The 144179-nt window shown below is 29.5% G+C and overlaps 8 protein-coding genes and 2 long non-coding RNA genes across 26 annotated transcripts in view; 5 read left to right on the forward strand and 5 right to left on the reverse strand.

The window, feature by feature from the left end:
* Nucleotides 1–9663: 9663 nt before the first annotated feature.
* Nucleotides 9664–13121, reverse strand: CPN60A (chaperonin-60alpha). The gene is made up of 8 exons (XM_028054631.2): nucleotides 12897–13121; nucleotides 12600–12774; nucleotides 12396–12517; nucleotides 12078–12285; nucleotides 11840–11985; nucleotides 11269–11575; nucleotides 10519–10970; nucleotides 9664–10160 (listed from the first exon to the last, which is right to left on the reverse strand). The coding sequence occupies exons 1-8, from the start codon at nucleotides 12951–12953 to the stop codon at nucleotides 9873–9875; spliced, it is 1755 nt and encodes a 584-aa protein (XP_027910432.1). The 5' UTR covers nucleotides 12954–13121; the 3' UTR covers nucleotides 9664–9872.
* Nucleotides 13122–30605: 17484 nt separating this feature from the next.
* LOC114169039 (ABC transporter G family member 28-like) lies at nucleotides 30606–37135 on the forward strand. Of its 2 annotated transcripts, XM_028054054.2 has the most exons (14): nucleotides 30610–31099; nucleotides 31204–31280; nucleotides 31542–31808; nucleotides 32025–32088; nucleotides 32173–32319; nucleotides 32469–32503; nucleotides 32826–32899; nucleotides 33119–33987; nucleotides 34194–34490; nucleotides 34850–35338; nucleotides 35428–35576; nucleotides 36061–36350; nucleotides 36438–36577; nucleotides 36664–37135. In XM_028054054.2, exons 1-14 carry the CDS (start codon nucleotides 30852–30854, stop codon nucleotides 36818–36820), a joined length of 3303 nt encoding a protein of 1100 aa, XP_027909855.1. In that variant the 5' UTR covers nucleotides 30610–30851; the 3' UTR covers nucleotides 36821–37135. The 2 variants fall into 2 exon arrangements, with proteins under 2 accessions (XP_027909856.1, XP_027909855.1); XM_028054055.2 differs by lacking the exons at nucleotides 36438–36577; nucleotides 36664–37135 and having other exon boundaries at nucleotides 30606–31099; nucleotides 35428–35572; nucleotides 36061–36245.
* Nucleotides 37136–44655: 7520 nt separating this feature from the next.
* On the forward strand, nucleotides 44656–49959 carry LOC114168868 (electron transporter, putative (Protein of unknown function, DUF547)). Of its 2 annotated transcripts, none has more exons than XM_028053835.2 (10): nucleotides 44656–45020; nucleotides 45549–45596; nucleotides 46557–46673; nucleotides 47158–47607; nucleotides 48031–48470; nucleotides 48607–48706; nucleotides 48791–48850; nucleotides 49014–49103; nucleotides 49190–49309; nucleotides 49546–49959. In XM_028053835.2, exons 1-10 carry the CDS (start codon nucleotides 44691–44693, stop codon nucleotides 49861–49863), a joined length of 2073 nt encoding a protein of 690 aa, XP_027909636.2. In that variant the 5' UTR covers nucleotides 44656–44690; the 3' UTR covers nucleotides 49864–49959. The 2 variants fall into 2 exon arrangements, with proteins under 2 accessions (XP_027909636.2, XP_027909635.2); XM_028053834.2 differs by having other exon boundaries at nucleotides 44659–45020; nucleotides 45546–45596.
* Nucleotides 49960–64957: 14998 nt separating this feature from the next.
* On the forward strand, nucleotides 64958–71729 carry LOC114168384 (uncharacterized). Of its 6 annotated transcripts, none has more exons than XM_028053174.2 (6): nucleotides 64958–65117; nucleotides 66092–67328; nucleotides 69321–69451; nucleotides 69554–69724; nucleotides 69851–69911; nucleotides 70777–71729. In XM_028053174.2, the coding sequence occupies exons 2-6, from the start codon at nucleotides 66135–66137 to the stop codon at nucleotides 71308–71310; spliced, it is 2091 nt and encodes a 696-aa protein (XP_027908975.2). In that variant the 5' UTR covers nucleotides 64958–65117; nucleotides 66092–66134; the 3' UTR covers nucleotides 71311–71729. The 6 variants fall into 6 exon arrangements, with proteins under 6 accessions (XP_027908975.2, XP_027908970.2, XP_027908972.2 ...); XM_028053171.2 differs by adding an exon at nucleotides 65271–65502 and having other exon boundaries at nucleotides 64975–65117; nucleotides 69321–69724; XM_028053170.2 differs by adding an exon at nucleotides 65271–65498 and having other exon boundaries at nucleotides 64975–65117; nucleotides 69321–69724.
* A 5049-nt stretch (nucleotides 71730–76778) lies between these two features.
* On the reverse strand, nucleotides 76779–77701 carry LOC114168933 (uncharacterized). Its single transcript, XR_003600790.1, has 2 exons — nucleotides 77476–77701; nucleotides 76779–77317 (listed from the first exon to the last, which is right to left on the reverse strand). It is a non-coding gene; the product is annotated as an uncharacterized LOC114168933 (long non-coding RNA).
* A 7521-nt stretch (nucleotides 77702–85222) lies between these two features.
* LOC114169138 (uncharacterized) lies at nucleotides 85223–85972 on the reverse strand. Its single transcript, XR_003600830.2, has 2 exons — nucleotides 85887–85972; nucleotides 85223–85693 (listed from the first exon to the last, which is right to left on the reverse strand). It is a non-coding gene; the product is annotated as an uncharacterized LOC114169138 (long non-coding RNA).
* Nucleotides 85973–90542: 4570 nt separating this feature from the next.
* On the forward strand, nucleotides 90543–92977 carry LOC114168204 (alpha carbonic anhydrase 7-like). 2 transcript variants are annotated; one of them, XM_085668422.1, is made up of 7 exons: nucleotides 90543–90790; nucleotides 91073–91284; nucleotides 91582–91688; nucleotides 91764–91866; nucleotides 91961–92134; nucleotides 92242–92295; nucleotides 92732–92977. In XM_085668422.1, exons 1-7 carry the CDS (start codon nucleotides 90703–90705, stop codon nucleotides 92810–92812), a joined length of 819 nt encoding a protein of 272 aa, XP_085524548.1. In that variant the 5' UTR covers nucleotides 90543–90702; the 3' UTR covers nucleotides 92813–92977. The 2 variants fall into 2 exon arrangements, with proteins under 2 accessions (XP_085524548.1, XP_027908742.1); XM_028052941.2 differs by having other exon boundaries at nucleotides 90546–90790; nucleotides 91067–91284.
* A 726-nt stretch (nucleotides 92978–93703) lies between these two features.
* Nucleotides 93704–95862, reverse strand: LOC114168804 (lysM domain receptor-like kinase 4). The gene has a single exon (XM_028053761.2). The coding sequence runs from the start codon at nucleotides 95656–95658 to the stop codon at nucleotides 93766–93768; it is 1893 nt and encodes a 630-aa protein (XP_027909562.1). The 5' UTR covers nucleotides 95659–95862; the 3' UTR covers nucleotides 93704–93765.
* Nucleotides 95863–100815: 4953 nt separating this feature from the next.
* On the forward strand, nucleotides 100816–111200 carry LOC114170579 (uncharacterized). 4 transcript variants are annotated; one of them, XR_003601099.2, is made up of 9 exons: nucleotides 100816–101526; nucleotides 102105–102660; nucleotides 103099–103193; nucleotides 104364–104482; nucleotides 105325–105429; nucleotides 106006–109260; nucleotides 109363–109576; nucleotides 110140–110928; nucleotides 111016–111200. XR_003601099.2 is itself a non-coding variant. In XM_028056088.2 (8 exons), exons 1-8 carry the CDS (start codon nucleotides 101115–101117, stop codon nucleotides 110793–110795), a joined length of 5412 nt encoding a protein of 1803 aa, XP_027911889.2. In that variant the 5' UTR covers nucleotides 100816–101114; the 3' UTR covers nucleotides 110796–111200. The 4 variants fall into 4 exon arrangements, 2 of the variants coding, with proteins under 2 accessions (XP_027911889.2, XP_027911890.2); XR_014986384.1 differs by having other exon boundaries at nucleotides 111031–111200; XM_028056088.2 differs by having other exon boundaries at nucleotides 110140–111200.
* A 23862-nt stretch (nucleotides 111201–135062) lies between these two features.
* Nucleotides 135063–144179, reverse strand: part of LOC114169795 (uncharacterized) — an 18308-nt gene continuing 9191 nt past the window's right edge. For 3 of the 6 annotated variants that reach the window (XM_085668973.1, XM_085668971.1, XM_085668972.1), the window contains 3 exons: nucleotides 143304–143369; nucleotides 141640–141719; nucleotides 140732–141547 (listed from right to left, as the gene is read on the reverse strand). In XM_085668973.1, coding sequence (XP_085525099.1) covers nucleotides 141433–141547; nucleotides 141640–141719; nucleotides 143304–143369 — 261 coding nt within the window. In that variant the 3' untranslated portion in view covers nucleotides 140732–141432. Of the gene's footprint in view, nucleotides 135129–135389; nucleotides 135466–140731; nucleotides 141548–141639; nucleotides 141720–143303; nucleotides 143370–144179 lie in introns of those variants that run through there. The other 3 variants (XR_014986528.1, XM_028055104.2, XM_028055101.2) reach the window with 3 other exon arrangements.

A 144179-nucleotide genomic window follows, 5' to 3' on the forward strand; every position in this document is an offset into this window, starting at 1 on the left:
ACAAAACAAGTTGTATATATTACAGTTTAATATAGGATACTAATCTATAAAATCATATTACAGTTATCTGTATCTACTAGAAGATTTCTCAAGAAAAAAAAACACTATAACTTCAAAAGAAAACGAAGTCTATACAGCTGTATCACCGCTACCTTGCATTGATCCAACTACAAAATTTTCAACTACTCATACTATTCAAGTGATTGTTACAAGACAAAAGAGACACAAGAAAACAAGATACAAAAGAAAAATAAAAAACAAAATACAAAAGAAAAATAAAGGGTAAGCTAATGAATTTAAAGAATACCATCAATTCACAATACATTAATATAAATCATACATGAGTAATTAATTATTTTATACAGATAACTAAAGCTAAGACTCAATCTAATTCACATATAAGTATTGATGTCAAGTCATCGTAAGTTGTGCTGTTGTAGTGACATTCGATGCTCTGCAGAATGGTAGAAAGTACCATACACAAGGTTAATCCATCAACACCTTTGGTCAAGGCAAAACCCCTAGGTTAGGATCTATTGCTCCTCTCACCACATACATATTCCTCTTTATTTAAGAATTTAAATGGTTATCAAATCGTCGGGATAACTTTCAACTGAACTCCCAGATCAATGCTTACACTATGCAAACCATTATTAATTCTCCTTGAATAAGTGTCCACACACCCTTATTCATAAATAATTTTTAGAACAAACATACATAATAATCACAAGCTTCTAAAGTAGCTCAGAAATAACTACTAACTAAGGTTTTGATCTACTCGCTCAGCGAGCACTTCCGCTCACTAGGCTAGAGGTGCAAAATTGTCCTTTTCGACCAGCGACCAAATAGCTCGTCCAACGAGTTCATTACTGGGACTTTAGAAAAAAATCTTTCAATTAATTTGTCCATTTAGAATTACTCACCTAGCGACTCCCAAGTCAGAAAGCCCCTGACTTTGAAACTCGTCCAACAAGTAGCCTCCCCTAGCGACTTCCAAAGTTTGGGAGCTTCTGATTTGAAAACTCGCTCAACGAGAAATGGCTCGCCCAAAGAGTTTGCATAATTATGCAGAATGTGATCTCTACATAATTTTGCAATTCGAAAATAGCACCAAACATCCCAAAAACCTTTACAAATACTCCACACAGATCATACTGAGATTCATCACAACTTTCAATATCAACTTGATCTTAAAACAATACCAAGCATCACACCTTCTCAAACAAGCACATAAAATCTAATTACCATAGCTTTCGCATACCACATATCATTGTCATAATTCAATTACAACACCAATTCATATTATAAACATGTTATCCAAAATTCTAACATGGTCATTACTTAAATTAAATCAATTAGTTTCCTTACTTGTGAGACAACCCAAAAGAGTATCTAACCCCTTTCATATCTAACAGAGTCCACAACTCAACCTAGGAATAACAGGAAAGTGATCAGAGAACATTGTTAGAACCACTGATACTGAAATTTCATAAGACAAGCTCATATGAAACATGCGACTCAAAATTTTCCACATGCACATAATTTAAAACCAAACAGATAAAGGGATAGAAAATCAACTTACTCTATTTGAAAAATTGATCGAGTAGAAATAGATAGTTCACCTCAGAGATCCCCTAACAATCTATGATCGTTAAACAAATGAATACATAGATTTTTATAGAGAATGGAGAGAGCTTTAAAGAAACAATTACTATAGAGATGAAGTGTTTATAACCAATAAAATTCATTTTTAGATTTCTATTTATACTTTAGCATTTTAATAATAAAATAATTGAGTCTTCATTATTTTTAAACACCTATCCATTTTTGTTGGGTTATGATTATAGTTATTGAAAGATTGTGATTCTATATGATTATATGACATTTGATCTTACACATATAAGACATTTGACACCACTTTTACACAAAAACCTGAAGGCTTGGTATTATGGGTCTTTATTCTTATATAGTGTTTAACTTTGTCTTTTCTATCCAATGTGGGACTTTGACTCTTTTTCTAATTTCCCACATCTAAAATTATTTTTGTAGACAAATAATTATTATCTTCTTCCTTATATAAAGATTCTATACGTATACATCTGAATTTTCTTCGATCATGTGAAAATTTTCACACATTGTCTCACGTTCAACATTATTTACGAGTGAACTATTTTTAATAAGTTTAGAATAAATTATAATTCTAATTAAAAATAAATAAGTTTTAAATGTTATTCGATCTTAAGAAATGTAAAATAAAATTATTGGAATTCAACTTTTGAATTATTGAAATTAAATAAAAAATGACTTATTGTTGTTATTACAACTTTATTATGAAATGGTTATTGCAATAAGTGTTTACGTGACTTTGTTATATGAATTGAGATTGTCTTAGGGGCTTGCATCCGAGTATTGGTTTCGAAGTGTATTTATTAATCTTAGGTTAACTAATTGTTTCCCTTAAAACAAGTTTAGGTGCATTGTGAAGTGGTTGAAATCTCTTCCATACAAATAATTAATTAATTAATGTGAAGCAGTAGAAAATGAAAAAAACAACCATTCTTAAAATAAATAAAATAAAATTAAAATTATTCACAGTTAAATAAAATAAAAAAGAACATATGCTTCTGAACTTTTAGATGAATGAGTCATTGACGCAATTATATTTTTTCGATAAAGAAAAGTTATAATTTACGTTATTCAACTTTCTATTCAGTGTATAAACGTGCTTTTAGTATCGTCCCGAAAAAGAAATTTGTTATTTAATTAGGAGAATATACATTTATGAATATGATGTGCTAAAACAAAAAAGCGCATTTCGACTAAGAAACTCAAATATACAAAAATAAAAAATAAAAAAAGTTCAAAAGTGCGTCTTGGTACAATTATTATCCGCCATTGGTTGATACGGAATTTATTCTAAGCTGTATTTAGTACCTTTCCATTTGGCAACTCCAAATTTGCATTAGTTAAGAATGTTTCCATTGTTGAACAAAAATAGATTTAAAATAGGTGTAATATAATGATAAATAGATAAAATCATTAAATTTTAATAAATACAATCAATTACTATTTTACAAATTAATTTTATGATAACAAGTTACATTTAAATTCATTTTCAAGATTGACATCAGATTTTATGGTGATAATATTAATCGGATGGATGTATTATCATATTATCTATAAATATATAATTTTAGTACGAGATGTTCAATTGTTTTGATATGAAAAATATATAGTAAAAAATTGTTAAATATTTTTTTAATTTTTAAATTTAAGTGAAATTGAAATTCGTCTTTATTTTAAAATTTGATATATTTTGATCTTAAACTTTAAAAAACTAAATGTATATAATCCTTTTAACTTAAAGATATTACTTTTCTTACATGTTAGATGATGTATCAAATTTACATTTGAGTTGTTTATCAATTTTAAATTCAAATGTCAACTTAAAATATCATTTGACATGTAAAAAAACTATGTTAATTCATTTTAAAAGTTTTGAAATTAAAATGTATCAAAATTTATAACATAGATGAATTCAGATTTCACATTAAAGTTTAAGGACTAAAAACACATTTAACCTAAAATAAATTCAAATGTCAACTTAAAACATCATTTGACACGTAAATGGTCTATATTAATTCATTTTGAAGGTTTAAAAACTAAAATATATCAAAATTTATAATGTTGACGAATTTAGATTTCACGTTAAAATTTAAGGACTAAAAACATATTTAACTAGAAATAAAATTACACAAAACAAATATGAAATTGATAATACAATAATACAGTTTCTCTTATGTTTATTTTTATACGAAATGTATTATATATTTATTGCATGATATGAACATGATATAGAAGATTTGATATGTCCTAATACAGAAAAAAAGAAGTGGGAAACAACGCAGCAAAAAAGTGAAAGGGCAACAAGAAAAAAAAATGTTGAAAATGTAAAGAGGTGTATATAATATAATGTAGGGGAATGCAAGAATGGTAACCATGAAAGAGGAATTTGATGCTATGTATATGCTCGAATGGTGCGTTTGAAATTATTTTGATTTAGATGCATTTTGTGTGTTTAGGGTTTGATTCAATAAAACAAGCATCTATCACATTTATATGATGGGATGCTTAAGTACTTTCCCATGACCTAATATCATTTCTCCACCATCTATACTTCTTTTTAAATATAAAGTTAGTTTAATAATTCATGTATATAATAAATTGTGATTCATGGGTGGAAGTTCCTACATCGACTAAAGATAAGGTCAATTCACAATATATAAGTGAATGTAATTCTCATCTTGCAAATCCTCATCTCACAAGTCAGTTTTGTGAGATTGAATTAGATTTAAAATTTACTTTTAACATAATATTATAGTGAACTAAAATAAATTTTATAAATCTTCAAAGTAGAGTGATTTTAAAAATATGAGAAATAATTGTTAATTGAATTAAAATTTTCAATTTGTTGAAAAAGAGACGCGGAAACAGATACTTTACAGCAAAAATGATAAAGGGTCAACAATCATGAAAGTCCGTTTCCCATTAGTGAGTTTCGTTACATTCAATTTTCTTATTCTTTTAATATTTTATGTACGATTCGTTAACATCAAGAAAACACATGTTTGCAAAATTAGTGTATAAATAACGAATAATAGTTCGTACGTGGATCATTTTAATATTTGTACTTCATGTAAATATTATTCACATTTTCAATTTTTTATCGTTTAAGGTCATAAACATTGAAAAAAAAATTATATTTGAAGTCTTTTTTTTTCTAAGTATATTTGAAGCCCAAGGACCTTGACCTATTCCTTTCTTTTCCTTTTTTTTTTATTCTTTAACTCTGGACTTCTTTTTCGTCTTTAAAATAACATTTCTTAAATATAGATTTATCAATTTAGAGATGACAAAATACAACACAATTATGTTGAATGAAAATTGAATTAATATTTACAATCAAATTTTGAACTTATAATCATGAGTATTTTGAGATTTTATTTGTCCCTGAGAAATAATATTTTTTAACTAATTTAACTTTCATTTTTATTTTAATTGTTTTAGTAATTTTTACTGAATTTCTAGAAATATTGGTGCATTTTACATATTCTTTTGTTATTATCAGAGACACATATAAGAATTTTTTATGTAAAAATATTTAATTTCAATGTGTTTTTATTTTTTACTTTCTATACATCTTAAATTAGTTTTATATTTAAACATTTTTTTGAATTTTATAATCATAATCCAGTATTTAAAATTTCTATTATTCACACAATTTTAAATGCATGCCCATTATATATAAATTATTATTATTATTTATAATTTAAACTACCCTCCTCTCCCATCTAGTAATTCTCAATTTTCATTTTAAACATTTTAAATCGATCTCACCCTTACACGTTATTTAGTTTCGTTATCTTAATAATTTAAGCTGAATCCACCTACTTGGGTAATTATGCCTCATTGAAACACCGTTCTTATTTGATTCAAATTAAAAAAAAATAAACTATTTGTAAAGAAATATTTAGTAATTATATGCAAAGAATCCTAAAAAATAAACATATACATTTGGAAATGTTATATTATATTCATATTTATTTATAAAAATATAAATATTAAATAATAAAACCAAAAAACTACATTTCCCATCTAACCAGGCTCAACCAAGAATTCTCATTTCACAAAAAAATATACATTTGGAAACTTACCCAGTAGAAGCCATGATCTAAATATGTCTTTAAAAGAAGTTTTAATCTATTGTCACATAATTTTATGGTTCAATCTATCACAAAAATAGATTTTAAATTTAATTTTACTTCAAAAATTATATTATGAAATAAGATTTACATTTATTATCTATAATAATAATATATAAAGAGATTCCTCTTTTGTGTTCACATTTCAAAATTTTAATTTTATCATTTAAAATACAATTATTTATTAAATTTTTGAAAATTGACTGTTATTTTATAAGCTTTTTATAAAATAGTCTATCTCTATTTTTTCTATTTATCAACAATTATTCTCTCATATTTCCTGATATATTTCACTTTATTTTTAATAAATATAATTTTGTTTTATATATTAACTTAATAACATTACATTACAGTATTATCGCATATTTAAAAAATGCGTATATACAATTGTTATCGCGCCACTAGTATATTATAATTTTAATTTATGACATTGTGAACATCATTAGTTAGTTGTTACATGATTGGTTAGTTGTTACATAATTAGTTAGTTGTTATTATATGAACGAGTTTAAGTTGAAGTAAATTGTTTTAGAGTTGAATAAAGCAATGAAATAATAGTGTAAGATAATTAGAAGAAGATACAAAAGAGGAAACAAATGATTGTGACGAATGTGTGAAGATGAGACACACAGAAATGAATGCACCAATAAATGAATGATTAGTACCTTTCACAAACCCAAAACATTTTTCACGTTCACATTATGAAATTGGGCCTACCAACCAGTGTTGGGTTTGGATCACGAGTCTAAATTCGTAAATTTATTTTTAAATAATTTTGAAAATGTTGTCTCTTAAAATGTGTTATCGGAATAGGAAATTAGAAAAAAAATAAAATAAAGGGTTTCACATTGTAGAATTTTATACTTACGAAACTACAATACAAATTCTAAAATTTTGAATTTTATAGGAATCACAACTATCTTATTTCCATCCTAGAAATAAAAGTGGATTCTCATCCTCATCTTTATATTCATGTTTATCGGTTATAAAATTTTCATATAAATTAATTAATTTTTATAAAATAATAAAAATCACATCACTTGAAACAATTTATCTAAGGTTCGGTATCAAAAGTATTTATTCTCATTTCTTCAATTTTAAATATTTAAAAAGAAATAATAATTATACAAATTAAAAATCTCACTACAAAATAATAATTCAATAAACATTAAATAGTTATATAAAATATTAAATAATTACACATAAATAAATTTTATTAAAAAAGAAAGTTGATAAAATTAAAAAAATATTTTTTAAATATTAAAAAAATAAACATTCAAGTTTAGAAGTACTTCAAATGTTTTGTTACTTTGTTTACTTTAAATTCTACTAAGATATATTTTTTATACACAAACTGAAAAAAAAAAGCACAGAACACAAATATCAAAGGAATAATATTCAAATTTATATATAGATTTTGCATTTTTGAAACTTTAATCAATGATGGATGTTGTAAATTCAAATTTATATATAGATTTGCATCTTTGAAACTTTAATCAATGATGGATGTTGTAAATAACAATGGAGATAAAATATTATATTATAAAAATAATATTTCATTATCAAACAAGATAAAAGAGTTAGATTTTTTTTTCAAGAATGTAACAAATGAAAAATAAAAGTAGAATATTAAGTTTGCATTTAATTTTATGTTTCTTTATAAACAAATAGAACATATTAGTAGAAAATAAACACAGAGTAAATTATTAAAAAAGGCGAGAGGAATAGAAAACATAATCTTATTAATTTTATTATATTTAATTTTACGTTTTATTATTTATTAAGACATATAAAAGACATCCTGACTCTTGCATGCTATGTTCGTATATATATATATATATATATATATATATATATATATATATATATATATATATAATTTACATGTATTATTTTATGTGTAAAATCTTCTTTAAAGACTATGACGTGTATTTGAATTTGAATCAGATTCTGGGGAATGTTGGTCTTTATATGAACTTGTATAAAGTTGGCATCAATAAAGATGCTACCTAAACGAAGAATCAAGTTATTGACTGCGTACACGCGACAAATATTTGAGATCAGTTTTGCAAAGTAACAAACCTAAGATGAAGAACATATATTTCTAAGTAATGAGAGTATAATAATAATATTTTAAATTAAATATAATTTTAATGTTTAATCTTTATATAAAGTTATTATGTTCTATCATATTATAAGATAATGTTAATGAGCTTCTTGTTGTCTTGCATATTTATTTTACTAGTCTCATCTTACATGTGAGTAAAAGATATGAAAAAATTATACTAATCTTAATTACCATCCATGTCTTTACATTCGAAGAAAGGAAGCTAAGAATATTCAATTCTTTTAAGATCCGTCAATGACTGTCGTTAAATTAAACATTTTTTTATCTATTTAACTTTTAATTTGTGTTAACTATTACAAAATTTAGAAATAAATAGATAAATAATAATGTTAAATCATGATGTTGTTGGATGAATCATAATTTTTTCTTTAAAGTATAAATTACTTTTTATTTAGTTCTCTAAATATATCTTGATCTTGGTAAAGACTTATGTTTTAATTTTTAAAATAAGAGTGTAATAATAAATTATAAGTGTTAATCAATTTTTAATTTGTTTAGGAGAGGTGCATGAATCATGACGATGCTATATGTAACCTCTCATTTATCATATAACTATTTCATTTTTGCATATAAATATTTACATATATTTATTTATATTTAAAAATTTGATGTTAAAGTGTATCGTATTCTTTAAAAGATAATAACATATAAAAAAGTGTGTCGAATAACAAATTTTCATAATTATTTATACTCACTTTAGATAGTTATAATTCTTCTATATCAAATGTGATTATAATAATCTCTACACAAACAAAATTACAAAATATAACAAAAAACACAATAGTTTTACATAATTAAATTGTACGTATAAAAAACAATTATAGTCTCTATATTATAAAATTTTCTCTTAATAAAAAGTATTATTTACTTATAAGTAATATCTGATGCAGAGATAAATTGGTTTATCCCAAATAGGTTCCATAATTCAAAGTTCGTGTGAAGTTTTATTTCTCTGCAAGGAGAGAGAGAGAGAGAGAGAGAGAGAGAAATTATACCCAAAACATTTTTCTACATCATATACTTCTATCTATTTTTGAAATGCACCTATTATATATTTCTTATTTATTTTTATCTCTTTCCTTTCATCACATTATATATCCAAACAATTTTTGTCTTTTATTTATTTCTCTCTCTAGGTGTAGATAAATGTTTTGAATATTCATGAAACATTTTCCAGAAGTAAAGAAGAGAGTGTGTTAGTAAAATAGAAGAGTGTAGTATCGACCCTATAAGCCCAAGAGATGAAGCCCAAGCCGGAGATAGAGCCCAGATATAAAAAATGGATGCCACTCGTCAGCAATATAAGAAAATTCTTGGCGTTAATACAAACATATTATACTTCCTAAAGTTGAATTATCTCGAGGAACAAGTCAGAAACGACCTATAAGAAATACTATGCATTGTGCTATAAGGAAGCACAACAAAACGAAATATTAGATTCCGTAATTTGATGATTAAGTGTAATTTACCTGCCGGTTGACCGTGTAAAACATTACCTAATTCTCTTCGATTAAAATAACAAACCGATTCATAGACTATTAAAGGCTTAGACAAAACACTGATTTTAGATTTCTTGACCATGTCCTTCAATAGAAAGTTAACACTATTTCACAGCAGTGTAAGTAAATTTTAATTTTGAGTCTTTCATACTACCATGTAGAATGAAATGGTAGAAACAATAGAACCATAGTTTCGGGGTAAAGCGAATGATAATTTTTTAAACGAAAGACTTAAAATTAAGAGTCAAAATTACCTATGCTTACACACTAAAACTTGGGTAAAAATATCAAATGACTACCTTATTTCAATCATAAAAATACCATGACTAGGATCCAATAAATAACTTCCCTCTTCTCCGAAGCCAATCTAAAACCGTTTATAAAATACATTTTTTTTTCGATTGAACAGACATTGAAACACTTACGCTCTTTCCATTTACTGCACAAAACTGTTCTTCGCCGTAGCCTAATAATGACCTAAAATCAAACAGTAAGGCCTTGTGGGGCACCAGCTACAGGTGCCTTGGGCTTTGGTTTTTCCACCACAATTGCCTGCGTGGTCAACACCATTCCAGCAACTGAAGCAGCATTCTGTAACGCACACCTTGTAACCTTGGCAGGGTCGATAACTCCTGCATCTACTAAATTCTCATACCTGTCTGCCATAGCATTGTAACCAACCTCCCATTCACCATTCTTTATCTTCTCCACAACAACTTCACCTTCTATTCCAGCATTTTGAGCAATCAATGCAGCAGGTGCTACCAGAGCCTATACATGTAAAGGCAGAAGGATCAGTATTCATACTATTTTTTAGATTTATATCAGGGTATCACATGACATATTAAGCTTATTCAGATTATAAATATAATACAAGATACATTTGTTCAAATGCATATAAGGAGAAAAGATAAATTTATCTCGAGTTATTATGTAGAAACCATTTTCCACTTGAGGCATCCTGAGATGTGAAGGGATTTCAACAAGTATCTCAACTAATAAGTTTCCGGTGGAATGGGATTGTAGCTTGCAGTTATTGCGGAACGTCTTGTGAAAGCAATAATTACAACATACTGGTCAAAGAAAGTGCAAATTTTTAAAGAATGTGCAAGTTGATAATTATTCTTACCTTTTGCACAATATCAGCTCCTAGCCTTTCGTCTGCATCCTCAAGCCTGTCCTTGATTGCTGGGACATGAGTTGAGAGATGAACCAATGCAGTGCCTCCACCAGGGACAATACCTTCCTCAATGGCAGCAAAAGTTGCATTCTTCGCATCCTCAATTCGTAGCTTTCGATCCTCAAGTTCAGTTTCTGTAGCAGCACCAACCTTGACGACTGCAACTCCACCAGACAATTTAGCTATCCTCTCGGCCAGTTTTTCAGAATCATACACTGAGTCCGTCTCTGACAGCTCCTTCTTTATCTGAGCAATTCTCGCTTGCAACTCATCCTTTGTTGCCGCATCAGCAATGATGGTAGTAGAATCCTTGGTCACGGTCACTTTCCGAGCCAAACCAAGCTGCTCCACTGTGGTATTTTCAATAAGCAGTCCCAAATCTGTCGCTTGGAACTCAGCACCTAGCAGTTCAACGTACACAGTTGTCAACAAAGTATCTCATGAAAAAAGCAAATTAAATACAATAATACTACAAAATGATACTTTGACAACAAATTTATGTTTCCTCCTTAAAGACATACTTTATTATAGACATCGAAACTGTGTCAGTTCCTACTTATAGAATAAACTTTGAAAATGAATTATAATAATACTTCTAACATGAACAGCATTAACAAAAAATCCACACTAGCCACAAAATAACGTCTGTGCTCAGACATTATCCAACTACAAACTTAGAACATATGTACGTTCACATACCAGTCATTATAGCAATGTCTTGAAGGAGGGCCTTTCGCCGCTCACCAAAGCCAGGAGCTTTGATGGCAGCAACGTTAAGGATACCACGCAGCTTATTCACAACAAGTGTGGCCAAAGCCTCACCGGTGACATCCTCAGCAATGATAAGCAAAGGAGCTCTCAATTGAGTGGTTTTCTCCAACAATGGAATTATGTCTTTTATTGCTGAAATCTTCTGGTCCGTAACCAACACTCTCACATTCTCAAATTCAACAATCAACTTCTCAGGGTTTGTAACGAATTGAGGTGAGATATACCCTCTGTCAATCTACAAGATTAAAGCCGTACAATTAGACTCATAAACAAAACAAAACTTTGGCTCTATTTAGATAAACTTAACAAAAGAAACATCAGTTAAACTTATGTTTCTCAAATTATAGAAAAGCTAAATAAGAGGGCTTCAATAGATTAAAGAGTATAAATTGATTTTAACTTATGAAAGAAATAAAATTCATGTTGTCTTCTTTTTTTTTTACAAGTACTTGTTGAAAAGTTTATCTTATATTGTCATTATTCTGCATAGAAGTCGCACCTCCATTCCTTCTTCAACTTCAACCGTCGTCTCAAATGAAGATGAAGACTCAATGGACAAAACACCATCAGGTCCAACCTTATCAATTGCTTCCGCAATCATTTGCCCAATCAACTCATCATTCCCGGCAGAAATAGATGCAACAGCTGCCATAACACCAACAGAACACATAAATAAGAGCTCTTAAAGCAGCATCTACCTAGCAACAACATAAGCAATACCAATATTAGAACAATACCTTTGATATCATCTCCACCTTTGACCGGCCTTGCTTTCTTCTCCAACTCCTCCACCAATCCCAGCACAGTTTTGTCAATTCCTCTTTTAAGAGACACAGGATTAGCCCCAGAAGTCACACTGAGAAGCCCCAGCTTAATAATTTCGCGAGCAAGAACCGAAGCGGTGGTTGTTCCATCACCCGCAGAGTCATTGGTCTTACTAGCAACCTTAATTGACATTTTCACAATCGTTAGTCTTACTAGCCACCTTAATTAACATTATTCCAAAAAATCTAAAAACACCACCAACAACAAAAACAACCATAACATTCACGAACCTCTCTAATAAGAGCTGCACCAGCATTCTCCATGGGATCGGGAAGCTCAATAGCACGAGCAATGGTCACACCATCGTTAACCACTTTTGGACTTCCAAACTCATCCAACACAACATTTCTCCCTAAAAAAATTCCAAGCAATGAAATAATCATTAATCTCTGTTCTACATAACAAAACAAATCTGGGATTTACAAAAAAGCCACCTCTCGGCCCAAGAGTGAGCCCAACGGCGTCGGCGAGCTTGTCAATGCCGGCCTGCATAGCGGCCCGGGAACTCTGGTCGAACGCAATCTCCTTCGCGGAGGCCTTCACTGCGAAACGTTTATTCGGTTGCCGGTAATTCACTCTTCCGTTCTGGTTCACTCTTCGGGCCAGAGACTATAAAAGAAGAAAAGAAAACCGAAACCGATTAATTACACACACAAACAGAGATGAGCAAAAAATCTTGGATGTTAATTGTTACGAGGAAAGTGGAATTGAGTTGAATTTGGAGAAGGAACCTGGCGGTTAGGAGAACGTAGAATAGAAGCTGAAGAGAGAGCATTTGCAGAGGCCATGGTGTGGAGTGAAAGGAAATGGATAAGGGAGTGGTAACTCTAATACACTGAAACAGAAGGAAGAAGATTAGGGTTTGGGCTTTTATGGAGAGGGTTGGGGTTCTAGAAAATTCCACCTATTCCAGAACCGTTGAGGAGGCTCTTGTGAATGCAAATTGCAACTTTGTATTTGTCGCTTACTATTATTAACTGCACCAGGTAAGAAAAGAAAACCATTTCCTAAATATAAAATCGACTTTATGAATGAAATACTATATTATAAACAATTTTATTTGTTCGAATTAGGATTTTTAACTGCGTGAAATGTAATTTGTTAAGTAATTATTGTTTGATTAAAGTTTAATATGTGTACCCGGTCTATAAATTATGAAGTTGTTACAGTTTTGTTTGTTAATTGGTTAATACAATTGTATTATTTTGTATTTTACTTAATTCACATTTTAAATAGAGATAAGTTCTTCCGAATGCTATATATGTTGTTTTAGAATCATAATCGTCATCATAAAAAAGTTCACTTTGAATTATAATAAAATAAAAGTAACGTAAATAATAATATTATAAAAAAATGTGATAATAATAATAATAATTAAAAATATTGTAATAGAACGGGATAGGCTTAATCTTGCTGTTTTACTAAATACATAATTTCTGAAGCATTTTCTTTGATAGAATCAGAGTTAACATTGTTGGAGATTAAGAAAGATGCATATTTATTTTCTGTAAATGTGGCGCACTAAGAGAATCATGTTACCTTATGATTAGAAGAGACTCTGGTAGTTTTGTATAAAGATTAAACATTAAAATTAAGCTTTTGCAAAATTATTGGTTAAGATTTCTAATGACAAGAATAATATTATTAAGGCTACAAGAAGAAAAATGTGTTGGGATAAATGGGTGGAAACAAATATATCCTATTAAGATAGGTGATAAGCTTCAAAGAAAAAGTTAAAATCGTGTATTATCCTTACCAATAATTCTTATTTATTTAATGTTAATACAGTTTCTATAATATCATAACAACTAATATGTTATAAATGTTAACGTTGTAACTAAGTTATCTAATAATAACATAATAGTAACTATATAATTATAAACAATTTTCCACTAATAATAAACAACATTCTATCAATAAATTCTAAATATTCTACTAAATCAAATATATTTACATCCCCTCCAATTGATGCTTTTAAATCAACAAGCAACAAATTACTAATCAAGAAACCATGATATTGACAACATAAAGGATTTGGTGAATATATCAAGTTAAACTAATGTAGATACATGAGACAAAGTGATAATTTGATAGTCATATTTCCTGATTGAGTGACAATATCATTATGTGATTCGGTCTTTCATGGTATACATGATTTGCTGCAATTTGTATAGCAATTGTGTTATAAACATGAAGTGAAGTTGTTGTTTATAAGAAACCAAGTTCTGAAAGAAGTCCATCTAACCAAATAATATTAGAACATAATGGAAATATTGCTTGATATTCTACTTCATTAAAAGATTTAGAGACATGGTTTTGTTTCTTAGAATTCCAAAAGATAATAAAATTACCTAAAAACATGCACCAACCAATAGTAGTTTTCTTGTGTCATGTCATCCAGCTTAATAAGCATCAATGTAGGCTTTAAGGTCTGATGATACACTAGTAGGTAAGAAAAGATCATGACTGGTAGTGTCAAGTAGATATCTAATAATATAGTGTACTATTGAGAGATGCAAGTGCTTAGAAGTTAGCATGAATTTGCTAACCGTATGGACAACAAAAGAAATGTTAAGTTTGGTGACAGTTAGGTAGATAAAATTACAACTGACTTCTGGTAAAAAGTAGGGTCTAGTAGAAGTTCCTCTTCAATTAGTCTTAAATATATTTCTATTGATTCACATAGCCTTTTTTTTCTAAAATGTACTTTTTAATCCTAAGAAGTAAGTAACTTGGTCAAGATCTTTCATGTTGAAAGTATTAGTTTCTTGATTATAGAGATAGCCTATTGATATGATATGGTAACTATATAAAATCATCCACATAAACAAACAATATGACAATTCCTTTTTGTGATTTTTTGTATAAAAAGTGACATATCACACTTGCTTTGTATGAATGAAAAACCAAGCAATGTGGTATGAAACTTTCCAAACCTTAAACCATATTGTAGATGCTTGTTTCAAACCATATAATGAATGCTTCAATTTGTAAATGTTATTAAGTAAAGATTAAAGCTTACCCTTAGGAAGTGTGATGTAAACTTCCTATATGAGGTAACCATGGAGGAATACATTCTTAACATCCATCTGATATATTTGCAAAGATTTAGAAACAACAATGTAGTAATAGTATGTACAGTTAGCCACATGTACAAAAGTCAACTCATATATATAGTCAATGCCAAATTCTTGGCTATATCTAAGAACAACCAATCTAGTGTCAAAGATAAAGGACAAGAAAAATCATATTTTTGTGGAGGTTTGTGAATACAAGTACTACAACATATAAGATCTTATTGATAGTAAAACATTGGATTAAAAATCAAAGATAGATCAAAAGGAGGTCTATGAGGTAATGTAATAGTTGAATGTCATTTAGACAACAAGGTAGGTTTTGGTGTTGGTTTTCTTACAGAAGTGCTTGAAAATAATGACAACATAGAAATTTAAGAAGAGATGTTGCTTGTGTTAGTTGGAATGTTATATCTACTTAAAATATTACATTTCTAGAAACTTGGAGCCTTTATAGATTAGGATCATAAAATAGAAAACCTTTTTTATTGCTTGAATAACCAACAAAAGCACATATAAGAAATTGAGTGCCTAGTTCAGTCAGGTGGAAGGAGATGGACATAACAGACACAACTAAAAGTGTGAAGATTGGATAAATGGATGTATATTCTAATAATCAGGAGAAGAGAGAATAACTGTTTAATGGTGAAGATGACAAAAATTAATAAGGCAGAGGGTTGTGGATAATGTTTCACACCAAAATCAAGGTTGTACAAAAGATTCCAATAGAATAGTTCTTACAACATCAGGAAGATGATGATTTTTTTTTTCAACTAATACATTTTGTTAAGTTGTAGAAGGATAAGAACTTCGAGATAAAATACCATTTTCTTGTAAGAACTTTTGGAATAAATTGGAAGTGTATTCTTCCCCCATTATCAAAACGCAAAATTTTAATTTAGAACGAAACTTGAGTCTTAACATAGGCGTGAAAAAAAATATGAATGTAGTGAATGCTTCATCTTTAGATTTTAAAAAATTGACCCATGTAAACTGACTATGGTGATTAATAAAATTTATAAAATATTTGTAATTAGAATGAGTTATAATATGTAATATCCTCCATAAATCACTATTAATCATATCAAAATGTTGATTTTCATTTGATTGATGAATCAAAAATGGAAAAACTTTACTTTTACCAAGTTTGCACGAAAGACAATCCAATTGAACAACACTAAGAGATGGTGAAATGTTATTACCAAAAACACCAGATTTTAGTAAGTCATGAAGAACATATGACTTTTAGTGACAATGATGTTTATGCCTCTTTTGAAAATTAACTTTAGCATAATTATACAAGACAAAAGGTAAGAAAGAACGTGGAGACAATGGAGAAAGGCATCCCACTTTAGCCCCATTCATTATTATCTTCCTTGGTTATTGATCTTGCATATGATAACTAGATTTTGAGAAAGGCTCAGAGAAATAAAATCTTTAGTTAAGGATGAGAAAATAACACGAATTGTTGTGATTAGTAAATTATTGTCATTTGTAGAGGTTTGTAAGAGTATCACTAATGTTGGCCACAGTGGCGGATCTTCGACCAATATTTTGGGGGTGCCAAATTTTTTATTGAATTACTCTTTTGGTCTATTTTTTGTTAAAAAACGTCAAGTTGGTTTTCTAATTTTTTTTAGTCTCAATTTGGTCTGATTTTTTTAAAAATTGATGCAATTTATTTATTTTCGTTCAATTTCTTGAAGCAGAACAATGATTTTTCATCATGTCAGTTACACCAACAAAGCAAATCATTCTTATTCAAAACTTCAATTTTAATTAAAAAAACTTTGATCTGATTCAGAAAATTTAACGAAAAATGACAAAATTGCATCATTTTTTCAAAAACCGAGATCAAATTGAGACTAAAAAAACTTTCACATTTTTAACGAAACAAAAGTAATTTCAAAATATTTATATAAATTGGTAAAAACATTGTTTTTACTTTTTTAAAGATAATAAAAAGTAATAAAATTATAATTATTGTTATCATTATAATTATAAAATAAATATAAATAATTTTTATAATTTTACTATAATTAATTTTCATTTATAATGGTTAAGTTTCAAATAAAAATAGTCAAATAAAAAAATAATTAAATTAAATAAGTGATCACTTAAAAGATAATGTTAATAAATTAATTAGTTTTATTTTAAAAATATTAAAAAGGTAAAATTGAAAATGTGAAAAAAAAAATAATAGAAATATATTAAATATAAATATGTACAAAAATTTAAAACATCAAATATATTAAAAATATTAATTTTTAAATATATATTTAAAATTACATATTAATTAAATTATGTAGATCTAAAAATTTTGGGGGCCCATGACCCCTATATCCTTTCAAGTCCGCTTCTGGTTAACCATATGATTGGATGCCCTAAAATCAAAATGTAACTTCCATATTTTTAAAATACTACATTATTTATTTTTTACCTTAAAAATAAGATTTGGCCTTTACTCTTCTGATTAAGTTCATATAAAAGAATGTTTCATGTATTATCTAATAAAGTACGAACAATAAAAAAATAAATCAAGTACTTTCTAAGAAATATTGTAACTAAGTAAAATAAAAATAATAATAAAAATAAATAATAAAAAAGAAACAAAAAAGGAAAATATGTTTTAATATATATATATATATATATATATAATTATTTTGAAAAAAAATACTCCGAGTGATAAGAAGAAAAAATAAAAACAGAAAAGAAAAAGAAAGAGATAAGATAAAATAGGATAAGACTTAATTAATTGAATGTAATCATGATTAGGTATAAAGTGGACACATTCTTAACTTATAAAAGGATTAAGTGAAAGAGAATATGTGAAGAAATAAAAAAGGAATAATTTGAAGCAAGCGATAGCCAAAATTTTCAACTTTTAAAAACTATTGCTAGTTTGTCCTTCAATTAATAAGATAAGGGGAATGATGTTTTTGTATGTTAATCTGAATAAATTCATGTGTTTTATTAAGTATTTATTTATTTTTAATTATATATTATTTTATTTACTATGTTTTAAATTATTTTTAATTATTATGCTTTTTATTTATTTATATTTATATTATTTAGTTTATCTTTAGTATAGTTACACATTGAAAATATTTATTTAACTTAATTTATATTTGGTTATAAATTGATCTTATTTATTTATTTTATTTTATCTTCATTAATGTACACTTTTTTTATTTAACACACTGATCACCGGTCTGATTTATTTATTTAATTTAATTTATCTTCAGTTACTCACTTAATTATTTCTTTTAATTTGTCTAGGGTTTATATCCATTTATGCACTAATATACTTATTTATTTTTTTCATTTATTTCTAGTTATACACTCGTCCTTTATATTAATTTGTATTTTTGTTATTATATTTATTAGAACATTCTAGTCCATATATATTTATTTATTAAAATTTATGTTTTGAATCTTATTTTATTTGATCATTATTTTATAATTTGAAATTAGTCCCCTTCCAACATTTTGGACTAATTTAGTATCCCATCTTTAAAAGTGTGTGAATTTAATCATTTTAACAAAATTTTGTTAAGTTTATTTCACGTGTCAAACACATATTTTAACTAACATTGAAATAAAAATATATCAAGCAATATAAACACCTCAAATGGTATCATAAAACACATTTGAAATCTTAATAAACTTAATAAAATTTGGTTAAAAGAATTAAATCCACGCATTTCTAAAGTTGGGACTAGGCCAAAATTTCAAAGAGAGACTAATTTAAATTTTCACTAAAAGTTAAGGGACCAAAAATATATTTAACCAAAAAAATAAAAATAAAGTAAAAGTAAACATTATTTTATTCAGTAAACTTAGGTAAAAGAAAGTTAGTTATATGTTTTTATTGTTATTTTATACTATTCGTATTTGTCTTAGTGGTGTATATATTATTGGTCAAGAAAAATGACAAAGTTTAATAGTCATCACATTTTATGATATTTGAAAAATGTCCAAGAGTATGTCAATTAAGAAAAAGCCTTATGTTTGGTTTCAATGACTTGAGATAAAACCAATGTAAAAGCATTTGTATTTGGGAAGTCATAGTTTGGTACACTACAAATAGGGACCATGGTGGGGGTATAAGGAAATTTGTACCAAGTACGTGAATATCTAGATAATTCAGAATAACGACTTGGATTAGGATATCCACAGGCTAAACATAGGACTATCTGATACTTGCTTAGGATCGTCAAAGTTAGGTAATGAATATTTATATATCTTTTTTGGACCAATAAATGATTGATATTCTCAGGAAAGAAATAATTATGATTGTACCAATGATCTTATGATAAATACTCAACTACCCAATCACTTCCCTAGTAATTTTTAATGTTCATGATGGATCATCAGAAGTGGAATATGGGTTTGTATGTCTGATAAAATGAGATTAAATCTTCCGGTTGTAGGTCCAATTCTTGGCCCCTAATATCTATATTGTTTGTTAAGTCTTTTAAGATTGATATTTAATGTTTACAAAGACCTTGTTCTTTACACATGTACCTATTGTACAAGTAGAAAAAGAATCTACATAATAAGAGTTGTTAGGAAAATTGTTGGGAGATCTTCTGGAGATTAACTCATGGATAATTTATATTAATATTATTAAGAGATATTAAATATATAGACAATCTTCTATTCCGATATAGATATCTTAATATTATACAAAATATATATTTTTGCAATATTTTACCAACAATTAAATAAATGTAAAATATTGATATATATATATATATATATATATATATATGAATATGAAGTTATGTTATTATTAATATTCTCTCTAGAAAAATCTTATTATAAAAAAAAATTAATTCCATTTTTTATCAAATAATTATTATTTATATAATAGTCGGGGCATTACATAAAATATAAAGATAACATGAATTAGAAGGTTTACTTTAAACTCTTAAAGCAAAAGAGCTTAAGTTTTCATTTGTTGGACCATTTTCGAGGTCAGGTTTGTATAGGAGCATGAACATTTTGAATGACAAAGCCACGAGCAATAGAAGAACAAATAAGTTATAAAAGTTGTTTAATTTTTCTTAGGAAGTATCATCCTCTAAGTATGCCTTGGGCAACATAAGCAAAATAAGTAAGGTAGATTTTTGTTAGTCTATTTGTGCTTGGGTTAGACATTATTCTTCACGAAGAAGCTCATAAAGGGATGCATTCAAGGTGGGACCAATAGTCCTATTTATGAGATTAGATAGAAGACCCCTAAAATCACATTTCAATTTCGTAAGAAATTGATCTATTTGAGTAGTTTCATGAATTTTTTTTTACTGCAATTTGATTTTCAGCAAACAAATCCTCATAATCATCCTTTTGTTTCTTTCTCAAGAGTATAACTTGTACCACGAGTATGACCCCAAAGACCTTCACCATAAACAAAGATCTTAAACTAGAATGCCCAAGATGGATAACTTTAGTAGTAAGACGACCGCACATGACATCATACTTTTCAGTAGACATGAGGCTAAGAATAAAACACTAGGAAGAAATCATAGAACAAGACTATGGCAAACTAGATTAAAAAAATAAGAGACTAACAATTTAGCATAAATATGGTAGGATCGCAACCTAATTTGATATTGTTCTTATCTAAAAAAGAGGGTAGATCTCCCGAGGTGGAGAGAGAGAATCTCCAAGGAAGTTGAACTCCAATCATGAGAAGGAACTACCCACAAATTCTCTAATGCTCAAGTTGGTAAGAGCACAAGAAAACTTATGAATATAGAAGTGAGTATGAGAATTGACTTAATACCTTATGTGGGATGAATATGTATTTATAGGATTTTGGGCCTTTCAAGAAAGGTTGAAAATATAATTAAAATAAGCATGAGATATAGTAGATTTAAAGGTGTCAAAGTGAGCCAATTCAACTCACACGGGTTGAATCACCACAGGTTAAGTTAACAATGAATTAGCTCAACCTGACTCACATTTTTATGAGACAAATGTTTTTTAACCCGACTCAACCAACCCACCCCGGATTAGTTGGTTAGTGGGTTGACTCACTTAAAGATGTTTTGTTCGTTCAATTTATTTTATATATTTATTGTAGTACAATCTAAGTGGATTGATTCGATTCATTGTTTTATAGAAGTACAATTGATAAGTGTAAAAAATACTAATTTTCATGTTTGATTGAACCTTTTAATTGTATCCATTCATGTGTTTTGTGGAAAGACTTAGGATATTTTTAGGTTTCTTTTTAAGATATGTATACTTTATCTTTTTCTCGAGATTATTGTATAGGAAAGTGAAGGATTGGAGAAGAAGAGTCAAGACCTTATCACCCAACGAGAATGTCTTGTCAGCCAGCAAGATTGCTAGGTCGCCCAACGAGAATGTCATCTCGCCTAGCGAGAAGACAATTTCTAAAGTGGTTAAAGTTTCGAAAGTTACACAAAACAAAAAGTTCTGGTGTGTGGGAACGCAACAGAGACAGAAAAACACAGGAAAGGCTACCCTAGGGCAAGAATAATTCAAATTCCTTCATTCATTCCATCAATTTCATCCAACTTTTGTGCTCTAGATGATTAGGAGTGACTACACTCCTTTTTCATTGGGGTTAGATGTAATGAATTTGTACTCTTTGTAATTTTCCTATGCAATATAATCTCTATCTTTGTTCATATGTTTTATCTCAATTATTCATGTGCATAATGGAAATCTTTGCTATTTGGTTATATCTAATCATTGAAAAACAAATTGGAACTTAACCTTTGATAGAACAACCATAAGATTGGGTTTAAGGAATAAACGTAATCTCTAGGTCATTCTAGACATTGTATCTTATTGCAAGTCTTGTGTTAAAATAGTTAAGGAATTAATGTTTTGACACATTGACTTAGAACTTGCCTCTAAGGAATTAGGGCTAATATGCTTATTATGTGGATGTTTGAGCAAGATAAAGATATTGTGTAGGAAATATTGCATTATTATGGTTATCCAACCTTAGTGAAGCCTACCCTAAATTATTTTATAACTTTATTGTTTAGTAATTTTGTATGTTTATCTTGTGAATTAAATCAACCATTAATGTTGCCACCATTGCTAAAATCAATAAATAATTATAATTAGACGAACAAACATAAATCCCTTAGGAAAACGATACTTGGAGTTCCATTTTAATACTTGTAACAGATTGATACACTTGCCAAAGAGTTAACAATCAAAGTGTTAACCTATTTTTCCAAGTGCTATTATAAAGATAATAGTTAAAAATTAAACGGTAAACCTACATAATTTAACGAACAAATAAATTAAACATTTAACTATTAAAACATTATTGAATAACATTGTAGTATTTAAAAAGATCAACTTGTCAACTTAAGATAGTAAATAATTATAACAAAAAAGTCGTGAAAAAGTGATAAAAAATTACTAAAGAGTTGTTGTTGGTGGGTTGTGGGTTAACCCACATTTAACCTGGCTCAAACTCATAATGAGCTACATTGACTCTCCATTATGACATTTTTAAGTATGTTATTGAATACCTGCAAAAGATATCATCATTCAGTTATAATTAATATCTTTTATATATATATATATATATATATATATATATATATATTATATATATATATCCAATTTATTTGGATAAATAGATAAGTAATTTGTCATAAATATTTGGTTATAATTATATCTCTTAATTTTGAAGAATTATCATTTAAATAATGATAATACAATATGTATGATATATAACATTAATACGTTATAAATGTTAATCCTTTGACAAATAATATAGTTGTGTTGACTTAAAATAACTTTTAAATATATGAAAAAGGAGTAGAAGTCACAAAGGACTTCAATTCTAGATAAAAGAAACAAAAACTTCAATTAGCTTTAATCTTCATTTTTTTATTTGAAATAAGGTCGTACATGAATGACATGAATTTAATGCATTTTTATTTAAAAAATATACATTTTGAGAATTCTGATTTAAATAATGATGATACAATATGTGTGATATATAACAATTAATACGTTATAAATGTTAATCCTTTGACAAATAGTATAGTCGTGTTGAATTAAAATAACTTTTTATATAAATGAAAAAGTAGTATAAGTCACACAGGACTTCAATTGAACAAAGAACTTCAATTAGCTTTAATCTTCATTTTTTTATTTGAAATAAAGTCATATAGGAATGCCATGAATTAATGCATTTTTATTTAAAAAATACATTTTGAGAATTCTCATTTAAATAATGATAATACAATATGTATGATATATTACAATTAATATGTTATAAATGTTAGTCCTTGGACAAATAGTATAGTAGTGTTGACTTAAAATAACTTTTATATTAATGAAGAAGTAGTAGAGGTCACAAAAGACTTCAATTGTAGGTAAAAGAAACATAAAACTTCAATTAGCTTTAATCTTCATTTTTTTTATTTGAAATAAAGTCGTATAGGAATGACATAAATTTAATGTATTTTTATTCTAAAAATACATTTCGAGAATTCTCATTTAAATAATGATAATACAATATGCGTAATATATAACAATTAATACATTATAAATATTAATCATTTGACAAATTGTATAGTCGTGTTGAATTAAAATAAATTTTATATAAATGAAAAAGTAGTATAAATTACAAAGGACTTCAATTGATTATAAAGAAAAAAATAACTTCAATTAGCTTTAATCTTTATATTTTTTTTATTTGAAATAAAGTCGTATAGGAATGACATAAATTAAAGTATTTTTATTTAAAAAATACATTTAGAGAATTCTCATTATAATACAATATATATATATATATATATATATATATATATATGATATATTACAATTAATACTTTATAAATGTTAATCCTTCGACAAATAATATAGTCGTGTTGCCTTAAAATAAATTTTATATAAATGAAAAAGTAGTATAAGTTACAAAGGACTTCAAATGCATATAAAAGAAAAAAAAGAATTTTAATTACCTTTAATCTTCATTTTTTTATTTGAAATAAAGTCGCATAGGAATAACATGAATTAATGCATTTTTATTTAAAAAATACATTTAGAGAATTCTCATTTAAATAATGATAATACAATATATATATATATATATATATATATATATATATATATATATATATATATATATATATATTATAATTAATACATTATAAATGTTAATCCTTTCATAAATAATATAGTCGTGTTGACTTAAAATAACTTTTATATAAACGAAGAACTTCAATTACAAATAAAAGAAAAAAAAATTTAATCTTGATTTTTTTTAACTTAAAATAAAGTCGTATGGGAATAACATAAATTTAATGCATTTTTATTTAAAAAATACATTTCAAAAATTCTAATTTAAATAATGATAATATAATATGTATGATATACATTAATATGTTATAAATGTTAATCTTTTGACAAATAATATAGTCGTATTGACTTAAAATAACTTTGATATTAAAGAAGAAGCAGTAGACGTCACATAGAATTTCAATTACATATGAAAGAAACAAAGAATTTTAATTAGCTTTAATCTTATTTTCTATTTGAAATAAAGTTGTATAGGAATGACATGATTTAATGATTTTTATTTAAAATATACATTTCGATTTAAAATAAAATTATGTCAACCTTTCATAACTCTAATCCAAATCAAAATGCATTGAAGTAATGTATTTTGATTAATTATTTGTATTCAAATTGTTATAATTTTTGTTTGAGACATCTTGCACCTTTATGAAATGTCATTGCTAATAATAAAAGGGTTCCAAATAATTATATTGTTGTTGCACGTTCTTCATGGATGATTTAAAGAGCCTCATGTCACGGTGGTTTAAGTACAACATGATTATTGTATACAGAAATTTTGTGGATAAATAGAAAAAAAAAATACTATATATTTAATATAAAAATATATATTAAATGATGGAGTCAAACTAAGTAAAATAAAATACATTTTTCCATGGGTTTCAAAAGGACAACATCCTTTCACAACCCTACTAAATGGAAGATAAAACATCTAATCCTAAAATGAATTTTCCTCTAAAATTCAACCTGTAACAAGTAAAATATTGTAAGAATTAATATTATATTATTCCTTCATAAGGTTATACTATTAGAAATTCTCATATTATATGATATTTTTCTTGCAAATTTGTAAAAAAATTTACAAAAAAAGACTTTTTACTACCATTTTTTCTAAGATTTTTAATTGGCAGGTAATTTTTTCGTGGTAATCATTTCCTACAAAATTATAAAATTTGCAAGTATTTCTTACAAAATTTGTTGCGAAAAGTGTTTTTTACAACATATTTTACAATAAAATTGGTAACAATTTCTTGCAAATTTTTTTTCACAACAAAATTTGTAAGTGTTTTTTACGAAAAAATTTTGAAAACAAAATTGACAAGAAATATGAGTTTTTTTATATTTAACACAACTTTTATAAACAATATTAATCCCTTTAATTGATTTTTTTTTTAAAATACAACATATAAGTATTATTTTACATTTAAAGCAATTAGCAGTCAGTTTTATCACGTTAAAATATTTATCTATGTATACATGTTCACATTGAAACATATGTATACTCCACATTCATATGTTTTTGAACGTTTTTTCTGTATTGCCAAATCATGAATGCAATAAGGGAGAATAACCATACACCTCATATACATGAATTCTTAAATACTTTAGTATTATACTTTTTCAATTATAATTATAATTTTATCTTTATAATTGTTTAATCAAAGTTTACATTAAATTTAAACTTATGTTAGAGTTCGGGTCTCGAGATCCCAAGTCTAACAATAGAATTTCTGTCGATAATCGTAGGCTTCCACTTCTAAATGACGGAAAACTATAATCATGAAAGAAAGGTTATTTAGGTGGTCTAATGCATATTTTTATATGGGACAATAACATTTTGACTACTAATTTTAACAACTTTCTCTTACAATTTTAGGTAACATTTTTTAAGTGGTTCTCTGTTTTTTCATTTTTTTTATTTTCAATATTTTAAAACCACTTAAAAGACACCACACCATGTTGTAAGAGAAAATAGTTAAAATTTAGTAGTCAAAAAATCATTTTTGTTTTTTATGTGAAAACTAGAAGCAGGAAGTGTTATGAAACGGTTTCTTTGTGAGTTCTTATATGTTCCATGCTCATGAGTTGTCAACTTGATTTGTTACAGTGCCTAAAGAGAAGACAACTAAGATGCTTTAAGGAGCAACGTTTAAAACTTAGATTGAACCACCAGTGCAGAGAAGACAACTAAGCTTCGTGTGTTTCAAACGTTTTAAGTTCTAAACTTGAGTGCTGTAAAACTCACATTGCTTACTTGTCATGTATTTTTACCTGCACTTTCCACAAAAAGTTAATGCAGCTTCTAAAAATGCACCAACTTTCCTTCAAATACCACCAAACATGGGATTAAAATGATTGAATTTGAAACCTTGAATAACACTAAAAATGCTCATTTTGCTCAGGCTTTCTCGGGCGTTACAAAATGAGGCATTGAATGTTTTATCACATTCAGTCACAAGCCAAAAATTCAAGCTCAGATTATGCTTAAACCTTCCCAATTTGAAACTTAAGGTAAAAGAAATATGATCTGCTGAACTGTACGTCAAAGAGAAAAGAAAGTTGTATTAAATTAAAAACAGTTCCTTATTTGTTAAAACAGTACTGTCATATGGTAACTCATGTTAACTTTTAATATAAATCTTTATTACATATATAAATTACCAAAGTGAATCCTGATCCTAATTGAGAATAAAAAAAATTATTTAAAGAACTACATCTAAAATCTGTCCATTTAAGCAACCATCCAAAACAGAAGAGTCTATCAATTAATAGGAATAACTCTACATTTTTTACAAAATTTCTTACTGTTCATCCAACTCGTTTTATGTGGTAAATAAGTAGTAAATTTTTTAACTTTAAGACATTAAATACATTTATTGTTTTAATGAATACTTTCTTTATAAAAATATTTTTTAAAAAAATGTTATATTACTATTACTCCATCAACAAACGTTTCTTGTGGTGGAGTGGGATGATTATAGTATATAAAGAGGGTTGAGTTTATTAGGTCTTGTTCACATAAAAATTCTCTGGTTAAGCAAAAACCATGGCTTCTAAAACCCCAGTTCCTCACAAACCCAGCAACACAAAGCTACCACCTCTTAGGGCAAAGAAAGATCGACACACGAAGGTGAATGGCAGAGAAAGACGTGTTCTTTTGCCACCTTTGTGTGCTGCTCGAATCTTCCAACTCACTCGTGAGTTAGGTTACAAGACTCACGGAGAAACCATAGGGTGGCTTCTGCGCCAGGCGGAACCCTCCATTATTTCTGCCACTGGCACTGGTATATCACCTTCCATCGTTGATTTAACATCATCGTTGTCATCACCGTCTTCATCGTCACCACCGATATCTCAGGACAACAACAACAACGTTGTTGGTCAGCATGCAAGTTCGGTGCATGTGTCGATAGACAATGAGATCAATTCCAAAGAGACGTTTCTGCCATTGGATTTTGATGTGTTTTCAAACTTTAATGTGGAGTTTTCTGCTGCTGAGATCGAAATGCTCCAATCATTGATGACGAGGTTGGGCTGAGGTACAAGGTGGTGAAGGGATAGAAGAGAAAGAATGAAGTGATATCTATGGCTTTTCTTAATTATTTTTAATTACCAATTATATACAAAGTTAATCCATGTCCTTGGTATTAATTAGCATATATAATATAGCTTGTTCAATTGGTTGCCCTAATCACATGGAGATTACAATGTCCTGTGTTGGGTTTTTTTTTTTCTTTGTTGGAAAAATTTTATCATTACTAATAAACCAACATATATAGTAATTTACTGCACCTAGGCGGACTAAGGAGACCACACTGCCAAGACCGCCTACATATAACCTCATAAATAAAATTATTAAGTAACCAGTCAAACAGATACATATAGCAGCCCAGCCCGCCTATTTCAAAAGATAAGGTATAATAGGTTGATGACATTAAACTTAGAATATTGCAGAAAAAGGCCTTGATATCAACAAACACTAACACAGGGCCTGGGCCAAGCCCAGACCCTCCTAGAAATTCAAGTATTGACCAAGCCCATAAAGGCAACCATAATTAATGACTCTATAAATATACGTGGACCCCAACAATTAAGAGACACGTTTTCATTAATTCCTTAATCCAAGATTTGACTTTTTTGAGAACCATTTTGCTGACTTGATCGTCGGAGTCCTCTCCGCAGATAACCTTAAAGGTCCAAACCGAATATACTGGCAGATGACATGCGCAAACCGAGAAAGAGTCAACTCGAAAGGTCAAAGATTGAAGTAAAACGTTGTTTGTGTCCCTAATCTCTATTATTTGTTTTTGCAGGAACAAGTAATAAAATTATCGCACTCTCGTCAGAAATATAATCTTAAAAGACTAAAAAAAAAACTCAGACAATAAATAAAACTTTACACATCAAATAATTTGATTTAGTTTTGTACTTTTTTTTTTCTTACCTATAAATTGATGAAAAAAAAGTACGAAATGAAAAGATAGATCACGCCTTTCGTGCAACTTATTAATAGTAAATATAAAATAAATTATACATTTTATTGTTATAAAAAATTAATTTAAAGTTCAATTTTGGTTTTGTAAAAAATTATATATTTTTTATTCCTTTAATTTTGAAATATTGAAATACGCCAACTAAACAATAATTAAGGCACAATACTTTTATACTATTAAATTAGCATTTTAATTTTCTGTATATCTAGTTTGATCTTCATCTATCCAAAGCAAAAACGTATCGAGCTTTGAAGTACAAAAATCTGAAATAGTATCATACTAAGATCAATCGAGATCGATGTTTATGTTCTTATAGAGTATAAATGCATTCAAAAGACAGAATCAAAGGGATAAAAGAAATGTCTAATTACATTTGCAGAATGAAATATTATAACGGAGTGAAGTATATGAAATAGGGATAAATAGAGATAAATAGAGAGGGTATGATAGTTAGAAGATATATCAGATGGAAAAGTATGTAGAAGTAAGCACGACCACTCCTAGAAAAACGTTGTCAATTTTATTTTTAATTTATTTTAAAAAATATTTATAAATTTTGTTATGAATAATAATTTGCAAGAATTTGTTATCAATTTTTTTACAAAATATTTTTCATTAAAAATTTTGTGAAAAATAATTATATATTTTATAATTTTGTAAAAATAATTATTCATAAAACAATTACTACCAATTAAAATTTTTAGGAAAAATAGTAAAAAAAAATATTTTTTTACAAAATTTTATAATAAATTTATAAAGACTCTCAAATACTTCATTTAAAAGCTTTAAAAATTATCATGACCGAAATATTATTTTTTCTGTATAATGATATTTTCAACTTGCAAACTAAAGATCAGAAGGAACTTATATCTTGTCAACCAAATCACCATGCACAAACATATATTCATTTGGTGAATGTGTCATTTTTTAATTATCACCACAACTAAGAAAGTACTATCGTTGTCAATTTTGCTACACAAATGTTTCACCGTATTCTATTTCCTTTCTATGATAATGTTTGAATATAACAAGTATCACTTTCAAACATTCTATGTTCTCGTTAAATGATGTCTTATTTTATATATCAATTTACTTCCGAGAATTTATTTCTAAGGAGCATTTTCTATTTAACTCATTTATATACATTTTCACATCACATTAATGTATTACTATAAAGAGATAAAGATTAATTTGTTTCACATTATAATGAAAAATTAAACTGTATTGATATTTAAATAACATTAACCGCGTGTGACATGGAACTTTGATTTTTTCACAAAAGATATATGAAATCATACCTTTACATACAATAATCTCATTGACATTAAAATCCAGGGATACATATTTACATTCTACGTGAACAAAAATTTCATATAAAAGCATACTTCCAAATGAACTATATACACAGAAGTAAACTTTACATTGTGCATAACTAGAAAATTTATATATCATTACTAATGTTTATTTTTTATATATTATTAATTCCGCTTTAATATATTTATTAATAGTAAAATAGTTATATAAAAATAAACGTGCCTAATTGTACTTAAAAGTATATATATACACGTTTTGGATTGAAAGATGTTAAAATGGTAGTATTAGTGAAAATTAAAATATGATGCAGTGTGAAGTTACAAATGAGTCATTTAATTATGAGTGTGACACTTGTCTTAATTGCAACACCATCCTAGCAAAAATGCATATGTTTTTGTATACATTGGTTTTGATCGGTGAATTTATAGGTTACATAAAATGTACTCAATCATGATATCGGCAAATGTTGTTTCCCTATACATAGCAAACTCTTCCTCTTTGTCGCCATTTCCTTTACGAAAATGTGAATACGCAACTCATGCGCTTTCTTTCTCTCTCTCTCCATCTACATTCTGGTTCTCAATCCTCCATTGTCATCTTAGCCTCTATCTGTTATTATGCTTCTTTTCATCATGAATCCAACCCTATGTACCTATAGTTTTTTCCCTTTCTTCTGATACAAACTAATAAATCTTCCACATTGTAAATAATATATATGATGATGAATCTTCCTAACCAGACAAGGAAGGTTCCTTTTGTAACATTTGTTGTATTAATAAGCTTCGTTGTGGGGCCAAAGCTAGTTTTTGGCCAGAGTAGTACCGGAGGAAGCGCTGGAGGTGGTAGTGCCGGTGGTGCTGGCCTTGAGATATTCGCCCAAGAAGTATATCGTGGCATGTCCAATTATACAACTGTGTTCAAGAAAGTAATAAAACAAGAGTTGGGTTATTGCGTAATTGATGTGTGAGTCCCATCATGAATGTTTTTTCATCACAAGCTGTGAACAAATACCTTTATTCTTGTCTTAAATGATGTCGATTCAAATGTGCCGTTTTGTTTTCCTCCAGGGACGCTGATTGGAATGGGGCATTCAATTTCAGCAAAGATCTCACCTTTTTGACCATCTGTGCCCAGCAAATGAAAGGTTCTACTAAATTACTTTCATCGTTAAACATTAGACTTCCATTGAGATGATTGTGTAGATGATAAATGCACAAAAAATTTCATATACTCACAAAGAATCCATATGAATGATCATGTCAGTATTGATGATGATGCAGGGAAAAAGTTGTTTTGGGAACCTTTTTATTACCATTTTTTGATACACCTTGCATGAATCTTTGTCAAGTTGTTAAGTTTTTTCTGAAGTTTTTGGGATAACTTGTGTTTTGTTTGGGTATTTTAGGAGATATTACACAACGCATGTGCACAGAAGCAGAAATACTAGCTTATGGCCAAAGTTTTAGTGGGAAGTCAAGATCCAACTTCTTGAAGCCCAACATAAATTGTAATTTGACCTCATGGGTTAATGGTTGTGAACCTGGATGGGGTTGTAAAGCTAATCAGAAAGTAGATGTTGACAGTACCAAGAAAGATATACCTGTTAGATCTGTAGATTGCCTACCTTGTTGTGAAGGGTTCTTTTGCCCTCGTGGTCTCACTTGCATGATACGTAAGCATTTATGTTCATACAGCAACATCATACCATTAGTTATTGCTTTTATTTATCTATCTGTCTATCTATCTGCTATTGGCCTTGTCCATTGATGTGATATACAACACTCTGACAGGTTCAAATCAAAGAAAATTGTATATAAGTAGTCATGTGAATGTGTTTGGATGTTCTAATTTCATTCATTTGTTGCATATTTTTGGTTTACTACTGAAGCTTGTCCATTGGGGTCTTATTGTCCTCTTGCACAACTCAATAAAACTAGTGGAGTATGTGAACCGTAAGTCCTTCCCTTTTAGTTGTAATCGTTCTACATTCTTGTTTTTGGCACACTTTAATATTTATCAACAGAATCAATATGCAGATATCGTTATCAGCTACCTCCTGGAAAGCCTAACCATACTTGTGGTGGGGCAGATATCTGGGCAGATATTACGAGTAGCAGTGAGGTATTCTGCTCATCAGGGTCCTTTTGTCCCTCTACAATAGTAAAAAATCCTTGCAATAAGGGGTATTAATATCTATACCTAAAACTCTTACTTTCTAACTGCTTATCATGTTACTATATGCTTTTGCAGACTCTGTTATAAAGCACTTGTTTTAACTCTTATTTTATCACTCATTTGTATATTCTAAACTACTTTTATATATGAATTATAGGTATTATTGCAGAACAGGTTCTACTTCTCCAGAGCGTAAGTTGTCGAAGCCTATTAATTATTTGATGTTTCTATGTTGATTTTAGTAGTAATCAATTTTTTGTGTGGCCATTCTCATTCTCTATTCTAAAGTTAAGGAAATCTGTACAATGTGAATGCAGGTGAGTTATTAGTTGAGTCAAGTATTAACGAATAAAGGAGTTGACAAACATGTTAACATATATATCACTCTTAATCTTTTGATATATTACTTTAATTTTACAAGCAATATATTTGTTGGACATCATGGGTATGAAATGTGGCATGAAATAACTCTGACGAATATTTCTCTCTCTGCCTCTCTCTTTAACTTCTACAGGGTGTTTCAAATTGGCAACTTGTGAGCCTAATTCAGCGAATCAAAATATTACTGCATATGGTGTCTTGATTTTTGTGAGTAATATTTACACATTTTCGTTTTAGAAAGCATATTTTAATGCTAGAATTTATCTTTCCATGTCTTTCTTTTTTACTTTTGAAGGTAACTCTATGTCATATTTAGAGGCAATGAAGAGTGTGGGAATTCAAAAATTTCCGGATACAATTTTTAGCATGTTTAGGTTTCAGGTCCATCATGATCCAATAGAACTAACTCTTAATTTTTCAACACAGGCTGGCTTGTGTTTTTTGCTTATTATCATATACAATTGTTCTGATCAAGTTCTTGCAACTCGAGAAAGAAGACAAGCAAATACACGAGAGAGGGCTGTTCAAAGTGTGAGGGAATCCCAAGCCCGTGAAAAATGGAAATCTGCGAAAGATATTGCTAAAAAGCATGCAGTAGGACTACAATCGCAACTATCACGTACATTTTCACGCAAAACTTCAAAGAAGCCAGAGTTGAAAGGTTTTGGTTCTAAACATTCAGATTCTTCTATACCACCTATTGGTAAAGGCAAGAAAAAGGATAAAAACAATCTCTCAAAAATACTAAATGATATTGAGCAAAACCCCGATAATCCAGAGGGCTTTAATGTTCAGATAGGAGATAAAAATGCGAAAAAGCAAGCACCAAGGGGCAAACAATTGCATACTCAAAGTCAAATTTTCAAGTATGCATATGGTCAGATTGAAAAGGAAAAGGCTTTAGCAGAACAAAACAAAAACTTAACCTTTTCTGGAGTAATTTCAATGGCTAGTGACATTGAGATTAGGAAGAGGCCTACCATTGAAGTTGCTTTTAAAGATTTGACCCTCACTTTGAAAGGGAAAAACAAACATTTATTGAGATGTGTAACCGGTAAACTATACCCTGGTAGAGTTTCAGCTGTCATGGGCCCATCTGGGGCTGGCAAGACAACATTTCTTTCTGCTTTAACTGGAAAAGCAACTGGATGTCACACAACTGGTCAAGTTCATGTAAATGGTCAGGAATCTTCTATCAGGTCATACAAGAAAATCATTGGGTTTGTGCCACAAGATGATATTGTGCATGGAAATTTGACAGTGGAGGAGAATTTATGGTTCAGTGCTAGATGCAGGTATATTATAATATATATGTTACACATTTGTTCTCTAGCACGACTTTTTATGCCAAACAAGTACGATGTATAACATGTTCAGGTTAATTATTTGGCTACGTTTCTTCACAAGTTCTGTTGATAAAACGTTTATGAGTGTATTGAATTGAACACGTTTTCTTACCATCTGGTTTTCTCTTAACTTTTTTATTTGTATGTCATTGTAGACTCCCTGCTGATCTACCAAAAGAAGAAAAGGTGTTAGTGGTTGAAAGAGTCATTGAGTCATTAGGTCTACAGGCAATACGAGATTCTTTAGTTGGAACAGTGGAGAAACGAGGAATCTCTGGAGGTCAAAGGAAGAGAGTGAACGTTGGATTGGAAATGGTCATGGAACCTTCCCTTCTAATTTTGGATGAACCCACATCTGGTTTGGATAGCTCATCTTCTCAATTACTTCTTAGAGCACTTAGACGTGAAGCTCTTGAAGGTGTAAACATATGTATGGTCCTTCACCAACCGAGGTAATTTTCACAATTTTTCTACACAGATCAAAACACATCTTAAGTGAACCCCCCAAGATTAGTCTCTTGGAATTCTAAGACTTGGTTACTTCAATCCTCCACTTTTCTAGACCCTCTTTAAATCCATGACAGCAAAAAGTCACTCACTTCTCTTCTTAATAAAAAATACAGTATAAAAAGATAAACAAATGACATTTTTCAAAGTTTAGAGCTGAATAAAGGTTTTGAAAAATTCACGAACTAGAGTGGTAGACACTTACTAGTCTAACCTGTGAGTTTGCTTAAAATGTACCTGATATATCACACAATGGTGTCATCTACTGAAAATAATGCCTTTTTTGTGCATCCATGGTCTCCAGTTACACCTTGTTCAAGATGTTTGACGATTTTATACTGCTTGCAAAAGGAGGTCTTACAGTGTATCATGGACCAGTGAACAAAGTGGAAGAGTATTTCTCAAGCATGGGCATTAATGTCCCCGATCGTGTCAACCCTCCAGATTACTTCATTGACATTTTAGAAGGAATAGTAAAATTAAGCCCAAGTTTAGGAGTGACCTACAAACAACTACCTGTGAGATGGATGCTTCATAATGGGTACCCTGTGCCCATGGATATGCTACAGAGTGTTGAAGGAATGTCAGCCCCAAGTGGTGAAGGCTCATCAAGTGGAGCAGCAGCTGGTGGAGAAGAAGAGGCACCTTCTTTTGCTGGAGAACTTTGGCAGGATGTAAAGTGCAATGTTGAGATGAAGAAGGATATCCTTCACATTAACTTCTTAGCTTCACATGATCTGTCCAATCGGGTTACACCTGGAGTGTTCAACCAATACAAGTACTTTCTTGGAAGGTAATAAATTACAAGAAGAGGGAGGGAATATTTCAATCAGTTTTCAGTTTTATTTTTTTATTTTTTTATTTGATTTTGGTTCATTGCAGAGTTGGTAAGCAAAGACTAAGAGAAGCTAGAACACAGGCTGTTGATTTCTTGATTTTGCTACTAGCTGGCCTTTGCTTAGGTACACTTGCCAAAGTGAGTGATGAATCATTTGGAGCAACTGGTTACACATACACAGTAATAGCAGTATGTAAGTTTCATATGAATTTGTTAACGTGTAAAGTGCTAGTAATACACTCTTTAACAACACATACTTTTGAACTCACCTTCCTCATCGATTGAAATTTATTAGAAATCACAAAATACTGTGACTCACTAAATATGAACTGGGGTCCATCTACTAAAGTGATTTCTAATGAATTACATTTAGTACTACTAATAATAAGTATGTTGAAATGGAGTCTAGATTCTCTGGGTCTTTTCTGTGTTGTCCTCTACTTAGCATTAAAAATATATTATGTTAGTACTTTAAAAATCTTTTTAATATATTTTAAAATTCCAAAATCAATGGTCATCATTGTATTTTGAAGATACAGCAGAGGAATAACATAGAAAAACTTAATAGAGAATCTAAATTCGTTGAAATGAGTGTATTGCTAGCAATTTGTTGTTGTTGTTGTTATTATTGATGTCAGGTTACCTACTTTGTAATGTAACTGATGCTTTACTTGCAGCACTCCTTTCTAAGATTGCGGCATTGAGATCATTCTCATTGGATAAGTTGCACTATTGGCGAGAAAGTTCTTCAGGCATGAGTAGTTTGGCTTACTTTCTATCAAAGGATACTGTTGACCATTTTAGCACAATTATCAAGCCACTAGTTTATCTTTCCATGTTCTATTTCTTCAACAATCCAAGATCATCAGTCACAGATAACTACATTGTTCTACTATGTTTAGTCTATTGTGTCACTGGCATAGCTTATGTGTTAGCAATCTTCTTACAACCAGGTCCAGCCCAACTGGTAAGCTTTTAACTCTGGTTTCACTTTAGGTGATTTTTCTGTCTTAACTAATTTTAGTTGTTACAAGTAATTTGTTGCATTATGCAGTGGTCAGCGTTACTTCCAGTAGTTTTGACTCTAGTAGCAACCTATGAAAATGAAGATGATAGCAAATATGTTAAATATCTGTCAGATTTGTGCTACACTAAGTGGGCTCTTGAAGCATTTGTAATATCAAATGCTAAAAGGTTTGATTTATATATCAGATGCTAAACTATGGCTTTTTTTTTTTTCTTTTCCATATGCTATTTTAAGACGAGTTTCTCCCATGCAGATATGCTGGAGTTTGGTTAATTAGTCGATGTGGTGCTCTTTATTCTTCTGGGTACGATCTTAAACATTGGTATCAATGCTTAGGCCTTCTTATTGTGATGGGAATAATTAGTCGCATGCTGGCATTTTTCTGCATGATAACCTTCCAAAAGAAGTAATTTCAACAGTTCCAATCCCTCTAGTTTCATCTTGGGCGAATTAAAGATGTTTTGTCCACAACTCTGATCGGTGATACAACTTGTGGTCTGTGCCCGACAACTATGTAAAGTAACATCACATGAAAAAGTTTGGTAGAGCTAGTTTGATAAGTCTTAGGTGTGGATAACAATATTGCGTTGTTCTTGCTATTGAGCAAGTTGTGCATAAAAGACTAAGCTTCAACAATTTTGAGTTTAACATTATCATTCATGACTCCATCATTCTGTTAGTGGTGACATTATCAATTAATTTGTATAGGTTTTTATTCTTCTATCTTTCAAGTACAGTTTCCTGAATGGTTGGTGGTAATAAACTGATAATATACGTGTGCTATGTAAAAACACTTTTTAGTGTGGATTTGTGAACACATTATAATAACCTAATAACCCATTTCATTAAACAAGAAAAAGAAGAAGATTGAACTTAGCATCTCAGTTTAAAAGAATGAGTGATGTTAGCCACTCATTGATTTAAAAAAGTTAGAGCTACTAACCTTCGTATAAAGGTTCAACTTTTTTTTTGTCTGAATAAATATAATTCTCTTTCACTACCAAGTCAACTTTTGTTTTAAAGAAAATTCTTGATAATAGTTGTTTTAAGGATGTAATTAAAGTTTTGATGATCCATTTGTTGCTATGATGAGGTCATAATTAAAATAAGAATTGGGTTTACGTGTAAATTTTATATCGATAAAAGTAAAGTTTCGGGATTTTTTTCTTTTTATTTTTACTCTTATAAACATAATTTAATTTTGTAATATTTTTTTAACTAATATAAATTTTAATAATTATATATTATAAAATTTGTTTATTATCATAAAAGTAAAAAATAGATATACAAGTGTCTCGTTGCTATTTTATTATTAGAAACAAAAAAATTTGTATTTATATAGATATATGGATATATTCATGAAGAGCAAAGTTACATAAGAAAAAACAAAAAAGAAAAAACAAAAGAAAAAAAAAGGACAACATAAGAATCATGTTCCAATAACAAAATTAATATTACTCTTTTTCATTCAAGTTGAGACGTCTTTCTATATTTTTTACCTTTGTTTAGAATTAAGACATCATTATAAGAAAACTTTCGTTGTCTTGTGGGACATATTATTATCTTGATGTTTATTTCTGTGCAATTTGAGTTTATTTGTTACGCAACAAAATTGAAGTTATGTTTACACACTGGTTTGTCCCACATTTCCATCTCTACTTCGTTGCCAACAAAATCTACTCTCATATAAAGTATAATCATTTCAATTAACACATACAAGAAAAATAGTTGATGCCTTGGGCATGTTCATGTGCTCACTAAAGTGAGGAGGAGCTCGTAAGCAATGACATATTGAAATTATAATGATGTTTATGTTATGCTTAATGCTTTTATAATGTTTATTTATTTGGTTGTATATACGCTATATACACGTACTATTAACATTAAAATGCATGATATGATGTATGTATGACATATATAGATCTTATTTGGATCACTTATGGATGATCTTTTGTAGGTGATAAATCCTATTTGGATCACTTATATACATGTAAATGTATTGACATATGAGTATATAAGGTTTGAGTTTGGATAGGGTGTTCTTGAATGAGTGGTGATGGATTCCCTATTAGGCCTTGGGTTGTGGTGATAAACTTGAGACTCGTTTAATAGAGATATCCTAACTTCATTGTTGTCTAGTTACATATATAAGGTTTTAAGTGCTAAAAAGCTAAAAGAGGTTTACATTTAACTTGGTGGCATGTGTACATCTAGCTAGATAGATGTTTTACATCACATTGACATTGTGAACCCATACATGATTCCAGTATGTATTAGGTGTTAACCTCATGTGGAACATGTTTATCATAGTTTGTAATCTTTCGGATGATCTCTTATATTTAATCATGATATGATGTGTGATTATATATGAGTTAGTTTCATCCATATGCATGTTAATGATATGTGTATGATATAATGATGTTATATTTATGTTTCAATTTCATTAGCTCATTTTTGTGCATTAGTTTGTGCCCATTGCGATGATTGTACCTGATATAAAAGCACATATTATTGACCGTACTATATTTTTAGGGTTGTAGAATATGAACACGAGGTATATGTGTATACAAATTAGTAGACATAGTGTGTATGTATCATGACTAACTGACAGAAATAAATATAGTGGCGGTTATAACCGTCAGTAAACTACACCCTTAACTAACACTAAAAATTAAAATTTTAGTAGTATTATCTTCATCTTCAAAATTAAAATTTATATTTATCATTCCCATACCCATATATTTTTTTTATCTCATTCTTATCTCCACTCGATAATGGGTATACTCATACTCATGACTGTATCCTCATTTTTACTGTTTCAATATCATTTAATTAATTTTTATAAATAAATTATGATAAAAATATGAATTATTAAGTATTTTATATCAAAAGAACATATTCAATATAAGGTATTTAAATATAAATGATAATTGATAAATTTTAAATTAGAGTATCAAATGACAATTGAATAAAAGTAAAATAATTATATAAAGTATTACAAAATTATGCATAAATAAAATTTCATAACAACAAAAACATCCATTAATTTTGAAAATGTGAATGAAATAAAGTTGATAAAATATTTTTTTTATAATTATATAAAATTATCCAAGTTTAAAAATATTTCAAATATCTATTTACTTCATTTCTCTAAATACTAATATTTTTTTATATATTAATAAAATTATAATATACTACTCGAATGAAATCAAACAAAAAAAATTAAATTAATAACAATTCAAATTTAAACATTGAACATTTATCTTTTCAACTTCATGACAATGAGATTAAATGATTATACTACTAGAAATAAAATATCTTTATACAATTACGATGGTAAAATTATATTTATGAGAATGAGGTAAAAAATAAAAATAATTGCATAAAAAATCTATAAAACAATATTCTACATGACAGAAAAAACAACCGATAAAACAATATTCTACATGACCAATTTTGTCTCTATTGAATATGTGACCAAATTTAATTTTTATATCAAAGTTATAATGATGTGAATTTTAATATATTATATAAAAATATTTAATAAAAAATATGAATTTTAATATAAAAATTAAATTTGGTTTCAATTTAGAGAGAGAACAAATTGGTTCATGTTAACAAAAATTGGGACTAAATTGAACAAAAATAACAAATATAAGGACCAAATTGAATATAGAACATTGACTTTGACACGTGACACGCCGCTGGGTTGACACGTTGACATTTAAAAAAAGTTTTAAAAAAATTAGAAAAACAAAAATAATTCATAAAAAAATAAAAAAATCCACGAAGTGACACATAACAGTCACTATTCATAACCGTTAATGATTTAAATGGTGTTAACAGAAAAGAATCTAATTAAACAAAATTAATAAAAATTAAAACTTATTTAAATACAAAATTAAAATTAGAATTTATTTAACGAAACTTTGACAAAAATTAGGATAAGAAAAAGTATTTAAACCTTTTAAAAATAATATGAATTCAAACTTTTGGGTCTCGCGTGGTTCCTTCGGTTTAATGTGTCAGATCCGTAGATCTCTAGCAACTTACGCCACAAGGATTCAACAATCCGTTCTTCCAGAAAAGGTTAACAATAAATTATATTAAAATTTTAAATTGACACTTTTATCTTTTAAATTTTAATGATATTAAAAAGTTCAAAAAACATACTTTATTGGTGATTATTTTAACGAATTAAATTTTCTTATAAAAAAATAAATTTTGAAATAATTTTAACATATTTTATATTTTTATCTATATAAATTAAGTTTATAAAATAATTAATTTTAAATGATAATCTCACATCCACCAAATCAAATACATTAGAAAACTAAATATAATAATATTATATTTATTTTACTTTTAAGTTAAAATCCTAACACACGTTATTATATTATTGTAACAAGTTGTAAAGTGGATAAATACTACAAGAAAATAATTAATTAAATAGTAATTAAATTTAGAGATAACAATTAATTAGTTATTATATTGGGTATGCTAGACCATTTTATAAATTAAAAAGGCTTAATTATGTTTTAAGGACATGATGAATTTGAAATTGAGTCCCTAATCAATTTTTATGGTCACTTGAATATTAAATAAATTTTAAAATTTTCAATTGAATAATTGTTGTTAAATTTTATTTCTTGTAATCAAGTGATGTAGTTGTTAAGTGTCTGACATGATTATTATTTTGTTATGTCATCTTATTAGGTTGTCGCCAAATATAATTTTATTATTTTATTATTTTTAAAATTTTAATACTTATAATTATTATTTATGATTTTATGATTTTATAATTTTAAAATTTTAAAATTTTATAATTTTATCGTTATGTCGTCACATCGTTATTTCATCATATTGTTATATTGTCATATCGTTATATTGTTATATCGTCACATCGTCATATCGTCATATCGTCATATCGTTGTATCGTCGTATCGTATCGCTATATTGTCATATTGTTATATCATCATATTTTTTTTATTTTCATATTATTATATCATTATATCGTCATATTGTTATATTGTCATATCATCATATTATATCGTCATATTGACATATCACCATATTGTTATATTGTCATATCGTTATATCGTTATATTGTTATATCATCATGTCGTTATATCGTCATATTGTTAAATCATCATATCTTTATATCATCATATTGTCATATCTTTATATCGTCACATCATCATATCGTTTTATTATTATATCATCATATTGTTATATCGTCATATTGTCGTATTCACTATCAAATCTAAGATCCTAAGTCAGCGGGGACAATTAGAAATTAATATGTTATCAATCAAGCAACCTTTTAAATAAAAAGTAAAGAATTAAGGAGAGCTAAATCAATTTTTTTTTCTAGATATATAGTAATAATTTTAACAAAATCAGGAGGTGTTTGCTTACGCAGAACTGCATGTAGATCCGCCACTGGTCATATATCACATTTATAAAATTATAAAATTATAAAATTATAAAATCATAAATTATAAATTTGTAATTTACAAAATTTTTAAATAATAAAATTACATGTGACGATAATTGAGCAAGGTAACATGACAAAATAATAATCACTTGAATCACTTAATAGACATATTAAAGGTAGCAAAAGAAGTTAACAATGAAATCAAATTGAAAAAATTAAATTTAGTGAATACTTGATAGATCATAAGAATTTATTAGAAACTCAATTAAATTTTTTTAAATTTATTATGAACATAAAACATAATATTAAACTAACTAAAAATTATTCTGTTATTAATAAAAAAAGTTATAATTGATTTGTGAATTAATATTTTGGTCTCTTATTATTAATTACCAAAATTTTAGTTAACTTATTATTATTATTAGTTCTAAATTAATCTCTAAATTAAAAATATGAACTAATATGAAATCAACAATAGGAAGTAAGTAAAACTTTGTTAGATTCAATAATAAATAGTTTTTCTTGTATTCTCTTCTCCCATGTACAATTTTAATATTGTTGTCTCATAACACCTTCACTTTTATTATTGAAAACTCGAACTACAAATAGAAAAATAATTAATTGAGTTTATTTTAATAAAATTATTTCTATTTTTAGATATTTAAAAAAAATTATTTATCTATATTTAACATTTGAATAAGTGGATTGTAAATCTTATTAAACTATAGCACAGGACAAAATACATAAAACAATTCTTTTTATCTTGTAAGCTTTAGTGGAAAATGAATATATACAAACAAAATTTTGTATAAGATTCTTTTAACATTAATTATATCAACAAAATTGATAATACTTTATATTGTAAAAAATATATTATATTATAAACATATAATATCATTTTACAAATAAAATGAAACATAGAGTATAAGTAGTTAAGACTTATTACTATTATTGCACGTGACTTTCTGGATATATAGCTCCATTTTTGTTTTGACCTAACCCTCCAATCAAGCACAGCGTCTTGACTAAGCTTAGCTTCTTCATAAACAGTTTTTAAATAAAGTAAGTTTGTCTTCATAAGGCAGCAAAATAGAGCATTTGTATCGTACGCATTAAGTATTACCATTAATCTAGTTGCTGCATCAAAATCTGCCACAGCTTCTGCATAAATATAAAACCTTCGATTGAACAAGGAAAACAAAAGCTGGTTTCAATTTTTCACACTGCCAGTACTTAATCACAATATTGCAATAATCTCTCTCTAAACTTGGCAGATAAATACAAAATAAATCTTTATTGAGTAATCATCAAAATTTCATACAGAAAAAACTGGGTATAAATATCATGGCTTCTGCGAGTAGCATGACGAAACAACATAGAGGTAGCATGAAATCAAAGCATGGGCACCACACACTCACCCTTCATTTCTCACAGCGAGCTATTTTACTGTGAATAATTACAACTAAATTTTTCACAATTTTTTTTTTTTATAAATTTAAGATGACATTTTTTAAATGCTTTTGAAATATAAAAAAATAAAAATAAAAAATTATTTAAAAAATGTGATATGAGATTATAAGAAAAAGTTGTAGTTGTTAAAAAATTTTGGATTAAATACGATTTTGGTCTTTCAACTTTTGGTAAAAAATAGAATTAGTCCCTCTTTGAAACTTTGGACTTAATTTAGTCTTAAAACTTTAGAAAATGTTAAGTTTATTTGACATTTCAAATGCATTTTATTATAAAATTTATGTTAATATTAAAGTGAAAATGTATCAAATAGGTAAATAATTCAAATATTATTATAAAATGTATTTAAAACGTCATATAAACTTAACAAAATTTGGTTAAAAGGACTAAATTCACGCATTTATAAAGATGAATGACTAAATTGATTAAAAATTTTGAAGAGTGATTAATTTTAAAATTCACTTAATCTTGGGAGAATAAAATTTAACTCAAAATTTTTATTTAAAAGAATTCGATGAATAACGTCTCTTTATCAGAAACCAATAGTAAAAACTAGTTTCTTGTTGCCTCTACAATTTTTTTTTCTTCTTATTTTTCTTATTAGTTCATATATTGAATAATAATAAATTTTTTTATTTATTAAATATTATAAAATTGAAACTTTTCAATGAGTGACTCAGAAAATTTAAAATATTTAACTGAAATAAGAATATTCAAATAAAATTAAAGTAAAATAAATTAACTTTCTTTTCTATATAAATATATTTTAGAGACAAATGTTATCAAAAGAAAAATATTTAATGATAATTCTTAATGGTTTGTTAATGAAATTTGAAGTTTTGTTTTGAAAATTAATATTTTATTAAATATATTGAATATTAACAAAGAAAAATAAATAATAAATAAACAATAATTTAAGTTTTCATTTAAAGGAACGGGATTCTGTATTTTGAAAAAAGTAATGATAATGTGACACATTTTGTATACTTATCTGATATTACTTTTTATTCTTTTTATTTTTTTTATTTTCTTTACAGTTATAAAATTTTCATTTTTTATGATTATTTCACCTTTGTAACGTATGTTAAACAAATATAATATATGTCAAATTATCATTAAAGAAAAAACTGTAAAAATGTATTATATTGACCCCTGACAGTTATGTGTGATACAAAGTACAAACTACAGCTACAAAACCACCTTTAACATCATCAACCAAAAAGGAAGAGGATAGCTTTACTTAAAGTGATGTAATTAGAAAGGAACTTAGGATGGGAATGAATCTCAAAAACTAAACCAGAATTGCAAGCTACGCCAAGAGACCAAACCAAACATCACCGTCTTTATTTTTTTTTTTTTTTTTCACTCTGTGCATGATGTCCCACTCCCACCAGCATCCACAACCTCAACAAAGACGGTTATTATCTCTGTGTCTGAACCAACTTCACGAACACCCTCCTGAAAGCTCCTTCTCATCTTCTCAAACACTCTACAAAACCAAAATCCCCTTATGTCTCATTCACTCTCTAACGTCAACCACTCCTTCATCAACCCACCAACACTTCCACTTCCATGAACCTCACACCCCCTCCCTCCGTTCCTGTTTTAATGTCTCTTCCAGACGTTGGGCTACCTTCAAGCTTGGTTGCACCTCCATGGACCCTCTAGATCTCTCATCATCGCTTCACTCTCCGCAGATTATTGTAAGTCTATTCATTTAATGAAGCTGAAAGTACCAGAGATAAGATAATTTTATAATATATAAGTAAGATGTAAACCTCACCTTACAAGTCAGTTTTGTAAGATTGATTTAGATTTACACTCCACTTCCTAACATATGATCCTATCAACCTTAGTTTTGTAACTGAAATTGTGATTCCAGAGGTTTCAACTCTTTCTAATATTATCACGAGTATATAGTTTATTGCAAGAAAATTGTCCCGTGTGTGTTTATTGTTTTGCTGAATGTAAACATGATAATGTAATATATACATGACGGTTAATGGAATCAATACGTACATGGCGTATGTTAAGTGTTTAAGATGAAGACACATGTGGTTGGTTTGTTTTATGTGTATTTCTCTTCTCTCTCTTCCTGTTTTGGTGTTGCTTCTTTTGTATTCTTTTATAAAGCAATGCACTTGTTTGCATTCAGAATTTCGGATAACAAAAATATGTGTACGCTGTTCTAAAACACTTTTCCCGGCGGTTTTGTTCTTTGTTTGCAGAAGAAAAAGAAAATTACTGGGCGGCAAAAGAGGGAGGAACTTGAAAGAGAGGTATTTGCACATTCATACGTAATACATATTTTGATGGCAAATTCTAATTACCATGTAGAATGAATAGTATCTTGTACAAACAGAGGATGAGAAGCTAATCTCTTAAATTGCCTTAATCTCTTCCACTGTTGCATGAACATTTCAATGAGTGTTGATTCAATTCATATACTGATAAGAAAAATAAGTTTTCCCTGTATGAATAGTTGAGTTTTTCCTTTCTTGAAAACATGTTAAAGAAGTCTATAGTCTACGGGAGATTTTTAACATCTCTTACACGGAGACATATATATTTTGAGTGTGTAACTAGATATTAATTGGTGATCTAACAGTAGATGATTAATGGGTAGCATAATTGGTTTAATAAACAATAAATCTCGTTAAGATATATTCTAATTCATGATTATGATACTATTTTTAGATTTGTTGATTGCAATTTGCACAAGAATTTGATCTACATGAGGTTAATTAATATAACATGTGCTATTTATCGGCACCCATAACCAAAAGTGTGAAGTAAATTATTGATTTGATCACGGTGTAGAGTATGGCTCTATATAGGTTTTAGGCATAGATGTTGGTCTGCAACAGTAATGGATACTTTTACTAGTCAATCAAAGTAGGAATGAAAAGTGTCGCTCTCCTTTTGAAAAAGCTACCACTGGATTCATCATTATGTCAAAGTATAGCAATACTTCGTACAAACTTTCGAACCATAGGTTTACTATTTGTGACAACGGAGAGTACTAGCACTGAATCAGAACCATACCCTCAAAGCCACGCCCTTAAATGGGAAAATTTGTACACGTTCGTCTCATGCTTTAGCTGTTCAACCGATTAGGTGTACATAATTAATGGGGACAAAATTGTGAAATCTGTATACTCTTTTTACTGCTACATGTGACCATTCTACTTGGTGAGAACATTACATGACTTTTTTTTTTTTCAATTATGTAATAACAGGTTGCTATGCTTCAAAGGTTGTTGGACCAAGAAGAGAAGTTTCATGAGATTTTGGAGATGGTGCATAATAAACCAAATGGGTCAGCTATATCAATTCCCAATTTTCTTCCACCTAAGGTAGTATAATTCTCTTAACAATCACAATTTTCTATTTTGTTTTTGCTTTCTTTCTCTCTGGGTAGAGTGGTAGGCCTCTTTATTCAAAATTTGGTTTTGGTAAGTACTATGGGCTTATGATAGTCCTTTGGAAGTATCGAGTAGGGATATGGGTTCAATAGATAGAGCAACTTAGACCATGGTGATGTCTGCATAGGGCTCTTAATGACCTACTTTAAAATTGAAAAAAGAATTTTTTTTTTTCTGTATTAAGTATATCCATAAAGGTTATAAATTCACCAACTGAATTCCTAAAATTGATCTCAATTCCATTTAGGTGGGTAGAAGTTATTTTATGCAGAAAGTGGGTAAGTAGGGATGTACTTATTGTTGATTGAACTAAAAATAAGATCAAACAAAATTTATTAAGATATTTCATAGTTGTTTTCTGTTTTGCATTATTCACCAGCTTGGTTTAGGAACTATAATTATGCAATTTGTGCAGATGAGAGAAGTGTTAGGAGAGCTAGTGATGGTAGAGAGTGAAATTGCGAGACTAGAAAGCCAAATAAGCCAACTTCAAGCTGGTTTGAAACATGAACAAGAAGTGACAAAGGAATCAAAGTCTAAAACGTGGAATCAAGGGAATTTCAGTAATTCTAACAATCACTTATCAACTTCTCCGCTTCCAAATCCTAGTCCTATTCGCAGAAGTGTTCAAGAAAGGATGGCCTTTGAAACCAAGGCGTTGCATTTCATAAGCAAAGCTATAAAGGGTGATTACAATCTCAGTGATTTCAGTGTAAATGAAAAAGCAGGTTTTCTGAAAACTTCTGTAGAACAGAAAGAAAATAAGTTCCAAGAAGACGTGAAATTTCATGAAAGAATTCCAAGAAAAAATGGGACAGTAAAACCTCCCTCACCTATGCGTGACCCACGTCATCCATCACCCAAGGTATGTATGCATGCATGACAATTTTCCCATTCATGTTGTAGCTTTATTTTCCTTCATCAGAATATGTTTTGGCCATAGCGTTTTGTTACCGTGTGAAAAAAATTACAATAAAGTTCATGGTTTGTTCTTAAATACAATCTTATAGACAACGAAGAAGGAAAAAGTATTTACACCATCTTAAATTTCAACTTCTTGACGATGTGAAACTATTAGACTATTAGACGTGGTAGGAAGAGACCATTCTATAAACTGTAGATATATACTAATCTCAGACCATACATTAATAGTTGAACTCTGTATATATCATTTACTCTATGAACTATAAAGTAATATAAAAATTTGATAAGAACCAGTGTTACATGAGATGGATATTGTTGTCAACAGTGTGAATTTGCTAATTTGCAATTAGTTTACAATTTTCAGCTGCGGGAACGCAATCCAGAGATGTACTTGGATCTTCCAACGAGATCACTGTTGGATCCACTTCTGTCAGAAGAGAATGATCTGAAGTGGCAACCCAACAAGCTATCTGAGAGCATCATGAAGTGTTTGAATTTCATATATGTAAGACTACTGAGAACTTCAAGAGCAATGGAATTGGAGAAATCAGGGCCAATTTCAAGGTCTGTGCACTCTTCTTTAAGCTCAAGAAGCTTCAGGGTGGATACTGGGTCAATCCCAAAACCAAGCCTCTTGTTGCAAAAGGAATCTAGGCAGCAAGACCCTTATGGTATCTTTAACACAGAAGAGTCCATTCCAAGGGACATTGGTCCTTACAAGAACCTGGTTATATTCACTTCCAGCTCTATGGATCCCAAGTTTATCTCAAGTCCATCCTCTATACCATTACTGAGGAAGTTAAGGTATGGCATGGATGATATCTACATTTATGAGAAGAATCAAAATGTTGAAACCATTGTAAGTTCTACTTTACAATGAAGAGGTACATAGTAAAAGGAACAAAATTTAAGGTAACAGTTAGTTTTTTGTTGTTTGCAGGATCTTGATGAGCAATCTTCAAACAGTTGACTTGAAAAGCCTTACAACCCAACAGAAACTAGCATTCTGGATCAACGTGTACAATGCTTGTATCATGCATGTATAGTAGAAATTTCAATCTGATGAATTTTAATTACAGGACATAGATCAGAAGGACTATGCTTAATGTATTGTCTTGTTTCAGGGATTTATCCAATATGGAGTGCCATCCACACCAGAAAAACTACTTGCATTGATGAACAAGGTACATTAAAAGTATTGATATACATGTTACTTATCCTGTTTCTGGCATGTTGAACTCTGCCATGGTTTTTTCACAGAAGACAAGTAGCTTACTAAGACAATTTGTTTATGTTTATGTTTCATGTTAGAAACATTTTCTTGATGTTGAATTCACTTCCGTGCAGGCAACCCTCAATGTAGGAGGCAACCTAATAAATGCGCAAGCAATAGAGCATTTCATATTGAGGAAACGAGATATTTCTAACATGAAAGAGGTAAACAATAAACATGATCATCTCTTTTAAATACTGAATCAAACTAAGCTTCAGTTTTGTTACAGTTGATATATCTGATGGTTTAGGTTCAGCATAAAGGTGAGTGGGAGGAGAAAGAATCAGTTGTTCGAGAACTTTATGGACTTGAATCTGTTGATCCTAATGTTACATTTGCTCTGTGTTGTGGAACTCATTCTTCTCCTGCTGTAAGTTCTTCGGCTCAAATCTTTTTTAACAGTAATGTTAGTCGTTAGTATTTTGTTACTCGAGAAGTTAAACCTATAACTTCGTCAGGAAGAAAGAGTTGAACACAATTTTTTTCACTTTCCGTTTCAACTTTATCCCTGAATCAACCTTATAACTCCGAGTTATTCTATGAATTGGTTTTCACCTCTTAAGATATTGCTTCTAATTTTAGAGATATGATGTGCACTTGATGCAGGTGAGGATATACACAGCAGATGGAGTTACAACTGAATTGGAGAAATCAAAACTAGACTATCTTCAAGCTTCAATTCTAGCAACTAGCACGAAAAGAATAGGATTTCCAGAGCTTCTTCTCATGAACATGCTTGATTTTGCTGCAGATATAGAATCATTGGTTGAGTGGGTATGTAGCCAGTTACCCACATCAGGCACTCTAAGGAAATCAATGGTGGATTGCTTTAGAGGCCACAATAATACTAATTCTGTGAAGGTTTCTACCATTGTTGAAAAGATACCCTATGACTATGAATTCCAGTATTTGTTGACAATATAAATGTACATTTGTAACACTTCTCCTTCTTCTTTTGTTAGCCAATAAAACTTTGAGTGTATAAAATATAAAAAAGGGCAATTCTTGAACCATCTCGCACTACACCATTTTCTTTCAGTAAATTTTAAAATTAGTCTATTTTCGAAATTTTATACCAATTTAGTCATTCATTTTTAGAAATAAATAAATTTAGTTCTTCTTATCCAATTTTGTTAAGTTTATTTGACATTTTAAACACATTTTATAATAATATTTGAGTTAACATTGAAGCGAAGCGAAGATGTGTCAAACGGTATAAATAATTCAAATATTATTATGAGATGTGCTTAGGGATGACAATGGGACGGGGCGGGTACGGGTATCATGATCCCATCCCCATAATAAAAATTCATCCCCATCCCCAAACCCAACGGGTATACAACTTTTGACTCATCCCCATCCCCACCGGGTAACGGGTATTTTCTTATACCCATACCCATACCCATTTTTTTATTGTTCCATATATCAATTAAATATTTTTTATAAAAAAAATTTAAAAATCACACCAACGGAATCATGATACTATCAAAATATTCAATATTAAAATAACATACTCTTTTTGATTTTCATGATGTCAAATATTAAGAAAAATATTATAATAGTATAAATCTCAAATTAAAGTATCAAATAACAACTAAATAAAATTCAAATAATTATATAAAAGCTAAAAAATTACACATTACTAAAATTTTATAATAACCAAAATATTTATTAATTTTACAAATGATCAGTGGTTTCATTTGCATTCGATCCACCTACACATAGAAAAAAAATGAAAAATTAGATATGATATAATAATTGAAATTGAAAATTTTAATTACTAGAATATAATGTACCTTCTTCATCAGATTCATTTTCACTCATGAGAATATCTTTTCCTTTTAATTTTTTAACACCTACAAACACCAAATGTAGAATATTAGATGAGAATTCACAAAAAATACTAACAAAAAATATTAATAAATTTGAGTAACTTACCTAGATGGTTTGAGTTCCATATCAACTTTTTGTACACATCAAAGCCTCTATAGTAAATAATTAAACATTATCATGAAACAAAAAATAAATAATAAATAAAATTATCATAAAGGAGTAAAGATAATTAAATGTGTGACCCAAATTTGAGAATATCAATTTGAACATAACATAACGGAACAAAAAATGTATAATTAAGATTATGATAAAAGGAAAAGTACCTTGAAGATCTGCTTAAACCTTAAAGAACAAGCCAAACAATTAAAAGAGAGTAAAAAAGTGTATAACCAAAGTAACAAAAAGAAGAGCTACAAAATAAGAGTCAAACATTTTCATGAAAATAAATAAATAAATAAAGATAATCAAATGTGTAACCTAAAAATTATTTCATAGAATGAAATTGAGGAACACCTATTTGAACATAACCATGTACAGAGAGTAAAAATTATGTAATAAGAAGAAGAAAAATTACCTTCAAAATTAAATCTTGAAAAACAAACCAGACAATTGAGAGAGTAAACAAAGTGTATAACAAAAAACAAAGAGAATGAGAAATATGTTATATATATATATATATATATATATATATATATATATATATATATATATATATATATATTATATTATATTATATTATATTATATATTATATTACTATGTATATATATATTATATGTGTGGATATCTTATGTTTATATATATATATATAATTATTTATATATATTATATTATATTATATATTATATTATTATTACTATGTATATATATTATATGTGTGGATATCTTATGTTTATATATATATATATATATATATATATATATATATATATATTTATAGATATATATTTATTTTAAGTATATATTATATTATATTATATAATAATATAAATATAATAATATATATTATATTATTATGTATATATATTATATGTATATGCGTAGATATTTTATGCTTATATATATATATATATATATATATATATTTCTTTTAAATTTTTATAAATTTGTCATGTTATAAATTTGTTTATAAAAGATCTCACTAGTTAAATGATTAATTTGTTTTATACGTATATATTATATATATTATATTATATTATATTACATGTATATGTGTAAATATATATATATATATATATATATATATATATATATATATATATAAGTATATTTTATTTATATGTATATATACTATATTATATTATATTATATTATATTATATTATATTATATTTTATGTGTAAATATATTATTTATTTATATATATTTTTTAGATTATTTAATAAATTATAAATAGTTTAGTAATTTAAGCGGGGACGGGTATTTGGGCGGGTATATATATATTCCCATCCCCAGTTGAAAATTTCGGGTATTACCCATACCCATACCCATACCCAGTCAAAGCGGGGATTCCCCGTCAAAACGGGGACGGGTTCGGGTGATACCCACGGGCACGGGTTTATTTGCCATCTCTAGATGTGCTTGAAACATTAGATGAACTTAACAAAAATTAGTGAAAATGATTAAATTCACGCATTTTTAAAAATGAAGAACTAAATTGATAAAAAAAATTTGAAAAGGAACTAATTTCAAATTTCGCTGAAACTTAAGGGACCAGAAACATATTTAATCTTATAGTATATTATCGTGTGCATATATTATTTATTCTATTGATACGTAATTACTAAAAAGTATACAAGAAATCAGAAAAAGTTAAAATAACTCAAAAAGTGTAATTTAGAAAAAAATATGAATTGTTACCAAATTTAATGCTGCTAATTAAATTAACAAAGTTTCATAGTTTTATTTTGTAAATTGAAAAAAGAAATATACTGTGAGTTTGCTAAATAAGTTTTCATTTTATTCTATGAACATTGACACATTTTCGAGTATTATGCATGCTGTTACCTCTGAATAATTCGGCCTCAATCCATATTTTATTTTTAAATTTAAAGAAACCAAAAACCTCGGAACCCAGAAAATATTTGATGACAACCCATGGGCCTGGGCTAGAGGTTCAGACACAAATGCAATTGTTAAACATAACCTTTATATATAACTTTTTTATGCATACCCTTTAATTTGTCCAAACAATTTTATATTTTTTAAAGATAATCATTTTATGGTTTAATCATATTTTTATTATTTAAAATTTAGACTAATTGTGTTTCCCGAATCTAAAGGATTTCTCTTTAAAATTAGAAGTAAAAACGATTTCAACCTCTAAACACAAAATTTGATGGATGAGGAGTGATGAGGTGTTTTATTCCTTAGAAGGAAGGGAAAAGAGGAGAAATTCGTGTTTCGATCTTAACAATTTGAAGAAATAATTTTTGTTTTTTTGTGAAGTTTAAAAAGGAGGGTGGTAGAGGTTATATATATTATTTACCTATTGAAAATTAATTGCATTAGGGCCGCATTGTAGAAGGGGTGGAGAATCTAATACGTAACATGTCAACAATTCAATAACAAACATTTAATAATGTTTAATTATCATATAACATTAATAATTATTTGTGAATTAATTTACATTACAGTTTATCATTTTATTAAAATATATATATATATATATATATATATATTTATGTGTTATTTTATTAAATCTTTTATGTCTTTTTAAAATATTAATTTGTTAATATTCACACGTTGTACATTTACTTATACAAACTAAATTTCATACAAATTTTAGTAGTATACAATTTTTTTTTCAACACATCCTTTTAGCCTTCACATTCTAAAAGATATCTTAAGATACATAAATAAACACATAAGTATTTCAAAGTCGGGGACTTAGTACAGTTCTATTTTTTATTTTTTAAAAAGAAAACTACAATACATCATTCTTATAATATTTTTGAACTAATTTCTTCATTTTCTATATAAGCTCCAATGTTAATATCATTATTAAAAATTCTCATATTACATGAGATTTCTTTTTACAAATTTGTTAAAATATTTATAAGAAAAAACTTTTTCTTACTATTTTTTTTAAGAATTTTAATTAGCAGGTAATTTTTTTGTAGATAATTATTTCTTACAAAATTATAAAATTCGTAAGTATTTCCTACAAAATTTGTTACGAATAGTGGTTTATACAAAATACTTTATAAAAAAATTGACAGCAATTTTTTGCAAAAAAAAATTCATAACAAAATTTATAAGTATTTCCTAAAAAAAATTCAAAACAAAATTGGCAGGAAATATAATTTTTTTTTAGTAGTATCATTTGCGTACATATATATTTTATAAATATTATATAAATAAATATTTGAAATATAAATATAATATTGAAAAAGAGGCCAAAGATAAAAATAGAACTACCATAACAGATTATTTTATCCCAAATTTATAACCATGCAATAAAACATTGAAGACTAACATTTTTCGATTTTTTAAAATATTTTTTAATCTAATCTACACAATTATGAAATATTCTTTAAATCGGTTTCTATTTTATAATTTTTTGGGTGTTAATTTAGTTTACACTTTTCGATAAAGAGAGAGATTAAAGTGTATGCAGAAAGCACTTATAAGATGTTTGTATTCTTTTAAAGTGTGGTGTTAATGTGAGGGTAACAGGAACAAAGTGTGACAAGGAACATATATGTTGTCTTCATAGGTGATGACCAATTTTAGTGAAAAATGAGTGGCATTAGAGATTGCTTTAAGTGTCTATCCCACCACGTCATTTCTAACTATCCATTACGTCTTATTCTTTTCCCAACTTCATTGCTCCATAAAGCATTAGGATTCTCAATAACTTTAGTCAAAAATTTTCTATATTCCAATAATTTCATAGACAAGACATATACGTAGTGTATTTCTCACTTCAATGCATGTATGTATATATATGTATTCAACACTCCATGTAAAAACATACTATCATTGTACATAGTATAATGTTACAAACAATTTATACTATTTTCATCTTTACACTTTTTTTTATGTCGTTTCAAAGATTTATAAAAACATTAAATATTTTTTTCTGTTTTCATTATTTTTCCAATTACTGGTTAATAAAGACAATTTATATAAAAAAATTATTCACTGAGTTACTTATTTGTTTTTATTAATCCTTATAAAAAAAAACTAAAGATAACATACTTTTAAATGAAGGGGGTATGACGAGAATAATGCGGAACCGAAAGGTGGAGAGAATAATTGAAGACACCATTAGAATAGAAAGAGAAAATGATCAAATGAACAGATTTTAAAATAGGAGTTGTTTTGACAACTAAGATTTTTTTTTAATAGATTTAAATTATAAAGTATTTGAACATATTTTATTCATGCAAAAATTGATAAAATATGTTTTGTAAGAGCAAAAATAGAAACTCAAGAACTTGCTTTGACCAAATTCCTTAATTTTACACAAAAACACCTTCTATTGCATGTAATGTAAATAACCTTGTCAAAATCGTAATAAAAAAATCTTAAATAGTTTATCACCCATATTTTAAAGTTATTTATTTTTATCATGACCTAAATTGAAAGGCATTCATCAGAAATTGTTTTAAGTTCTATTTTATCCTAACCTAATAAGCATCTTCACTGTTTGCAAATTCAATTCAAATGGTCTGTTACTTGTATTTCAAAAATAATAATTAACCTTAATGATAATCATAAAATATTTAACTTTAATAATCTCTCAGTCGACGAACTTAATATTTATATGACATCGGGTGATAATCGAGGTCAACAAATATCCTTTTGAACTCGTTTCAATATGTTTTGATTATAAAATTAAGATAAAATAATGAAAATAATTGGACCAAAAATCTTTATTGCACCGGTGTTTGTAATAACAAGGGTAATTTAGTTTTGTTGAGGATGAAAAAGATGATAAACCATTTGGTGAGAAAGTGTTGATGCATGAATGGATATGATTTGTGAAGGGATGCAGAATAAAGTAAAGCAATTACGCACCAAAGAGGAAGAAGAGGGGCCAACCAAACACAACACATTACACAACGCATGCTATCATGCTGCCGTTTCAACAACATCCCTACATTACACAAAATTCTCTTTCGTTATTAGCTTCATCATTCTCATTCGCAACCTCATCTTAATTATGTCAATTCAAATATTCATTTACTCACAACATCTTCCGTCCATCACAGACCCCACTTCTTTATATGCTTTCATGTCATATTAAGCAAATGAATGGTCAATCTCACTCATAAATCATCCCATCTATCTCTTTCCCAAACCATTTCTTTTTCTTCTCCATATTCTCACTGTTGCCTCACGCTTATCTTGTCTTCTATCACCGATATGTGTTTGGGATAAAAAATAGTGATAGTCTGGTAGTGGTTCGATATCGGGTAAAATAAAATATTTAAAAAAATTTGTTATGATAGACTCTGATACTATGTTAAAAGTGAGTTTAAAGTCTAATTTAACTCTACATAATCAGCTTATAAAGTGAGGATTGCATCTACTTATATATCATAAATTGACTTTATCTTTAATCTATGTCAGACTTTTAACACTATTTTAACAAATATAATATATATATATATATATATATATATATATATATTAATATATATTATACTTAGACTGTATTCTCTGGCTAGCTGTACATCAGAAGAATCTCATTTCTCACCTTTTCTTTCAATCTTGTTGACTACACATGTGCATGAATATACCTCATTTTGTCACTTTTCTCTGTGAAAAGTTGTGTTAAAAATAGTAAAAGCACGATTAGCCACTAATGCAACAATTACAAAACTTTCATCCCAGTATGAACACATTTCCTGTGAATACTTATTTGGCATGTCTGATTTGATGGAAAAAATTAAAATTGAAACCATATGTGACAGTGTACAGAATCAACTATATGTTTGCCTCCAATCATGAATCGGAGAACTATAGGAAGAGATAGAGATCATTTTAGGAAAGTGATATACTTGTGTTCCAATTTTTGCTTATTTAAAAGTATTAATTTTAACTTTTTTTCTTATCTGATTAATCTTCAAACAGCTTGATTATTTTTACATAAAGGTCTCTATTTATAGTCTTTCAACGCATTCTTAAACGTTTCGATAATAAATGAAATAATAAATTTAATAAATTACAAATTTTAAAAAAATAAATTCTAATTTAATTATGATATTATGTTAAAAATAAATTTTAAATCTAATTTAATCTCATAAAATTATCTGCAAAATAAAATTTATATTTCAATTATATATTATTATATTGTCTTATTTTTTATCTATGAAACTTTGAAAAAAAGATCGAATGATTAGTCAAATAAAAAATGATTGAGAAAGATAAGGTGGTAATGGTTAGAAGATGTTGGGAAAAATGCATGTAAGGGTGTGGGATTTTGCATAGGAAAAAGGTGGAAGTGCTTAAATGAAATGGTTGAGTGTTGATTCACTCTTGGTGAAAGGACAGGCTATCACGTCCATTGAAGAGTGGCAGTGGGGTGAATAGAAGAAAACCAAGGTGCCAAAGAGAGAGAAAAAGAACAATGAATAAATCAAAGCTTGACACTGACATGCACTCTCTCACACTGCCCCACATGTGTTTTCTGTTTCAGTTTTTTATTTTTTCATACCAATTATTTTTCATTTACAAATAATAACTAACTAAAAAAGAAACCTTTTTGATATTACTTATTTTACAGTGAAGGTGACATTTTCATATATACTTCAAACCCTAGATAGCTTAGTTATAAGATATACACACAAGTTGAGAAGATTTATGAGACTACACACACTTTTATTTGTTTATTTATTTTACAGTGTTACCTGCCGCAACTTTAGCATAGGAACCTATCTTTTCCACAGCTAGGGTTTCTGTAGTGACATCATGCTATGACCTCACTTCAATTTACTCTTCCAATTATCCAAATACTATTTCTTCTTCTTCTTTTTCGACTCTTCTTTTTAAAACAACTTTATTATATTTATGTTACACTTTCATTTTGTGCTCAGCTTCATCATCTTTCACTCTTTGTACAGAACACAAATTAATTTGCTAAAAATAATATATTAAATTTAGAGTTATCATGAACATATTTTTGTATTCAACGTTTAAATTTATATTGCTAATTATAAGCTTAAATAGTATATGTTTTAAATTTAGAAGTATTATGTTTTGTGATTACCTGTTTCTTTAATATCTTTTGAATTAAATACCATATACATTTTTCATTTTGTTTTAATATAAAGTAAATAATACTTTATTAATGCGATTTATCAACGAGAGCTAGAAATGTTAGTTTAGAATTATTATAAAAGAATCTACGTCACGTACAGTTTCTTTTTTTTTTTTTTCAAATCAAACATCACACATGAATATTACACAGTATATATAGAGGCAGACACCATTTTCAGGAGACATTTTTATGTATGCCATCCTTCTCCCGAGACATGAAAGTTGAAGCATACGAAAAACTGAGATATCATATATGGAAAATATTTACTGAAACTGTTGATGAAAAAATAAATACTAACAATTGTAATCAATTATTGTTAATTCAAACAACAAATCTTGAGAAGATTAATTATTTTAAAAAGAATACGCTTTGAGTTTAACGTTGATTAGTGGGTATCATATTAACCAATAAAATTTAAATCTTACAAAATTGGTTAACAGAATGAGATTTATATTATAATTTACAATAAACACTGTATCTTAAATTTGTCGTACAGTTCCTCATCTTAGCAACATGTTCGTATGTATGCTTGTTTAATTATATAGGACACTGTAGTTAGGTAGGTTATTGCAATTTGTGGACGGTTTTATGGTAGTGGTTGATTGAAAATATTACGAAGATAATCAAAGCTTTTATATATATATATATATATATATATATATATATATATATATATATATATATGTATATATTAACAAATATTATTTTTTTACGGTGCTTTTTGTAAGTCCTAAGTTGACATTTAGGATAATACTAACTTTATAGTTTTTGATGCTAAGATCTTATTTGGCTTCCATAGTATATTTTATATATTAATATTTTTATTTAATTTTTAATATATTAAAAATTAGATATAAATAAAACTTACATAAACAAATAATTTAATTTATCTATCTATATAGAGAGAGATTAAAATATATTTATGTAATTTTTTTTATAAATAAAAACAATAATTTTACTAATTCATAAATAAAATTGATACAAAATGAGAAAAATAAATATAAATATTAAGGATAAAAAGACCAGTTAAAAATATTAATTTAAAAGAAAATGAATATCACACATCAAAATGAATCTTTCTTATTCAAGCCATTGAGATGTTACTGATGTATTTTATATTCTTGTTTACTATTAACTATTTTAAAATTATAATATTTTGAAATTTGAATTAAAGAAACATAAAATGATAAATACAAATTGCTTATTCCCTAAAAACATATTCACTTTTCTATATTTTTATAATATATTTTTCTCTATTTTTCACCTAAACCCGTAACTTAAATTATTCCTCAACATTATCTTTATTCAAATTATAAATTATACACATTAATATAAAAATTATATATATATATATATATATATATATAATATTTATATTGTTTTGTTTCAACATCTCGCCAATAAAAAGAAAGAAGAACCAAACCAAACCAAAAAAAAATAATTATCTTAAATGGTATCAATAATAATATCTTTGTAAATTATTAGAAGTTTTTATATACTTATTATTCATTCTAGAAAATTATTTAAGATCTTTAAAATTTAAGATTTTTATATAATAAAACATTTTATTCACAAGAAATTTTATGAGTGTGTATATTTTAATTTCTCTGTATTTCAGCTACCGTAATTTATTTATTTGTTTTTCTTTCTTTTTTCACACACGTTATTTATACTTTTTTAAGCCCATCAAAATTCACTTTATTATTTCCGCTCTAAAGTAAAGGGTTGTTTTTTGTAATTGGGCCTAGGGCTGGCCCAAGTGATAAAAACCAAACTCTAATCTGACCTAACCCTCTCACTCTCACTATTCCGCAGAACCAGCCGTCACTCCCATTGGTCCTCACAGAACATTCTGCTAGGGTTTGCTCTAGGTCTTCTTCGAGCTAACGCACACCAGCTCCTATTCCACGTAAGTCACTCCTCAGCTCATGCTCATTCTTTTCATGGTCTATGTTCGCTATTATCGTTAGGGTTTGGTAATAACCCGCCCCTTTCTTCTGTTTTACCGTTCATTCCAACTGATGACCATCATAGGGACAGTTCTGCTTTCTGTGTGCGTGTCGGAGCGCTTTGCTAGCTTGATTTCCAGGTACGGGGAGTTAGGGTTTGAGCTAGGTTGTTTGTTTTCTGCCGTTCCTTGAGCTTGCGAACTGTTTGTATGGATTTAATCGTTGATCTGGATGCGTGGACCATTTTGTGTGTTTTGTTGGGTTGAATGATGAATCTGTTGCAGGTGAGACCAGGGCGAGAACTGATAATCTCGCCCAGGCGAGTCTGGAGGAGGCTCGCCCAAACCTATTTCGCGAAAAGTCGCCCAGGCGACCTGCTCATTATTTTGAGCGAGTGAACCACTCGCCCAGGTGAGAAGGGTCTCGCCTAAGCGAGATCCCGCAGTGGTTCCTGTTTCTTGTTTCGAGCCTCGCTTAGGCGGAGGGGGACTCGTCTGAGCGAGACTGTCTCGCCTGAGCGAGGGGCTGGGCGAGACAGAATGCGGTTTGGTTGCTTTGTTGCCTTTGGATGAGTGGTAATTGCTTGGGTATGCTTGTATGTTGAGATGTATGTATATATATATGATGGATCGCCATGTATGTGTGACATGATTCTTGAATGGAATGATGGGTGTTGTGGAAGTTCGGCATGTGAAATTTATGAGTGAGTTGGAACTTATGGGACATGTTATTGATATGAGGTGAGCCCCTATACTCATGGGGAGGTGGTGATAAATGGTATGGATTCAACATGCGATACGAATGAGGTGTTATTTTGTTGAGATTGACGTGGGACTGTGAGCCTGATTGATATTCTCTTATTGTGAATTTATGCTTGTTGGGTCCGTGTCAGTGCGTAAGTCCTTGGGGATCTCTAGGTGAGATTCTCAGGACCGCGCTTTAGTGGTCGGGACGTAATTCCATAGCCCCTGTTAGTGGGTGTGCATGGTGGTGCTCCATCTGTATAACTAGGTAAAGATTCAAGGTAAGGATTGCATCCTGACACTCTAAGGGGTCAGTTAGTCTCACTTAGAGCGGACTAACCCCTGTGATGGGAGTAGCAGGAGGCCTGAAATTTATTAAGGGCTAACCTTGTGGTGAGGGAAACTTGATTCATTGTAACATTTGTAACACATAGCTCGGGGGTGAGCAGCTCGGGAGTGAGCAGAGGTATCCACCACAAGTGCAAGCATCCGCTAAATCCGACCAGGTTATACGTATTCGGATGAGTCGAGTCAAGTCGTAGTGTATTGAATTAAGAGTCATGACATGCTTGGTTGTTGTATGGATATGGAATGGTGACAATATAAGTGACTGTATGATGAATATGTTATTGGCTCTAGCTTACCCGTTTTGTTGTATGTGGTTGTTCTTTCTTGCGATGATCATCAATTTGATTGATTGGAGCAGATAGGCGAGATTCTCGTGGCCAACAAGGGAATGGTGATTCTGCTGCTTAGCCATCTGGATTAGAGTTATTTTCCTTCATGTTTTTCTTTAGGGCTATGGCCCATGTATCGCTTTATGCATTTTTTCTCTACACTTTTTTGTTAGACTTGTATTTGGTTTCCGTTGGCATCGTGGTGTGCCCAAGTTGTAGGGGTTGGGTTAAGAACCCCAAGACTACGCTACTACACTATCGTTACGTGACGTTTCATTTAATTTCGTTTAATAATTAAATGGGACGTTACACTTTTCAGTGAAAACAATCTTATAATCATATACACAACTTTAATCTTTTCTATAAATCAATATTCATTAAATTAGTTCTAATTTATCTTTATTTTATTTTATTATAATTATTTATAATTATCAACGCCTTCTTATATATTATTAAATTATAAATAAACTTATATAATATTTTAAATAATAATATTTCAAATAAATAATAAAATTAATCGGAATTAATTCGACCATCTTAACTTTTTTTTGTTTGCATCTTCCTTATATATTAGAAAAAATATATAAGGATAAAAGATATGTAAGCACCCTCTAAAGATATTTAAATTTTGAAAGGTAATAATTGTAATTATAAAAGAAAAAAAAAAACAGTGTATAATGTAGAATATAGGTTGCATGTGAGGGTGGTGGAAATGTTCAGACATATTTACATGTTTGGTTATTTGATAGGTATGAGATTGTGAGCTGAAATGTGAAAAAAGAAGAAAAAGAAAGAGATGAGTCTGAGTTCAACATACGAGGCATCTCATCAAGCTTACGTCATCTCTGGATTATACCCTCTCTGTCTCTCTGTCACACACATTAATTACTCTTAATTATTATTTTCTTCTATTTTCCTTTTCGAACCTATCCTGCACCTGCTGCACCAGATCAGATCTTTTGCTTAACGGCAGTGATCATATCTCCATTTACCGATAAACTGAAAAGCCGGTCACATTCTTAACTCCGTTTCACTTCCGGTTACCGCAATCATTATTAGTTCCTCCGTTCAACATTGTGTCAGCTGTATTTCTGGATTTCTATCCTTCAATCATCAAATCACTCACTTATTATATTACTCTTATTTAAACCTTGGGATTTGTTACTGACACTGCATAATTCATCATTTTCATTTCTGCAATTTCTGCTGTAACACAAAGTAATGTGCTTGCTTAGTAATACAAAATATTCAAACAAATATTTTTAAATTCCATTCTCCAATTTTCAGAAACTTTTGTTAGCTTGGATTTTTATATTTTTAAGACCAATAAATTCAACTAAGAGCGAAGTAGTTTAGTTGACAGAAAAAAAATCACCTTTTTCAATTTTTTTTATCACCATTTATTGTTTGTTTTCCATAAATTAACTAAACTAAAAATACTTGTAAACTTCTAAGTATTTCTTTTATTTTACATTTTATATTTTTTCATGCAATCACCGCTTTTACTTTGTTTGGATGAGAAAAAAAAATGTGAGAAAATAAATTAAAATAAAGTGGAAATAATTTTAAACTATTTTAGTTGACAAAAGTATAAATATAAAAAGTGAACTTCATAATCAATTTTTATTTTTATTTATTTTTGAATAGATGTATTAGATTTATTTTTCAGTCTAATTATCACTCTATATTTACCATTTTCACTCTATTATTTTAACATTTGTGATTTTCATGTGCTTAATATTATACAAAAATTTTGTATTTGTTCTCTCAATAATATTATCATTGTTTTACCTCTTAAAAATAAGAAAATTTATAAATAAGTAAACAGGCTGAAAAAAAATTGTTGAGTTTGGTTGTTTTTCTTTCCTAGAAAACTTGTTCCATTTTCCATAAAGAGAAGTTGGTATTTTGGTGTAGTATGAGGCGAAGAAAGAGCCCACGGTGACAGAATCAAAAGACACTGACAGTACAAGAGAGATGAGACAACGTTTGTTTGTTTACGGAAAATGAATGGCCAGGACTTCCCAGAATACTTCCAACTTTTATCAGTTAAAAAGAAGAAGAAAACTTCTGAGTTAAACACTGTTACTGACAATGATTAACATCAAGAGTCTGTTTTTTTTTACTGTCTACACATGGAACATATATCTATCTTATCTTACAAATATTCTTTAAATATATTTTATTTTCATCCTTGTTAGTGTCATTATCTGCATCAAAGAAGACATAAACGAAAGAAAATGATGTATCAGAGAGAGTTGAAACAAGTTGTTTATTGAAAGATGGAGAATAGAAGAAGTTGAATACAGTACAAAGCTCCCAATCTTGAAGAAGTTGATTGATGGAATAGCCTCCTGAACACCGTAGTGCTTGAAAGGCTACTCCTAAAAAACATATCAGAAAATAAAAAAATGTTAATAATTTAATATTCTATGTTTATAGCTTTTTTCTGGTTTCTCCGGAGAGGTTGTGATCATGAATATAAAGCCATTATCTTCATTTTATAAACCAAGATACGAGTTTATTAATTTTATATTTAACAAAACAAAATTAGAACCTACAAATACATGTTTTGAAGCACACACCCAGAGTTTCATTTGTCCAGTAGGTAAGAATAATATATTAAATAATGATGTTCATATGTTATGTTGGAAGCATAGACCGGTCTGTATGATTGGATTTATTTGTTTATTTATTTCTATAAATGGTCATTCATTTTCTGCAAAACTTCTGAAAAAGAAAAATAATCTTTGGAAAAATAAAAATACATTGCTCGATTGACTTGCTCGTTTTGGAGCATGCGTATAGATTTTTCAGATTTTCTCTCTGGGTTTGAAAATGTTTGCCCCACGTTAGGTAGGAGAGAAAAAAAAAGGTTAGTTTTGACTGTTTCATGTCGATTTTAGCTTTCATAAAAGAAAAGTTTTTCAATTATACAGCTACTGTGTTAAAGTGTGGGTTTTGAGAGGAGCTTGTTGAGACAAGGTTTGAATATGTTTTATAGTTGGTCTCTATCTATTATTATTGTATGTTCAGTTCAAGAAAAAAAATCCATCTTTTCAGGACTTTAGATAATTATGAAGAGAAGTTCTCTCTCCTTTTTAGGATTTATATTATTATTGCATAACTTACTTTTATCCCAAAAAGTGAGGTTAAAGTTTTGGATAATAATTACAAACCATTATTACATGATTGAAACTGTTATTTTATTTCCTACATACATACATGTTTCATATGTTGTTGCCTCAAAGTTTCAGGTTTTAGGATGATGCAGAAGGGGTGGAGGAGACAGTGACAGAGTCGGAAATACCAAGAAATAAAAAGGGCGAAAAGAAGATGGCAAGAAGCTGTGGAAAGAAGAAGGAGAAGGGACCACAAATGTTGGAGCTTCACCCAGCGTCACACATTTTTCTCACCCTCTCAAGTTTTTTTTTTTTTTTTCTTTTCCAAACCTAAAAAAGTAAGAACAAAATTAAATATTTTTTAAGAATAAAAAACAGAAAACAAAACACACGTAACTTTATGTTAATTCAGACGTTAAAAGTAACGGCTGATAATCGCTTTTGCAATCATTGTAGCACTGCTTAACTTCACCCTTCTCACTTCACATTCATTCATACCAACAACAACAACAGCAACACTTCCCCAACCGGAATCTTCACACTTCCCACCAAATCTCATCAAAACCTCTTTTCGATCGCACCTAAGGTATTATAAACTACCCACCATGCCACTTCCTTCACCACTATTCTATATCTCAAACTTCTACTTCTTTTTTAGTATTATTTTTGTAAGCAATTTTTTTTTCTCTCCCCGTGAATTCATTGTGGTGTTGTGTTTCTTTTTCTTTGTTAATTTCAGCGTATGCACCACTCTCAAGGTGGTTCTTTCTTCTTGTTAGTTTTTTTAACGAAGCGTGGGTGAGTTCTTGGTGGTTGAACTTGGAAACCTCCGCTAGATCCGTTGGAGTTCGAGGCTGGATCAGAAGTTAGGGTTTCACTTGTTGTCGTGTTTTTACGTATCCCGTTAGAGCTTTAACTTGTGCCTGTTTTCTGTACTTCCGTAGATTTCACGGCTTCGGTGAGTTATGTGAGTGAGTGCTTCATCTTCAACCTTACCGACACATACATAGGAAGAATGTTATACCGTTGGTTTTGGTGGTTGAAATAGTGTCATATAAAAGCTGTTAAGGAGGGCAAGTTATCCTATGTATCTGTTCGTTCTTCCTTTGTGTTTTTCTCATTGCTAAATAAAGGTACAAACAGAAGCGAGTGAAAAAGAGAAGGAACGCAAGTTGCTTTATTAATTTCACCGTATAGAATAATAAATTAACCAACTCTATCTATTCTCGAAACACAAGACGGTCTATGTTTATCGTTTTTTTTTTTTTAATTTTCATGTCAAATTCTTGTTTTTGTCGTCTGGACCTATTTTGCTGCTGTTTGAATTTTGTACCTATTTTGTCGACTGTAGTGTAATTCACATTAACAATTTAGTTATTTTTTCGTCGAAGTTATGCAGATAAACACTGTTGCTTGCTTGTTACTATACTACGATTGAAGTTATGATGCATATGTTTGTTTGTTCGTCTGTTTCTTTTTGTGTTTTTTTGTTAATGGTTGTTGTTTTTTCTCTCTCTACAATGTGTGGGAGAAATTAATGGTATATTTACCTGTGAAAAGGGTTTCTTCGGTGGAGTTAGAGTGGTGGGACTAGGAAGTTGGAATGAGCAGCTTAAGGCCTGAACTGCATGTTGCCCAACAACTTCGGCGGGACAAATTGAGGATCCAAAATAGTTCCCAACATTTGCAAGAGTTCCCAAGCAACCTAGAACAGTTATCGTTACACCCAGGTTTCAACTTGGATCTTCTTCAAGTGAGAAATGTTCGAAATGGAAACATGCTTGACGAGGCCCTTTATTCATCGGATATGATATCTTTTTCCACTCCAAGAAACCCGTTGGAGTGTCAAGAACTGATGATGGCTCAGTATGGTTCCACTTCGTTTCCTCATTCATCGTCCCCGAAGGACCAACAATGTGAACCAGAACCACGCCACTTGGGTGCTAATTGGATGGTGAATTATAACGAAAGCAACCCCAACCCCAACAACAGCAACAGCAACACCTTCTTCTCTTCTGAGCTTAATAACAATGCTTCTGGTGAAATGCATTACCCTCCCTCTTCGTCTGCTTCGCCTCCTCTTTACCATAATGCTTTGCAGGACATGTCTTACGGCGTTTGGGGAGGAAACCATGCCGAGCCTGTGCTTCATTATCAAGCGAACAACGAGTTACGTTTTGGGGGTGCTAATTTATGGACAAACAGTACCGCAGCAATGGGTTTCAAGAAGAATAACGAACAAGACATAAATCCTCATCAGGGTTTATCACTGTCACTTTCATCAAACTCACAATCGAAGCCTTGTTTTGAAGAAGGGTCTGCATCAGATGACCCTACTCAATATTCAAAGTCATTGAAGTCGTCCATGAAGTTGAACGCGCTTTCAAACAATACTGTTTATCGAAACGTTGGCCCCCTCGGTCCCTTCACCGGGTACGCCACGATTTTGAAGAGTTCGAGATTCTTGAAGCCGTGTCAACAGCTGTTAGATGAGTGGTGCTGTCAATACGGATCAAAGTCTGCGAAAGGAGGGGGTTGTGACGTTGCAGAGTGGGTCTCTCGAGATGTCAGTGCTGCATCTATTTCTGCAGCTGCTAGTGATGCTCTTAATGTTGATGAAAGTGGAGGTGCTGCAAAAGGTGTTAGCAATCTGGGTGCTTCATCCTCCGTGTTGTATAATTCAAATGAAAATGATAATGCAAATAGCGCTGATGGCGGAGCCACGAGTAACTTTTGTCTTTCTTCTCGGCCAGAGTGCCAAAAGAACAAGGCAAAACTACTGTACATGCAAGAGGAGGTTGGTTTTTTCACTGCTCATGTAGAGTAATAGTAACCCTTCTGGCCTCTTTGTGTTTCTTACTTTTTTGTCTTGTGTGTTTTTGGTATGTATCTATGCCTAATGTCTGTCAGAGGTTTTTACTGTTTTGTAACATGAAAAAAAGGCCAAATGCTTTAAAACTTTCGTCTGCAACATGAGGTCATCTGGTGTCGGTTATTGTGGATGCAAAGCTCACGAAAAGTTTGTTTGTGATGAAAATATTTGTGTTGGTGTGTCGATTTGGTTAGTTATTTAACTTGAACGTGTTTCTAATTTTATATGTATATCATAGTGTTTTGTTTTTGGTTTGAATGGTTTTGTTCAAGCTAAATACTATTATAACATGATTTGTGGGTAATACTACTGTTGATCGTTACAATTTTAGTTTTTGGTAATGTTGTTACATTCCTTTCAGAAATAGTCTGTGTGTTGTGTAGTTATTGTAGCTCTAATTCTTTTTCTTTGTTTTTCATACTTTCCTGTTGGGTGGGGGTATTTGTATTTTGATATGCTAATTATAGGATCGCATTCTTCTTTAATGATATGTTGGTTCTTTCTTTAATTTCTTACTTTTACAAATTATTATTGTGTCAACATATTTCTGTGTCATTTGTATTGGTTAATTAATGATCTTTACCGTATTTGATCTCTTCTTCAGTAACATTTTTTATCTTGTCATATTAATCTTTGTTAATATGGACTCTGAAAATGTGAAGTCACAACATATAGAAATCTTGGTAAATACCTTATCCAATTAATAATGAACTAAATTGATAAATGGGTTCTGTATAATTGTTTTTAATGGATTAACTAGTTAATTATTTAAATAATGTGGAGAAATATAAACATGACAGGAGTGTCACGCATTGAATTTTTTAGAATTTTTCTTTGTTCTTTGTATAATTTTGGATATTATTAAAGAACATTCAAACTGTTTATTTGTTTGCTAATCCTTCCTTTCTCTAGATAATAAATACGTCTCATACATAATAAATAGGACAATGTTACTTTGACACTAGAAAACAGTATATACTTTTCCCTCTCTTTCTCTTTAGAAATACAAGAGTTAACATATGTTAAAGCTTGTTTTACTTCTATAAAAATTGTGAAATTGTGTTAAAAGAACCTCTTTGCTAATAAATAATTGTTCCTTGCTAAGTGAACAGTTTCAAAATATGTGGTGTCTCCTCTACAAAATAATTGAGTTTCTTGCACACTAAATAATGATTGTTGCTTACCTAAGAGCTTTGAAATATATTCTTCACTCACGTGCATATGTTCACCTGCACACAGCAGTGTACTCACTTAGATGTTGATGTATCCTACAGACAAGCTTTTTTAGTTACTTTTGAAATAAATTTTCAGAAAACACAAATCTTAATGCACTCAAACAGGTTCGATGATACTGCTGTTTTCTTGTACTACATTTGGTATAGATTCGTGATTTAGCTATTTTAATGAGGGAATATAGGTTACATTAAATTGCTTTATATACTGTTGGAATTACTGTAGTTTTGGAATACTGTGTTCTAATAGTAGAAATGAAGTTTGTTGCTCAAAATGTCTTGGATTCACTTCTAATAGGAGTCTATGCCTATGCAAGAACAGTGTTGCTAGATAACCTTTCACCTGTGCACATTCCACTTTCCGAAAGTTCTTTGTTTCTTCCAAAATTCCTACACAAAGCGTTTGAGGTGTTATCCTACCTGGTTGCTATTGTTCAAATTGGAGGGTTATTAGTGGTTAGTTTTTTGTCATGTTCTTCAACACACTTTTAATAATTTAACCTGAATAATTGTGGTGGTTAGAACAACATTCAAATATCTTATTATTATTGTTTTACTGTGCTCGCCACAACTCAATAATGATGTGTTGTTATGGTTTGGAATAGTATAATTTTAGGCTTATTCTCATTCTGGTTAAAAAACATGGCAATGTTTTTAAGCTTTTTGGTTTTGTGAGTGATGATAGGTTACAAGGAGATACAAGCAATACCATCAACAAATGCAAATGGTGGTTCAATCATTCGAGTCTGTTGCTGGTCTTAGTTCTGCAACTCCTTATGTCTCCTTGGCTCTGAAGTCAGTATCGAAACACTTCAGGTACTTAAAAAGTGCTATCTCAGATCAACTGAAGCTTACATGTGAAGTCTTGGGAGAGGACTTTTCAATGCCAACCACAAGTAATGGTGGTAAATTTGACAGTAACATGGCAAGGCTACGGTGCATCGATCAAAGTTTTCAAAAAAACAAATCTTTGGGGGGTAACATAAACTTTCTTGAGCCCCAACAACACGTGTGGAGGCCCCAGAGAGGCTTACCAGAAAGATCAGTGGCAATTCTTAAAGCTTGGCTCTTTGAGCATTTTCTTCATCCGTATGTCTTTTCTCTCTGTGACCTCTCGTGTGTATGAAATAAAACTATGATTCTTTTCTGTTTGCTCAGAAGAAGGAAAGAGTGATTGAGTTATGGTTTTCTTTTTGCTGTTCAATTTCATTTCAGGTACCCCACGGACACTGATAAACACATGTTGGCTACCCAAACAGGTCTTTCGAGAAACCAGGTGGGGGTCTACTCCTTTTGAATTCATTATTATGTCTATAGTCCTTCAGCTATATATGCTTGATTTCATTTGTGTCTTTGACATGCTCTTTTGTTGGCTTCTTAGTGGGTCCAATCAGTGTGCCAAATATCGTCAAATATTTGCTATTTCAAAGTCTAAGTCTTAATTTAATCAGTGAGGAAACTTGTTCCTTTTGTTTTTCATTCTCAGGCTTTTAGGCCGACACATACGTTTTTATGCATAATTACAAATGTACATCACTTTTCATTTTGCTTCTGGTTTTCAAATTTTTTGAAACAACATCTTATAGTGAACATTTGTGTTTTCACTTATTTCCTTCTCTAAATCAAAAGGTTCACTGAAAACAACTGAAAATAATGTCACTTTTGAAGATTTGAATAAGGGTATGCATATATAAAGGGAATTTGAGTAATAAAGAAGCAATGTCAAACTCACCTTAATTACGGGGAAATTAGTACATGTTCTGAGAACGTTTGTTCGTACAAATTTCTACGTAACCTGTAGTCACACATTTTAATCTGAGAGAAATTTAGTACATACTAGTCTGGATTCAGATGATGTTCACCATGTAATGATACCTTAGGGATAGTTGTGAAAAGTGTTTTCTTTTGTTGTCTAATGGTTTGGGTTATAGAAGTTTCTCATATTTGTAGTGTAAACGATTTCCAAGAATGCAAACTTGAAGCATACACATTTAATGCTTGAAATTTGCATTGTTGGAAACTGGTATCCTAACATGCTTTTTATGGTTTTCTTGAAATTTGGAATAACGTATTTGCAACCAGCTGATATATATATATATTTAGTTGTAGAAGGTTGGAATAACGATGTAACTGAAACGTAGGTATCAAACTGGTTCATAAATGCTCGAGTGCGTGTGTGGAAGCCAATGGTTGAGGAAATACACATGCTCGAAACAAAGGGTGCAGCAGAAGCGCACCACCAAGGCTCTAATAAAAGTGACCAGGTAGCTTCTGCATGTGAAGGTAGTAGCAACCAACCCAAATCAGATCACCAACCTGTGAGCAGGTTTCACACACATGCAATCCCTGAAAAGCAGTTTCAGTGTTTGGAAATGGGGTCATCATCTTCAGCAGGAGGCAATGAGGAACACATTGGGATGAATGAGGAGCAATGGAATCAAGAGAAGAGGTCAAAACTGGAATGCCAGATTGCTGCCACACCAAACATGGAGGGCACTGTGATGGGGTTTATGCCCTACAGAAGAGGTGCACTTGAGGTTGGTGGTCTTGGATCTGTGTCACTCACCTTGGGGCTTAGGCATAGTGTTGAAGGTGTGCAACAGCAACAACTGCAGCAAGAGGAGGAGCTTAGGCGTCAGTTTGGAGGGCACATGATCCATGACTTTGTGGGCTAGTTAGATACTTGTCCCTAGGGAAAAAGAATAAGAATTGGTCAAAGGGAATGGGGACCCTTTTGTAGCTGAAGTCACGTCCCGTGAATGTGGCATAAAAGAAGTTTTGTATACATTTGTATACAAAAAAGGAAGAGGTGGGGTTACTGTGTAAGATGTTTTTTACCTTCAAAATTTTTGCTTGTTGGGGAAATTCTGAACTGAGATTGGTGGCTAACCTTACAACATGGCAGATGAATATTTGGAAGAGGGTTAAACTTGCAAAGATAGTGAAGAGCAGGGCAAATAATTTAAGGTCAATATTCCTGCATGCACATTTCTGTAATATTTAACTTAATGTGATTTGGGCTACTTAAGAAAAAAAAAAAAAGAGAAAAGAACAGCAGCAATATTTAAACAAATAAATTCTTCTCCTCGCTCTATACCATTCGATTTTTATTTTTTTTTTACCTTTTACACACTGTACAAGGGGTGTATGTGTATGATAATAGATAGTCATTTGCAGTGAGAACAACGTTATTAGATAGGTTATGAAACCTTGTTCTGTGATTTGAGTCAAAACTAGAAGTTGTCTTGTCGACATTTGAGATGATGATATTGGAGAAGATATTGCAAGAGTTCTGGAAGTGCTACATGATACTGGGGTCTTCACATCACCGTCTAAAGTATTACCAAAGGTCTAGTGTGTGATTAATTTCAAAATTGTAAAAATTTGCTTCAAATGTGTTTACTTTGTGTCATTGATGAATTTTAAAGAGAATCCTTTACAAGTAGATGTTCATTTGGTATTTGTCAAAAGAGTTCGTATTTAGGAGTTTATAACATGTCCTGTGACTCTTGATAAAAACATTTTGACGCCCATATATAATATTCTGACAAAAATATACCATATTTTATATTGACAATCTCAAAATACATATGGAGTACTTCCTCCAAAAGAATAAAAAAGAATATAGAAAAAAATTATAAGTGTACAGATGAAAAGAACGTTTCGATTCAACTATCCAACGATTTCAAGCACCATAGACATAAAATCAAACTCCAAATTCTACATGACCAATTTATTAGTCAAATGACGGACAACCACCTTATGATGGTTGAGACCAATGAACAAAGTCATGATGCACAACATAAAAAACATTTCTGATGAATTGTAGACAATCTTCTCTCATCTGGAATGATGTCCACACATAGGAGTACCTTTAGCCTCCCATAATGACACTTTGGATATAAAACTATTGTTTCATATTGAATTCTTAACATATAATTAATTATAAACAAGCATATCATTTATATATATATATATATATATATATATATATATATATATATATATATATATATATATATTCTAACATGAAATAAAAATTCAAGTTCTATAATTACAAGGTGAATATAGGTTCCGAAGGAGGGCCTAGGTTCTCGGGGTATCAATGATTTCGTCTAAACCTAGGATGGGAAGAAAATAAATTTTCGAAGGGATCTCTTGGATAGGTTTATCATATCATGTGATTTCACCCATATTCATCATGCCGCATTATATTAGAGCTACCACTTCATTTACCCCATACTTAGAGATGGGCATTTGGAATAACATGATGTGGGAATGAAAATTTAGATAAAAAAAAGGAATGGTTTGAGTGATAATTAAATCAACTTAACTCACAATCTATACCATCAACTCAAGAACAAAACACATGGAATGGAAAGGGAGAAGAGACCAAAATTTTTAACAAATTGATTTTTTTTCAAAACAATTTGGAAATTAAAAGCAATCTCTAGTGTATTACACTTTGTTTGGGGGTGAGTTTGAATTGTATAGCCACACAAGATAATTTAGGTAAGAGAGGGGTGTAATTAGACTGCAATATGTGCATTTTGTGGTGCATACGAAGAATTAGTTCAACATCGTGTCTTTGAGGGTATGATATCTAATTTTGCTTTAAATGGTTTGGAGTATTAACAACACAACATAACCGAACTTGACCGCATTTCTATCAATTCTATATATCTGATTTGAATATAAAAGAAATAAGTTATGAAAATATGTACGGCCATAGAAATTCTATTGTATTTAGAAATGGCCAAAGGGATGGTGAGGAAATTTTTGGGATAATACAATTAAAGACCTGGACATGATTGAGAAACAAAATATCAAGAACAAATTTTTCATATTGTGATGGGTGTCTATGTTCAAAATCATGTATTTAATACACCCTCCATTAGTTAAGAAGTGAAATAAGAATAAGGGTATCATATGTTATAATGTTATTATCTTTCACTCTAACTCTTTATTGTCATCATCTATGTATGATTTTGTTGTTAAAGTTTGTAGGCAAACTTATTGCAAAATGAGATATTTATGTATTGGAATTATCATAAACAAGCTACATTTAAAAACAAATATCTCTTGCTGACTCTAGTGGAAAGGATGATTTAGGAAGTTTGTTGGACCTCAGTTTTTAACAAATCTATTGTATGTTAACTATAGAATGTTATATCTATCTTGGTGGAAGATAACACTATGATGTATATATAGATTTTTTGTAATATTTGGGTACGTAGAATATAAGATGCATCTCATTTGTTCATTTGTGTTTTGTCTTATGGGGTTTTTGGTGTTGTGTGTGGGTTTTGTAGGTTGGAAAGGAGATCTTAATGGTTTCATTTGCTCATCACCTTTGTTTTCATCATCCTAATGTCTCATCATTCTTTTATTCATATATTAGTTATTGCCCATTAAAAAATGTTTTAGGTCCATGATAAATTTGTGAACTTTCAATTGAGTTCTCAATAGTATGTCGAGTACTCAATAAATTTGAATTTCTCAATTGAATCCTGGTTACGGCAATTAACTTTTTCCTGTTAACTTAGTGACGTGATCGTTAGATGGTTAACGTGATTATTATCTTATCATGTCACGTTGTTGATTTATTGTCACATGTAATTTTATTATTTTTAAATTTAGTAAACTAATTTTATAATTTATGATTTTATAATTTTAATATTTTATGATTTTACAATTTTACAATTTTACAAATTTATGATTTTATAGGACATTAATAGTAAATATGTTATAATTTCATCACGATATATATGTTTGGACAAATTAAATTCAAATTAAATTTTGTACGTTTAAAGTTGTTAGAGTTGAATAGCACATTTCATAATCTCCTCCTCACATTTGTTATCACGTTCTGATGTCCTTGAATCGTTAAAGTCAATTTTAATAATGTCTTGAATTTTTTGTACTCATTAACATTTATTTGCATGTATCTGACAAAAAAATACTCTCCCTTTAAAGATACACTATAAAATTTAGACAAAAACTTGAACTCGACCCGAGGTGACTCCTCTGCATAAGGTTGGTGATGGTCCCTAGAGGAAAAGTTAACAAGTTACAAAGAATATCCATAAATTTCTTATTTGCCAATGCAAATAGGACACTTTTGCTCCTTTTGTCCACCAAAATTGCAATTCACTTCATAAACCTAAAAGTATGAAATGTACAAAATTTATCATACAAAATTTAAGCGGACAAAGATGTCCTTAAATCTATTAAAGTCTAATTTTAATGAATTTCTAATGAGTTCTTTGTACTCAGTAACATTTACTTGCACGTGTCTGACCACAAATATTCTTCACTGAAGGATACATTATAGAGTTTAGACAACCAACTTGAACTTGACCCCGAGGTGACTCCTTCTGCATAAGGTTAGCGATGGTTATACATGTTAAAGTGAGCCAACCCGGCTCACACAGGTTGACTCACCACGAGCCGGGTTGAAAATGAGTGAATCTAATCCGGTTCACTTTATGGTGAACCAAAAATTTTGTAATCCGGTTCAATCTACCATGGGTTGGTGGGTTGGTGGGTTGGCTCACCAACCTACCTAAAAAAATTATTTATTTATTTATTTTTTTAGTATTCAAATATTTAAATAAATTTTTAAGTAACCCATGAGATGAATATCATAGTAAAATCAAGAACCAATTTTTTGATCATTCTCACTACCAATATATGAAGAATTATTTCTAAGAAAGTATCCATATAATCTAAGAAAACATGGCTAATATTACAAATTTTCTGTCATGTTATTCAGCAAAATATAAATAAAAAAATTATACATTTTTTTCATGCTAATTTAGAAAAAAATGTTTATAAGACGGTTATTGAGTAATTTATTATAAAGATTATAGTTAAAGATTAAAGTATCAACCTATATAACTTGACAATCAAATTAATTAAACATTCAAACTATTCAAATATAATTAAACAACATTCTAGCATTTAAAAATATGAAATTGTGAACAAATATAATAGGAGTAGTAAATAATTATTAAAAAAAATTAAAAAAATTGTAAAAAATGTTGGTGGATTAAGTGGGCCAACCCACCTTCAACCCGGCTCGAACCCGTTTAACCCGTGGGTTAAGGAAGCCGGGTTGAGTTCAACCCACTTTTAAAAAATTTGAATTTTTCTCAACCCAACCCAGCTCAAACCCATGGTGAGCCGGATTGGCTCACGGGTTGAAACCCATGACATCTCTACTCCTGAAACATAATGAAATTAACCAAACTAACATTATGATCAATCTTGACAGAATAATGAATCATGAATTTCCCTCATTTAGATTGACCAAATAAAAAAAATAGAAAAAAAAAAACTTTTACTACCACTTTGATTTGACGTAAACTATAAACTCTTTCTAATTTAGAATGGATAATAATTTTTTGATTACTAAATTTTGACAACTTTCTCTTATAATTTTAGATGTCATTTTTTAAGTGATTTTTCATTTTTTTTTTCATTCTCAATATTCAAAAACCACTTAGAAGATGACACATCATATTATAAGAGAAAGTTGTTAAAATTGAGTAATAAAAATATCATTGTCCAATTTAGAATTAACGAGACCCGCTTTTACTTTTTTCACCCTATTTACTTCTCCACTTTAGAGTAAATAACAACTTGTTTTGGGTAAAAGTTTTGGTTTCTGCACCAAAAGGAAAGTGTTATAGTTTTTCAAAGTAGACTAGCAATAATAGCCGGGAAAACTTCACCTTATCAACAAAACTCATATTAAGACCCTCTATTTTGTTTGATAATTAAGTTTATCAACAATACGAACAATACGTTTTCTTAATATTATTCATTTTGTGAACACTTTCACATAGATTTCAATTTGTTTTTCTCTCGCTTACTTTTTTTTGTCTGGTTTTGTGTGGATGCACATCAAGAATATCTCTTATTTGACAGACAAAAATTACCTTTAACCAAGAATAAAACCCTACGTATGATTATCAAGTGGATCTCTATGTGTTTCACAACCTTTTCAAAGATTCCTCTGACGACATGATGTTCAATCCTTAAAACATTTTCTGTCAGTTAATGGTTGTAACACACAATCTCGGAAGTAATTAAGATCATTCGAAAGAAATGGTTGGAAGATTGACAATTAAACACAGAATTGATCAAACAAAGTCTTTTATTAGAGCTATATAGAGTTACGAACATAACAACTCCACTTATAAGTACATAAAACCACCAGGGTTTTCGCATCATACGTTACCCTAGTTCTTTCACCTAATAATTTCATACACTAATTAATCTCAGTAACTCCTTGCATACATATCTTATGCATAACACACATATCTAGCATTCATTATACTCATCACACACTCCATGACTCATGCACATGCATATATATTTATATATACAGCAATATGATGCATCTGAGCAACATTAATTTCCTCCAAGACCACCATAATCCTTCCGAGGTATGTAATGGTGATTAAACTCCTCACTCACCGTACGTTGTCCAGATCCTGGTTTTCCATACTCCTTTCGAGGGATTTGATGGTGACCACTATCCTCAGATTTATTGCTCAGTTCTTCCTTCTCCAATTTCGTCATCAGTTTCTTCCTATCTCTAGCCACAGAAGAGCTTGCCAGCAGCATCAACACTACCACTGTAGTAACCGCAACCTTCATTCTCTTTAACACTAACTGGATCAATTTTTTTTCAGCCATACACACAAAAAAAAAGGTATAAAACGAGTCTGGATAAAATAGAGCTGAAGAACAATACATAAAAACTCAGCTGATAATTGAAATTCGTATAAATCACACACATAAGAAACTAGGTGCATGTTGAGTTAACTTACCAGAAGATGCTATGGTATGAACCCTTTTTGATCTTACAGGGAGAAGAAAAAGAAGAAGGTTGAAGGAGCTTAAATAGGGGGAAATGGAATGTGAGATAGGGAAATGCGAAGTCAGTTTGAAATAATAGCTTGGTGGGGTTGAAACCATTGACGTTGAGGAAAAGATTAAGTGCGATGGCCATTAAATTTGTTAATCAAACAAATTTAATGATGATATGCTTGTCTGTTTTTCTATGTGGTCTAAATAGGGAAATTCCACCTAATTTAAGGAGCATTAATTGGACATGTAGGTAGAATTAAAAGTTCAACTTGATTGAATGTTGTCGGGAAACACAAGTAGAGAATCATCATGTCAAATCTACCTCATTAAAATGACCAGCAATAAGAACGCTTTTACTGTTAAGCTTATTTTAATATTTTGTTGTAATGATGTTTGTAACAATGGATTGACGCTTGGAGAAATATGTGGTTTTAACGTTGATTGGATATAGGATATTTCGTGTTGATACACGTATTTAACGGACATTAGTGCTTTGGTATAGAGCAGAAAGAAAAAAAAATTAAGTAAGAAATTAATGAGTGAAAATAAAAACTAAAATAACTCTTCTACCTTTAGAAGAAAAGAAGAGTGTAACTAATTATTTGGTTAGCATGCATTTAATCTTTTATGTGTAGTCCAACATTTAGTTAAAATATAATCTCATTATCTTTTTCTTTTAGTACGTGGCCATATTTGTTTTGGTTTTACAACACTCGAGTTTATCATATTGATCATATATGATGATATTTTTATATTTTTACACTATAATTTGACATTCATTATCCGGGTCCTTTACATTGTATTAATTTTTCTTTTTGCAGATATTTTATAAAATTAAAGGAGTTTATTGTAGTTTTTCTTATATATTTTATAAAGTTTTCCAAAATAATAGTCGTTTTTTTTTACAAAAATAGTGATTTATAATCATTTATTTAAAAGTTTATTTGTTTTAAAAAATTTAAATACAAATATATTTTTTAATAAATTTTAATCTTAATTATATTAGAAATAAAATCAGAATAAACCGTTGATTTTGTAACTGAGTTAATTTTATTGATTCTCCTCGCCTTTCATTCTTCATATCTATGGTATAAATTATAATATCTTCAACGCAACGTGAGGGTTAAAGATCCCGTATTAATTAAAGATAAAACTAAATTATACTATTTTTAAAATCAAAAATAATTTTGTCACTGCATCATCAGAGATAACTACATTCATTTTACAATTTTTATATTCAATACTTTAGTTTATATTTTAATTAAATAACTTAATTTAATATATTATTCTATTAGTTATGGCTGTTGTAAAGATGTAGAAACACAAGAGGTGTCAAAAACATCTATTTCCAATAAGCATTCCTAAAAAATCTCAACGCCTTCGACAAATTAAAACATTTATGATAATATGTAAAAGATGCTTCTGCCTTAGATATTCTTAGTTTGTATAGGTGACAACTTTTTTTTTAATTTGAATTTTCTACTTTGTTTTCTTTGTTGTTCTTCTACTGTATTTTTATAATACACTGATTATCACTAATTATAACTTTTTAAAATATATTAAAAATATATTTAAAATATCAATACAGTATAATTTTAATGTCGAATAGAAGATGGTAAAAAAAAAAAACGAGCAAAAAATCTAGATTCCTTTTTTTTCCTACCACAATTGTTTGCATAACCTTGCACATGTCCCTTGAATTATAAAGTTGACTTTATTTTTGTCATTATATATCTTAAAACGTCCATTCACTAACCATAATCTTAACCATCTTAGGATTATAATCATCCTCCATCTGTATGCACTAACACTGTCTAATTATTTTCCTCACCAAAATGACTTTTCTATATGACAAACTCATGTACCAAGCACAAATATAACTCTTTTTTTCACTCTACCTTTTACCCACTTCATGAGCATTATAATTTTTGGAAGAAAACTCAAATGGAGTTTCTCATCATGTGCTTCGAGATACAAATAGGTTAGACAAAGTTAAATTTTAATTTGTTGAAGCTAATCCTACTTGTTTAACTATCTTAGACATTTTTTTCTAAGACTTGAGTGTGAGCTACATAAATGTGTGCTAAGAGCTATGAGTTTAAGTGTCCATTGTGTAGTAATTTAACACAAAAAATAGCGATGAAAATAAATCAAGTCTTTAGAATTTTCTATATATAATACAGTCCTCTTTCTAAAGATAGTGATTATGGAAGTATATCTGAAAATCATAAATCCTAGGAATGGAATGACTAAATTATGTTTTGGTCGGTGAAAAATATTTATTTGAATATTTATACAATTATTTTAGAAAGCATAAAGATAATATGTTATGTTTATTAAAATATTTTATTTATCATCACTTTAAAACATTTAATAATGCAATACGATTTTTAATAAAGTTTATATTTTTACCTAAGAAAGTTATTTTCCCATCTCTTCCATAGTGGAAATGGTCTTTTTCCAAGGTAATTAAACTCTAGATTATGATCGTGAAGATCATATAATCATAAATTATGGGATCGTAAATTTTTTAATTTTTATAAAAACATAATATATATATATATATATATATATATATATATATGGAAATAAAATCAATCATTTTGTCAATATTTATTTAAACTAAGTTTACAAAAGGAAATAGGGTAGAGTTTTTAGTTGCTAGTAAAGTACGTCATGCTTTACTAATAAAATAATTATCGAATTTTTTGGAAGTAGAAATTAATCAAATTTTATCTTTTAAAATTTTAAATAATATGCATGAAAATAATTAGTGTAATAAAGTATGGGAATATAAAAGAAATTAAAATAAAATAATATATGGAAAGTAAATTATAATAACTTATTACTTTTTTGTATATATTAAAATGTAATAAATTGTATCCATAATTCTCAAGAAATTTAATGAGAAAAATATATCAAAAAAACAATCTATTATTGGTCTTCATAAATAGCATTTAAATAAATTTCTTTATACAAAAAATAATAAAAATTAACGTTATTATGTTTCTTTATACAAGAATTAATAAGTACTATCTATGTATGTTTTGGGTCTATTATGGTTGCAAATTTGGAAAATTATAGTTGTACTAAATTTTAATTGGGAAGTGTTATGATGTGTTGCAACAGAATTTTAGATGTATTGATTTCTAATTGAGAAATGAATTTTAATTGTATCAATATTTAATTTAAGGGTTAAATATGTTTTTGATTCCTTAAGTTTCAATGAATTCTGGAGTTAGTTCATTTCGAAACTTTAGACAAATTTAGTAATTCGTTTTTTAAAATACGTGAATTAAGTCCTTTTAATCAAATTTTGTTAAGTTTATTTGACATTTCGAATGTGTTTCATAATAGTATTTGACTTAACATCAAAACAAAAATGTGTCAAACAGTATAAACAACTCAAATACAATCATGAAATGCATACGAAACATCAGATAAACCTAACAAAATTTGATTAAAAGGACTAAATCCACATATTTCGAAAGATGAAAGACTAAATTGATCAAAAATTTTGAAATGGACTAATTTCAAAATTCACTGAAAGTTAAGGAATCAAACACATATTTAACCCTTAATTTAATGAGGTGAGAGTGACTTAGTGATTGAACAACACAAGTAACAATGTAAATTTTAATTACATCACCTTTTAGTAAGATTTAGGATTAATTTTAGCTGAATTTACTCAGTGAAGAATATGAAGAGGTAGTGTAACAGAAAATTTTTAAAAAAAATGACAATTTACACTATTTTACGATTTTGTTTGATGATCCTACCGATCCTACTATATTATGATTATGTAGGATCTTACGAATTTACGATAGTTTTGACTACCTTGATTTTTTCTGAAATTTTAGTATTAACTAGATTTAATTATGTTATGTTTTAAGTTCATGATAAATTCGAAAACTTTCAATTGAGTTCCTAATAAATTTTTATGATCTATTAAGTCTTAATAAATTTAAATATTTAAATTTTTCAATTGAATATGTTTGTAATCTCTTTTATATTAACTTAGTAATGTAGCTAGTTGTTAAGTGACTGACATTGTTATTATTTTGTCATGTCATATTGTTGAGTCTTCGCTATATGTAATTTTATTATTTTTAAAATTTTATAAATTATGATTTTATGATTTATAATTTTATTGTTATATCGTCATATATTTTGTTGCGTGACTAACATGTTATTATTTTGTCCTGTCACCTTGTTGAGTTTTTGTCACATGTAATTTTATTATTTCTAAATTTTAATAAATTACAATTTTATGATTTATATATTTATAATTTATCGTTATATCATTATATTGTTATGTCATCATATTGTTATATCGTTATATTATCATAATGTTATATTGGCATATCATTATATCATTATATTGACATATCATCATAACATTATATCATCATATTGTTATATTGTCATATCGTGTTATCGTTATATCGTCATATCATTATATTGTCATATTGTTATATCGTCATATCGTTATATCGTCATATTATATATCGTCTTATCATTATATTGTCATATCATTATATTGTCATATTGTTATATTTGTATATTGTTATATCGGTATATTGTTATATCGTCGTATTGTTATATTGTTTTATCGTCATATCGTTATATCGTCATATTTTCATATCATTTTGTCTTTATATCATGTTATCGTTATATCGTCATATCATTTTATCGTTATATCATATTATCGTTATATCGTGATATCGTCGTGGGGATATATCGTCATATTATACTATTGTCAAATTGTCATATTTATAAAATTATAAAATTATAAAATTTTAAATTATGAAATTATAATTTATAAATTTTTAAAATAATAAAAATATATGTAATGACAATTGAGCACAGTGATCTATCAAGATAATAATCACGTCAACCAACTACAATCTTAGTAAACAAAATAGTTAACAACTATAAGTCAATTAAAAATTTTAAATTTATTGAGTATTCAACGGATTATAAAAATTTATTAAAAATTTACAAATCTATAAAGAATTTCAAATATAATTAAACCAAAAAAACTATTACAGTAAGATGTTGTTTCCGAGATCGTTTAAAAAATAAACCAAAGATGGATAATATAAATCCAAACGCTTCCTTATAGATAAAATTTGTATAATTATTAAATCATTTATAATAAGATGTTTAAATATGAGACAAATATATCCTTTAGTAGACATTTAAGTCTGTGTCGAAGATGCTTAAAATTTAAAAAGATAATAGGTCAGGTTTTGATATTTTAACAAATTTACTATTATTATTATTATTATTATTATTAAATATATAATTATATGTATTTAAATTGATCTACGAAATAGTTATAAATTTTAATTGTCTAAAACATGATATGTTTAGCCAAACAAAAAATCTAACCTATTTTCTCACAACCAATTATGATATAAGCTGGATGACTTCCATGAAACAATCTAACCTATTTTCCCACAACCTCGTTTTGTCGTGATCCACCAATGTAGTGAAAGTATCATCCATCATCTTCAACACTATGCATAATAAAAAAGTTTCAACCAACTAATTTAGAGGCATTCAGAAAAATGTGATTGGGATGTTTTTGGTGACAAGACAAGGTATATATGGCTCTTTATTTAATTAATTGAATGATTCTAATTTTTTCATAATATTATTTTATATATCTTTTATGATAAATCAGTGAAAATACATGCGTGTATATATATTAAATATTCATTAATTACTTATTAAATTAATGTATTAAAGTACATTGAATTCTTTGGGATTTGGGATTTTCCTGATATTCATAACAGCCGTTATTATGATATGATCAACAAATTTTAGAATAATTATCTAGTTGGTTTTTCTTTCTCTTATTTACACAATAGTAGGGACAAATACAAACAAAGATGATTCCCACAAATCCATCCGTGTGAACAGTATTCCTAATTGACTAAACATTATCATACTACCTACGAAGCTTTCCTATTTTTTTTTTCCTGTGTGACAATGTTGAACAAAAATGAGATTATTGTTGTTGATTGTTTACAAGCCTAACCAATTGTAGCAATCAAATTACACACCCTAAAAAGAGGATTAGAATAACAAGTGGCTAATAGCAAGAGATATTAATGATAGGTCTTTCGAAAGAAATTATCGAAGAAACGTTATGATACACGAATTCAATTTATATAAAATTAGTGAAAACATGTTCACATCTTATAATTGACATAGAAATTTGAATTAAATCAATATTATTTACTTTCAGAATATATAATTAGTTTTAAAAATAATTATTAAAAATAAAAAAAGATTTTTAGAATAAGTTAAAAATAAACTATTTATAAAATAATTAATAAAATTGGAAAAATAGAAGAGATTTTAAAAATAACTAGTAATGACAAAAAAGATTTTTATAATAATTTAAAATAATTAATTTTTAAAATAATAAATAAGGATAAAATTGAAAAAATAAAATATGAATACAAATGAAGGAATCTCCTTTTATATTGGTAAATATATATTGTTATATTAATACTATCTTTAATCTAAAATTTTAAATCAATAAATTTATCGATTCTCTTCTACTAAACTTTTCATCTCAATCATATAAAAATTTAATCTCATACTTAAATTTTCAACTATATTTATTGACGATCAATCTTCAAAGAGAAAACATACATCGAATGATATTTAAATGTGCTGGGTAGGAGTTCTTGAAAAGGTTTCTTCACATAACTCTAATTATAATTTCATATGCAGGTGCAGATTTTACCATATTGATTATCTACAAATCATCTCCTGTGTTTAAATTTTTATTAACTAATTAAAAATCATCCCAAATAACAGTTTTTACTATAATCCTTTTATATTTTCAGTTTATTTCAATTAAATTATAAATGCGATATATTTTAGAGTTTAACGAAACAAATGGCAGAACATATACCATGAAACAATTTTATATTGTCCTTAAATTGTCATTAAAATAGATTTTAGGGTAATTATTACAGAAGTCAACAAGCATACAGCTAATAATAGTCTGTATGATCCAAATAAAAATGTAAAAACATGACTTTCTCTCTCCATATTTTAAGTTCAACGTATTTTCCTATAGAAAAAAAAATATTAATACTTTTATTTATCAAGACCATTGTAATCCTTTTTTTTTCAAATTAAATGGTTGAAAGACGAATTTGGATTCTCTGCTGAAATTTTTTTGTGTTGTTGTTGTGCTTTCATAATACATTGATTACCACTAATTTTGACATTTTAAAATATATTAAAAAGATATTTAAGATACTAACACAGTGTATTTTTAATACTCAGCAGAGGACAACAAAAAAAAATAGTAGAGAAGAATCTGGACTGATTCTCTATTGAGTTTTTTTTTTTTGTGTTATTGATCATCTCTTTCATAGTACATTGATTACCACTAATTTTGATGTTTTAAAATATATTAAAAAGATATTTAAAATATACCAATACAGTATATTTTAATGCGCAATAAAGAACAACAAAGAAAAACAGTAAAATATCTGGACTCTCGAAAGACATACGGTATATACAAAACAAAACAAACAAACATTCTTTATTATATTAATTACAGGCATAGGCTATCCCATGAAGCATCATATATATATATATATATATATATATATATATATATATATATATATATATGAATAACAACCCCAGAAATTCATGCATACCATATTCACATGAGGTAATAAGAACTATCAGGATTTGCATCATATAAATGACACCTTATAACGTATTCTTTCATGCATTGTTATGCACGTAGAAACTTAGTAGTTACTAATAGTAACAACTTAAAACATACATATCAAACATATGAATTGCAACACTACACAATAATTATACAACCAGATATATGAGATGTAATCCTTGATGTTCTAAGCATTTCCTTGGGGACCAGATTGACCAAAGTCCTTATTACGAGGGATCTCATGATGACTCACTGTGCGTTCGCCTGGTCCACCTGTTCCAGGACTTTGATGAATAGTAACATCACTATAGCTGTTCACAGGGATTTCATCATGTTCAACATTATTATCACCATTCATGTGTTCTTGCATCTTATTCATACCCATACAACAATTTCCAACCATCACAACAACAACTGTTAGTGCAATAACCACAACCCTCATTCTCATATTTCTTCCTCACTCTCTGCATAATTTAGTTACTTAGTTAGCCACACACACACAAAAAAAAAAAAAATCAATCATGCGAGTTCATGACATAAAGCTTATGTATATGTACATGTATGGTTTTAAACGAAGAAGACGAAGAGAGAAATAATGAGTGAGTATATTTAGGTTTTATGAAAAACAAGATGTGTATTATAGTTTAGTGAACGCACCAGATATATAGGTAGATGCTAGGGCTATATTTGGCTTTGAGATTTGTATGATATCTAACACGAAGAAAGAAGAAGGTTGAAGCTACTTAAATAGGGCATAGCTAAGCATGGAATGATAATGGTGATATAGTGGTGGGGTTGTCACCAATGACGTGTGAGGCAATATTAAGTGCGATGCCCATTCAAATTCGTGACCAAACAAATAAAATGATGACATGTTTTGTCCAATTTTCTATGTGGTCTAAATAGAGAAATTCCACCTAATGCTAGGGCATTCGCAATATAGGTTATAGTATCTAATTTGGTATGATGGTTTTTTTTTTTCTTCGTTTTAATGGTATGTCCAACTTGTTTGAATTGTGGGAAACACAATGAGGTGAAGAATCATATCAAATCTACCCATGGAAAGAAAAAGTGAAGTAGAATTTAAACGGTTATGCTTTGAAATAGAGTAAGAATCTGTGTTTCATAAATTAACAAATATATGCTTTTGTGATATATATATTCTCTTCCCTCAAAAGATATATCTACCTATTTAAGTTATTAAAATATCAAAGTTATATATATTTCTATTTTACTTTTGGATAACATTATCTAATTATCTCATGCTTTTCAAAATATTTTGATTAACTTAACATGATATAAAAAGTTTTCAACAACTCACTAATGATTCAACCAATTGAATTAGACTATTGCATTAATATAAAATTATTTTTTAGAAATTGGCATTTTTAATTAACCAAAAATATCTATATAAAAGGTGCACTTGAAGTGTTTCTATCAATAAGAATCCTAGTATATGTATAAAGAAGAACTAAGTATTATATTATAATATAATATAATACTTTGTGTTTGTATTCCAATTATTCACACTTTCTGATACATACATCATAAAATATGATTTTACAAACGGATTTTACCTATATGAATTTTAGAATTTTAATTGTTGATAAAAATATCATTGGTCATGGATGTAACGTCCCATTTAATTAATAAACGTAATTAAGGAAACGCCACACACAAATGATACTATATAGTAGTCTTGGGGTCCTTAACCCAACCCCTGCAAACTAGACACACCACGATGCCGAAAGAATACAGTTGAAAAGGCTAATCCATACTGGTAGAGAAAGTAAAGCATGATGTGATACATGGGACAAAGCCCTAAAGGAAAACCAAGATCCAGCCCATGCAGATCATGCAGCAGAATCATCACCTCCTTGTTGTCCGCGGTTGTTCCTCGCATTTGCTCACACCAACAAGTTGATGATCATCGCAAGAGAGAGTACCACATAGCAGAACACACAACAACAAAAGTAGAGTAAGCTAAAGCACAAAAGATTTCATCCATCAAGTCCGATATAATTTCACAGTATCATACACTCACTTCAACCAAACATGTTATGACTCATCAGGCAAAACACTGCGACTCGACTCATCCGGATACATATAACTTGGTCGGATTCAGTGGATGCTTGCACTTGTGGTGGATACCTCTGCTCACCCCCGAGCTATGTGTTACGGTGTTACAATAAATCAATTTCCGTCACCACAAGGTTAGCCCTTAGAAGATTTCAGGCCTCCTGCTACTCTCACCACAGGAGCCAGTCCGCTCTAGGTGAGACTAACTGACTCCTTAGAGTGTCAGGATGCAACCTTACCTTGAATCCTTACCTAGTTATATAGATGGGGCACCACCATGGACACCCACTAACAGGGGCCATGGAATTACGTCCCGACCACTGAAGCGCAACCCCGAAGGTCTCACCTAGAGACCCCAAGGAATTACACGCTGACACGGACCAACAATCATAAATCAGTAGTATGGGAACATTAAATCATGTTTACAATTTCATACCAACCCCTGGAATTAATTCCTCATACGTATCACATTTTGAATCCATACCACTGGTTATCACCACCCCATGAGTCTATGGCCTCATCTCATATCAATACCATGTTACTTTAATTCCAATCCACGTACATAGAATTCAACTCATCTCTTTATCATGCCACATTAATAATGCCCATCTCATTTAGTTCACATGCCAATTCTCATACCAAACCAATCATCTATAATTCATGAATCATGCTACGCATACATAATACTCCATTATGCACATGTCTCTCATCACAACATTCATACCCAAACCAATACCAATCATCCAAGAATAAACAAGCATCTAAATACAACACTGTCTCGCCCAACACCTCGCTCAAGCGAGACATGCTCGCTCAGGCGAGCCCCCTTAGCCCAGGCGAGGGCTCAAAAGGCATCCAGAAATAAATGCGGGATCTCGCTTAGGCGAGACCCCTCTCGCCTGAGCGAGATACTCGCTCGCTCAAAAAGAAGAGTGGGTCGCCTGGGCGACCTTTCGCGTAAAAAGGGTTTGGGCGAGCTCCTGTTCATCTCGCCTAGGCGAGACTGGCCTGCTTGGGCGAGATTCACAGGTCTCGCCACTGTTTTCCTGCAACAGTTCCTCACTCCAGCCCAAACAACATATTCATACAACAGTTTCAAGCGTTCAGAACCAAAATAGCAACACACCAACCACACAAACTCGAAATAACAGCCAAACAATGAAGGAAACAGGACATATGAGTAAGGTCTTAACTTCCCTACCTGGAAAATGACAAGCACGAGATCTCGCCCTCCTCTAAACAGCGGAGAACGGCAACACAAGGGGCGACTCAAGGTAATGGAGTACAAGTCCTCTTAGCTCAACGTGACAGTGGAAGCAAACCCTAGCGGAGGGGGTTGACGGCTGCAGTCTTAAGTTCTCTGAAATGAATGAAAAAAATGAGACTTAGGGCAACTAAGATTGATTTTTATCTACTTGGCCAGCCCTTAAGCCCACTTACAAGGACAGCCCTTTTAGTTTAGGGTTGAAAGACAAGGAGCAATCTTAACGGGCATTACCATGGATCCGTTAGAAAAATTTATCAATAAATTATAATTTTTATTATCGATGAAAATATCTATTAGATATATTCATAGTATCCATCGGTAAAATTTATTGATAATTTATAATATTTATTATCGAGAGATATTTTCATTAGTAAATTTTGTCAATAAAATGAGCGCCAAGGTTTCCCCTTTGGACGTTGACCATGTGATAAAAATTTGTCCATAAATTTGTTAATAGTTGAAATCTATAAATCCATCAGTAATTAAAATTCAACTATTGTTAATTCAACTTTTGTCAAATTTGTCAATAAATCCATTGATAACTCAATTTTTGTCAAATCTATTAGTAAATTCACTGATAGTTGTATTTTTTATATTCGTTAAAAAAATAGTGTCAATTTTCTAACTAAATTTGACGAAATAATTGTTAAAAATTAATTATAAGTGAGTGAGAAGAAGAAAAGAAGAGAAGAAAACGGAAAAGAAGAGCAAGAAGAAGGAGGAAAAGAAAGAAGAGGTGGTGGTGGTGTTGGTGGTAGCTACGATGATAACAATCACGGTGACTTTTAAGGTGATGGCGGCAATGATTAGTGACGGCGGAGGAGGAGGAGAAACAGAAGGATCACTACAAGAAGATATCTCATTAGAAATCAATTTTAGTAATCAAAAGTTGTTAGTCACAATAGTGACCAATTTAGATAGCAATTTACAAAATTAAAAATTATTGGTTACTAAAATAATTTATACTATAAATAAAAAATTATAATTAATCACTAAATTGGTCACTAATTAATTAGAGACCAATTTAGTAACTAAGTCATTTTGATAGCCAAAATCTGGGTAAGTAATTTTTAGGGAGTAGGAGGAAGAGGAAGAAGATAAAGAAAAAGAGAAGGGGAAAGAAGACCAAATTTCAATATTTACTGACGAATTGTATCAGCAGTCAAAATTCAACAGGAATTACCAATGAATATGTACCGATAGATAATTACTAACGTATTTAGACTATCAGTAATTACTAATTGATCTAATAACTAATTGATTTTACCATCAGTGTTTACTGACAATTTTCTACATCAATAAAATTTATTTATGAATATTTTATCAATAGATTTTGTTTACTATCGGAAAACTGTCTTTATTGTTAACTTATCGATATATTTTGATGATTATCGATAGAATTTATATAACTATAATTATTAAAAAAATTATCGTCTCACTTTTAAAAAAATTTGTAGTTATTTTATTGTTAGCACAAAATCATAAACACGTCTCAATAATGTCAACCATGAGTACGAGAGATGAAGATAACTTCACGCAGTTTTTCATTCAATAGCAAGCAGGGGTTCCATCTTGCTTTGCTACGGTTGGTTTTAACTTTTACGGAGTTTTTTTTTTTTTTTTTCATTCTGTGATGGACTGTGAGCCAATTACTTCGTTTCAAAACTCCAAAATAGTGCATAAGATAATGTAATTAATAAGTATGGCTTTAGTCAAACTAAGACTCCTCATCTTAAAAGCGAGTGAATTCATTTTTCCAGAAAAGCATATATTTTTGGAAATTAATTCACTGAAGCACAACATGCTCCATAATTAAGGACACGACACGTGCTTGTACAAACGTCCATGTTTAAACCACACATATGTTGTTGGTAGAAAAATGGCAAATTCTTGTTGCTTGCTAAAATTGCAAAGATACATTGCTAAAGATGAAAGAAAGTGTCTCCATTGACGTCAAAGTAATGGTTTTTTCACATTTGAATATCCTTGACCCTTTCTAAATTAACTTTCGTACCCTGTGGTTGTCTTTAAATATAGCACGCTTCTGATCTTTCGTCTGCATCATTCCACATTCAATTTCATCGATCAAATATCATAGCAAAAAAGCTCTCAAACGTGTTGAATAAAATGGAAAATCTTACCAAGCACGCTGTGATTTGCAGTTTATTAACAGCACTTGTTTTTTCATCATGCCCAATAACAATGTCTCAAAGTGGTGAGCATTTCTTTTTCTTGGTTTTAATTACTTTCTCGTTCTTAATTGCATGCATGCATGCATGCGTCAAACAAATCGAGTCACGTACATACATAAAACACATAATTTCTGGGTTTCTGATAGATTTAACTGATTTCTAGGGTTACCAAAATATAGGGCAGAATGTAAAGAAGTTTTCAAACTTATCATTCATTTCATAAGATTAAACCTGTTTTAGAACATTTATGGAAAGTTTTTTTTTTTTTAACTATTAATTGATTTATTGTTTGGTGTCAGATTCAGAGAACGAGTTTACCTATGATATGAAGGGCAAGACAGGACCAGATAAATGGGGAGACCTAAAACCTGATTGGAACCTGTGCAAGATGGGATCCATGCAATCCCCAATTGATTTCTCGAATGATAAGATTGAAAAAGTAACTAATTTGGAAGAACTTCAAACCAACTATAGACCATCCAGAGCAAGTATTAAAAATAGGGGCTACGATATCAAGGTTAGTCAATACCAGAAATGTTTAATAATATTTTCTATTAAATTGTGGACAATGATATTTCACTACTAAATTTTGATAACTTTCTTTTTTATAATATGATATGACATCTTTTAAGTGTTTTTGGAATATTAAGAATGAAAAAATAGAAAAATGGAAAACCACTTAGAAGATGTCACCGAGAAAGTTGTCAAAATTTAGTATTCAAAAAATCATTTTTCAAGAATTATATTGTGCTCATAATTTCTTTTTGATTTCCCTTTACCAATTTTGTTTGAAAGTAATTTTTGGTGAATATAGGTGGAATGGCATGGGGACAAGAGCAGTGTAAAAATTAATGGAACTAAGTATAGACTTGTACAGTCTCATTGGCATTCTCCCTCTGAACATGCCATTGATGGCACAAGGTACAAACTAATTAAACCCTAAAAATATCAAAGTTTAAGTACTTTAACTGAATATATATATACTATTACTTTCAGGTTGGATCTAGAGTTGCACATGGTGCACCAAACTCCATCAGGACAAATTGCAGTGGTTGGAATAATGTACAGGGCTGGAAGAGCAGATCCTTTTTTGTCATCGGTACATTGATTAAGGATGTCTGTCACAGTGTCTGGAATTCTCTGTTATGAGTTAACCCTAAATTTCTTATATATACTTTGCACATCTTTTCTAGTTAACGGAAGTTTTAGAGGCCCTTTCTGATAAAACTGGAGCAGAAAAAGAAGTGGCTGAACTGGATCCTAATCTGGTTATGGAACGCGCAAGCGCAGCATTTTATTACAGATATATTGGTTCTCTCACATCTCCTCCATGCTCTGAGAATGTTGTTTGGACCGTCTTCAGAGAGGTCAATTTGCTAACCAATTCATCATTTAGCAGTATTTGCAAAATTTATTGTATGATTTTTCCTTCAAATTGTATATATATACTCAAATCAATCTTGTTATTCATCAGGTGAGATCGGTTTCTCAGGAGCAAATCAAAATGCTTAAAGAGGCCGTTGAAGATGTAAGTAACTATATGTATTTTTTTAGTACGTTGTATCATTGAGAATTTAAGGGTGAGTTTAAATTTTTAAAATTTGAATATCCTATAAGAATGAAAATACATAAATCTCGTTATTTAAGGTTTTAGGATGAAAATAATCTCAGTCTTTTATATGTGAATTAGACTTTTGTTTCATTAGTATTGTATTTATCCGATGAATATGGAACTTGAAAGCCATCTTTGCTATCAAAGCTGATGGTTAGTTTTGGTATTATGTGTGTTCAAACTCCAGCAATTTTTTCATTTAAAGAAATATATGACATATATAATTTGTTGAGAAGTCAAAATTGGTATCAACTTTTCTTGTTTTGTTACTGCACTTTAGAATGTCATCTTACAATTTTCTGGCACGGATGGTTAATTATGTTCTAAACTTTACCTGCACTTTAATTTGCAGCATGCAATTTCCAATGCAAGACCGTTGCAGAAATTGAACAACCGCGTAGTGCAGTTCAATGATCCCGAAGTTAAAGATTAGTGTTTCAAGGCATTGACGAGGACAAATACATAAATTATCAGATTTTGATTTCAAGTTTTGGTGGGAGAGAGATTTTTCTGATGCACTTGGTCTGTTGTTGTTATTTTCTGATGTTTATTTCATGTTTTCGGGTATATTCAGTTTAATTTTCATTTTGTTCCTATACATGATGTTTTTTGATGTATATATTATTAGGACCAAGAGTTGGGCAGTGCTTACATTATAGTTTCAAAAGGTGAAGAACATTTATCTTTTTATTCTGATTAATTATCACAAATTATACTGATATAACTCACGTCGATTATTATGTTATCAATATTTTTCAATAAAATATTATTTTTAGTAATCCAACTATTAATAAGGTCAGATTAATGTTATATGTACTTTCTAAAACTATCAAAATCGACTCCAAAGTCAAGTCCAATTCTTAAATTGAGGCCCATAAGATTGGGCTTGGTGTGAGGGCCGGTCTATTTCTTGCTGCTGTGAGTGTAAAAGGCTTTTACTTCATGTACCTCCACAAATTTTCAAAATGACTATTTTACCCTCTAAAAAGTGAGTTCCAGAATATATGTATAGGAAATTTTCCGGAACAGGCTTTTCAGAATTTTAAGAGTAAGATTTTGGTAACGAAATTTCCAAAACAGAATTTAATAAGTGCTCCAAAGACTAATGGAATCTGCTTTTCTAATGTCCTCCAAAGACTAAGCGCTCAGGTGATGATTCATCTCTGTTCAACGACAAAGATTGGTGACATAACTGAAGGCCAATTCAGAAATGACAGCAAAAACATTTCATTATTTACTTTACAAACCAAAGATGTATCAGTATATCTATTACTATTTAATAAGTACAAACAAGAGGGGCAAGTAAGTAGCAGAACTGATAAGGTAAAATATAACAAATATAACTATTCTCACATTTCACAATTAGCATCTTAGCACACATTTTGGCTAAACCATTTTTGCAAGGACTTTCATGATATCATCCATACTTGGCCTACGCAAAGGATCATCTGCCACACAATCCTTTGCCAGAAAAGACAAACACAAAGCCTCTGGAAGAGAGTAATCCTTTAGATTAGGATCCATGAAACTCCTTAACCCTTCAAAACAACCACCTTCACTGGCCTCCCCCAACAAGAATCCCATGGAATCTTTCATCTTTTTCCCATCAAAATTGTCCCTTCCTGATATCAGCTCAAGCAACACAACCCCAAATGCAAAAATGTCAACTTTTTCAGAAACTGAGCCATGTGAGAGGAACTCTGGTGCCACCAATCCTTTGGGAATCTCCACAGTATCATTGCTTTTTCTGAGTGTGGCACTAGCAGCCAAAGCTCTTCCAACATCTGCCAGTTTCCCCCTACAGTCAGCTGTTATGAATATGTTTCTGCTACTGACATTCATGTGAGCATAGGAAGGAAAAGAACAGCAATGTAAATAGTAGAGACATGTCGCAATATCAAAGGCAATTTGTGTCCTTTTGTACCAGTTTAGAGCATTGCATCTATCAGATAAGCACTCCCTCAAACATCCATTCTTAGGCAACTCAAACACTAAATAAGACCATGAATCATTGCTCTCACCATAACAGACACCAAGCAAGTTCACAATATTAATGTGGTTGATCTTAGAATGTAAATCAATCACCTTTTGTGTGTCTTCCAACCTCATCCTCTTCACCATCACCTCAACATCATTGACTCTGCCCTTATAGACAAAGTCACCTCCTCTACTGATGTTGTTTTCTTGACTGAAATTCTTGGTTCCCTTCTGAATCTCCTCTATGGTGTAGTTGAGTAAGTAGTACTTTATTCCAACAAGAAGATCCGGGGACAGGCACCAAGTTGTGTTGCTTTTACCCGTTTGTGTGGATATCTGAGAGCTTCTAGTTGGTGACCACAAAGTGAGGGAGTTGGTCGTGCTGAGGGAATGAACAACATCAATTTTTCTCAATCTCTTTATGTAAAATCCGCTAGCAAGCAATGTTATGAGCAACAAAAATCCGATGACAGACCCTGCAATGTACAAATGTGATGGTTTTGTGTATTGTTGTGTCTTGTCCACTGGATTTGTTGGAAGAAAACCTGGAGGTGGAGAAGGAGAGTCAGGAATATCAAGTATTCTGATTGGACCATCCTCTAATGGAACTAGAACAACTGTGTTAGGATAAACAGTTGACATGGAATTCAATTTATTCACTGCATAAAACTCTTGTGGTGAGATTTGAAATTTTTCACTCACTTTGTCAGGATCATCATTTGCTATAAGAGGGTACGTGACAAGGTACTTCACCTTCTTGCTCCAGGTGGAATTCTCACTGTTTGGACAAACACATATGAGAGGTACATGAAGCTCAGAACCAGCTTCTGGTTCATTACCTTGTGAGAGGTTTTCCTCAGCCAGTGTGAGACGACTTAGCAGCCCTTCAAAAACACCACAAGCAACCTCGGAAAATGTTGTGTTGTCAATGACTTTATAGCTTAACCTGGTTTGATAATACGTGCCAGAGCAGGTGCAGTTAACAGGAATAAGCACCTCCTTACCTTGTTTGAGTACAAGGGACAAAGAGGAAGATACGAGGTTGTTCTTCAGAAGCACCTCATCAGAGCTCTTGTTGAAGAGCTTTGAGACACTAGAAATGGTGTTGAAATTTTTGTTAGCTCTATACACCACGAATGTTTCGCATGAATCATGCGTTGACTTGCAGCTGTACCTTGTTCCTAGCCCAATCTCATTCGAAGTACAATTGTTTTGGTTGTAAGCAGAGCACACACCTAAGCAAATCCATGCAGCAAACCACAGATGAAGCATAATTTTGTGCACAAGTACAAGATTTCCCATGAAGAGATTTCTCAGTAGTCACTGGTATAATATGTTACAAAAAAAAATGCAGGGGAACAGAAGAAGAGGATGCAAAATCAAAGTGATAATAAATTAGATCACTCTTGAGCTTGATTCATATGAAATAGAGTCATTCATTGGTAAAGGATGTTATGATTATGACTATGATCAATGAATGAATTACTTGGCTAGCCTCCAAATGTATATGACATTAGAGATCATGGATATTTGACTAAAAACGTAATCAGAGTTTGTCAACATGCGTGGTCAAATGCATAAATGTATAAGAAGCCGGCAGAAAAATCAAATGGCTACTTCAGACTAAACTTTTATATATTGTGTAGTTGTTTTATGATGTTTGTTCTATTCCTTTCTACTTGTTTCTTACCAATCATATTCAATATCTTATGTGTTGTTTGTCACTGTGTCAGAAACTTTGGCCCTTCCTCTCATTCACACACGTTGCAGATTATCAATCAGCCAATGATCAATAATAGTTTAAAAATGCCAAACCAAAACCCAATTGCCAGAAAAATATGAACTGCACAATAGGTTTATTCTTCGTTTATATCAGATCAACTAAAAATTGCAGAGTATTTTATACTTTTTTTTCCCATGTACATGTTCAACACAATGTTCTGTTGATCAAGTATTATTTTAATAGAATCAAAAATAACAATTTGACACCCCACACCGTAAAATGATCATAAAAAAAGTGAATTTTTATATTTATAAAAAAAAAAAGAGAGTGAAACATAGTGTCCAAATAGATGTAAGAACTTTTTTAGTATTAAAATTTCTTATTTTAATTGTATAGCATTTTAATACTATAGTATTTTAATACTGAAGGAACCGAACTAGTAATTATATTAAATAGGGTTTATCAGCCATACAAGTAAATGACTGCGTTCACATTATAAATAAATACTAGTAAAAATGCAGAGTAATAATAAGATAACATTATGTTATTTGCTAAAAAGCTTCGAAGGTCATGCTTTTATCCATGAGGGTGCACATCATATATAAAGGTTATAATATCTCTTTGTGATAGAAAATATTGAAATAATTATTGGCGTGAATATATTCATTTAAAATGACAATTTTTTTAATGATTATCTTTTAAAATGATATGATGACAATTTGAGATTTTGGGATCACTTGTAACATTAACTTTTTTATTATCCATCATCATCGATCGACAGAGAAGAAATGACAATCGAAAGAGAATTTAGTTATATTATCTTTAGGTATATTTATATTCAATAAAAAATGTTATTTATAGTTATGTTTAGTTTTAGGTATATTCATATCCATTTTTGTCTAAAAGAAAATATTTATTTGCAAAAAAATTTCTTACGCTTTAGTTAACAAGAAAGTGTTAGAATCTAAAAATAGAATAATGAATATTCTACTCCCTAAAGAATTTTTAGGTTTTGAATTCTGATTCTACTCCCTAAAGAATTTTTAGGTTTATTTTAAAAAAATATTGTTCATGTTTTCTCTCTAGTTTTTTTAAGAGATTTATTTATCACTTTTCAAAAGTTTGTCCTAATGGCATTAAAAGAGAGAAAACCATAATTTGCCCATCATTTTTGCATTTAAAGTAAGTTTTTATTTACTCTTTTACTTGGGTGGTGTGTATATTGTGTTTAAAAGATTGCGAATTTGTTTTGCATACAATGCTTCATATAATTTGCATGATGGGCACTTTTTTACATTTTTGCATGGTGTCTTCTATTTATAGAAGTCCTACAAAGAATTGTTATTGATGATATTCTTATGTCAATGACTTTCATATTATGTTTACCTCATATGGACACATTCTTCTATAACACTTAAATTTTTGGGTGATGTTGAGCATACATATTCAAATACTTGGTTTTTAGTGTCAAAATCAATCTTGAAATGTTTGAGTCAAATCTCGTAAACAATATCATAATTTGCATTTTTAGTAGTCAATATTCGCATGTAAGTTCCACCTACTTCTTTTAAACTTGCATCTACTCTCTATGAGCTTTACTTTGTCTACTTTTGGAATAGTGTCTATTATCATTACCTTTCATTTGACATCTTGCATTTGGTTTCATCTAGCACTTCTCTTGACTTCATCTATGTTTTGAAGATGTCTTCTTTTTAATATTTCTCTTAACTTCATCTAACATTTGTGTTAGACTTAATCTAAGTTTTTTTATGGTGATTAACACTTTAATAAATTTATTAACTTATTTCGTACTATGCAGCTTTCTTAGACACATCGAAATATGGATTTATTTGTTATCATAAAAGTCATAGGTGTGTATAATAATACTTTTAAAGTTAGACTTGTGTATAATCTTATAAAACTCATTTATTAATAAGTGTGATAATAACTTGTATAGTACGTTCCACCAGTGTAGTAAGGGCTTTTGGTTCCAATTATTTTTGATATTCTGCCCTGGTTCCAGAATCAAGACATATTAGAGCAAGGTCAAAAGGAGATGACTTTTGGCCTTAGGTGTGAACCGAAGCCATATAGCTACTCTTCTGTCTTGGTTCTAATGTGAACCGAAGCCATTCTGTAAAAAATCTGAGCTCGCATTTCTAGCCACGATGGCTCGCAACGGCACATATAGAGCTCTTGCAGCAGCGGTGGTCTCATGGTTTGCGCTGGCCTTCATCTGCAGTGGTGGCTCAGGCGCGTCCGCAGTGGAGGCGTTCTCGTCGTGGTAGCGCGTTCGTGGTGGGGCTCGTGGCTCGCATGCAACGACTCGAGGTTCCTCTGTCGTGTCAGTTCTCGTTCGTTTTCTGGTATGGTGGGTTACGATGGTAAAGACATTTCTTCACTTGTAGTGTCTCTTCGTGACAGGACAATGGTGCGTTTTGAACCCTAAATCTGTGAACCTCAAAGCAACACAAACGAATCAAAAATGCAAAAAAACAAAACAAAACAAAACAAAACGCGAAGGGAAACCCATTTTCGAACTCATTGGTAGCGAGAGGCGACAATGGATGGCGTGACGGAGTTGGACAGTGGTGATCGCAAAGAGAGTGAAGAGGGGTTTTCTGCGTAGAGAGTTTTGAGAATACGATGAACAGTGAAAGAGTTTCGCGATTTGGGAATTTAACCGGCTTTATGGCCTCGGTTCAATTAATAATTGAGGCTTAAAGTCCTTTTACTGCTTTGGTCCCTGCACACCTGAGGCAAAAAATGTTGATGCTGGTGACAATTTTGAAATTTTGCTTACTGGGCTGCCTTATAGGCTTCAGTTCTTTTGTAACTGAGGCCTAAAGTCTCTTTACTGCACCGATTTTCAGAGACCCGAGACAATATAGTTGGACGAAATTGCAAAAATGTCACCGTCTCCTTATAGACTTCGATTCCGCTATAACCGAGACCTATAAGGCAAATTAAAATGTCAAATTTGCACTAGTATTCACATAGCCAACCACCAAGCGATCAATGGTCAACAACTGAAAGGTCAATGAATGAACCAATGATTGTGTCTGATCGATCTATATTAATTAGCACACTTTTAAGAGACAGACCAAATTAAACGAGGATTATCAAGGTAAATATCAAGTTATGCATACAATGAAGATTATAAGACAATTGGGTCATAATTAGTCCCCAAAAGGTAAAGACCCACTATGAGTAGTATAAATAAATATTTCAGGTGATGTATTTATTACGATTATTATTAGCATTCACTCCTACTCAGACTTCAATTGACTTGATCGTTGAAGTGCCTCCTACAGGTACCACCCGATCGACAATCCAAGGATCCGTCTCACTGAGTGTCCATTTGACCTTGTAGAAACATTATTTTTCATACTTGTTAGAACCATTTATTTGTCTTTGTATCGTGCATTCTGTATTATTTTCATACAATTTTTTAGGATTTAAATATGTCCTTCTAATATAGATGTAATTATTTTTTTTAGTTGAACTGTCTTGTCAAATCACTCATATCCTCGCTCAACAAACAAATACAATTAACTTTGTTACAAAAAGAAACGGTTCGTTTCACTTAGCAAGAGATTATGCTCTCTCAATCATAAATTACTTTTTAGAAGTGGTTGAAAGGTAAAGTCGTAGAGAAAAAGAGTTTTTGTGTGAGAATGCAACTAAGGACGAGAGAAAAGGATGTAGCTGCAAATACAACTTAAGAACTCCATTCTCCTTCATCCATTCAAATATTTAGATTAATGTTTTGCTCCAAATGTATAGTAATAGTAAAATCCTCTATTGGATGTAATGTATCTAAATTTTACATAGATATTTTATATATAACATAGATCTCTTTCATTATTCTTGTAATCTTTTCTTATTTTTTCACGTACATTGATTGTTTAACCAATATTTATTGGATAAAATTTTAATTTTTGTGTACAGTTCAAATTAAAAGTAATTTAACTATACAAATTGAAAGATTTAACATTTCATTGTAATGATGTCTACAAATTACACGTAATAAAAACTATAAAAAATTTAAATACAACAATAATTGAAATTAAAAAGTAAAATTTTAATTTAATTAATAATTATTATATGAAGGAGTTTAATTAAAATAATTTATTCAAATAAAAAACACAAATTTCAGAGAATAAACAAAAGCAATAAAATGTAATAGCAATTTATTTTTTAAAAATGTCTAAAATTATAATCATATAATAATATAATTTTCCTAGAAAATAAAATTTTATTTATGTAATAACATTTCTTTATGTCATGAAGAGTTAGTTTCATAAAAAAAAAAATACACATTTAACGAGAGAAAAATGAAAAAAAAAAAAACTACGTACATATATGCACAAAACAAGAAAAAACTTAAAAAAGAGTTTGTTGGTTAAATCAATGACAAAAACATTCAACAATGTCAAATCTTAAGGTTCAATAAAAGAAATTATAAATAATTTTATATTACTAACTTTTACATTTCTACCATAACTACATTAACTAATGACGGGTTTCAAAACTCATCATTCTAAAAGATTAAATATTTTATTTAAAATCATGAAATGCAGAAAAAGTATAAATACCTGTAAAAAACACTTTGTTAACCATAAAAAGAAGTTAGAAGTGTAATTTTACATATATGTACACAACAGATTCCTTGCCGTTTATCCGTTACATGTGTCTCTCTTTCCATTTCCTTTCGCAGAGTAAACGATGAGCGGACATGAGTGTAGATAGTCCAAAATACCCTTTTCCTCGTGTTAGAAAACATTAGTATTAGTTTTTTCAGAAAAGTTTATCTGGTTTTCTCGGGATACCTGAAGCGTGGTAGTGGTGGATGAATCCCCTCGATTGTAACATAGCATTAAACTACCAGAATAGTAACCACAGCAATTGGCCGCTGTTCCCCAAGTTACCTTCGAAGTGAGTAAAAGTACTCTCTGAGCTCGCCATTTTCAACACCTTGTCTCCCAAAGAGTCAGGGAATTAGGGTTAGTGAAATAGGTTCCAGCACTAGGAAATGGCGAACGATACCGGTCCCAATTGCGTAGCGGATAAAGGACCTGTGACGAGGTCTTCGAGAGAGACATTGTCGAAGAAAGTTGCGGCGAGCGCCTCAGCCACTCCAAATCGCAAGTCAGAGCGGCTTGAGAAGAGGTCTCCGTCGTCGCCTGGGGGCTTGGTGGATCCGAAGAGGAAGACGGAGAAGACGGAGACGCTGTCTCCGACTCCGTTGAGGAGATCTGAGAGAACGAGGAAGGATTGTCCTTCGGATCCTCCTGCTTCCAGAAGTTCAGGTTCGGGAACGCGGCAGAAGAAGCGTTGCACTGGGAAGCAGTTGTTGTTTGAAGCCAGCGAGGATGGGGACGATGAAGATGAGGAACGAGGTGTGGAAGCTTCTTCGAGACCCAGAACTAGGAGAGTGACTGAGGGTGAGTATCGTGTTCTGTTCTTTCTTAGTTCTTAAGCTAATCTGAACTTTTTTAAATTGAATGATTTTAGTAATTTTTTTGTTAAGGGAGAGTGCTTATGATTCGGTTTCAGACCATTCCCAGTGTTATTAAAACTCATGCCGCCGCTCGATAGAGTTCAGTGGGGGTGGTTATGAGATGGTTCAGATCAGTTACACTTTTGTTTATTTTATTCTAAAAAAGGAAGAGCTAGGTGGAGTTCTATTATTGGACTTTACTTTACAAGTTACAATTTTAATTAATACTTAAAAATGAAGAGTTAGGGGGGTTTTGTTATTGGATTTTACCAGTTTCAATCAATTATCAATGGCATAATTCCCTCCCACTAAATTTTCTGTATAAAAAATTATCAATCACATGCAGTTTTCTGTCTCTCATACTCACTCACTCAGTTCGCCATGTCTGTGGTGCCTATATAGATGAAGATGGGACTTAGATGGATATTAAAGTTTGAATAATTGAAAAATGTGGCTGACTGAGGTGTGCTAGCGTTAGTTAGTATGTTTTTTATGTTTAAAATATTAACTTTTGACTGGCAGATTGCCATGTGAAGAAGACAAATGGGATGAATAGGTCAACTGAAGGTGATGATGGGGGTGGGAGCAAGATTGATGGCTATCTTAGAAGGAACTGTTTAGATTCTGCAAACGATGATAAGGGTATTCGGCTGCCTGAAGATGCCACCAGTAAAGAGACTAGAGCTGAGCCTAAGTTGAGTGAGCCGGTGAAAGAACTGTCAGATGATGATGTGACTGTAAATCCAATGGCACCGTCTGATACTGCAAGTTGTGAGCCCAGTGGGCTACCTGAAAAGGTTCAGTTGGATTCATGCAAAGAGGAGAGATCACAAAATTTAGGGTCAAGTGATTTCATATCAAATGAAAATTTGATTAGGAAACGTATTGAGCATGATAAGGATGAAAGTTCAATATCTTCTAAGAGAAAAAGAACAACGGTGGCCATGCATTCAGATGCTTCTACTCTGTTAGTGGACAATGACAATAACAATAACAGCAACTTGTTTGAGGATACCCGCCCGTCAAGGATATGCAGCAATGTTGTGGAGACCAGTGGGTCATGTTCCAAAAGGATAAGGTACTTTAATTTTTAGCAAATGCTAGGGAATTAATCAATCCTATTCTTTAATTAATATGAAATAAGAATTTTAATCCATTCAATGCTCAGGCGTATAATATTGGCATGTTTTATTTCTTTTATTAAGTTCAACTTTCACATAATTTCCTTTTTTTCTCTCTTAGAAGATATCTTTCTCTGTATATTAAAAATACATTTTTGGTTTTATGTCTAGGAAGATGTGAGGTGTTAAGTTGGATTTTTCTACACATTGTTAAGAAACTACCTTACCATTATAACAACCTAAAGTTTAGTTTGTCTGAAAATTATTGTTTCTGGGAAACGGGTCCCATCCCATTAACACCTCAGATACGTTGATAATAATAAAAGTTGACATGCAACTGAAAAGGGATAAGCTTATTTTATTATCTCCTAAGTGTGTTTGAGTTGATCTTTTAGGCAGCTCTCCTTATCAGATGTGAAAAAGGACCGGAAGAAATCAACCAATAATGTTGATCAACCTTCTTCAAAGATATCCACTAGGGACAAGGAAGGTTAGTTGTTCCCATCATTATTAAGTTTCAGTTTGTTATGAGTTTTCACCGTTCAATGACATGGATAAATAATAACAAGAGTTAAGAGAGAAAGAAAGAGAAAATTGAAATTTGAGAGAAAAATGTTATTTGGATGATTGTGTTGAATCTGTCTATTACATTAGATATAACTACTCTTAAGTGCTGAGCTAGTAACATAAACAATTAGCGACAGCTGTCACAGCTAACTTCTTTGTATCCACACTAAGGACAGCTAAAAAGCTGTTTTCAACATATCATTCACACAGCTAGAATTGTTGTAGCTGTTGATGTTTCTCATCGGAGCTTGACATTGTCTGGTACTTTCTACTGGAAATCTGGTAGCTCCTGTGGATAATGTCTTTTGATTCTTGTTTAGTTCAATTCTGTGTGTTTGTAACAGTATTTCTTGGAAAACCTGGAGATATAGAGACAAGGCTGGTTCCTTGGATAGCTCCTTATCACCTGAGGATCCTAAATGTTTATGTGGCTTCATCTTATACTTGAGCAATGAGGCATTCACCTCAGTTGTATCATAAACTTTCATCCAAAATGACTCCTTTTTTCTTCTTTTTTGCATTGAATGTTCTTGCTTCTAGGCGTGCCAAAGTGATAGATGGTCTACAGTTAGTTTGAACCTCTGGCGTTACCCTGGCCATTTGAGTTTGGGGGGGTTGTAGAGTTCAGACAGTGCCAAAGGAGTAATACAGGTGGCTTTTTCCATCTTTGGTGAAGATTCTTATCTTTTCTATGGGTTTCCATTCATCATAGCCAAGATAAATTCTGATCTTTTCTTTTTTCATCTTCAAACTGAAGGAAATACGTACAAATCTCTTTTTTACCAGCCAAACTCCTGCTAATACAGCTCTGATTTCCTCAATCCCCAGCTTTTAAGATTTAAGTTAACTTGCTTTCCTTATTATTTTTCTGTCACAGCCCTAGAAATAATTTGCTTGATTCTCATGCCCTACGCACAAAAACTGGTTTCCTTACTGTCAAAAGGCACTCACTTTGTCTTAAGTGTCTCGGAGTGACAATTTTTTGGCATGCGGCCTCAACTGTCATTCGTCCTGACGACAACACTATTTGGTAATTTATTCCATGTGAATTAAAGTTCTTAGTTCTTATCATTTGTTTGTGATCAAATGTCAGACTCGGAGAGACCTCAAATGAACACTGTTGAAACTTACAAAATAAGGAAACAGCAGAGGAGCATACATCTTTTACTGAAGCCAGAGATAGCAAATCTTTGTGAAATTCTGCATCTCCCTGTATGCTCTTGGTTTCTCTTTGTCATGTTTTACTTGCCATTGTTTGTCCTGCTATGGTCTTTTGTTCATAGTATTGCAATTTATTTACCAGCTTTTTTATTGGTGAAATGCATTTATGAGATTATAAAAAATGTGCTGTTTAGTAATATTGATTTATGCCTTCATAATTTTGTTGATTTGATGCTATCCTCTCATTAAGTTCTGGATGTTCAGATAAATTACTAATCCCGTCATACAGTTTGCAAATACTGTAGTGTGAATCTTGTGAAGGCTGTCTTCCAGTGATGTGGAATGACATCAGTTTTGGATATGTGAAGTCCAGGTTTAAAAGGGTAGACTCAGGTTATGTTGAAGAACACCTGTTGACATAGAATTTCGGATTTTGGTTGATAAAGTAACATTATGTTTAGAAATTTAACAGGATGTATTGCTAAGAGGGTAACTAAAAGGATGATAATGGGTCAGAAATGGTTGCTATGTGATCAGGCCAGTCTGTTGTTGATTTAGTTTGATTTTATTGGAGTATGTAAATGTGTTGGAGGTGCATTACATTGTAGTATTTGGGAAATGGGAGTTACTGTAAAGATTCAAATAGTCATATAATGGTTAGATTCAAGGAACATGGATTTATTTTTTCATAATTTATTTTGTTGTCTCTGACTTTGACTTATTAATAATATAGCTTTGAATTCTTCTAATCCAATCCTGCATCCCGAGGGAATGATTTTTAGGACTGTACGCCGTACAAGTTTCATGATAGTTGATTTAGTTTACTTCAATCTGGGTTCTAGTATAGTGTCAGTTTGAATTTCGATGTATTTTGACATCCTTTTTTCATGCAGGATAATGTCAAAAGTATGGTTCAAAATTGTCTTGAATATACTATGAACAATTACCAGATCTGTACAGAACCATTGCCAATATTACAGGCTTTTCAACTATCTCTGGTCAGAATATTACATTTCTTTTTCTTTTTCGTCCTCATTTATTTTCCTTCTCAGTTTTCTTTGGCCATGTCCACTTGCTTGCTTGGAAAGTTTTCTTTTTAGCCTTTTTATACATAAATGTTGGTAATCCGAAATCTCACTAAATCATAGAAGTGCATCATTCTTACAGTTTCTAATAAATAAGAATAACATAATAATCCTTAGCATCCTTCATTCTACACCAGTTAGCCTTTCTCTTTGGGAAAATCTAATACTTCATTGAAGCCTGTTGTTTTTTCATCTATTGATATTTGTCTGTTGCTGCAACCTAATGGCAGAAATTTTTTAGTCTGCACTTGATCTAACCAGTCAACTTCAAGCCTGTTGGAATTTTCTTAGTTGAGATTCTGATATCTGTGTAGCATCGTCAGCTGGTTAAATGAGGCTAGGTTCAAGCTTCAACCTTAACAACCTGTTAAATTAAGTGTAGAATAATTAGTTCTTAGGGTTTCTAAACTCTGAATCAAATGTGTTGTTCACTTGGTTGCCTTTAATACGTAGAATTGACAAGCTTTTCTGTGTACTTTTAAATTTCAGTGTTTGACTGCTGCTGCTTTGCTAAATCACAAACTCAACTTTGAAGCTTCCCTTTTGCTTGCAAAGCAGCATTTGAATTTTGACTGCAAAAAAGAAATTGTAGATGAAATCAATTCAAGGCTTTGGGATCTGAAGGAAAAGTTTTTATCGCTCAAAGGAAACTCTAATGTTGCTGGCTGTGCAAAGGCTTCTGAATCGTCAAGTGGGGCTTATTCATATACTGAAGTGACACCTGAGGCTGAATTGGTAAAAACTGATAATTCTGTAAATACTAAAACCGTTCAGAAACGTAAAAGCCAGTGGAACAAGCTACTTCTGATGCAACGGGAAGAGAAGATAAAGTTAAAAAAAGATATTGAGAATGAAAATGCTGAAATTCAGAGAAGGCACCAGATAGAGTGGGAAGCTATTCAATCATGTTCTCCCGGTAATTTGACTAACGATGGAAAGCTTCAGGCTTCCAAAAGTTCTTACATGAAAAGAACTAGAGAATTGAATAGGCAGCAAGAAATTCGTCTCAAGGATCTTGAGGTCAAGCAATTAAAAGCAAGGCTGATGTTCCAAGAGTCTTCGGCACCAGATGAATTGTTAAACCCAATTGCTTCGAACAAAGTTGGGACCATGGTCAAATCCTTACAGATTTGTGATCAAGCCCAACATCATAATGCTCCAAAAGTCCTTGTGTCTGACCATGTTGCTGAAGAAAAGGGTTTCAATGATACAGTGGAAGTCAAGGAAAGGATTGAATCTGGGGTTGGATCATCTGAAGCTCCTGATGCCAATGCCTCTGTTGTTGCACCATTCAGTAGCACAGTTGAACTGCAAACTCGTCTTGTTAAAAATGCTGATGATGAGATGGACATAGTTGCTTCAAAAGATGGACTAGTATCTGAAATTAAGTGCAGTAATATTGTTGAAAATGAATATGAAAGTCTGGGAAATATTATCTCTAAACATACCAAATCCAGAGAGCATCGTTCTGATGGAGTTATTAGAGTGCTAGACGGGGAAGAGTGTGTAAATATTAATCATGAATCTCATAATGATTTTGGGCAGAATGCTATACAGGTTCTGCCTTCATATAATGAAGACATACGTCACGGAGAAACTCTAGATGTTCTTAGTGCAGAGGTGGCTCCTTTAGTCTGTAACACCAGCAGTTCTGAGAATGATCTTGTTGAAATTCCTTCTAGGCAAGGGGAACTAAATGGGACTATACAGATCAAGCCTGTTTGTGGACCATCAATAGAAGTTGCTGCTAATGGTTCCAATGATGGTGAAAAGAATATGACCCTATTGAATTCTCAGTCATCCGAAGAACATATTCCAAGTGTGAATACCATGTGCACACCATATTGTGAGAATACTGCACAAATCCATGACGCTGATAACAATTATGGTTCAAATAATGCTGACACTCTGAACTCATCTTTGTATGATGAAAGAATTTCCTCCGTGAATTCAAAATCACCTCAAGATCGTATCCATAATGAAAATGACAAGCACACTCTAGATTGTGAAACTTTTGCACTTAATGGCAGTGGTTCAGATAATTTTATTCTTAATTCTCCTTTGGTTGACGAGAGAAATGCTGATAGGACCATAGTATTAAATAGAGATGCACATGGGGGAATACATGTGGCTGTCAATTTGACTTCATCCACTAAGGAAATATCTCGAGGTGCAGTAAATGACTCAGTTTTAAGTAGTGTGTTGTCAAAACCATGTGGAGCGGATAGTTCCAGTAATAATAGCTCTGATGCTAACGCTATTCTTTCAAATCAAACTTCTATAGAGAAGCAAAATCATGATGGAGTCTCATCAAGCATACCTGTTAGACAAGTTCCAGTTGGAGTGTCAGAAACTAATGAGAGCGCCATTGTAAACGTATTAGATGCGGAGGAAGCTAGTTGGATGCCTGACGCAGTGAATTACCCTGACAATGTAATTCCTCAGAATTCTTCATCCATGGATCAATTAGCTAATGGAGGTCCAGTATTTGATGACAATTTATCATCAGAGACTTGTACTACAAGCCCAAGCAATAGCAGGGCCCTACCTGATGAACACGTTTCTGTCTTGATGCCTGAAAATAGCCTCGGAGAGGTTGAATTTCAATTGACACACAATGTGGTGATTGATAAAAGTGCCACATTGGACCAGCAGGAAGGAGTATGTACAACCATGAGTGAAAACAGTTCGTATCAGGAGACTCCAGTATCTAGACCAGTTGATTTTATGGAGTCTCTAGAACAAGTGCAGTCTTTATCATTTGTGGAGTCTCCTCCTCATCTGGATACTACTAGAGAAACACAGAACTATGTAGTATCTAGTGTTGTTGATGTTGTACAAGCTAATCAATCCATTAATGATTCACTGGTCATGGAATCTCCACAGGAGGGGCAATTTCCTTCTGCGGATTTCTTCTCTTCCGACTGGGACCTATCCAACTTGCCTTTGGTGACCAGAACTGAAGATCAGTCATACAATGAAGATGATCTCCTCGACCACATTCCTGGAACATTGATTGAGATTCAAAATCAATCTTTTGTGCAACATCCCTCAAATTCAGACCAGCAGGAAGGAGTGTGTAGAACCATGATTGGTAACAGTTTGTCCCAAGAGACTCCAGTATCTTTATCAGTTGATGATCTCATGGAGCCTCTTGAACAAGTGCAACCATTATCATCTTTAGAGTCTCCACCTGACCAGAATACTACGATAGAAATGCAGAACAGTTTGGTATCAAGTTCTGTTGATACTGTACCAGCTAACGTATCTACGAATGATTCACTGGTCATGGAGCCTCCCGGGAAGGAGGGGCAGTTACCTTCTGCAAGTATCCTTTCTTCCAATGATGGAGACCCGTCTAACTTGCCTACAGTGACTGGAACTGAAAACCAGCCATCCAATGAAAATGATTTACCGAACCACGTTCCTGAGACATCAATTGAGATTCAAGATCAAGTTGTGCAATGTACCTCAAATGTGGAACTTGATTCTTCATGTTTACGCCAAGATGTACATCCAGCCTCAAATATGGATTTGGTTTCGCATGTGGTTGCTGTAGTTAGACAACAGTCTTCAAACACAAGAAATTTGTCAACTCTCACAGAGATTAATAATCATCCTATACAACCTGCAAGCCAATCAGATTCCAGGATTATTCAACGTTTGGCCCTTGATCCACTTAAGTGTGAAATGGAAAGACTACATCGACTGGTAGAGGATAATAAGAAAGACTTTGAAGAAAGGGTTAGCTTTTGGTTTACTGTTGCTATGATGATTTTTATATTAGATTATATATCCTCAATCTTTTTTCTTACAGTAACTATATTATTTTACTTGTTGGAGCAGAAATTGAAGTTGAAACAAGATTTTGAGAAGGACCTCGAGGAACTTTACAGGAAGTTTGACATTAAACATAAGGAGAATGAAGTTGAAGTACAGAAAATAAGGAAGGACCTGGACAGACAACATAGCATAGTTAATGTAAATATGAAATTGGCTGAGGCTTGTAGGGTTAAATCCATGAATTTTTTACTATCTGGTTCACCAGGCATGCACAAAGGTATATTTCTCGTTATACTGACTCTAGTGATTGTGGAAATTTCCATCCCCTTTATTGTTCTCCTTTTGACTGTACAAGTTTCTGCCGAAGTATATCTGCTGCTTTCAAACGTATCTAAACTGCTGTTACGATGAATACATTTGCTTAGACTTCTTAACATGACAGTGTTGTGTTTCTTCCACTGTCCATGTATTTTTGTAAATAAATAAATGGGAAAAAACTCCCGAATGGAAAAAAAAAATGAATCTTCACAAACAAATATTAGTGGACAGCGGGCTTTCCATTTTAGTGGGCTTTGTAGGGCCTTTGGAATCAATATGTCAAACACTGCTGGCGTTTTCTGTTTTCTTTCTTTATACGTAGGAAAAAACTACCAGTGCATTTGCCAAGTGCAGTTAAGGATGGTTTAGTTTTATGCAAACATCAAGGAAGGGTTTTATTTTGTTAAATATGCCATTTTTATGCACGTCTGTATCTGTTGCGCAGGTGCATCCACCTCATGTGCACCCATCTGCCCCAACTTTTGTTTGTCTCTTCTAACCCCATTTTATATTTAATGTCAGATGCGAGTCCGGTACAGCAATTATTTCAGGTTGCAAGTCCACAAAATGCCACTGCGCCCAATGTGGTTGCTAGACCATCTTCTCGTGAGTATTCTGCAGCCAGCTTGCAGAGTTCCTATGCTACAACTACCTCACAGACTATGGTACCACCAATACAAGCCACGTACAGTTCGCCTGGAACATTCTCCGTTACTCCTTCAAGACTACCACGTATCAATCCCCTCACTTCACTCTTGGGAAATGTTCAAACTGGTGGGGAGATACGTGCCCCCGCACCTCATCTCCACCCTTATAGAGCACCGACGGCCGTCCCAGCCTCCACTTTCTGTACAGTTCTGCGTGGGAGACCAAGTCAGCCGGCACCCGGTAATATTCATGTAACTTCCCCCCCATTTTCTTACCAGACACCCCGGCCAGCGCCGGCAACCTTTCCACCTGTTCTACACGGGGGGCTTTGGCCACCCACTTTACCTGTCATTAATCCTCACACTGAGCCAAACAGTCAACACGGCACATATCTGCCAAATGTTCGGCCACATATGCCAGATTTGCCTTCGATGAACCTATCTAAATGTGACAAAAGTAGTATAACGACGGCAACCTCAGCTCATCCAGCTAAATCATCTGATGTAGTCTGTTTATCAGATGATGAATGACATGAAGAAGTATTTGCATATTTGGCCTAAACACTAGGCAATTATAATCTCTTTCTTTCCCCTCGTTGAGGGGGCTTCTAACAAGAATTAGGAAGGTAGAAGTTGTTGCGGTCCGGTGCCGGTGCCGGTTCTGGTACCGTCCTTACCTGTTTCTGTTATGTTGTAACTATTATTTATTTTAAATATGTTTATATATATGCAATGTAATTAGTTTTATTAGTCTCCTGAATTACAGTGAAGGTTGTGCTACTTTTTCGGTGGAGCGGATGAAGGAGTGTTCCTTGAAATGAAGCGTTGTTCATAACTTCGTATCATTTTGTAAGTTAAATATAGAATACTTGTTATTGCTGTTTAAATAAGTGCTCCTCCAGTCCTCTGCAAGCAAAGTATTTCATTAATAGACAAGTTAAGAGTACTTCTCTTAGGCTGTTTGTGAAATTCATATTTGATTGGGGTGATTTAGTAAAGGGGCAGGGAGGGAAGGGAGAGATGAAAGATTTGTTTCAGAAAATTTTTGTTCTGGGAGGTATTACATATCTTCTGACAAGTTTGTTTCGGAAATTGTTATGAAAAACATGTTTTGAATTACAATTCATATGGTCCGGAAAGGTTGGTCCGAAAATCTGATTCTAAAAATTATATTTTAGAAACTGTTTCATAAATTATGTTTTGAAAATTCTAAAACTTGTTTTGGAAAATTTCTTGAATAGAAAATCGGTAATCTTGAAGTCACTTTATTAAAACTAGTGAAAACATGTGCATTTGTTCACTTATTTAAATTTTAAAAATTAAATATAAATAAATTTGTATATTTTATTATAAATACTTATTTATTTATTAAAGATATTTAAAAGAAAAATTAAATGAATGAAACAGTTTTAAAAAAATGATTATTTATTAAAAGGATAAAATTAAAAATAGAGATGTGAACATCAAAATATGTAACTTTTATATGTATATATATGGGGTTAGAAATTATTGGATTGTAGGAGGAAATTTGATATTAGATTATAAACAAGCATCAATGATATCCAATTGGACTTATCTCAAGTAATCATGAATATGTAGTAAGAATCTTGAGTACCTTCCGAGATTGTAGATAGAAGGATTTCTTCTTACTGGAATCAGGGATTGACAAACACATATACACTTTAAAAGAGTGAAAAAAGCTTAGTAAGACTTTCGCTTAAGTGTTTTAGCAGAGGTTATTCTAATCCTAAGAAAAATCTTTCTCGAACATTATTTATTAGTACTTGAGGCATGTTATATTGACAAAGGGAATATTTGTTATTACTTTCTTTAATTTTTTTGTCTTTTACTTTTTCTAAACTAGTAAATGGAACTGAATTTCTTAGATCTTAATTAAATAACTATGAGATCTTTTGTTTTATCTATTTCATTTTTAAATCAACATAATTTATGTGTAAATAGTTAATTTATTAAATTATTGATAAGAAAAAAATTAGTGTCTTAGTATAAAAAATTTAAATTCTGTTAATAGATGCAGTAATTGAATATATTTTAATTTTAATAAGGGTATGAGTGTCCTAAGGACATGCACAAGTTAAGAATAACTAATACGCATTAAATTTTGTAAAAGTTTATAATTAATTATGATTTTAAATAAAATTTGACTTAATAATTTTTATTTAATTTAAATAACAAAAATTACCCATAAGTATTGTGAAATTGTGTTTAATATTTTTTTGATGTTCACCAAAAATACCATAAGTATTGTATAATTGTGTTTAATATCTTATTTAATGTTCACAAAGTTAAAATATAATTAAATAATAAAATAATTATGTTTTCACGTTGTTAAAAATTAAAATATAATTAAACGTTAAAAAATTTAAATTAATAGAAAAACAAAAAAAAATAGTGTCAAATATCTAAAAAATTTAAAAAATTAAAATAAAATATGAATTTCAGATTTCATTGAATTTTTTTCTTTAACTTTTTGTAGCAGTTATTTTAGTTTAACAAAATCTCCTATATTAAAAAGTAAACAATATTTCAATATCTAAAATTATTATTAATTATAAATACATAAAATTGGGTATTACAAATCTCTTTTACATTTCAAGTTCACTTAGAAACTCTTGACGGAGAAGTATATTATATTAGAGAGTTATTGTTTAAAAATTTTAAAAAATATTTTTATCTTTATAAAATATATTATATGTATTTATATTATTTTAATTAATGAAGTTAATTATTTCAACTTTCAATGTAAAAATAATAAAACCTTGAAACTACCACGTATTAACTATTCTTTTATCTGTGTCTTAAGTACACCGATTAACATTCTTTTTTTATAAATGTAATTTGTTTCATAAAGAACATTGGAAAACAGCCATATCATGAATCCAACAAATGACGAGGAACACCATGCATGGAAACTGCAAAAAAATTACATCAACATTACATTTACAGTGGTTTAGCGATGAATTCTACCATGAATAGCTGTTACTTAGTACAAATAAAATAAAAGAAGTATTACTCAACAATGATAAATATAAAATCTTACAATTTTAACATATGAATTTGTTTATGATTAATTATCTTTGTCTACGTCTTGTGTTTTGTATAAATATAATATCCTGACAGATAAAATTTATTACGTGAATTATATACTAAAGAACAATTTTTATGGTGACTTATACAATAAGTTTTATTTTGCGAATTTTAATTTCTTTAATGTTTTTCACCATTTATTTATTTAGGAAGGATTCCAAACTCAAAGTTCCTTAAACCCGAATTTTATAAGAAAAAAACTTAGACAATATATTTTATCTTGGAATGAAAAGTCGAGATATAAGTTAAAATTGAGGCTCATCTTGACCGTGTAAAATTACTTTCTGCTATTGTTTTGGGAATGAAGTACACAATTTTTTTTATATAAAAAATAGATATGATAAGGTTTCAAATCGTATACCATAAACAAATTTTGGTTTTCATTCACTATTTTTAAAATTGATCATACTTTGTTAAGGCTTGAAAAAAATAAAATACTTTGCTACGATCGATTTAGTTTTAAGAAGGTTTAAGTCTAAACTAGTGTTTTTGTTTTTATCTAAAGGTATGGGAGTGTGAAGCTTGGATAATTGTTAATTAACGTGTATTATATTAAATTTAACTTTGTTCTATAATGGCTTAAATACCTTTTTAATCCTCATTTTCGTAATGTTTGTTGTGAATGGTCCTCATTTTGATAGAATGTTTAAGATGGTCCTCATTTTTACCGAATGTTTAAAATAGTCCTCATTTTCGCAATTCGTGTTTAATTTGGTCCTTTTCTGTAACGTCGTTTAAATCATTAATGGAGCATTGTATAGGTGGCACACGGTTTGTAGTAGAGTGTGTTACGTGTACTGTATACGTGTGGTAATTAACGTTAATTTTTCAATTTAGGAGAAATTTTGCAATTAGGGAAATTTCTTCATCTTCGTCTTTCTTAAGCTCGGATTTGCAGAGGAAGTAGCTAATACTTGTCATTTCATCATTGGATTGCAGTTGCGCTCTTTATTTCAATTTTACATATTGGACTTTAAAAGATTACACACAATAACGTGAACCCTATTACTAATTGCAACCTCTTCTCAACAACCTTCAATGACTTCTCCAAATCATTAATCTGATTTGTGTCATGATGATGACATCCTTTTCATTAACACCACCATTTGAAAACATTGCAAGAACCACCACTCTGTAAATCAATAAACCAAAAATTAAAACCAATTTATTATTAACACAAAAATAAAAACAGATTGTACCCAAAATTTTCTACCAATATTCTTTGGAGTTCTTGCCATCCTCGAAGTTGTCATCTCTTCGCAGCTACAAATCGGGGTTAATTCATTTCTCGTTGAATTACCAACAGTGCACAAAGTGATACAACACAGTTGCCTCCAACTATTACAACCAGAGGTAAAGGAAGAAGATTGGACCGTAACATACCTATATAATTATATAATGGGATTGCAGGAAGAAGAAGATTAACTGGAAAATTGAAATGAAGAGCGCAAATACAATCCAATGATGAAATGACAAGTATTAGCTGCTTTCTCTGCAAATAATCCGAGCTTAAGAAAGACGAAGATGAAGAAATTTTTCTAATTGCAAAATTTCCCCTAAACTGATAAATTAACGTTAATTAGCCATATGTACAGTACACGTAACACACCCTAATACAAATGTGCTACCTGTACAATGCTATGTTAATGATTTAAACAGCGTTACAGGAAAGGACTAAATCAAACACGAATTGCGAAAATGAGGACCATTTAAAACATTCGGTAAAAATGAGGATCATTTTAAACATTCTGTCAAAATGAGGACCATTCATAACAAACACTACGAAAATTGAGGACCAAAAAGGTATTTAAGCCTTCTATAATTATTGTATGAAGTAAAGGTCACACAGGTGATATAACAAATTCACAAAAATTAAATTAAAACTTTATTTAGAATCCTAGAATGTCATTCAATTATACTTCACTTGGAATAAATTTTAAAGAACTATTTATTTTATATTTAATCAAGAGAGATGTTACTTGTTAGGTTTTCTATTTTTGGAAAACAAGTTTCAATTTTCTTATTTCTTTAAATATTTGGATGAACTTACGATTTTTTCCTTTTTTTTTTCTTTCATCTAATCACTAAATCACGTTATTATTATTAAGAGATATTTTGTAAATTTTTTCCTGAAATATAAATGGTTCGAATGGTTAACTAGAAAACTCAGATTAAAGTTAGCAACATCATACAATTAATTAGTTAAACTGATTCCATACAAAACGTAGAAACTTTATACTGAAATTCTGCATTCAAAGTTGAAAATTATTATTTTCCAACCATAAAATGTATTTAACACAATGATAGAGAATTAAATAATAAAAGATAACACATGAGAGTTAGTTTCATCTAATTCTAAATGTAGTGAGTTTCGCAAACATCATCATAAGGAATCAACCTATCATAAAGATAATAAGAAACTTATTAAAGATTCCTTCTTCTTTTTTTGTATATTTTCAAGGTTACTTTAACGGAGTTTTCTTTGTACATTTAAAATATTTATTTATGTATTTAAATTATTATTTTTTTATACTTTTCATAAGCAAAATCATGTTTAAGGAGTTAAATTCCCAAAATATATTTCTTCACCCTTAATATCTATTCAAGATTTGCTTAGATTATTTTTTTCTATTCACATCTCCAAATTTTATATCTCTATTTATACCTTACGATTTTTCTCCCTTTAAACTGTTCAAAAAACTAAAAAATAAAATAAAATTGGAATGTTGTGTTGATTATTCATTCTAAATCTACTGCAATCAGAAAGTTGGTCAAAGACATATAATAATTGTTTAAGTAATTAATGACCCAAATATATCTGTTTTATGTGAAAACAAAGACGTAAATTAAAATAAGAAAATTACTATGTAAAAAATCGTGCTCAATTAATTTATAATTTTGCATCTATTTATTTATTATCATTAATATAAAACAATCATTTTATCATTATATATATATATATATATATATATATATATTAATTTAAATTTATGATGTATCAAATTAAGAAGTCTCGAGATTTATGTTATTTTTTATAACATAACCTAATAATAATTATTTTGTAAACCACCATAAGTTTTGATTCTTATGCCTTATTACGAGACTATATTAGAGTCACTTAAAAAATTAATTTGGCAGAAGAATTTTTTTTTTCACGAGTGTAGCTACGGGTTCGGGATCACCAACTAAGTTGTTAGAATAAAAAAGAACTAATTGTATAGAGTACTCTAATATATATCATATAGAAAATTGGAGCAGAAAATGTCTTCAATTTTTTTTTCTTCACTTCATTAAATTCTTATTACATATCATAAATATTATTACAACCAGCAATTTTATTGATGAATATTCCAACAAGAAAAATACTAATTGGTTGGACACTTCTGCAGACAAGAATCCATCACTTTAGTCACAGCACCGCTACCATCTTACATGCAAAATCAATCATCAGAACGATGAAAAAAATGTAAACATCATCAGAAATATGAAACATAAACATTAATGTTGTAAGAGTTTGAGTATTACCAACGTCGATGTTTATGGACTTGTTAACCCCACAGTGACTAATGCATTGTAATGCTCCTTTAGACATTTTAGGACACTTTGCAACACAAGCTGCAAAACATATTGGATAAGCAAGATTAGCTAGAACACAATCTATCCCACATTGAGCAGGACATGAGAGTTTTGCTTCTTCTGAAAAACCCAACATAATCATCATCACAACAACCGCAACAATACTCTTCATCTCACTCTTTGCCATCACTTCTTTTCAACCCTTTACTATATCAATTCTTTCTCTATTAAACTTTTCTTGTGTGTTTCAAGGGGAGCCAAACACCTACTTATATAGGCACACACTAACTCTTAATGTGAAATTTTTTTAATATATATATATATATATATATATATATATATATATATATATTGGCATAAGGGGTGTATGTTGGAAGTTCCATATTAATCACATATAAAACTAATTTAGAATATTTAAGTGGGTGTAAAATTCACCTTACAAGTTTTGTTAGGTTAAATTAGACTTAAAGTTCAATTCTTAATATTAATAAATTGTTGAAATTAATGCGAATATTTTTAGTTTGATACAAAAATTCAAGAAAAAAAAAATAACCTTTTTAATCTAAGAATTAATATTGGTTAATATATTTTCACTACTTGACTCATGTCTAACTTATAAGTTTAATGTTTGTGTCTTATAAGTTTTAATATTAAGTTTAAACTAAGAGTATAATACATTTTCATTACTATACCTAATAAGATCTAACATTACACACAAGTTTTAGATTATAACAATAAAAAAAGTAATTTAAAAAAATATTTTTCATTTAATAAGAGATTAAAATAATGTCAGACTTATAACTTCTAAAAAAAATTTATCTATATAATTATATCTTTCGTTACACGTTAAAATACAACAATTAATATAATAAATTTGATGAAATTATATATATATATATATATATATATATATATATATATATATATATTAAGTGTATAAGTTTTAGACAGATTTTGTCTAAATTGCTATAAAAATTGTTATTGATTTTGGAAGTTTCTTGATAGACACGACATGTGAGTTTTTCCATCTCAGTTCCTTAAAGCAAGGGGAACGGTGACTGTTGCATTGTCGGATCTATATCTGTATTTAATGATATTTAATGAGCATTAATCAATTTAATGGATGAGTGTATTAAATGTATTTAATGAATATGAATATTAAATACTGCTTTCTTATATTCTCTTATGAATACTGTTTTATTCACCCAAACAAATATTAAATTTAATATTGAAGTGTTAATTTTTCATAGTTGTTCTTAAATTTTTCTTGCATTCTATTTAAATTATTCTTTTACTAAAAAAATTAAATCAATTTCCGTAATATTATTTTTAAAATGATATATTTATTATTTTTGTTGATATAAAATATATTAAATTATAATCGCTGCAGAACATATAGAAATAAAATATATTAAATTATAATCTAACAGATAGAAATATTATTCCTTGTTTCTAATTTGGGCTTTAATAAATGAATTTCTAGTATTACCAAGTACTGTATTTAATGAGAGATTCTAGTAAAACTTTTTCAATAAGGTATACAAAACTTATAGATTTCGTATCCAAGAATAATATAATTAATTTTTACTTAGTATAATCAGTTAACTCTATTTTTTTTGAAAAAAAAAAGTTTATTTTAGAAAGAGAATGTTAACGATTATTTTAACTCTAATTTACAAATTAATTATAAATTTTTCTTATAAAAGAAATTATTATAAATATTAATAAATTTTATTTTGTAAAAATGTATTTAAATTAATTAATATAGTGATTAATTATTTTTTATCTTTAAAATTGATTGCTATTAAATGATATTTTTACTGTGTATTTTGATGTATTTGAATATAATATATATTAAGTTCTATCATAAAGTCTAAATGTGCAGTCACTTGAAGTAAATATGAAAAATATTATATTTATTTGAGAAGTTTTTATTCATACAAAGTCTTTATTGAGAATCTATTCATTTTCGTTTTGGTTGTTTAAGAATGGTCTTGATCACGTGTGAACATTTATATATTATTGTTGTATAGTTTATATAAAACAATATCTTTAGTTTGGAACAAATTCAACCATTAAATCACCTGTTTAGATATACCAAAAAGTTTAAAATATTTATTAATTTCATCATTTTTTATTCATCTAGTAAACAATTCAAAACTTCAATTTAATTACAAAAATAGTGTAAATTGTAGTATTTATATTTTTATGTCATAAATGTATATATTCCATAAAGTGATATTTGAAAGAGATAAATAATGAAAGTTAAAAATGACATTATTTACTTACTAAAATAAATTCAATAAAAAGAATACACTTAAAAATACCATAATTCATATTATATTAAGATATTTATAAATGTCACTATTATAAATTATTCTTAATTAAATATTTCATAATTCAATATTTTCTAATAATAATAATAATAATTTAAATTATAAAAATAAATTATGACACTAGCTAAAAGAAATTAACAAACATTTTATTTCATGATCGATCAACATAAAATATTCAAGTATCTGATAAAACAACCCAATATTAAAAGTTTATAAGACAATTCTATGACTAAAGTTGTTATCATAATCTTGTTTTACTTTCATCACTTGATCTTATTATATCATTTGGAAATGACATATTATTTCCATTTAGGAATGTCAACGGGGGGACGAATTTCGTTATCCCATACTCATTTTTGTAACATCCCTGGCTACCCCTCCTCGGGCCCCAGAGGCTGTCAGGTTACTACAGCCCAATGCACCCCAACCCCTCACCCTTCTCCGTGCATTCATACTGGGTGAGGGGTTGGGGTGCATTGGGCTGTAGTAACCTGGCAGCCTCTGGGGCCCGAGGAGGGGTAGCCAGGGATGTTACAATTTTCATAAAAAAATTTATCTATATCTCCATACCCAAACTCAACGGGTATCAAGTTTTGTCTCATCGTCATACCCACCGGATAACAAGTATATACTTGTACTCATACCTATACTCACTTTCTTATTGTTTGAATATCAATTAATTAATCTTTATAAAAAAATTATGGTAAAACAAACATAATATTATCAAATATTCAATATTAAAATGATGATTATTTCTTCAATATCAAATATTAAAAAAAAAACTATAATTGTATACATTTCAAATTAGAATATTAAACAAAATTTCATGAGAACCAAACTATTTATTAAATTGCAAGAGTTAATGAAACTTAGTTGATAAAATTTAAAAATATTTTTACAAAAATATAAAAGGAAAACAAATATTCAAATTAAAAAATATTTTAAATGTATGTTTACTTCAATTTTTTAAAATTCTAATGAATTTTTTATACACTAATAAAATTTATAATACATTACTTGATCAAAATCACACAAAGAATAAAAATTAAACTAATAATAATATAAATTTAACATAGATCTTTCATTTTTTGAATTTCAATATATGTTGGATGGTATATAAAAAAGATTCATGACAATTATAATAAATTGTTATATTATAGTAAATAAAATTTATTTATAGAATTGTAATGATAAAATTACATGTATGATAATGAGTTAAAAAATAAATTATATAAAAAGTATCAAATAGTATTCTACACGATAATAATAAACAATAAATAAAAATATTAAAACAAATGATCAAATGTATGTCTTATAAAAAATATGAGAGATCATTGAAGGAAATCACACAAAAGAAAACAAATGTATAATTAAGGGTATGATAAGATGAAAACTACCTTAGAGATCTAACAAAATTTTTCGAATATCAACATAGTCAACAGTTGAAAGACAACAAAATTGTTTTAGCAAATAAAAGAGTTTTTCAAATGAAATAAAAATTAATAAAAAAATAATAAAAAAGATATTTTTTTTATATTACCTAGTAAAAGAAAGGTAAATGAAAAGTTTATGCTATTGAATACTTAAATTGAGTGTGTTAAACATTCTCACGTGAAAATAACATAATAGATATAAATATTAGAAAAAAGTAAAAATATTTAAATATGAGACATAAAAAATATTTAGTTGATATACATCTTTGTAACATAATTGCATAAAGGAGGTGATAAGACGAAAAATAGCTTGGTTGGAATACAAATGAATTTCATGACAAACCAAATAATTAGAAGAAATAAAAAAATAGAAAATATGTATTGTGTATGTGTGTGTATGTATATATATATATATATATATATATATATATATATATATATATATACACATATATATATATATAAGGTTACTTAACAAATAATGAGTATTTTATAATAACTTAAATTAAACGAGGATGGAGATATGGTAGGGATGGGTATTATGGCAAGTATAAGGACGGGGACAAGGCGAATATGTATATTCTCATCCCCATTCTCATATCCAATTGAAAAAGTCGGGTATTTCCCATACCCATACTTAGTCAATGTGGGAATTCCCTATCAAAACAATGACTGATTCGGATAATACCCACAGGGATAAATTTATTTGTCATTCCTATATGAGGCTTTAGTTGGTTTAAAGAGTCTTATTTTCAATGGAAGGGTTCCTCCACCTAGATAGGGGCATCCTACGTCTGACACCTTTAGGTTCTAACTCTCAGACATGAGGTTAGATCTACAAAGTAAAGCATAATTCCATAAACATTAAGATAAAGAACACAATTTATAGATAATTAAGGGCAATACAGTTGAGTAAAGAAGTCAAGTTCAATCCCAACGCCTTAGATAAATATTCGTCTCGTACTCGTCCCCATATCCGTGCCAATATCCATTATGTGGGTACCCGCATATTTTTTAATATCCATGGGTACTCGTGAGTATTTACAAATAAATAAATAAAATATTTAACAATATATTTTAACCATAAATTCAAATAAAATACAATACATAACATTCATAAATTTCAAACAAAGTCCAAATAGTTCATTTAAATAGTGTTGAATGACAATTTACAAGGAAATAAAATTTTTTTAAAACCAATTAATAAAAACTAATCTATTCAAAATCAATGTGTTAATATTTTAATTATATTTTTTTAATTTAAATTATAGTATAACAGGTACGGTTATCCACGGGTACGAATACTATGATACTCGTCCCTGCCCTGTTAACATGCATGTATAAAAAATACCTAAACTCGTTACCCGTGAGTATCCATTTGCAATATTCATTTTCTACTCATTACAGGTTTTATCCACGGATACTTGCAAGTACAAATTCTTTTGACATCCCTGATCACCTCTTTCAAACTTAATTCTAACATATTTTTAACAATACCAAACCAAAACTTTGATTATTGTTCCATTGTCAAACTTAAAGTAGATTACAGACTATCGATTTATCTATCAAATCCCTATGGATACAACCTTGTTGTGCTATAATTGACCCAGTGCACTTGCTAAATAAGTTAGACCCTCAATTAGGCCACAACACAATTCTAATTGTTAGTGTGACTTTCAGGAATACATGATCACCTTCGTGAAATTCAAGAGGTCGTCTTTTCTTATCATCACAACATTTTTATCTATTATGAGTTACTCTCAATTTTTTCCTAATAGTTTTGTTTTCTCTGTGATATGTAGAATCATGTCAAGGCCTAAGACAAAATTTTCTCTAGTATCAAACCAACATAAGGGTGTTGTTTTACATTTTCTCCCATAAAATGCCTCATAAGGTGTCATACATATACAAGAATGGAAATTGTTGTTACAAGTGAATTCAATCAAAGGTAAGCATCGATCCCAACTATTAGAATCCTCCACACACAATATCTCAATAAATCTTCCAAAGATTGAATGGTTCTTTTTAACTATCCATATGTTTGGGGATGACAAACTGACCTAAGATGAAGTTTGGTCCCTAAGTCTTGATGTAAATCCCCTAGAGTTTAGAAGTAAATCTAGGATCCCTATCAGATATAATATTGGTTGGAACTCCATGAAATATCACAATTCTTCTTATGTACAACTCAGTTAATTTTTCCAATGAATAGTTAATGTTAATGGGTAAAAAGTGCCTAGACTTTGTTAGCTTATCCACGATAACCCAAATGGAATCAAATTTTTGAATCGTTCGTGGTAAGCCAACTACAAAATTCATTACTATATTATCCCATTCTATTCAGGTATATATAAGGATTGTAACATTCTTACTGACTTTTGGAGTTCTATCTTAGTTTTTTGACAAACTAGACATGTTGTATATTGTGCTACTTCCTTGTCCATCTTAGGCCGCCAAAATATTTCCCTAAGATCTCAATACACTTTTATTGTGCTAGGATGTATGCTCAATTTGCTCTTATGTACTTCTTCTAAAATCATCCTTTTAATCTTTGTATTATTACGCAAAAACATTCTAGCATTAAATCTCAAAATTCTTGCCTTATTTATGCAAAAAAATTCTCCATTCTTTTATCATCTTTACTTATTTTTCTTTTGAATGAAATCATCACTTACTTGTGCTAATCAATTATAAATAATAATAATAATAATTATTATTATTATTATTATTATTATTATTATATAATCATAATAACGCAAATAATGATAATAATAAGGCAAACATAAAGATTAAATACAAACAATTCTTATAACAAAAATAAGAATATACTATAAAATTTCAAATGAGGAAAGCTTTAGAAACAATTTGTTGGTATAACTAACATAATCTTAGTATCAATTTTGATGAAAATTATTGATCCGTTTCAAGAAATTTAATGATAAGGACCAAATTGCATCAATTTTTCAAAAATCGAGACTAAATTGAGACTATAAAAAATTGGAGGACCAACTTGACATTTTTAGACGAAAACAGGAACCAAAAGAATAATTAAACTTTTAAAATATAAGCATAATAATGTACATACCTCAATCGCTTAATATTGTGACAATTTACAATACACCTCCTAATAGAAAGGAAACATAACATTTAAAATATGTGGGTGTACCTCAGTCAACACAACTTCGTTGTTACCTATTGAACTTAATTTCGTGAAATCGCAATTCATATGGAGATGAATATCCATTGTTGCAACTAATTTATGGGCTTTAGTCTCATTCCCCTACACGAACCAAGTACTTGTTGATGCATCAACCATATGGTAAGCAAATCCATAATATTTTTATTCTAACCTGACAAAGTCAAGAAAATTAATACCATGAGTAATTAAGTTTTTAATAAATTTATGTCTCACTCTTAGATGCCTTATTCTTCACTAAATTTGTTCCAGAGACTTTCTATATAGCAAATTGACATTCACTATGCATTGAAATATGAGGTATATACATATTTAATAATGGTAAATCATAAAAAACATTTTAAAAAAATTTCCTTAGCAGTAGTAGTATCTACAACAATAATCTCAACAATTTTTGCTTCCATGGTAGATCATAGTTTGTTTAGCATATTTCCATGATGCTGCCCCTCTACCAAAAGTAAAAACATAATCAGTTGTTGATTTTGTGTCACCAAAATCAAAATCTAATTTGCATTAATATATCCTTCAGTATTCTCAAAAAATTTCACATATTGAAGGCATAACTATACTAATCATAAATAATATCATCACTAGAAGGCAAAAGAGTACTATAGGTATCACAAACAATTTTAGTCAATTTATCCTTTAAAGGAAATATTTCTAGATTCCATAATAGTATTGTAAGAAATTTTACTTACTTCAAAAATAAATAACCAAGAATTTTTCTTTTATTATTACGATGTATGTTAACCTTTGCAAGACACCCTGACACTTTTTGAGATATTTTAAATGTGGTTATCTTTTCTTCTATAACTCATAAGGAGTTTTATCACAACATTTATAAAGAATATTTTAAGAATATGACAACCATAATATAATTTTAACCAAGCTAGAACTTGTAACATAACATTTACCATATCAAACAAAATTCCATTTTATTTTCTTTTAGTTACCCATTTCAATTCAAGTAAATTTTGTTTTTCGTGTGTAGAAAAAGACTTTCTTAATTGCTTTGGTTGAACATATATTTCACATTAATTTAATATGGTAGAATAAATATAAACACACAATAGATAAGTGTGTTCATATAATCATTAATAATCATTAGGCGAGTTTATTAATGCACATCAGGCTAATATGTCGGTATGTTGATTTGATAATCCATACACAGACTAATTGAGTTTATCCAATATTTCTGAGCTTTGAGTCCCACCAATAAGCACAAAATTATAAACGATCACTACTCTACACTTTTTTCTGCGTAATTTATCCTTTGTGTTTTTAAATCATATACTCTTTATATTTTTCTGAATTGTCTAAAATAAATTAAAAAAAATTAAAAAAATTAAAAAAAATTAAAAAAACCCGGAGCTGACACGTGGCATGTACTGTTCAAAAACGTTAACTATTTAAACACCGTTAGTGAAAAGGACCAAATTGACCATAATTTGACAAAAATGAGGACCTAATTAAACATAAAACAAAAATAGGGACTAAATTAAATAAAATCAACAAAAATAGGGACAAAATGTATATTTAAGCCTATTTCAAATTGGAATATGATTTCAACCAACAACTTTATTCATGAATATTCCAACAAGAAAAATATATACTAATTGGTTGGGCACTTCTGTAGACAAGAATCTATCACTTCAGACACAGCACCGCTACCATCTGACATACAAAATTAAGCATTAGAAAGATGAAAAGACATATTAATTGAAATATGAAACATAAATAAAAGAGTTTGAGTATACCAATTTTGATGTTTATGGACTTGTTAACACCACAGTGACTCATACATTGGGTAGCTTCATTAGACATTCTTGGACACTTTGCAACACAAATCGCAAAACATATTGGATAAGCAAGATTAGCTAGAATACAACTTATCCCACATTGAGCAGGACATGTGAGTTTAGCTTCTGAGAAACACAACATAATCATTATCACAACAACAACACCAATATTCTTCATCTCATTCTTTGCCATAACTTCTTTTCAATCCTCTACTATATTAAAGTTTTGTGTACAATTTGTGTTTTTCAAGGAAACCCAAACACCTACTTATATAACTTTTAGAATTATATTAATGGTATTCATTAGGATTATTGTAATTTGCACTCCTTTAATCATGAATTTTTCTAACTTATTAATGAATTGTTGAGGTTCATGCACCATGGTAAAGATTAACAACAACAACAATACTTTTCATCTTACTTTTTGCCGTAACTTCTTATCAATCCTCTATTATATCAGTTCTTTCTCTACAACTTAAACTTTTGTCGTGTGTTTCAAGAAAAGCCAAAGACTTGTATAAACGTTGATTTTTAATGTGAAATCTTTTTAAACTTTTATATTAATTGTTAGAAATCTCGTGTGTCAGTAGGAGATAATAACAATTTAGATTATATAAATAGATATAAACCTTATCTTACAAACTAATTTTTTATGATTAAATTAGATTTAAATTACTCACTTTTTAAGTATTAAAGTTATGATTTAGAATCTATTCTAACAAAATTTATATTTGTTGGACATATTATTTTATTCACTATCAGTCTACTTATTAGTGTCAAGTTTTACACACAAAATATATATCGTGATAAATATATATTGTTGAAAGTCTCACGTTAACTTAAAATAAAATCAATTTAAAATTTTATATTATAACATGACATAATAATATCTAATATTATAGACAGAGTTTTACATAATAATATCTAATATTATAGACAGAGTTTTAGATTATAACAATAAAAAAAGTCATTTTAAAAAAGATAATTTTCTTTTAATAAGATATTAAAAAAGAAAGGTTATAACCAGATTTTGTCTAAATTGCTAAAAGAATCTTATTAAAAGTTTCTAGATAGACATGACATGTGCGCTTTTCCGTCCCAGTCCCTTAATGCATGGGGAGAACGGTGACTGTTGCATTGTCGGATCTATATCTGTATTTAATGTTATTTAATGAGCATAAATAAATTTAATGCATGAGTGTATTAAATGTATTTTAATGGATATTAAACACTTCTTTCTTATATTATCTGACGAGTACAGTTTTATTCACCACACAAATATATTAAATAATCACTGCAGAACAGATAGAAATAAAATATATTAAATTATAATCGCTGAAAGACATATAGAAATATTATTTCTTGTTTCTAATTTGGGTTTTATTAAATGGACTTCTATTATTAGCAAGTACTGTATTTAATGAGAGATTCTATTTTAGTAAAACTTTTCCAATAAGGGATACAGATAATATTTGTTGAGAATATAGTAGAAACTTATAGATTTTCATATACAAGAATAATATAATTAGTTTTTACTTAGAATAATCATTAAATTTATTTATTTTTTTTTGGAAAAAATGTACGTTTATTTCAGAAAGAGAATGTTAAAACTTATTTTAACTCTAATTCATAAATTAATTATAACTTTTTACTTATAAGAGAAATAGTTTACTACAAAAAAATCTTATTAATAATTAATTTTAATAACTAAAAGTTGTTAGTTAATCAATTTAGATATCAATTTATAAAGTAAAACATTATTAATTATTAAAATAGTTACTATTATGAATAAAAAATTATAATTGGTCACTAAATTGTTCATTAACTAATTAGAAACCAATTTAGAAACTAAGTTATTTTAATAGTCAAGATCGAGGTAGTTAATTTTTAGTGACCAATTTCCTTTGGTAACTAATTTAATGACAAATTTAGTGACCAATTATAACTTTTTATTCATAATAATGATTATTTTAGTAACCAATAATTTTTTACTTTATAAATTGGTATCTAAATTGATCATTATAGTGACTAACAACTTTTGGTCATTATAATTGATCACTAATGAAGCATTTTTTTTATAGTGGTTATAGATATTAATAAATTTTTTATAAAAATATATCAAATTAATTAATATAATAACTAATTACTTTTGTTTTGGTTAAAATATTTTTTTGATCCCAACCTTTGTCAAGTTTTGTTAAATAAGTCCTAATTTTGGTTTTGTGCTCAAATAAGTCTAAATTTTCGTCAATTTTATTCAATTTGGTTTTTTTTTGCTAACATCATTTAAATCATTAAAGACAATGAACAGTGTCTGTCACGTGACACGATATTGGGTTGACACGTGAACATTTAAAAAAAATTAAAAAATAAAAAAAATCACAAAGTGACACATGGTAGTCACTATTCATGGTCATTAATGATTTAAACGGTATTAATAAAAAAAAACCAAATTAAACAAAATTGACGAAAATTGAACCTATTTGAACACAGAAACAAAATTATGACTTATATGGTTTACCATTTCTAGATTTAGATCATCTACTTTTCATGTTTTATGCATTGTCTATCTTTTGTATTTTTATCAAATTTAATCTCCTTGTATCGCCTATCATTTTTATTCTTGAAAAATTTACTCTTTATTTATCTGCGTAGTCTAACGTTTGTTTCATTCAAAAACTAACTTGAATTATTTATTGTGATTAATTCAATTATAATACATTATTTAAAATAATTATATATAATTTATTTTATTAAAAATATATATAGAAAACTTAAATACATTCTTATTGTAAAAATAACTAAAATATTATTATTTAATTTCATAATATTTATATTAAATTATAATTATATATCTATAACTCAAATTAATATAATAATTTTTAAAAATCCCTAGAAATAGTAGTTCTTATTACGTGCATGAATATTCCAACAAGAAAAATACTAATTGGTTGGGCACTTTTGTAAACAAGAATCTATCGCTCCAAACAAAGCACAGCTAGCATCTGACAGAAAATTAATCATTAGAATGATGAAAAAACATGTTAACTGAAATATGAAACATAAATATTGAGTTTGAATACTTGATTTTTATGGACTTGTTCACAGTCACTGATACATTGGGAGGCTTCTTTAGACACTAACATAAACCGCAAAACAGATCACATAAAAAATTAGAATTGATTTCCAAATTTAAAAGTTCCAAACAAAATTTGTCATTAAATATTAGTTATTAAAATTTTTCTTATCAACAAAATTAGTTTTTAAATTAATCTTTAATTAATTAGTGACTAATTTAACAATTAATTATAATTTTTTATTCATAATAATAACTATTTTAACAACCAATAATTTTTTATTTTGTAAATCATTATTTAAATTGATCACTATAGTGATTAATAACTTTTTTGTCGCTAAGATTGATTGTTAATGAAACATTTTTTTTAGTGAACATTTATCATATGAAACAAAATTCCAATTTTATTTTTCTTTCAGTTACCCAATTCAATTCAAATAAATTAGTTTTTTTTTTCATATGTGTAGAGAAAGACTTTCTTGGTTGCTTTGATTGAACACATATTTCACATTTGTGCTTCAAATCAATAGAAAGATTAGGACACATCATTCATCTAATAGAATTTAAATTTACATTACCTGGTCTAGCATGTCACACATATCACGACTTTGAACATTTGTAATAATCAAAGAAGAACTAGTAGATATTTTATTTGAAGATAAATACATAAGACTTAACTTAAATAAAGTATCACAAATATATCATTTACCAACACAAACACCATGCATAGAAATAACAACCTTATGGCACTAAAGAACCACTTTGTAACCTTGTTGGACAACAAGGAGTACTTATAAGATTTTTTCTAAACTCGAAAACATGAAAAAACTTCGTTTAAAGTAAGATAATTTCTAGAAGGCAATTCTAATTTCACTTAACCCTATTGTAGAACATGTGTCATGCTCCAATTCCTCATACTCATAGTACATATGTTTGTTTTCCAATACCAATTGTAAGATGTAAAAGATGTTCTTAGCCAAGAAGAGGGGGTTGAATTGACTCTTTCTAAAAATTAGGTTCAATTTTAAACTCTTAAAAATATCTTCTTTGAATTCAATTGACCAAGTTTCTAGCAATCTATCACACCCCTGGAACATACATTTTAACCGATTAAAAACAGAGTCAGCAGATTGAAATCGTTTAACAGAGCAGCACACACTAAGATCAGTATAATTCAACAGATTGAGAAACAAGATCAAGAGGTTGAAAAACTAGAAAAATTATTTAGAAAACGCAATTAACACATAACAAAGAATGTGATCAAAATACCAATTAAGATTAATTCCAATTGACAGTATAAGCAACATTTTAACAATAGATTACATTAAAGCCCCAAAGTTACACAAAAAGATTGATTTCAATGGTTTTCTTGAAGATTTTATCAAAGATAAATTAAGAGAAGAAGAGTTAAACCAATGCACATAGATTTTTATATTGGTTCACTCTTAACAGAGCTACATCCAGTCAATCAAGGCAACCTTAGCCTGACTTCCACTATATCAAAAGTTTTATAAAATCCTTACAAGATTACACTTTTGAAAAACCCAAAAAACCACACCTAGACCCTTGAGTCCCACAAGAATCTAATTCAATACAACAAGACTCCCACTTACAGAACTGGAATCACACCAGACAAAACCCAAATACCCAAGAAAGACAAACCTTGGTGGTGGCTTTCCCTAGCCAACCAAAAGCTTTCTTCAAGGCATCCACACTAAGCCAACAATACTCCAAGACTCCAAGCAATTCACTAACGTTTGCAGCACTGTGTAATTCAGAGAGGATGAGTTTTCCAGAGATTTCACATTGATTTCGAGCTAAAAAATGAATCCATCACTAACCTCTATGAAAAAAATACGCTTAATAGTCTGTTAGTTAACATATTCAACATGTTGATTTGGTTGTTGAATCTATTGATTTCACTTAACTTAAGTGTAATCAGAGCTAATTGAATGATAATTTAGTTGATTGAATATGTTAATACCAGAACTATAATAGCAAGTCAATTAACATGTTAAAAACCCTTCTAACATACTAAAAGACTATAACCAGACACAAGACACTTATTTTATGCCAAATAATCTTCAAGTTAAGCTTCAATCTTCAAACTTCAAGATCTTCATGTGTTAGCCAGATTAAGCAAACTTCAAGCTTGATCAACACACATTTTCTTCAAGTCTTCATCACTTTATCAAGTCTTTATCAATCCTTTGTAACCTTACCAAGTCTTTATGTAATATCTTCATCACATCTCTATACATCAAAGTCATTGTGCTAACATAAAGCACATATTTTTTTTATTAGCACATACATGAACATTAGCCCCCGAATTCTATAAACCAATCATTTGAGTTAAAAACATAATTTAACTCAAGCCTAGTGACATAGTACCTTTCAAATGGGAAATTAGAGACAACACCCAATAATAGTATTAGCTCTAGGTTTGAAATTACACTAAACATTTTGAACAACTTCTAAGAAAAACATGTTTTCCTTGATACAAAGACTTACAAGCAAAACATTAAAAGAGAAAGTTGTGGACTCATGTTTTAAACTTCGACCACAATCAGACCATGAATGAAATAACTTTTAAATCATAAAAGTCATAAGCATAATGTCAAGTCAAATAATTCTTTTTAATTTCATGTCATTAAAAAACTTCAAATTCATGGATCTGATCAAAATTAGATTTATTACCCGTCATTTGAAATTAAATTATTTTCGAGATAAACTCTTTATTTTTCACATATGCATATATTTTTAATTCAAGTGCTTCCTACACTCAATAAGAGTTTTAGTATGACAAATTATTTTACAAATATTATCATATCAAACACTTAAAATATGTCCATGATATAAAACATCTTTATCTTTTTTAGATAATGTTAAAGAATTAATTAATATAATAGAAAAATCAATAATTTTGGAAATCACGTATAAAATATTCAGTGAGACAACTTCATTTGTTGTTACCAACAGAAAAAAAAATGCACATTTTTTTATTTACTTACTTGAGAGTGACTTAATCATATTCATAAGAAACATATTATATTATCTTTGAATTTTTGCAATAACAAGAATCATGATTAATAAAGTAAAATAACAAACTTTTCTCTCTAAGAATGTTAGAAAAATAACCAAATAATAAAAATAAAAATAATAAGGCAGAGATGAAGATTGATAAAGGCAAAAAACTATTATAACAGAAATAAGAATATAATATAAAAATTGTAAGTGAGGAAAGGATTAGAATGAACTTGGGTTGTTGATACACGCAGAATGTTGTTCTCATAGAGAAATGGCAAAACAAAATATTATGTGATTTTCTTCCAAGATATAACAACTTGTTATATTGATCGAATGCAACAAAGAATATTTGAACCTTACGAACACCAATATTTTAAAAAATAATATAGAACAAAAAACTGAAACCTGGAACAGTTTTATATAAGGTGCTATTTGGTGTGCCTGATGTATCTTTTCCTCATGCAAGTATGTAGTATTCATAAGTAAAATAAAGTAGAGAGGAATAAATTGTAATAAATCTAATTAAATAAAATACTAATTCGTAATAAAGTTAAAATCATTCAAATAAATAACATTGACCCAAAAAATTAATAAGACGTAAAAACATTAGTAATCGTGGGATAATTTATTTATTTACTTTTTAAATTATATTGAAAGTTTCTAACAACTTTAGCTTCATGGATTTTCTTCTTTATGTTGTTAGTGGTCTTAGTTTAATTTCATTCTATCATAGCTAAATGTCCTATAAGTAAATAATATAAATAATGAATAAAGTCCTATTAGATTCAATATAATATTACAAGACAAGATTATACAAATTAAAATCATCAGATGATATATATGTGAAGCCTAATAAGACGAATCAGTACTTACACTAATGAGATAATACAAGTCCAAATAATCACAATAATCAAATGATACAAGATGATCATATTAATCGGATGAAACAATTCTAAAGTTCCCACTTAAACATATTAGACAATATTGTAGAATGAATTGATCATACAATCAATATAGTAGAATAAATATAAACACATAATAGATAAGTGTGTCAATATCATTGGACGAGTCTATTCATACACATTAGATAAATCTGTTCATATAGTGATTAGATAAATGTGTCCATATTCTTTTGCATCTCTAACATTTGTATTTTTATAGAGTCTATTCTTTATATTTTTTGTAATTTTACATTATCTACTATTTAAATTTCTGTGCATTGTGTAGCATTTGTATTTTTACAAAGTATACTATTTATTATTTTTGTGCATCGTCTATCCTCTATATTTTTTATAGAGTTTACTTTTTACACTTTCTACATGATTCATCCATTCTTTACATTTTTATGCATTTTTTAACTTTTGTATTTTTTTACAGAATATATTGTATGTCGTATATCTTGTTATTCTTACAATCTTTATATTATTTTTCCTGCATCTTCGTATAATTCAAATTGAGAAGTCTGAATAAGTAATGCTTCACGTATAAAAAGTTGTGTTTTTAAATGAATTTAAAATAAATAATAATAACAATAAAATAGTTCATAATAAAAAAATAAATAATATAAATATGAATAATAGTAAGATAATTCATAATAAATAATAGCAAATATATAAATATTAAAAATAATAAATTGTAATAAATATAAGTAACAATAAATAATACATAAATATAATAAGTAGTATTAAAATGATTGGAAATAAATAATAATAAATGGTAATAAATTATAATAAAGATAAATAATAAATAAACATTATAAATAATAAATAATATGAACAAATAAATGGATAATAAATAATAAATAAACCCTATCAAATTTAATATCCATTAAATAGATGATACAAGACACGATGGTACAAGTTGAAATCATAAGATTATATATGTGAGACCTGAATAGACGAATTGTATCAAATGATACAAGTCAAAATGATCTCATCAGACGAACCAAAGTTAAGTTACCACTTGTACTAATGAGATGGTATAGTAGAATGAATTTATCATACAATTAATATAATAAAGTAAATGTAAACACACAGTATACGAATGTGTCCATACAATTATTAGACGAGTCTATCAAAACACATAATATGTTCATATATTGATTAGATAGATGTGTTCATACACAGGGTAGACTAACATCTCCGAGCTTTCAATCCCACCGATAAGCACAAGAAGTTGCAAACAACCATTACTCTACATTTTTTTCTTCATAATTTATCCTTTGTATTTTTAAATTATTTACTCTTTATATTCATATTTATCCTTTATGTTTTTAGATCCTCTATTCTTTATACTCATCTACATCGTCTAACCTTTAACTTTTTTTTTTACAGAGTCTACTCTTAACATTTTTCGTGAATCATCTACCCTTTATACTTTTATTGCCAGCTTTTTATACCATTCTTGTGTATCATTTAACCTTTATATTTTTAAGGAGTCTACTTTTTATACTTTTATACATGTCTATCTTTAGTTCTAGATTGTTTATTCTTCACATTAATGTGCATTGTGTAACTTCTATTTTTACTAAATTTATTGAACACTTTTACATCCTCTATCTTTTTTATTCTTAAAGAATTTACTCCTTATATTTTTATGCATAATTTGGCAGGTGTATCTTTTAAAATTTAATTTATTTCGATCATAATATATCATTAAAAATAATTATATACAATTTATTTTACTATATATATATATATATATATATATATATATATATATACAACTTAAATACATTCACCTTATAAAAATAATTAAAATATTATTATTTCTAAAATTAAGTATTTATATTAAATTGTAATTATACTTTTACAAACTTAAATTAATATAATAAATATATTACCATTTTTAGAAGTCCATTGCACGCATGTAGTATAAAACATTATTTTATGTGTATGTATACGGTAGAAGAAACTTTTTTACGAGTGTAATTACGGGTTCATCAACTAAGGTATTAGAATCAATAAATAAGTATATATAGTACTCTAATATTATAGAAAATTGGTGCAGAAAATGTGTCCAAAATGCACTCTTATTAATTACATCATGAAATATAAATTTTATATAAGAGTTTGATCTTTATATTTTTTATTTTTAATATTTTTAAATATCGATATAATTAAAATTCCAAAATTTATAATAATATTTAACATAATTTTATTTGGAAATATTTTACCGTTCATATTCCAATTTGGAATATCATTACAACCAACAACTTTATTGATGAATATTCAACAAGAAAAATATATACACTAATTGGTTGGGCAATTCTGTAGACAAGAATCCATCACTTCAGACACAGCACCGCTATCATCTGACAGACAAAATTAGTGATTAGAAAAATGAAAAAACATATTAACATATGAAAAAATATATAATATTTTGACTACTAAATTTTGACAACTTTTATTATAACATAAGATATAAGGTATTATCTTTTAAGTAGTTTTAAAATATTGAAAATAAAAAAATAAAAAATCACTTAGAAAATAACACTTTATGTTATAAGAGAAAGTTGTCAAAATTTAATAGTAAAAAAAACATTTTTTATAAGAAAATAAGAGTTTGAGTATACCGATGCTGATGTTTATGGACTTCTTAATCCCACAGCGACCGATACATTGGGAGGCTTCTTCAGAGAGTTTTGGACACTTTGCAACACAAATCGCAAAACATATTGGATAAGCAAGATTAGCTAGAACACAACTTATCCCACACTGAGCCTGACATGTGAGTTTAGCTTCTGAGAAACTCAGCATAATCATCATCACAACAACAACACCAATATTTTTCATCTCATTCTTTGCCATAACTTCTTTTCCACTCTCTACTATATCAAAAATTTGTGTACAACCTTAAACTTGTGTTGTGTCTTTCAAGGGAACCCAAACACCTACTTATATAGCCACAGAATAACTTCTAAGATCCCAATTTTAGAATTATATTAATGGTATTCATTAGGATTAATGTAATTTTTGTAACTTATTAATGAATTGTTATGGTATGGTAAAGAAATGGTCAATTTATTAAAAATGTTACCATAGATCAGTTTTATAAAATATAGTAACATTTTTTTAAATAAATGCCACTATAACTAATATTAATAGTAGTATTGTAACATTTCTAAATAAATGTCACTATAACTAATATTAATAGTAATATTCTAACATTTTTCTAAATAAATTTCACTTTAATTAATATTAATGGTATAATATTATAACATTTTGAAATAAATGTCACCGTAACATTTTTAAATAAATGTTACTGTAAATAAAATTAACTTGTATAATATCATTTTAGTAAAATGTTACTAAACATTAAATATTAATATTTTTATATTTTATTTTTAACAATATTACTAAATTATTTATATTTTAAATTATTTTTAAAATTTGATCAAACAAAGTAATTGATTAAGGCAAATAAGAATAATGTTTCTTCTTCATCCACAAAAAGTCATTGTGTCTTTGCATTTGTCTTTGCGTTTTCACCTTTTCCTTCACCTTTGTCTTCATGATTGTCTGGTTAGTATATGATTTAAGCGTTTTAATGTGATTTATGCATTAATGATGTAATTATAGATAATATATAAAATGGATTTTATATTTTTTTTTCATTATTTTTTGTTTGAAATCAAATGGAATTTTTTAGTGTGCAATTGATTGTGAAGAGAAAATATTAAAAACTATTATTGACTTGAGTTTCTTCTATGATCTTGGTGGAAAGATAAGTGATTACTTCTGACAAGACACTTTTATGTAATTTTGACTCTCATAAATCAGAAACAACTATTACAAAATGGACAATAGCTACGATGATGGTTGCTAAAGTATTCTTTTTTTTAATATTAGAAGTCATATAACCTTTAATATACTTCGACTTGATATCATCAAAAAGATTATTTGTATAATTAATAGATTCTCTTAAATGATGATTTTTAAAGTTTATCTTTCTTATGCTTTTAGTTTAGGCTATGATGAAAATTTGTAACAAAGGACATAATTTTGGTTTATTAAAGAATGTTATTTGCGTAATTTATATATATATATATATATATATATATATATATATATATATATATATTAAATGAACAATTTGTCTGTCACACACAGATAAATCTCATTTTTTTCTTTTAGTCTCTTTTCTTATAATTTTGAGAAATCTTTTCTTTAATTTTCTTATTAAAGAAAATATTTTTTCAATAAAAAATGAGAAAAGAAGAAAAAAAATGAAATGTGATGGTGTGTGAAATGAAGTAATATGTAATTTTTTTTTATAACACCAATCCATACTCCCAAAAATGTTTTTACCTCTGTGAAATATCTTTCTTCACATTTTACATCATTTTTATGAACATTTTCTTGATTTATGTCATCAACATAATTGGATCTGTTTGACTCTCTCATACATGCTAAAATAGTAGGTTTTTATTATTCATAAGTTGAGAATCATGTCCAAGCCATAATAATTTGCACATAAGAAGTTATGAACATGAATATCAACAAAATAAATGAACCATACATTGTTCAGTTTGACAACATTTTAAATTGTTCAATTTGGATATATTTTAGATTGAGTAATATAGATATGTCTTCTGAATTAAAAGATCTAAACATTTATTAAATACATTTCATATTACTTATTAAGAAAATACACAGTAGATTTATCAATTCGAAAATAAATTACAAAATACTTAATTTGAATTACAATAATATAACAAAATACAATGTTTTCAAATTATATAATTCATAAAAAGGTTTCAAAAATTCTTATCCAAAACCTTAAAAATTAACTCTATTGATTCTGGACTTGTGATTTTGAAATATATTTCTAAATTTTGCAACTCAAATCGTTTTCAAAACCATCATTTTCAATCGGTGGGAATTTAAATCCAACTTGTTTTGATATTTTCAACTGTCATGGAGTGAAAGGGAAATTTATGGATGTTGTTACTCAGGTTTTACAACTTACCAACAATACTTTAACGTGTTTCATGGGTATATTTATGTAAGAGTTTTGTAAAATGAGTTATTTTCATAGCACTTTAGTGTGTTACATCCAAGTCGTGTTTCAAGAATATAAACATTATTATTTCTTAAACTATTATCCACTTTATTTATTTATTTATTTATTTTTATTATTATTATGTAATATTAAAAATAATTAAGTATTTTCATGTTTAATTTTATATAAAGTTAATTAGAAGGATAAACAATATATTTGTGCTTCCTTTATAGCTTTTTCTTCCCAAAAACATAAAAAGGATAAAATAAAATATTACAGTTGTATCACAAGTATTTTATCAATTTTAAACAACTTATTTTATAAATAATTAAAGAGGTACTTTACTTTTTACACTAAAGTCTTCTTAAGCAAGATAGATATAAAAATTATTCATTTACATTTACATATACATTTAATCTACACTCGTATAAGTACATAAAGAAAGGAAGTTAATATTTTAATATATAAAAAAATAAAAAAAGCTTATGTCCCTTCACGCATCTCACATGACTAAATATAGGACTAAATTATACAATATAGATAGATGTCAATTTCAAAATTCTGCACTTTTAAAACATCAGAACTATTTAAAATTTATTGAAGTTTCTTAGGTTATACATAATTTGCTATTATTTAAGTAAAATAAAATACATACCTATTTACATACTATAATTTAATTTGGTAAAACAAAGTTTACACCTACTTATATATTATTTATATATTATAATTAAAATAAGAAATAGATACCAATAATTAAGGAGTATTCGAAGTAGATAGAATATTCAATTTGTAAGTCCCTTTTCGGTTCTTAAGTGTATGGGTCTGGCCTTTTCGTAGATACACGGTCAGCCCACTAGGGAGACCCCAATACTCTGCCCAGCCCCCTCACAATCTTACTTTACTCTTTTTCAGAAAAATAGTTTCTCTCCTATCTCTCTCTACGAAAGCAGAAGCTCTACTAGGACATAGAGAACCTTCCACCCTCGAGCTAACTCAGCTTGTTCTACTACCAAGTAAGTTACTCCTCGAATTTGTTATAGCCTTCTTTCCCCTTTCTCCTGTTGGGTGCTATTGTTGCGTTTGGGTTCATCCTCTTACTCTCGTTTTGGGTCCTAGGGTTTCTGTTTCAGGTCAACATCTTAGTCCGTGGAGTTGTTGTGCTAGGGTTGCGTTCTTTGAGTTGCTGCTCCTTTTCTTGCATCTAAAAAGGTAAAGGAAGCTAGGTTTTAACTGTTTTAAGACATTTCTCCATGTTTTTGGTCTGATTGAATACCTTGGATGCTTGAAAGATGTTTGGGTCGTATGAAATTGGCTTGTTTATGTTCTGGTATGTTATTTTTGGGTATGTGTTTCTGTCTGTTGCATGCGCATAACAGTGGCGAGTACTGTCATTCTCGCCCAAGCGAGCTCGTCTCGCTTAGGCGAGAGTAGCTGAGACTCGCCCAGGTTCTGCTCGAGCACCTCGCCCAAGCGGAGGGCTCTTGTTTTGAGCAACGCATTGTCTCGCTTAGGCGAGAGTGACTCGCCCAAGCGAGATCTCGAGGAAACTTGGTGTTCTTTGCTCGCGTTCTCGTCCAGGCGAGGGATCTGTGTTTTAGGCAAAGAGCGGTCTCGCCCAGGCGAGATGGGCCCGCTTAGGCGAGGACTCACAGAGTGCTCATTATACTATTGTTTCAAGTCTCGCTCAAGCGAGAATGCCTAGCTTAGGCGAGACCATTTATGTCGCCTGGGCGAAGGCTTTTAGCCTAAGCGAGAACAGTGCAAAATTTCATTTTTTTATTCCTTGTTTCTGTTGTGGCTGAATATTATTGTGAATATGCATGTGTTATTGGATTTGTATGAAATGAAAGTAGCATGTTTGGATTAATGTATGGCTTGGAACTGTTGGATGGTGGTACTGTGGCATGAGAATTGGATGTATGAGATAAAGGTGGTGGTTATGGTATGAGAGACATGAAATTGGTATGAGATAGGCATAATTCCATGAGTCTCGTGAGAAAATTTCATGGTGGTGTGTAGTGTATATAATTAAGACAAGGATTCAAGTAAGGATCGCATCCCGAAACTCTAAAGGATCAATGAGTCTCATGTAGAACAAACTTACCCAAGTGATGAGAGTAACGGGAGACCCTAGTCTTTGGCAGGATAATGGCCTTAGATGCTTAAAGGATCAAATTTGATCTTATTATATTTATCTGAATAATTGAGTCATAGTATCCTGCTTGCTTGCCATAACATGATTCAATATGCCTAATGTGTTGTATACTTGGAATTGTTTTAAGTACCTGATTGCTATAATATGTTCAAATGATTTTACACTAGCTTACCCTTTCATTTTCGTGTTTGTGCTTGTCTTTCATTTTCTTTTGCGATGATCACCTCTTAGTGGGAGCAGATGAGAGAAACGTTCAAGGTGGGTCTGGTGGTAGCAGTGGTGCAGCTTAGATTCTATTTTGTTCATGGCATGGTAGTATGCCTAAGCTTCCTTTTCCAGTACTCTTACGGATGACTGTATCAGTTAATTTTCTTATGTTTTCTGTTCATCTGATTGCTCCTTTAATATTATAATTTTGTGATGCTTTATTGAGTAGATTTATTCTATTTTAATGGGATGTCACACAATTATCCACTAGTTAATTTTTTTAATTATATTTATAATCAATTTTTAAAGATTAATTTCTAATCATGATTTAAACATCTAGAATCTGATTAACTAGGATTATATTATCATATAAAAATTCACATCAAAATATTTATAAAGAGAAGAACGAATGATATTAGAAAAAAAAATCAAAAGATGAAAAAGAAAAGTTAAAATCAAATATTAAGATCCCAACAAATCCTTAAATCAGGTATGGACCTCAATCAAGGTTCCAACAAATCCACAAAGAAGGCGTGCACCAGAGAATTAAATTGGAGAAAAAAATGAAGATAAACTTTTTATTCAATTCAAAGGTGTGCTTACAAAAGCATGACTTCGTATTTATAGAAGAACAAGTAATAAAGAACAATTCATAATTAAAGCCTAAACAAAATCTTAATGACTGCCAAATCCAATAAAAAGATAAACCATTCATCCTAATGATGAAGAAAAATAGTATTCTTACCCTAATGGTGGGATAAGGCAAAAAAAATCCTGAAAAGATAAAACTTTGTCATCGTCGATGCCTTCATTTTATTAGAGACTTCAGTTAAACAAATCTTGGTGTTTTCATGGAAGTTTTAAACCGTTTTGTTCTTCAAATTTGGACACTGACTTTGTGCCAGCGTTGATTCAACTTCTACAGCTTAAGATATCAAATTATTGCACCTAGACGGCATCAACTTCCTGGCCACTTTGCCCTTCAACCCATATGAATTAGTTAAACTCATGAGACATGAAAATACAGATCTTATATTTTTTGAAGGATCAACATGGTGAACAATAATTGTTATATATAATTTTACTGTATTGGCCTATACCCATCTATATGGAATGCAATGTACATTCTATGTATAATCCGTTGCTTTTGGCACTTCTCACAAATGATTCCATCATATGACTATCTATCATTGATTTCTACAATAATTAAACTGGAAAGAGATACATCAAGAATTTTACCTGATTCCATCCTTTATTTATAGCCAATTTGTACCATCAAATGACGATAATGTCGTCCACGTATTAGTCTATGCCACACGAAATGAATCAAATCGTGGGAATTCAGCTGCATCCGCTGCTGTACAAGCCTGCAATCAAACATCATTTAAATAAGTATTTCAATCCATTCCAGTCTATTATCAGCACATTGAAACTTAAAAAGAAAAAAAAAAACACTTACCATCTCACTAGACACCTCTGAATTCCCTTAGATATGGGACGAATGAATGGCGGATCCCGTTGAGCATAAAGCAGTCCCACCTTCCAAAATACACAAAGGGAAGGGGGATAAGACAGTGGAATTTACTTATACGACGTTTCTTTGAAGATGAAGATATTAAATTTACAAATATATGTCATAATTATAAATACTAAAACCATGTCTTTATGATAAAAAATATCAAGAACATATTTGAATTATTCTAGGCTCATATCTTAATTATTAGAGGATATCAAATATCATGCATTAATTGTATTGATCTCATTCTCTTAATATAAATAAATCACTCACTATCACAAAGGTGTGATTTCAGTTCAATGTTTTACTTCTCTTATAGTTTAGCATGGTATCTAAAGCCTCCTGAAAATTGTGTCGGCCTAGTGGATCCATGGTTGTCAAACTCGGAGTTAACTCGTCTGGGTTTGTGTTTTTACAAAGAGCTTTCGAGTTAATTCAGAACTAACTCGCTTTTGATCGGTGATGAACTCAGTGTACTCACGAGTCTGCCATGAAGTTGGTGAGTTCCAAAAGAAAAAATTTTCAAACCCCCAAACTGTAGTCACCATAGTCATTTTGTGTGCAAAAGTGAAGAATGCTCACTGCTTAACCACACGCTATGGTTTCCTTATTGTGCCATCGTTCGTTCGCCTGTCATCACACCACTACTTGCTCACCACACCCTCGTTCGGTCTCCGCTCACCGCACCACTGTTCGCTCACTGCGTCGTCTTTCACTCACCGCACCACCGTTCTTCTACAGCTAAGTGTTGCGACTAGCAGTCCTCTTCTCCATTCCAAAAGCTTGGATCATGTGGGAGGAAAGTCTGGTGGGTGGTATGCTAGTTTTAGGATAAAAGGAACCAGAGCTAATATATTATATTATTTATAAATTAATTTTTATAATTAGGAATTATGTTTTTAATTTTACTTTTAAATTAGGAATTAGAAATTATTTAATAACTATGTAATATGCTTTTTAGTTTTGTATTTGAGAATTTAAATTACAGATTAATTTAAAGTATATCTGGGAATAGATTAAATTAAATTGAAAATAATCCAAGAGATAAAATTATCACCAATGGAGGCACAAATAATATCCAGAGGTGGACCTTATATGCTCCAATGAGAGGAAGTGTTATAATTACAAAATATCAGAATCATATCATTATAACCAGAAATATCAACCATCATTCTATATTATTCTATGATCATATATCCTTATTAGTAGATGATATCAAATATCTTTTATTTATTGTATTGATCTCTTTTCCCAATTATAAATAAAACACCCATCTATTGTCACAGAAACACAACTTCAACTCAATGTTTATCTTTTTCTTATAGTTTGACAATATATTTTAAGGAATTTAGGTCAGGTTGTCATTGTAGATATTCAGTAGTAAAATGCTCAATTTTATTTGATGGTTTTTGAATTTTCAACTTAAATTTTTACCATAGTAAACAACCTTTCACAGAAACAAGAAATAAAATTATCAAAGCAAGCCCTTTCAAAAATAACTACTAATGATCATCTACATCTCAAAACTTCAAATTGAATGAGCAAGTAATATAAAAATTGACAAGGAAGATCCTAAAAGGCCAATGGCTTTTATTAAATTAACATACCTGTGACAAAGCAACAACAGATGGATCATCAAAGATTTCTTCACTATAATCACTTCGGTAATTGACCTGCTCGAAGACAAGGATTAACATTACTCAACAGATTCCAACCACATCTTGCATAGTTGATAAATAAACCAAACAGCAATACTTTCTTGTAAATATCTAAGCATAATCCCAATGTTATCAAAAGTGAGTCCTTCATTGACCCGGTGATAAACCATGATATTTACAACAAAACCTAATCCAAATGCCTAATATATAGCATCAAACTTTGGGTTATTAATTATGAAAGACAACCCAAAAACAATGTTATTGCTATATTTAATCTTTAATTAATATTTCTCTTATAATTCATATCAACCCTAGATAATGAATGACATGGAGCAATTGACCAGAGCTGAGATAGCAAATATAGCCGATAGTGGAATGATAAGAATCTGCCTGAATATTAGAAAAGATTCTTTCCTGTAAAGCTTATTCTAAAAAACAGAAAGAAAAAAGTCCTAATTACAACAAATCCTAATATTAAATGGACAAAATCAAATTGTATAACTAACTATTAATTCTCATACATCAAATCCATGGTTCTGATTGCTTTTCTTTATTATCAACAAGAGTAAACAAAGAACAAAAAGGGAAAACAAGTCAAGGGAAAAAAGAATAAAAAACTTCTTATAATAGGTTGTGCAAATAACGCAAAACTATAACAACAAATTTTGTGGTTCAGGTTTGAGCTTACATCCACATGCAAATAACAATCGCCTTATGTTTAATAATAAAATATATATTATGGATACTACAGAAGAATCACACTTCACTCCATACCAGTTTATAAACTCAAACTCACTTATAAACGAAGAGTTTTATTGCTGACAA

Source organism: Vigna unguiculata, chromosome 11, assembly GCF_037176805.1.
Source record: "Vigna unguiculata cultivar grain cowpea cultivar isolate G323 ecotype 2 chromosome 11, ASM3717680v1, whole genome shotgun sequence".
Taxonomy (NCBI): Eukaryota; Viridiplantae; Streptophyta; class Magnoliopsida; order Fabales; family Fabaceae; genus Vigna; species Vigna unguiculata.

What these genes read in the sequence shown, in the direction of transcription:
- LOC114168204 (XM_028052941.2), top strand. Translation starts at nt 90,703, where the DNA reads ATGGAAAATCTTACCAAGCACGCTGTGATTTGCAGTTTATTAACAGCA. An exon ending in CATGCCATTGATGGCACAAG is followed by an intron (nt 91,689 to 91,763) that starts GTACAAACTAAT and finishes TATTACTTTCAG; the next exon opens with GTTGGATCTAGAGTTGCACA. An exon ending in TTTGGACCGTCTTCAGAGAG is followed by an intron (nt 92,135 to 92,241) that starts GTCAATTTGCTA and finishes GTTATTCATCAG; the next exon opens with GTGAGATCGGTTTCTCAGGA.
- LOC114168384 (XM_028053169.2), top strand. Translation starts at nt 66,135, where the DNA reads ATGAGCAGCTTAAGGCCTGAACTGCATGTTGCCCAACAACTTCGGCGG. An exon ending in TACTGTACATGCAAGAGGAG is followed by an intron (nt 67,329 to 69,320) that starts GTTGGTTTTTTC and finishes GAGTGATGATAG; the next exon opens with GTTACAAGGAGATACAAGCA. An exon ending in TTTGAGCATTTTCTTCATCC is followed by an intron (nt 69,725 to 69,850) that starts GTATGTCTTTTC and finishes ATTTCATTTCAG; the next exon opens with GTACCCCACGGACACTGATA.
- LOC114168868 (XM_028053834.2), top strand. Translation starts at nt 44,691, where the DNA reads ATGATGTCCCACTCCCACCAGCATCCACAACCTCAACAAAGACGGTTA. An exon ending in GGGAGGAACTTGAAAGAGAG is followed by an intron (nt 45,597 to 46,556) that starts GTATTTGCACAT and finishes ATGTAATAACAG; the next exon opens with GTTGCTATGCTTCAAAGGTT. An exon ending in ATATTTCTAACATGAAAGAG is followed by an intron (nt 49,104 to 49,189) that starts GTAAACAATAAA and finishes CTGATGGTTTAG; the next exon opens with GTTCAGCATAAAGGTGAGTG.
- LOC114169039 (XM_028054054.2), top strand. Translation starts at nt 30,852, where the DNA reads ATGATGATGAATCTTCCTAACCAGACAAGGAAGGTTCCTTTTGTAACA. An exon ending in AAAAATCCTTGCAATAAGGG is followed by an intron (nt 32,320 to 32,468) that starts GTATTAATATCT and finishes TATGAATTATAG; the next exon opens with GTATTATTGCAGAACAGGTT. An exon ending in AACCAGGTCCAGCCCAACTG is followed by an intron (nt 36,351 to 36,437) that starts GTAAGCTTTTAA and finishes TGCATTATGCAG; the next exon opens with TGGTCAGCGTTACTTCCAGT.
- LOC114168804 (XM_028053761.2), bottom strand. Translation starts at nt 95,658, where the DNA reads ATGGGAAATCTTGTACTTGTGCACAAAATTATGCTTCATCTGTGGTTT.
- CPN60A (XM_028054631.2), bottom strand. Translation starts at nt 12,953, where the DNA reads ATGGCCTCTGCAAATGCTCTCTCTTCAGCTTCTATTCTACGTTCTCCT. An exon ending in GTGCAGCTCTTATTAGAGAG is followed by an intron (nt 12,286 to 12,395) that starts GTTCGTGAATGT and finishes ATGTCAATTAAG; the next exon opens with GTTGCTAGTAAGACCAATGA. An exon ending in AGGTGGAGATGATATCAAAG is followed by an intron (nt 11,986 to 12,077) that starts GTATTGTTCTAA and finishes GTGTTATGGCAG; the next exon opens with CTGTTGCATCTATTTCTGCC.
- LOC114170579 (XM_028056088.2), top strand. Translation starts at nt 101,115, where the DNA reads ATGGCGAACGATACCGGTCCCAATTGCGTAGCGGATAAAGGACCTGTG. An exon ending in TCATGTTCCAAAAGGATAAG is followed by an intron (nt 102,661 to 103,098) that starts GTACTTTAATTT and finishes TTGATCTTTTAG; the next exon opens with GCAGCTCTCCTTATCAGATG. An exon ending in GTGAAATTCTGCATCTCCCT is followed by an intron (nt 104,483 to 105,324) that starts GTATGCTCTTGG and finishes TTTTTCATGCAG; the next exon opens with GATAATGTCAAAAGTATGGT.